At 43.5% G+C, this 139079-nt stretch overlaps 16 protein-coding genes across 31 annotated transcripts in view; 5 read left to right on the top strand and 11 right to left on the bottom strand.

Moving 5' to 3' along the window:
• Positions 1–5066: 5066 nt before the first annotated feature.
• Positions 5067–8211, bottom strand: LOC125728591 (GTP-binding nuclear protein Ran-like). Its single transcript, XM_049005486.1, has 7 exons — positions 8075–8211; positions 7254–7309; positions 7049–7133; positions 6604–6729; positions 6254–6441; positions 5703–5873; positions 5067–5446 (listed from the first exon to the last, which is right to left on the bottom strand). Exons 2-7 carry the CDS (start codon positions 7284–7286, stop codon positions 5402–5404), a joined length of 648 nt encoding a protein of 215 aa, XP_048861443.1. The 5' UTR covers positions 7287–7309; positions 8075–8211; the 3' UTR covers positions 5067–5401.
• Positions 8212–11824: 3613 nt separating this feature from the next.
• Positions 11825–21518, top strand: LOC125728588 (apoptotic chromatin condensation inducer in the nucleus-like). 2 transcript variants are annotated; one of them, XM_049005473.1, is made up of 10 exons: positions 11825–12117; positions 12545–12686; positions 13790–13889; positions 14565–14672; positions 16942–17048; positions 17386–17500; positions 17603–17668; positions 17795–17984; positions 18088–18245; positions 18339–21517. In XM_049005473.1, exons 2-10 carry the CDS (start codon positions 12547–12549, stop codon positions 21366–21368), a joined length of 4014 nt encoding a protein of 1337 aa, XP_048861430.1. In that variant the 5' UTR covers positions 11825–12117; positions 12545–12546; the 3' UTR covers positions 21369–21517. The 2 variants fall into 2 exon arrangements, with proteins under 2 accessions (XP_048861430.1, XP_048861431.1); XM_049005474.1 differs by lacking the exons at positions 11825–12117; positions 12545–12686 and adding an exon at positions 12693–13211 and having other exon boundaries at positions 18339–21518.
• Position 21519: 1 nt separating this feature from the next.
• Positions 21520–25954, bottom strand: LOC125728589 (cell cycle checkpoint control protein RAD9A-like). 11 transcript variants are annotated; one of them, XM_049005479.1, is made up of 13 exons: positions 25740–25948; positions 25557–25591; positions 25087–25349; positions 24843–24913; positions 24589–24711; positions 24175–24289; positions 23981–24080; positions 23782–23888; positions 23526–23632; positions 23379–23443; positions 23070–23177; positions 22614–22863; positions 21520–22020 (listed from the first exon to the last, which is right to left on the bottom strand). In XM_049005479.1, the coding sequence occupies exons 3-13, from the start codon at positions 25118–25120 to the stop codon at positions 21898–21900; spliced, it is 1203 nt and encodes a 400-aa protein (XP_048861436.1). In that variant the 5' UTR covers positions 25121–25349; positions 25557–25591; positions 25740–25948; the 3' UTR covers positions 21520–21897. The 11 variants fall into 11 exon arrangements, with proteins under 11 accessions (XP_048861436.1, XP_048861437.1, XP_048861439.1 ...); XM_049005480.1 differs by having other exon boundaries at positions 25552–25591; XM_049005482.1 differs by having other exon boundaries at positions 25087–25176; positions 25279–25349; positions 25557–25948.
• Positions 25955–27650: 1696 nt separating this feature from the next.
• LOC125728606 (uncharacterized) lies at positions 27651–33267 on the top strand. Its single transcript, XM_049005503.1, has 7 exons — positions 27651–28486; positions 29190–29326; positions 30404–30830; positions 30906–31035; positions 31120–31175; positions 31268–31309; positions 31397–33267. Exons 1-7 carry the CDS (start codon positions 27770–27772, stop codon positions 31592–31594), a joined length of 1707 nt encoding a protein of 568 aa, XP_048861460.1. The 5' UTR covers positions 27651–27769; the 3' UTR covers positions 31595–33267.
• Positions 33268–39334: 6067 nt separating this feature from the next.
• Positions 39335–41762, top strand: LOC125728605 (lectin-like). Its single transcript, XM_049005502.1, has 6 exons — positions 39335–39385; positions 39649–39748; positions 40578–40720; positions 40872–41012; positions 41160–41271; positions 41600–41762. The coding sequence occupies exons 2-6, from the start codon at positions 39679–39681 to the stop codon at positions 41677–41679; spliced, it is 546 nt and encodes a 181-aa protein (XP_048861459.1). The 5' UTR covers positions 39335–39385; positions 39649–39678; the 3' UTR covers positions 41680–41762.
• A 1897-nt stretch (positions 41763–43659) lies between these two features.
• On the top strand, positions 43660–46524 carry LOC125728604 (lectin-like). Its single transcript, XM_049005501.1, has 6 exons — positions 43660–43708; positions 43950–44049; positions 44877–45019; positions 45171–45311; positions 45459–45570; positions 46273–46524. The coding sequence occupies exons 2-6, from the start codon at positions 43980–43982 to the stop codon at positions 46350–46352; spliced, it is 546 nt and encodes a 181-aa protein (XP_048861458.1). The 5' UTR covers positions 43660–43708; positions 43950–43979; the 3' UTR covers positions 46353–46524.
• Positions 46525–48299: 1775 nt separating this feature from the next.
• On the bottom strand, positions 48300–89748 carry LOC125728593 (lectin-like). 2 transcript variants are annotated; one of them, XM_049005489.1, is made up of 6 exons: positions 89690–89748; positions 88866–88960; positions 88509–88627; positions 88252–88392; positions 87997–88108; positions 48300–48464 (listed from the first exon to the last, which is right to left on the bottom strand). In XM_049005489.1, the coding sequence occupies exons 1-6, from the start codon at positions 89731–89733 to the stop codon at positions 48385–48387; spliced, it is 591 nt and encodes a 196-aa protein (XP_048861446.1). In that variant the 5' UTR covers positions 89734–89748; the 3' UTR covers positions 48300–48384. The 2 variants fall into 2 exon arrangements, with proteins under 2 accessions (XP_048861446.1, XP_048861447.1); XM_049005490.1 differs by lacking the exon at positions 48300–48464 and adding an exon at positions 87440–87664.
• On the bottom strand, positions 51992–54028 carry LOC125728598 (lectin-like). Its single transcript, XM_049005494.1, has 6 exons — positions 53967–54028; positions 53527–53626; positions 53110–53219; positions 52837–52977; positions 52582–52693; positions 51992–52215 (listed from the first exon to the last, which is right to left on the bottom strand). Exons 1-6 carry the CDS (start codon positions 53967–53969, stop codon positions 52130–52132), a joined length of 552 nt encoding a protein of 183 aa, XP_048861451.1. The 5' UTR covers positions 53970–54028; the 3' UTR covers positions 51992–52129.
• On the bottom strand, positions 65009–67041 carry LOC125728597 (lectin-like). Its single transcript, XM_049005493.1, has 6 exons — positions 66980–67041; positions 66540–66639; positions 66123–66232; positions 65850–65990; positions 65595–65706; positions 65009–65228 (listed from the first exon to the last, which is right to left on the bottom strand). The coding sequence occupies exons 1-6, from the start codon at positions 66980–66982 to the stop codon at positions 65143–65145; spliced, it is 552 nt and encodes a 183-aa protein (XP_048861450.1). The 5' UTR covers positions 66983–67041; the 3' UTR covers positions 65009–65142.
• On the bottom strand, positions 74368–76719 carry LOC125728595 (lectin-like). The gene is made up of 6 exons (XM_049005491.1): positions 76661–76719; positions 75828–75922; positions 75467–75585; positions 75194–75334; positions 74945–75056; positions 74368–74592 (listed from the first exon to the last, which is right to left on the bottom strand). Exons 1-6 carry the CDS (start codon positions 76702–76704, stop codon positions 74516–74518), a joined length of 588 nt encoding a protein of 195 aa, XP_048861448.1. The 5' UTR covers positions 76705–76719; the 3' UTR covers positions 74368–74515.
• On the bottom strand, positions 77807–80124 carry LOC125728599 (lectin-like). The gene is made up of 6 exons (XM_049005495.1): positions 80063–80124; positions 79623–79722; positions 79206–79315; positions 78933–79073; positions 78678–78789; positions 77807–78311 (listed from the first exon to the last, which is right to left on the bottom strand). The coding sequence occupies exons 1-6, from the start codon at positions 80063–80065 to the stop codon at positions 78226–78228; spliced, it is 552 nt and encodes a 183-aa protein (XP_048861452.1). The 5' UTR covers positions 80066–80124; the 3' UTR covers positions 77807–78225.
• Positions 89749–91242: 1494 nt separating the features above from the next.
• LOC125728600 (lectin-like) lies at positions 91243–102321 on the bottom strand. The gene is made up of 6 exons (XM_049005496.1): positions 102296–102321; positions 101469–101565; positions 101109–101227; positions 100852–100992; positions 100599–100710; positions 91243–91343 (listed from the first exon to the last, which is right to left on the bottom strand). The coding sequence occupies exons 2-6, from the start codon at positions 101536–101538 to the stop codon at positions 91258–91260; spliced, it is 528 nt and encodes a 175-aa protein (XP_048861453.1). The 5' UTR covers positions 101539–101565; positions 102296–102321; the 3' UTR covers positions 91243–91257.
• Positions 102322–103848: 1527 nt separating this feature from the next.
• On the bottom strand, positions 103849–115800 carry LOC125728592 (lectin-like). Of its 2 annotated transcripts, none has more exons than XM_049005487.1 (6): positions 115742–115800; positions 114886–114980; positions 114531–114649; positions 114258–114398; positions 114003–114114; positions 103849–103949 (listed from the first exon to the last, which is right to left on the bottom strand). In XM_049005487.1, the coding sequence occupies exons 1-6, from the start codon at positions 115783–115785 to the stop codon at positions 103864–103866; spliced, it is 597 nt and encodes a 198-aa protein (XP_048861444.1). In that variant the 5' UTR covers positions 115786–115800; the 3' UTR covers positions 103849–103863. The 2 variants fall into 2 exon arrangements, with proteins under 2 accessions (XP_048861444.1, XP_048861445.1); XM_049005488.1 differs by lacking the exon at positions 103849–103949 and adding an exon at positions 113426–113650.
• Positions 115801–120615: 4815 nt separating this feature from the next.
• Positions 120616–123658, bottom strand: LOC125728596 (lectin-like). The gene is made up of 6 exons (XM_049005492.1): positions 123632–123658; positions 122956–123055; positions 122129–122274; positions 121856–121996; positions 121599–121710; positions 120616–120856 (listed from the first exon to the last, which is right to left on the bottom strand). Exons 2-6 carry the CDS (start codon positions 123023–123025, stop codon positions 120762–120764), a joined length of 564 nt encoding a protein of 187 aa, XP_048861449.1. The 5' UTR covers positions 123026–123055; positions 123632–123658; the 3' UTR covers positions 120616–120761.
• Positions 123659–127235: 3577 nt separating this feature from the next.
• LOC125728603 (C-type lectin BfL-2-like) lies at positions 127236–129520 on the top strand. The gene is made up of 6 exons (XM_049005500.1): positions 127236–127263; positions 127866–127965; positions 128055–128197; positions 128347–128487; positions 128637–128748; positions 129250–129520. Exons 2-6 carry the CDS (start codon positions 127896–127898, stop codon positions 129342–129344), a joined length of 561 nt encoding a protein of 186 aa, XP_048861457.1. The 5' UTR covers positions 127236–127263; positions 127866–127895; the 3' UTR covers positions 129345–129520.
• Positions 129521–133934: 4414 nt separating this feature from the next.
• Positions 133935–139079, bottom strand: part of LOC125728602 (P2X purinoceptor 3-like) — a 9102-nt gene continuing 3957 nt past the window's right edge. For 2 of the 3 annotated variants that reach the window (XM_049005497.1, XM_049005499.1), the window contains 9 exons: positions 138459–138519; positions 137743–137836; positions 137495–137572; positions 136686–136827; positions 136464–136600; positions 135603–135696; positions 134864–134929; positions 134665–134742; positions 133935–134513 (listed from right to left, as the gene is read on the bottom strand). In XM_049005497.1, the coding sequence (XP_048861454.1) occupies positions 134358–134513; positions 134665–134742; positions 134864–134929; positions 135603–135696; positions 136464–136600; positions 136686–136827; positions 137495–137572; positions 137743–137836; positions 138459–138519 (906 nt within the window). In that variant the 3' untranslated portion in view covers positions 133935–134357. The remainder of the gene's footprint in view (positions 134514–134664; positions 134743–134863; positions 134930–135602; positions 135697–136463; positions 136601–136685; positions 136828–137494; positions 137573–137742; positions 137837–138458; positions 138520–139079) is intronic. The other variant, XM_049005498.1, reaches the window with a different exon arrangement.

Consider the following 139079-nt stretch of genomic DNA (forward strand, 5'->3'; position numbering starts at 1 on the left):
CAAAAAAGTCTCATTTAGTGTTTCTCGTCTTCTGGCTAACATTTAATATTAAAATAATTTAAGTGTGCACCGTCAATGATGTGCATTGATTTCATACGTCTCATTTCCTCCGTCGTTCTCCGAAATATATCGAAAATATGGGGAAGGGGTATATAACATAAATTAGGACGCGAATTAAGCATATAAACAGGATATAGATAGCCCTATACGAGTTTGTCCATGTATTTAGGTGAAGTGTGCTAGACATCAGTACAGGAATGCTTCTGTCAGACCTTTATCCCGGACACAAGAATCGTGTGCACCACTTCCCGGGACGTTATAGAAGCATTGCTGTGGTTCTATCCAGGCGAGCGCGGCACTCAGCGTCTAACCACAGCTATCTATCAGAACAGTCCTGCTATCAGCGTGCAGCCTGGGTGTGAAAGTGAAGCAAGGCACTCGCAATATTACAAAATTGCCTTTAAAAAGCTGGTTTGATGGAAACAGCTCCGTGACACATGGTCATACCCATGGGTGGCTGAATTCACCAAATCCAAGCAACATAGGCGAGGAGCACAGCCTGATTACAGCACAGTGCCACACCAACCACGCAACGAACCACCTCAGGGATGAGAACCCGAGTGTAGCCATGCAGCGGGTGGTACCTCAGCAGTCCAAATGGAACAGGGTGAGTTTCTTTCCCCAGTGGCTGGAGTACCAGTCCTGCCACCAACCCCCAAATTTCCCCTGTAAGTTGGAGGACCTCCTTGCAGGGCTGTATGTAGATTGACATCATACTCAGGATGACGCAATCGCAGGTTAAGGCTCTTGCTCAAGGGCCCAACAGACCAGGATCACTCCTGGCATTTACGGGATTCAAACCAGCAACCTTACAAGGTGACACAGATGTCTGTCCTCAGAGCCACCATTAATTCTCTGCGCAAGGCTGTAATTATAATATATATTGCAGGGGACACATCCCCCACTATTCAGATGTGCCCACATACCTCCAACCAATATATATTACAACTATAATCTTGGTAATTCCCAGTGATGACTCCATGGCTACAACCTTGAGTCTGACAGAAAGAGACAGGGGCAAAGTGGTGGGTGTCAGAAGAGGGTAAATGGGAAATTCATTTTCTTTAAGCCAGTCTAATGTTTCTACATAAATGAGGAAACTTCCCTGAAATGCCTTTAACTGGTGAAATGTGTAAAACCTCCATCGCCATCAATGCTGCAGGTGCATGTGGGATAACTTGTTGAATAAGTTGAAAACTTCTGTCCAGCAGTCTCTCCCACTACAGGACTTCCTTCTCTCATGAAACAGGAGATTTTATTTGTGTACTTAAGTCATCCTCACAGCGACTCCTCGCAGTTCCTCACTCACGTCTCCAAACCAGAGGTGAACCGGCTTTTTCTGTAGCCCATCCCACACTTTGGAATAATCTCCCATCCAACATTAAGTCCTGCTCTACTGTTGATGAGTTTAAATCTAGATTAACGACCAACCTTTTTTGCTCTTACTCTCGACTCCATTTGAGGCTCTCCAATGGTGTTTATCAAGTCTATTATCAAGTTACTTGTCACTTTTAATTCTCCTTCTTTTTGAATCTGTTGCTTGTTGTATTACATTTCCGTTCATTTTTCATTTTCATTTTATTTGTTGCATACATGTTTCCATGTCATTTTATTTATATATTTTATAGCGCGGGGGGTGGCATGGTGGTGCAGTGGTTAGCACTGTTGCCTCACATCTCTGGGACCCGGGATCGAGTCTCCGCTGGGTTACATGTGTGTGGAGTTTGCATGTTCTCCCCATGTCGTCGTGGGGTTTACTCCGGTTTCCCCCCACAGTCCAAAAACTGCTGAGGGTAATTGAAGTTGCTAAATTGCCGTAGGTGTGCATGTGAGAGTGAATGGTGTGTGAGTGTGCCCTGCGATGGGCTGGCCCCCCATCCTGGCTGTTCCCTGCCTCATGCCCATTGCTTCCGGGATAGGCCTCCGGACCCCCCGCGACCCAGTAGGATAAGCCGTTTGGAAAATGGATGGATGTATGGATTTTACTGTGCATGTAGTACTTGTTAATCAATTCTCTCGAAACTGGGGAGCACTTTAGACCAACTCCTGCTTTTTTTAAAATGTGCTATACAACTCGAAAAAAGTTACAGCCCTGGTACAGTTTTGTGGCCCCAGATACAAACAACATTAATGTACCCCAATGCAGGGACGGATTACGGACAGGGCCAGCGGGGCCGCTGCCCAGGGGCCCTTGGGGTGCAGGGGGCCCGTGGGGCCCCTAGCCCAAAACAATTTGCAACGCTTATCAACAATGTATTTTCGTTTGTCTATTTTAGAGGGCCTACATTCTTTGATCCTCTGCCTACAAGGGCCCCTGACCCTATAGGGAGGGCGTTTGGCTGCCAAGGGCCCTTGAATTGTGGTGGTTGTGGTGGTGGTGCTGGTGGTGGTGGTGGTGGTGGGGGGGGGGGGGGGGGGCCCTCGTGAACGTTTTGCCCAGGGGCCCTCACAACCGATAATCCGTCCCTGCCCCAATGGTACAAAAATGTTCCTCAGAGTTAATTTCTGTACCTTAAAAGCTATACAGTTGGCAGACCCCAGAGGGAACAGTGCCAGTAATTGTGTCCTTAATGTTACGCATGCTCATCTGCGCACGACATTCTTGCTGCAGTGTTCACCGAATTTTTTTCTGCGATCAGTAAAGTCAGTCTTAATGTCCAGGTTTCTTGTCGCTCAATTTGACGACTGCATCTCCAGATCATTAATGGTAGTTCCACCCCACTGTTATCCATATTTTATAGTATTAAGTCAGCGCAGACTTAAAGTCCTCGCTCTGCATCCCCTTCGCAGTCCTCTCCCATGACCAGGCTTCCAGACCCGTCCCAGTGTCTGATACCAAGACACTTGCTCTAATTGACTAAAAACAAAAGACTCATACTCTGAATTCATACTTTCACCATGTAATGTTCTGTGACACACTGCTAGGCTTGCAAAATCTATAGGTCAATTCATTATATTGTATGCATGTTAAACAAAATCGGATCCACCTCATTTCATTCGTTGTCGTTCCAACGTACATTCACACTGCCACCCACAGGTCAAAGAATAATCTGCATGTTATTTGCCTGTCGAGAGAAAATAGATCTAACACCCAAATAATTCCGTATTCTTTCTGCGAGTAATATGTGTGTGTGTGTGTGATGTACACACATACATATTATAGTAAAAAACGCTACTAGGAATATAGTTACATTGTTGAACAAACGACTGGGGCAAGAAGGGAGAAACAGATCGTCAGGTGGTCTGCAGTAGTGCAGGGAGCTGTACCTTTCTGTCGTGGTAAAGAGGGAACTGAACTGGAAGGCAAAGCTATCGATTTACCGGTCAATCTTTGTTCCTGCCTTCACCTATGGTCATGAGCTCTGGCTAGTGACCGAAAGAATGACATGGTGGATAGAAGCGGCAGAAATAAGGTTTCTTCTGCAGGGTGGCTGGCTTCAGCCTTAGAGATGGGGGGCGGAGCTCGGACATTTGGGAGGGGCTCAAAGTAGAGCCGCTGCTCCTCTGCATTGGAAGGAGGGTTAGGAGAAGTCGAGGTGGTTCGGTCGTCTATCTACGATGCCTCCAGGACGGCTCCCTGGGGAGGTGTTTTGGGCATATCCAACTGGGAGGAGGCCCCGGAGCAGACCCAGGACACTCTAGAGGGATTGTATGTCTCAGCTGGCCTAGGAACGCCTTGGTATTCCCCCAGAAGAGGTGGCTGGCGAGAGGGAGGTCTGGGGATCTCTGCTTGTACTGCTGACCCCGGATAAGCAGCGGAAGATGGATGGATTGATAGATGGATGAATAAACAAGTATCCAAGAGATCCACAAAAACAACGAAATAATTAGCTAGTAGTTTTCCTACATGGATATTCCTTGTGATAATTGTAACTGTACCTTAATTTAGTACAGATGCTCCTCGAACACAATTTGTATTTAGGAACGTTCAGCTTATGAACTTTCACACATACGAAAGAAGAGGACTGTAAGTGCAAATTGTGTTCATTTGGGCTCCCGTTTCCTGTTCACAACATTTTTGTTTCCTGCGCCCCAATTCCGCCCAGTACGACTTCTGGCCGCTACCCTCACGCAGCATAGCGTGCGAACTCCCAGCATCCTATTTCTTTGTACTTGTGTAAACCCTTAAAATGATGTTGAATAACGATTTACGAACATTTCAAGTTACGAATGGCCATTCGGAATGTATCTCATTCATGAGTAGAGGAGTGTCTGTATTCACACCTTAATCTCTACTTGTGTTCTGTGTTAATTGGTGTTGAGTGGAAGGTCATGTAGATTTTCGTTGCACAGTGGAACTGACCATACATGACAAACTCTTAAATCTTGAATATACTTAATTTTTTTGACAGAGCCAATGGATTTCCCCCCTGATTTGTTCCCATATCTACCCCCCTTACTATGGCCTATATTAGGTGAATTTTCCCTGTAAAATGCTAAAGTCAGCCTGAAGGCTAATCTAAGAAACACAGGATATTAAAATGGTAATCTGCCGAAATTGCATGACAGTTGTGGGGCAAAAGCTGCGATATTGGAGGGAATCCATAAAAAAATGCACGAGAGAGTGGGATTTAGACATGCAAGGGTAAACGTTATGCTACTCTCCAGTACTTGCTCAGTACAGGGTCTCCGCCAGGCAGCCGACACGGATAGGATCGTAAAACTAAACTGCAATGAATCACATAATGAAACAAACTCTTTAAGGGTTGCAGCGCTCTCCTACTTTCGGCTTCTTGACAACCGAATCACTGACTCACAGTGCACTTGAGAAAATAAAAGGACATGCAGATTTTCCGCTTGCACACCCAGTATGCTTCAAACGACTAAAAGGATGTACAATGCGAATAAGCTTCAGTAATAAACATTTCCAGTACAGTGGGGGAGATGCAAGATGGTCTGCAAAAGAGATTAATAGGAAAAGCACTTTCCCACAAGTTGATTTTGTGGGTCAAAAAAAAAACACCGTAATTTGTTAAAATTCTGGGTAAATAAAGACAACAAGAATATTAAATACAGACAGTTTATTCAAAGCTGTTTTCAAAGTGCTTCCATTTTCGCTGTATTTTCATCAGTACTGTATAATAAGTCTAAACTGTATGACAGTGACTATTTCGTACTGGGTGTTTACGCAATGTGTGTATGCACGCATGGATGTGCTGCAAGGGATCTACACTGAAATGTGTGAACTACACGTCATATTCCGCCCAAAATGCAAACGAAAAAAAAAAATTAAAACAAAATAATCGGCAATGGGATTTACAGTAAAAGGTTAAGGGTATTCCAAACACGCCAGCATCATATACACCTCGCCAACTTCATGGTGAGGTCAGATGGTCACAGGTTAGAGATCGTCGTCCTCGTCTGGGAGTGCAGTTTCCGACGCCACCTTTAAGGAAAAGATCAGCGTGTGATAATCTAAGTCTGACTTTGATTTTGCCTCAGAGGTTAATCTAGCCTAATGTAAAACATATCCCTTTAAAGGACAGTTGTTTAAAAGACTAATATTCCCAATCAATAATTTGAAAAGATGTCTGCAGATGTCAACACAATGAAATTAAAAGATCAAGATTATTTTGGTTTTATTTTGGTGAATGTAAGGCAACTTAAGGGAGACACATAACACAAAAACGACCCATACTCACTTTGAGGTCATGCTCATACTGTGCGGCGAGGGTGGGGTCCATGGCGACCTCAGGGGGTGCGAGGGCTGGCATCGCCACAAATTCAAGGTTTGGGTCTCCTATCAGCTTCCTGGCCAGCCATAAGAACGGCTTCTCGAAGTTGTAGTTGCTCTTGGCAGAGATGTCATAATACTACAAGGAAAGATTTAGGGGGTGGGGTGCAGGTTCACACGTCAAAATGAATATCATCTGGACAGCGGTCGGGAAAAGGCGCAGAAATAAAACGCCCAATGGCCACACATTTTATAGGAACTAACTAATCGGTCAACCGTCAACTTCGCCGCTCAGCATACAAACGAAGCTTTGCAATGACTGCTCACGACAATTCAGATTTCCAACTTTAACAGTCTTACTAAACCACCTAGTAGCTAAGCCACCCGATATACATTTCATAACTGCATGCAAAGTCTTCATAACCCTAAATGCAGGGTACACAGTTGACACAATACTGGTCACACTAATCAGCACAAGGCTGATCGATGAAGGGATGGCGGCGGACAGCGACGCGGCACCTGCAGGTTCTTCTTGCGGTGGAAGACGATGCTCTTGGCCTTGACCTTCCTGTCCTTGATGTCCACCTTGTTGCCGCAAAGGACGATGGGAATGTTCTCGCAGACGCGCACCAGGTCGCGGTGCCAGTTGGGCACGTTCTTGTAGGTGACCCGCGAGGTCACGTCGAACATGATGATCGCACACTGAGCTAAAAAGGAGAGAATCCGCGTTGACAAAGCGTGGCGACAAAACTCGCAAGGCATAAAGAGTTACGGGATAAACAACAAGCACAGAGATCATTTAAAAACAGACAAATACATAAGGGAATCCAGTGAAGCACGTTTTGGACGTCGATGGACAAACTGGTTACCTTGTATGTAGTAACCATCCCTGAGACCCCCGAACTTCTCCTGGCCAGCCGTATCCCACACGTTGAACTTGATAGCCCCTCTGTTTGTGTGAAACACCAAAGGATGTACCTCCACTCCCAGGGTAGCTACAGAACAATGGAATGGAATAAAACAAAAGTCAAACGCAGACTCTCAAGCCAGGAGGAGAAGCTATAGATATAGATGGAAAGCCATAGTGGGGTGTAATCACTATAATAAACCTTTACCAAAGCCTGAGGACCTAGAATACCAACTATTGCAACATTCTATATTAGTCGGATAATGGCAGTCGTTTTCATTCAGGCCTTCTGAGAACGTGTATTTCAATATGGACTGTAATACCCCAATTAACCTATAATAATGACAGGATGTGGCCAAAACCAAGTAATAAAAAGGCAGGGAAAACTAGGGTGATAGAGCACTTACCAACATACTTCTTCTCAAACTCTCCTGTCAAGTGTCGCTTCACGAAGGTGGTTTTCCCGGTACCTCCATCACCCACCAACACCAACTGCAAGGCAGGAAATTCAACCCGATTAAGCCGGTCAGCAGTCGCATGCGGCACGGTGCGTTGCTTCCTAGTTATTACATTATAATCACTGCGCAGGAATAAACCGGATCAAAAGCCTACCTTAAACTGGACCTGCGGCTCTCCTTCTGCCATGACTTGTGTTCAGACTGATGCTGCTGTATTGAGGAAGACAGCGATCGCATAGTCAAGGCGCCAACAGCGGCACGGAGCCAGCTCAGATGGCTCACCACGTTACAATTCGCAGCGCAGCAACGCTTCCAGTAAGTTCCAGCTGAGCGGGGCAACCCGGGAAATACGCAGCCACCACGCAAAAGTCCTCAGCAGTAGCGCAAAACGGCACCGGGATCAAACCGGATACAGTCAGATGCCGCCTTTACAGGGCAGATAGACTGGCTTCTTTGGCAGGACGATCACGCTTTGACCGAGCAAAATTAAACACCTAAGTAGCTCCCGACTGCATTTTTATTTACACACGTATAACTTACGATAAAAAACATTGCTAATGAGTAAGAAAGACCCCCCTACTTTAGCTACTACGCCTAACCGACAATTAGCTTATTCACTCTGTCTCATCCTTTAATAAACTAAATAGCAAGCTGACTGAGGGGTGAAATATACCATCCGCGTTAATTTTACGGTCCTGCGACACTTACCGGAGTATAAACAACAAAAATTGACATACTGAACATTTTGCGAAGAGGTAGTAAAACATATAAGCATAACAGAGTTAGCACGCTTGTTAGCTTAAAAAGCTAGCCATTCCACATTTACATTTGTCCTGCAAACTTTGAAAATAAGACAAAGGTATTGAGAATAATCGGTGGCGAAGCGTTGCGTACGATTTATAATGAGGATTAATATTTTTTCCTTCAGTGATATTACGCGATCGTATTACATTAGGTAAGCTGGCCTGGACTTACCCGGCGTTGAATGGAGAGGGAAAAAGAGCAAATGGAAGCTGTACATGAGCTTCAGCGTGGAGCGGGGGGCGACTTCCGCCTGTGTCATGTGACCAAGTCGAGCGGGCCCAGAGCTCCGCCCACCGCGTGAAAATGGCGTCCCACGCTGCCGGAGAAATACGTAAAAATAACGGATGACACCTGCTGACGGAAAACCACATATGGTTTGGGACGAAGGAGGCGAAAACAACAATCCGTCGTATGAAAACCAGTCTTTCTTTAAAGAAGTTCAATGGTTAAGGCAAACCAAAGATATACATATGCCTTCACACATAAGAGACACCAGTGCATGTTTTTAGAGTGCTGAAGGGAGCCGGGGCACCTGATGAACTGGCATCCTAACCATGGTGTCCCCGGTTTTGAGTTCTGCTCACCTTCACATTATACTGAATAAGTGGATCTAAAGTAATTGGACTGAAAATAGATACCAGTAAATATGACAAGTCAGTGTAATATAAATATTATAGCTTTAGCTGTTTAAAGTTTTTTTCTATTGACACATGAGCAGCCACTTAAAAAGTAGCAAAACTACAAAACTACGACCAGAGTGGAACTACACATGTAACAGCCCATTGTGATAGTGCACATCTTAATTCAGCAGAAAAGCTACAGCTGATTAAACTTGAGGAGAACGCTTCTTTCAGTAGAGACATTTCCACACCCAGTCCTCGGGGACCCCAAGCCAGTCCACATTTTTGCTTCCTCCTGGGGAAACACAGCAGAGTATTGAATCCTATGTGTTGTTGGAAATTCTTGCCCAAGTCAGTGAATCCGCCCCTCACTGGCTGTGTTAGAATAATGATGGCACTTTATTGATCCCTGTGGCGAAATTCTCTTTTCGCCTACCTCACCTTGCCCGGTGAGGTAGGCAGTGGGGAAGCCCCATCACTCTCACCTACATGTGTAATGGAACACATGTAGGTGAGAGTGATGGGGCTTCCCCACTGCCACCGTTCATACGGGAGCCATACCACAAGCTGAAAGTCGTCGGGTGGAATCCGTAGTAGATTCCCATTCACCCAGGGATCGGCCTCGATTGGAATGGCCTTGGGTGGTTAGGTGGGGCCGGATTGAGAGCGGTGAGTTTGTCCAGCAGCCTGTAAGATTCTCATTCCTGAAAATTCTCAATGCTTACAGGAGATGTACCACTCCTCTCCAGACAGGTATTCCACGGGAACAGGGAAACAGGAGACCTTTCTCAAAAGGTCAATGGTGGCTGGCTCTCGGTATAGGTAGCTCATAGTCATTCCTGAATCTCTCAGTGTAGGAGTGGCGAAAGGGAAGTACCAATGGTAGGGAATAAAGGGGAAGATATGATGTTTATGAAATGCCATGGGTGTGAGAATCAGGAACACTGTCTAACCCCCACAGTAGGGTCTGAGTAGGCCAGTCTGTCTTATATGTCATGTCACTTATGAGAGAAAGAGTGACTATTCAGATATTTTCCAGAGATCAGCTACCCCACAGAAATCCAGAGGTGTAAAGTTTAGGTTCAGAAAGTACAAATCCAGACAAAGATTTTGTTTCAACCAACCAGTTGAGCATAAAGAGTTACATTCACAGAGTACACAAATGGTTGGTTGAAACAAAATCCTGATCTGGATTTTTACTTTCTGAACCTGAAATGTCCACCTCTGCAAAAAACCACATGACAACACATTCCAGACAGGCACACGTACACACCAACTTTTATTGGTGCGTTGTACTTACTATATCTATCCCGCTGGACTGAGATATCGAATGGACAAATTGGAAGTGCACAAGTCGTGAAAGTGTCTGAAAGCAATAACTGATGACAGAATCAATCAACAAACCACATCTATTAGGGTGGTGTAGTGGCTCAGTGTTTAGCACTGATTGTGGGTTTGATTCCGTGTCCTGTGCTCACGAGTGGCTTCATCCTGCACTTGACAAAACATATGTATAAAGCGAACTGGTATTTCTAAATTGCCAAAAGCATGTAAGCATTTGCCCTACAACAGACTGGAATCCCAGTAAAAATCTTGTCTTGCGTCTGCTTCATTAATCTTTGCTACACATGAATACAGTATTGATGGTGTATCAGTAAAAATCATTCCATGCAGTATAAATGATCTTTAATTCCTTTACATCATTTCTGGATTCTCAATTATTCTTAGTTTTCTATCTCAATAAAGTTTGCAGTAACCACAGACCCAGAGGCATAATTACGAGCACAAGTTTTGGAAGAAAATGAACTTCTCAGCTTAAGTGATATTAAATATGATAGGGACATTAAAAACTTTATGAGGTTTCAACTGCTGGCAGCAAACTATAAACTTATCCTGCCCATTTTCATCAGCCTGCCAAGGGCTGAAACACCTCACCCTAATTCTTGAGAATTAGGTCATCAGAAGCCTTTTAAACTTCAGTAAAATGAAGGTTAAATACAGCATTGCATTAACATTATTCACAAAGGTAAACTAAAAATGGTTGGGAATGAGTTTTCAATAATAGATTACCGTGAAATAAAAAATAATTATAATAATTAGAAACTGCAACATTGAAGCCTTGTTCATTTATTTTTAAAAAGCCGTTGTTACAATAGCCAGGTAATAGGATTACTAACACAAGGAACTACCTAAGTAGAGTTATACAACATCATTCTGCAAAAATGTAACTTTTCTGTGTTGATTGCTTTGGCATGGACAAGTAGTCATATGATCTACCTATAAAAGCATATAAGTTGTAAGTTTCGGTTGCATATTTAGCTACAACTACTGGCAACCCAACAAAGACTGTCCCCCTCAGGAATGACCACTTTAATCCTTTTAAATGCATTTTTCCAGGTAAACCTGTAAAAGTTCCATACCTAAAAGCAACCGAAGTACAAATCCATCCATTCTCCTGAAACCATATAATACTATTCAGAGTCACAGAGCCTACAAGCCCAAAGCAGGGAACAACTCAGGACGTGGTATGAACCCATTACAGGGTGCACCTATGGCAATCTGGTAACTCCAATCAACTTCAGTATATTTTTTTGACTGTGTGGATGGAAACCAGAGTACACAAAGGAAACTACACAACAACAATAACAGATAGAACCCTGGCAAAGACTTGAACCCAGATTCTAGATATTTGAAGCAACAGTGCTAACCACTGCACCACCATGTTACCCCAGGGCAAAGCCCAAAGCCTCATTTCTGCAGTTCGTCTCGTGGCAGCTGCGGTACCTAAATACCCCGTGAATTCTACCTGTCTTCAAGCACTTTAAAAGACTGAATATGGCCCCTAGTAAACCATCTAAATAAGCAGTATTAATCTACTCCGAGAAATAACCAATAACAGATATCGATGTAGGCGTAAGTAATTTGGGAAAATAAGCATTATAGCATCTAGACTTTTTTTTCTGAACTTGCGCAGTCCGTCTACTTTAGAGGAAGACAAGCGGACTGACCCCGTCGCCATTTTTGGAGTGGCAAGGGATGGTTGTTTTTCATATCACGGAGCTATATTGAATTTCAGTAGTCAATTCATTGATACACTGCTTTTCAAAAAAATGTATTTCATCCTTATTTTCAGAAATATTTTATGTTACTGCCTGCTTGAAGCCTATAATGAAGTTGCGCTTTAGTTACCTTTTAGTTTGGCGTTTGTCGTCTGAGCTGCACTACTTTTCGAAGTGGGCGCTGTTTTTCAAACACCCAGCGATAATGTTGCAGACCCCTGTAGATCAGCTGCTGGTTAAGGACACGACACTAGTGTGTACGCAGCATGCATTTCTTGAAATAAAATTTGAGATGAGTATGAATTTATTAACAAGGATGTTTGAAATATTTAAGCCACCCGACAAATGGAAAGTATAATCATATGTGAAGCTGTGTAGAAAAACTTCAAAAAGATTCAGTTACACACATGCGGAAGGGCAGAAAAATCACACACCCACTCTGTTTTCCTTTGTGAGAGCGCATCACTCCGGCTAATCTTCGGCAGACAAGCCAGCATCTCACTAAATGTACTGACACAGGAAACGGCGAGCCGAGGTACTTCATTTTATAATGACAGTTATTGTATTGTATCCTATTCATACTCTTGCGAATAATATTTACAGCTGGACGGGCATAGCAGTATTGGATCAGACCAGTTTTGGACTCCACCTGTTAATATAACAAAGTAATGAAATGAAATAGTGTTATTCCTTTGTAAAGTGATTAATGATATTATACGACTGCCATCAAACGTTAAACTTTAAGGGGGCAATAATCATAGTTTAAATGAAAAAAAAATATTAATAATGTATGCAAAATACTTTAAAAAAAAAGTTCCGGAATATAGCATTCACTTTACACCAGTTAAACATGTTTTTCAGGAATGTCGTTCCGGAAAGTGAACAGGGTTTTAAGTGTGACTACAGACTAAGAAAAATGTTTTCTCCCTCTTTCTCTTCATTATTTTATTTTATTTCTTAAGGGATGGATGCCCTGGTGGCCCAGGCTGAGCTGAATGGCGAGGACAGCTCTGGTTCCGATGGGGCGTCAGTGTTCAGCGTTAGTATACCACCAACAGAGACTGACCGCTTTGGGTTTCTCCTGGGAACCGAATCCACTGTCGGGTCAGTAACTCAGAAGAACGAATAATATTAACGTTAAAATTATGGGATATATTCGTCAGTTGCTGTCTTTATATTTACCTCTTACTTTTTCTACCTCAACATCCTGGCATGTTGTCATAGAAACAATCGCACCGTCAGTGTGTGGTTTTCCTGTTTCCTGTTTTTGGTGAGAGCTAAACATGTTGTAACCTTATTCTGTATGCAATGGATGCTATTTTTTTGTTACATTTTACTGACAACATAACATATACCTAACGATTATGCAATTGTTTAATGAGGAAGAAAAGGCAACAGTAAGAATGGATGTGCTTTTGTGGCCTTGCATGGGTGAAAAGATCAGGGTTGTACCTTAGATCTTAGGCTTCACCCTGTGATGCTGGCAACTAATCCGATGATGAAAGCAGATGCAGTCATTTATGTAGCGATCTGCTGAGGACGTTGTTATAAATCAAGGAACGGAAAATGGGCAAGTCTTGAAAAAGTCTTTCAGTTACTGCTTGACAATAAGAATTTTATGTAGGCATGGTAAGAATTTAAAAGTACTACGAGGTCAAACACAAAGATTTGCCATTTAACCTACGCTCACGCACACTCAAAATTGTGAGTGAATGTTACAGGCCAATAAACCAAAACTTATTGCCGCTGAAAGTATCAGATGTTTAATAAGTAGAAAATAGTTTCCAGAAGGTGGAAGTGAAAGGACTGTACATTTGTGTTAAGGCACAACGTAGAGCAGCAAAGGTGATCATAGTCAAACATAATGGAAGATACCTCTTTCTATATTTTGGTATTTGCTACAATACGTTAGCTGAAATTATAATTTTTTTTGTGTGAAGCTGATCAGCTTTGGCCAGTGTTTCTTAATCCGGTCCTTGGGGGGCCCACAGACAGTCCACTTTTTTGCTCCCTCCCCAGCAGGGAACAAAAATATGGATTGTCTGGCAGGGAGCTTGGAGGTAGTAAAATTATGGGCCGAGGACCAGATTGGGAAGCACTTTTCTTAAGCAGTCAGGACGTTTTCCTGAAGTATGACAGTATAAGTTTGAAAATGTGACGCATGCATAATTTTTTGTTGATTTGGTTGCGTTGTCTTCGCGTGACAGGAGCGAGGGACCGGCTCCTGAGCTGGTCCGGCAGAGAGAGGCAAAGTGGCTGAACATTATCATGCAGTGGGACCGCATCCTGCTGAAAAGGACCCACAAGGTGAGACTAGCTGAACTAAAGAAGGATGCCTTGGCTTCAAGTTTAAGCATTTCCCTTATAACGCTCATGCAGGACAGCGTGTCAGGTTCACTAATGCTGACTCAAAATGAGCGCTGAAATCATTGTTTTAAAAAGCATAAAGTTTCATATTGACTGTGACAGGACTGTAAAATGTTATGTTAGTCTGACTATTAGAGTCAAGCGAAAAGGTGCATGGATGTTCACAAAACGCAAAAATAAGGTCAAGAAAAACAGTCTGGGTTTAATTTAATGCAGAAACAGGTAATCGCATACTTCACCAAATATAGGTCCTCATCCAGTGTTCTTGTGCACTTGATGGTGGTCATGCGGATGTTAAATTACAGTTTAGATGACCTTGGCTGATTTAAAACTTGCATGTGGCTTAGTGGGCTAAGCTTCTGTGCCTGTAATTGTGAAGAATTTCCGTACAGGGATCAATAAAGTGTCTATCATTATTATTACTATGAAGAAGACCTGTAAAGGTAGATTTATCATTCTTGAGAAATAAAGGACGTAGCTCTTCTACGTTTATGCTAATTTTGGCCGGTGGAATATGGATTTTTAAACATTTTTGAACGTTGGTTTTTATTTCTGTGTATGCTTTAAAAATTCTGTCAGGTGTTCTTCCAGTGACATTCCTGCCATTTCCCTCAGGTGAAAGAGCAGTGTCGAAAAGGTATCCCAGCATCCCTGAGGGCCCGATGCTGGCCACTTCTCTGCCGTGCCACAGAGAGGATGAAAGCAAATGAAAAACTTTACAAGGTAAATACACCTTTCTGTACCTGCTTTTGAACCCGCCCTGGCGTTTCAAGAACATGTCTATGGCACGAAGAAGGGAGGCACCGTTACGATTTTTCAGTTCCGATACCGATAATAATACTTGAGATTTGGGTATCAGCTGATACCGAGTACCGATCCGATACCGAGTACCGATCCGATACCGAGTACCGATCCGATACCAGTGTTTAATTAATAAGCTGTATGCCTCTCTGGGTGGAAGACACTGGGATCAATCTTTTATGTGTAAGGTAATGTCAGGCTTGACTGAAACATTGCTTTCCTAACTTAGTAAAACAAAATGTAAGAAATAAACAGATATATTAATAGTTCTTTGCTTGAAAGATCTCTACAGAGGAATAAAACTTTGACTGTATTGGTCATTTGGTTTGTGGATAAATAATTTATCTAAATAAAAATAGACTGCCAAATTTAAATTCAAATTTAATAAAATGTTTTAAGGTGTCATTATTTTCATCCACCAATCGCGTGATTAAGACTGACTGCAGGTCATGTACGCAGAAGATGGACGGTTGCCTGGCAGCAGACTATTGTCTTGCGGAAAAGAAAAAGAAAAAAAAGATGCATTTAGTTTCTCGGAGGTGGTAAACCAGCGGTATTTTCAACAAGCGCATCACTGCACCACACATCTGATTCCCCAAATCACCACTGGTTCCTGTCACATTGGATACATGCAGTCTATACATGGGCCTGACTGCTTCGTCATATTTTAATACATTTGGGAGAAAATATTAGTTATTGTGTTTCGATTGGGTGTAAACAAATCCCGGATTATTGTCAATGTATATCCCTTTACCTAAGAATCGTATAATGCGTGGCTTGGAGTGCAGTGACCTGCTTATACCACGGTTAAATTATATTTGGCCTATATATTTGTACCTGAAGGTATTATTTTTACATTTATGAACCGTAAACGAATTTATTAATAAAACTACTATTTAGGCTTAAAACTGTAACTCAGCATACCACAGTATTTCCTTTCCTGCCTTTTGTTGGACTTCAAAATAAAATGAGTGCTGCTTTTTCTGATGCCATCGAAATACCACATACATGTATTGCAGCGCGGGGGCGGCATGGGGGTGCAGTGGTTAGCACTGTCGCCTCACACCTCTGGGACACGGGTTTGAGTCTCCACCTGGGTCACATGTGTGTGGAGTTTGCATGTTCTCCCCATGTCGTCGTGGGGTTTCCTCCGGGTACTCCGGTTTCCCCCCACAGTCCAAAGACATGCTGAGGCTAATTGGAGTTACTAAATTGCCCATAGTTGTGCATGTGTGAGTGAATGGTGTGTGAGTGTGCCCTGCGATGGGCTGGCCTCCCATCCTTGGGTTGTTCCCTGCCTCGTGCCCATTGCTTCCGGGATAGGCTCCGGACCCCCCGCGACCCCATAGGATAAGCAGTTTGGAAGATGGATGGATGGATGTATTGCAGCACAATGTCTGGACGGTATGAAAAATTGGACGTCACCAAGCCTACTGCTGCTAAATATTTTAGTTATATATGACCTAAGCCACTGTAAGTTAGTTGCGTTTAAATTGCAGTACTACCGCCACCCATCAAGACACTGGTTTTGCAGATATTGCAAGTAGCCGTAGAACTTGTTGCCGTAGCAACTTCAAGACCTGAAATACCTCCAAACTACTGACCTTTTACCTCCCTTTATGCTGCATTAGTGCTTGTTCTAGCAAAATCCACAGGTCTACTGGTGCACTGCTGACGCATGAAGCAGCACACACACAAGATACAGTAACGATGAACTGGTCAGCCCCATTGTCACCGATTGCAGTGGAGCAATTTTATTTATTGGATGAATATCCAATATCAGTATTGGATTGGTGCAGCCCTACCACAGACAGGGATGTGTGAAAGGGATCTCCTGCCTTTTCAATATAGAATGTACTTTGGAATATTTCCAGGGGAGGGATTGACATGGTAGGCATTGAAAAAAATTAAGGCTGTTAACTTATTTATACGTGCATTTGGGATAACTCTGTCCCACATTATATAATCAACATTATTCAGAGTCAATGAAAAAGGGTGGGGGGGGAACTAAAGCCTCCCAGGTCTCTCATTGGCTCCTCCACTGCTTCTGTTATTCTTTCAGGATATAACCCTCTTCTCTTTAAGGGTGAATTACTGGCTGAGAGAGCAAGAAGCGTCTATCTGGACACACCTGTTTTAGGACGGCATTGTCAGTAAAGTTCGTTCCCTTTGCCCTCGACCCTTTTTTCAGAAACTTGATAAGGCACCTGCCCTGCAGAGCTGGGTGGATGTGATCGAGAGAGACATCGACAGACAGTTCCCCTTCCATGAGATGTTTCTCTCCAGGGACGGCCACGGGTAACGGTTTCTTTTCAGCGTTGTTGGCGACGTGGCGATCCTTGCAACCCCGACCAGAACAGGAAAATGTGCATGAAAATGCAACATTACGAAACGGATGGGCGAATAAAAAAAATTGCATAAGCGCAATATTTGTTTTTCATTCTTTCAGATTTTTTTATGGAATTAGTTGGATACTGTACTTTTCCTTATCAATAAATTGTATGACTCGACGTTTAATATTAGATTTGTGCCGATTTCCCCTCTTCCTCCCTAATAAAACCCCGTTTAGAATCAATATACCCTCTGGTCCTTCCTCATGTACTTAATAATATCTAAAATGCCTTTTTTTGGACAGGCAACAAGGGCTTTTCCGGGTCCTGAAAGCATATACTCAGTTCAAGCCAGAAGAGGGTTACTGTCAAGGGCAAGGACCGGTAGCTGCGGTGCTTCTCATGAACATGCCTGCTGAGGTACGGTTGTGTACCATCCATGGGTTAGTGGTCACGTGATTGAAAGGCATATACAGGATACAGGTCCTTTTTATATCAACTAACCTGTTTTGTCTTGTTAAGGAGGCTTTTTGGTGCCTAGTGCAAATCAGTGAGCAGTATCTACCAGGATACTATAGCCCTCTGCTGGTAAGGTCCCTGTACTACATCCACTGACATGGGTCTTTAGCTACATCACAATCGTGGGCCTACCATTGTTGGATTAAATTGCAAACCCTGCCCCCCCCCCACCCCCCACCACCACCACCACCACAGGAGGGAGTGCTCTTTGACGCAGGCATCCTGAATGGAGCGCTACGCAAGACATGCCCTGCCGTTCACAAACACTTGAGGAAACACGGGGTGGAGCCACTTATGTTCGCTACCGACTGGCTCATGTGTCTCTACACTCGACACCTGCCCTTCAACACCCTGCTCAGGGTCTGGGACCTGTTCTTCTGCTACGGTCAGTCTCCCTGTCTTTTTTCTTTAATAATCCATACACTCGAAATCCTATGGGTGTCTCCATCTGCTGCTCGTGGATGTCTGACTCTTTCCTCTTCTGTCAGGTGTGCGGGTGCTCTTCCAGGTAGCGGTGGTTTTGGTGCGTAGGACCTTGGGAAGGCAGGAGCAAAGGGATGAATGCGACGGGCAAATGGAGACCCTGGAGAGACTCCGAAGTGTCAAGGACCGCATCTCCACGGAGGATGATGCTTTCATAGAGGAGGTGAGTTGCCACGTGCTTGTTGCCTGCCCAGGCCTCCACTTATGCAACTTCGTCATGGAAAGTCAGGAGTTGTCACCGGTTTGTTTCCTCTAGGTGTGCTCAGTAGCATTCTCAGGGAAGGACTTGGAGAGAGAGACCGAGAAGGAGATGGAGAGGTGGAAGAAAGAGCGTCCATCTTCGACCTTCAACCCTTGTGTTCGTTGCCACGGATACCGGGCGGCTTGGGTTAAAGGGAGAGAGAAGGAGGAAGAGTGTCAGAGAAAGGAGCGAGAGATCGGGAACCTCTCCGTACCCGTGTCGCGATCTCCCTCCTCTCTTTCACCGTCATTTCTTCGAAAGAAGTGGAGAAGAGGCAGCAAAGCAGAGATGAGCGAAAAGGAGGGGAACGGTGGCGGCGAGGAAAACAAGTTGAAGGAGGTTGCTGAGCTAAAGGACAAGGAAGAGATGGAAGCCATAAATAACGATGGCAACCGAAGAAATCCTTCAGAGTACAGCAGTGAAGATGCGACACTCAACCAAAAGGGAACAAGGCAGGAATCCTCACAAGCCACTGCAGATTCATCCGGCCAGAACCTGGAACTATGCAGTAGTGCTGCAGATCTCTCTCACTCCCAGAACACATGCAGTCTTAGTGAAATGCTAAGCAGTTGCGGTGGGGTGAGCACAGACTGTGCATCTGAGGGTCAGGACAGTACGAACACATCTGCAGCCCAGATAGAGACCCCAGAAAACCAGACAGGGAATAATGCAGTCGCAAACCACATGTCACAGCTCGTCTCCGTGCAGACAGGGTCCATCTTCAGCGAGACGGAGAATTCTTCAGCAGACCAGGGTGAACCACAAAAACCTCCGTGCGACATGGTGGACGAAACTGCTGAAGCAACCAGAAAACTTTCTCAAGAAAGCTGTCAGTCAGAGCCAGAGGAGGCAAGGAAGCTCATTTCCCCAAATAGCTGCCCAGAGTCTGATGCCAAAAATGCTGGGAAATTGAATAACAACACTGAGGAAAAGCCAGAGGAAACAAATGTTCAAAATACTGAAGAACTAGATGCGGGAGCAGAGGAATGCAGTAAGATGCAAGACGACTGTAGGCAAAACTTTGTAAAGGAAACAGGTACGCTGCTCGAATATTCAAGCGCAAACTCCCCAGATCTAAATGAAACCCGGCGGGAACATGACCAGCCAGTTCAGCATTCCCTCCATCCTTCTGAAGATACCAGTGGGAATGTCACAAAGACTCCCGAGATGACTGGCGAACCGTCAGCAGCAGAAAACACTGGGAAAGGTGACGGCTTAGACATTCCGTCACACCGCTTCCAGATCTCCCACGCGGTCCAGAAATCTGAAATTCCTAGCATCTCTTCGGTAGATGAGTCTGAGTTATCAGTACAAAAGCACGCAAACGAGGAGGCGTCCTCAGAAGACTCTCCCCAAAACGATCCAGACCAGCCAGCCTGCGATGGAGACACAGAAAAGCAGCCTGGAACCTCTGCAAGTGAGAGTGACGAAGAGCATTCTGATGATGTCACCCAGATCGAGCCACCTTCAGCGCGAGAGAGTGACCAAATCCCGGTATGGAGCTCTGTGGACCCAAATCTGCAGGAGAATTTGCAGGGGACAGGAGAGTCTGATCAGAGTTCAGAGGTGGACACTATTTCCTCGAAGGATCAAGATTTGATAGAAGAAAGTCCCTGTTCATCGCGTCACACCGTGTTGCAAATGTCAGGAAGTGAAATGACAACAGCTATTCAAGAGGAACAAAAGCCCTTAAATTCTCAAGATGCAGATGCACCTCAAGTTGAAAGCAGACCTCTGGAGAGCTCAGTCATAGCAGTACCACCGGCGAAAGGAAGTGCAATGGAATACGAGCAGCAGAATCTGTCTGCTGGTGATATCAGAGAGGAAGCACCTCAACAGCCGAGTCTGACGAGCTCGGGTCCAGTTCAGCAACCATCAGGCCCACTTTGTTCAGCTGAGGACGAGGCAAGAGGAGGATCATTGGACACGTGTGGGACCAAGATGGAGACACCTGGGCACACTCCTCCTGAATTACAGCAAAGTCACCAGAACGCAGCACTGGCAACGGAGATGGAAAAACCGACTGAATCACAAAATGATCCGGGATGCACTGCAGAGCAGTCAGGTGAAACTCACACAGAACAAAGTGAGCTCGAAGCAGACGTTGGCTCTAAGGACCAGTGTAAAGAGACAATGGAAGCAGACAGAGAAGAAAATGGACAGAACAGCAGCAGACAAGACGACGAAACAAATTCAGATGCGGAACATCCCTTTTCTGAATCCAAGGACCCGTCTTGTAGAGAAACTAACAGCCCAACCCCACCCAGCACACAAAGGTCACAAGGTGAACCTGCTGGGGCGTCCACGGACTCCGTAATGACAAAGGCACTTCCAGACGTCACGGCAGAGCACGGCCAGGATGAGGCCATCAAAGTGTCGGCTACACTTGGGAACCAGGAATCAAGTGACACTGCGGAATATAAACTTCGCAAGACATCCACCTCCAGAACCACAGTGCCCAGAAGACTGTCGGAAGACATGTTCAAAGAGCCAGAAAGCACCAGATACAGTGGTCCCACTACTGTTATCTCCTCCAGCAGTTCTGCCACCAACTACAAAGGTGGTACCAGAGCTACCATGCCTGTTCAGGGTACTGATGAAGGCCACGACACTGACCGCCACAGCACTGAGCACAAAGACTCTTCGAAACGCTTTGGCCTCTTTCGTAGGTTTCGGGGCGACCATGCCACGAACACTGAGGGGGGCACCAAGGGCAAGACCAAGATGACAGTGCCCACAATACTCATACAGGACTTCAGCGAGCAAGTGAGCGAGCAAGAAGAAAGGCTGACTGCCAAAGAGAGGAGAAAGAGAAGGAGAGAGGAGGAGAGGAGGAAAAAAGAGGAGGAAAAGGCACGGAAGAAGAGAGAGAAGGAACTGGAGAAGGAGAAAGGAAAGGAGAGGAGGAAACCTCAGACGAGGGGGAAGAGTTTCCAGCTACACAGCAGCGGCAAGACTGACCGTGTCGTTCCTTCCCTGGGGAACAACTCTAATACTCTAGTTTCCAAGCGAAACTCTGCTCCATATTTTGATACTTATTTCTGATGGGGTGGGTGGCACTAAGTATGGAAGGGACAGACTGTGAAATGGCTTAATACTTAAAAATGTTGAAAAAAATAGGTGACTTTTTCCTGACTCTTTTTCAAAACTGACAAAAAAAAACAGAAATGTATATAAAATGTAAATAAAACACATGTCTAGAAAACAGAACTTTAATCTTGCATTTGTCCTAATATCTAGAATCCATTATAAAACGTACAAAATTTCAGATATTTTCCTTATTTATTTTTTGTAATATCTTTACGCCAACATCATGGTGGTCATTTTTTCTCGGTAGAGAAATAAATTATACTCGGTGTGTACATGTCGCAAATCTGTCCTTTGAGGTCTCAGCAGAAGGTGCTTTGGCACAGTCGCCTTCAAAGCCCGTCCACCTGCAGGAGATGTTCCTTGACACTGCAGCGTTCCCTCCAAAAGCAGATCAGTCAGCACAGGCTTTGCCACTGTCACAGACCCTGCCGCCTGGCAGCCCACGGGCCGCCTACGTGTCCTGATCACTGTGGAGGAAGTGACGTCATGGTGACGGGGGGCTGTCCTCGTCCTCACTGTCGCTGGCCAAGATCTCCTGGCTCTGCAGTGTCCTGTTGGACGTCTGGGAGGGGGTAGGCAGCACCGAGCCAAAGAAGAGGGAGCGGAACTGGTGGGAGGCAACATGGGAAAGGGACAGAAGCAGGCAGGATGGAGGGAGTGAGTCAGACATGAGATCCGCCAAGTTCATGTGAAAGTAAGAGATTATGCAGCAAAATAAGTCCCACAATTAACGGGGTCCTACTGTGCTCATTTTTTACTGTTTTTGACGTTATTTTTGGGGTCTATTAGAATAGATTTACATGCTTCGATGTTCCACGAACACATTATTGTTTGCATACTGTACAACTATTCACTCTATAACTTTGCCTGAAACGGTCTGTTAGAGCTTTAAGCCTCACTCCCAATGAGCCTATTGCTCCGACTGGTCAGCTCGCCCTACACGTTCTGCAGACAGATCCTTGCAGGTAGGCAGCCAATAAGGATAGCATTACGAGGTGACCTCACCACGTCACGGAAGTAAGGGCTGGAATTCCGACGAGGAGAAGGGTGATTTCTGTGGTGAGTTACTCTCTTTGGCGTGTACTTTTGGCCTTAAGACTTTGCGGACCCTTAACATGCACATAAAGCTTTATAAGGCACTAAAGGAAAGGAGGAAGCTGGAAATCATCATAGGAGCTCTTTAATGGCAGCTCCACTCACCTTCTTATTGGGTGGTCGGCCAGATTCCTCCACTGTTGTCTCCTCTTCTCCCTGCCGCCCATCCTCATCCGCACGCTCTCCTCTGGACTCGTGCTGGTCTCCGTCGGCTACGTGGAGCTGAGGCGGAGTCACAGCGTGCCGAGGCGGCTCCGGCCAATCGGAGTCTCCGGCGAGCTCGCTGGTCTCCATGGCAATGATGTAATCGATGTCATCGTTCATGAAGTCGTCCGTTATTGGTGGCTCTGAAACTCTGCAGAGAAAAGAAAACTTCCACTAATTTAAAAAAAAGAAGCAGCAGACCATTAGCTAATTTAACTATCTAGTTACTAAAATTCAAAGCACTAACATTCACCCACTAAGTATTTATTTGGCAGCAGGGAAGCACTTTTACTAGAAATACTGCAGCATTTGGCTGAAGTTCCGTTATCATATAGTGTAGTATTTAGAGTAACTTACCGTCTCATATCGCTGTTGTGATTCTGAGGCTGACCTTCCTCAGACAGGGTGGCCAGCACGAAGTTTACCTCCAAAACGCTATCATCTGTGAGGCTAAATACCAGAGGCCTGACCACAGCAGATGAAATAAAGAGATAGGCTTCACTGGGCATGTATCTTACCACAGCTACCCGTTCACAACAACAAAGTCGACGTCCTATCAGGAAGGTGATCAAAGAGATGCTGTTCAATGACAAACAGCGCTCCGCTAATCGGGGTTTTCGCTAATTAGGGCGAACATCGGGCTACGTGCCATACAAGCGTTTGTACCTGCCAGGCTCATCGAAGTACATGGAGACAGGGAGACCAGAGGACTCTGCAAACACCAGCAGCCCCTAAAAGTCAGCGAGGAAGCACATGAGCGTGTTCTTCAGCAACTAGAGAAACGTCTGCGGCGATTCCCTCCCCATCTCTCACCCTCAGCTCCTTGAGACAGAAAGTGATGCATGTGTGCATGTTCACAGCGAATCTGTCAAACTCTTCTGCGCTGAGGCACAACTCTGTCATCATGGCTCTGGACTGTTCTGGAAAAAAAAGTAAAAAACAGGGGGAGCTGGATTATGCGGGCAGCATTACACCCCTGCTACAAGTACCACGGTTTGGCTTCGTCACACAGCAAATAAACCTGTTTATTTCAGTGTAAAAAGAAGGACGACTTGATCAGGGCGCAAACCTGCTTCGTCCTCGACGTGATTCCTAAACAACACTCTCTCGTCATTCACGGACACACGCACTTCTTCCAGAGATGGAGGGAAGTGAAGCACTGTATCCACCAGTAGCCTGGAAGAATGGGGGGGGGGGTTACAGTAGCCGTACGAGGGGTTAAGCACAGGTTAAGACAGAAAGCGGGGCACGTGTGCAGGCCTACGCACTTGGGCTGGGCGGTGAGTGCGTTGGCACAGCTCTCTTTGTCGAACACGGCCTGCAGGCTCTCGCTGTCCTGGAATGAGAGGTTGTGCGTCTTCAGCAACCCTATGTGGGGTAGAGGGGGGACAGATGTCTCTCCACAACCGCTTGGCAGCCAATGGCACGAAGCAGCAGCATTTCCGACGGCCCCCACACCCACCGTGTTTGCAGTGCAGGGTGAAGGTCAGGCGGCTCTTCTCGATGTCCAGCTCGATATGACACTTTTCCACCGTCTTCTCCAGGGAGGAGAGGGACTTGAACACAGCCTGCACAGACTGGGACAGAGGGCAGAGGTTTCAGTACAGTGGTACACAGCTGACCAGGTGCTGGTATTATGGAATAGAAAAAATAAAAAAAATATATATATCTTCAAGCTGCCATACCTAAATCTGAAATGTTTTGCTAAATAACAAGTTATAAGATTTATAAGAGATAAAAGCAAACGTATCGCATAACATATATACCAATCATTATACCTACATATAGCATGCCCTTTGCTATCTGTTCAAAAACACTTATCGGTATATGACGGGATATTTTTCATTTGAGGTTGACATGGTGGCACATCCCACACCTTGATGACCATCTTGCAGCGCTGAGTCGAGCTTTTCGGGGGGGTGTATTTCTGGAAGAAGAGTGGAGAGAAGAGGAAGCAGGCGTACGCCGACCGCGACGAGTTAACGGTGCGGAGAGCCAGCTGGGGAGGCAAAAGACGAGACAAAAAAAACACGTTACATGAAAGCAGTCTTAAGACCTGCAATAACTGGTCTGGAAACGGACTAAAGAAGCACAATGCGCAGCTGGTGGAAAGACAGACTAAAAACATACCCCATTTTCCTGAGGCTCCAAGTACAGCTCCTCTCCGAGCTTGGATAGCGACTGGACAGCTTTTGCCAGCACTGGGGTCAAGGCATCCAAGCAATCGAAATGACAAGCAGCACTTAGTCAAAACATTATTATATGTATTAACAATAACATGACCTTTGTAATAACGCCTCAGAAATGACAGGCGAGTCACAGCCAACAAAGTTCTTTAATACTCTTCATACGTTGTACCACAATTACGGAGTACCTTTCACGTTGCTTCCTATCAAGATGCAGTCCATTGCGTATGTGAGGCACCGTTCTCAAGGTCACTGCAGCAGCGTATTTTGTTGTATATCTAAATGTCGGCATAAATCACGCTGTCACTGTTGCGAAAAACAACAAACCTCCCAAAGCGAAAAAACAAAGTCAAAAAGTATGTATTATTTTGAACCCATACTAAACGGCGCTTTTTTTTTTTATCCCTCAGCAGTCCCACTGAAGATGAGAAGGGAGTTGATAAGGATGACCCTGGAAAAAATGACAGCTCTGGTATATGGATTGGTCACGTGGGTAGGGTGGAACAATTCAGCACTGTAAGGGGATTTGAACGGACATCCTACCATTCCATTTATGGCAAATTAGTTCATAACTTACTGTACAAAGTTAATATAGTTATCAGAAATCACTTGTCTTTGTTTACACTGAAAACGTAAAAAGAAAACACTATTACCAAACCTGTTAGATGCATGCAATTTCCACTGCAGCTTACACTGCCGGATAACATAAAACAAAAATTAATCTAATGAATACCTAGTTAGTTAATACATATAAATGTGTGAATTGCACACGTGTGAGGGCAAATTAAATAATTTTGGACAGACAACTACATTTCCGTTCATCTTCACAGTTAGCGCGTACCAGCTTGTTCGCCTAGCCATGTGTAGCAAAGGCTGTTTCCGGGCAACTAACATGTAGTTGGTCAGTTAATGAAAATATCCAAATTCCGGGTTTTCCGACACCAAGCCCCACCACAGATCTATATGCCCCGATCACCGAACCGAGAAGATCCAAAGAAGTAAACTCACTGCTCGGCGAACTTCAAAAACGTCACGACGCGGTTCTTCTTCAGTAACCCATTGGCTAGAAAAGCGGTTTATCTCATTGGACCGTCGTCTTCTTCGTGTATTCAGTAAAAATATAGCTAGCAATTTCCACTATCGCCATCTTATGTCCGGGAGTGCGAGAGCTCAGCAAAAGTTAAGTTTCTATTTATTTTTCTTATTTATTTACTTATTTGGAAAGCGAACCAAAGTGTGAAGGAGTATTATTTGAACATGGACAATTTAATAATAAATGGAGTCGTGTGATAGGTGAAGAGCGAAGCATAGCAATGGTCAACATCCATCTCCACCAAGTTTACTACTGTAACATATTTTGACGTAAAGAAAAAAATATACCGATTACAGTGATTACACTTTTAAATCTAGTTACAGGGTTGGCAACTTTGGTCAGCTGGCTCACGTGAGATTCAATTCGAGAAAAGTCTGCACACACATGCACACGCATTTACATGTTTGTAACAGTTTTACTATTAGGTAGTAGGGTTCGCAAACTACCCCAGCACGTTTGATGTAGTTAATTTTAGGTTCATAATGGAATAATATAAATATGCCGTAAGATTTCTTGCCTGCGCGTGAGAGTCTGAAAGTGTATGACGCCAGATGCATAAGAGTTGGCAACCCTGAAGTAATTACTACTTGTAAAGTACAACAGAATAGAATGGTATCTCTTTATCAGAATTGTTTAATTTGCTTATTTTTTACACACACAAAGACACATTCTTAAAGAACCAATAATTTTGCACTAAGAAAAAAATATGGAGGGGAGGTTCTGAATGAGTACAGACGTCTGTGTGACAAGCATCATGAAAAAAAACAAACCGGCAAGCTAGTCCCTCTTGTCTGTCCCGTCTGTCAGGTTCCCTTGTCAAAATCTAAAGAACTCATCTGCTGTCTCCTTGTCATTCCTCCATACGGATGGCACGAACACAGAGGCAAACTCCTTTTAAACTCCTTGTGCATATAAGGGTGTGAGAGTGTACATTGCAAATTGAAGGATTACAATAAGGGGTTATAGGAACTGTTTATGTAAGTCGCGGCAATTCAAGCCTGCTGGGAAATACCCTGGGAGACAGAGGCATCGGCCTTTTTTTGGTCACTACAGGGACATTTGTGGAATGGAGGAGAATATAGACAAATAAAGAGAAATGAAAATATTTGCACTTATATGCTTCAAAAAAGAAATAAGAAGATTTCAGAAAGACTGAATGATGAAGAAGAATGAAACACGGAAAGAACAAAAAAGAAGCTTGAATTTTGACAGAGGAGCATAGAGGCAATGTGCCTGGCGAGCATAGAATATTCTTATGCATTGAGAAGATGAATACAGTATGTAGCAAACTGCTGGGTGGTCTGACAATGACATAACATTGACAGAAAGACACAGAGCGATTCAAGGCATTCCTCCGAGATTCTGAAGTCTTCAGTCACATCGCATCGTTTCCCTGAATGTCTCAACAAAACTCTATGACGGACACGCAGTCCGTATTGCTGTCCATGCTGGCGAGAATGAAGATAAACTCAGCTGAAGCCACACAGAGCCAGCAACTACAAAAGCAGCAGTACGCATTTCCCACAGGCGGAAACTTGGGTAAATATGGCCCGGTTCTGACACCTTGTGCCACTAACACAGGTGAGCAAAGTCCAGTTACCTCTGGTGATGTAATCAAATCAGTGGAACATACCAAACAGTGGGCTTATGGGTGGAGAAGTAACAGAGATTTAAGTCTGAAATTTGAAGTTCCATCACTGGATTGTTCTAGAAAGTCTGCCTCCACTAATCAGGATGAGAACTCCGCCGTCGTTATTCCCAAATGGAAACGGATACAGATGGTCCCCCATCCTGCAGCTCCGGATCACGTTCCTCCCATGAGAGATGCTGAAAATGGAATGACTCCTGCAGCTATATGTACCCCGGCTACAAGAGAGCGGGAGTCTCTCTGCATGGAAATTGCAGATTCACAGGAAGTCACAAATCAAACATATCCTGCACAATGGAACATTAACCAACAAAACAAACACAGTGATCAAAGTTCTGGAGTTTTGACAGATACTGTCAGGGTTGGGGGGGCCTCACCTTTGGTGGCTTCCTACCTGGGAGGTGCTGGAACTCTTAATTTTGCAGGGTTGAAAGGGACAGGTGGGCAAGGTGATCTCATTCCTACACAAAATGACAGACAGAAACAGCAATCTATGGATGTCACATTACACAGTACTACTCCTGGCTCTACTGGTATGATTCCAGAGAAGAACTCGGAAAACTATTTGGCGTCTGATCCTGACTTATGGAATAAAACCAAATGGGACAGGTCAGCTCAGAGTGCAAGAGGTGAGAATTTCACAAGTGCTTCTGAATTTCAGAAGCTGGGCACCGCTCCAGCACACGACTCAGGAACGGGGAAGAAAAAGAGGAAATGGGTCAATGGCAAAACACTGCGATGGGCCCAGAAAATACGACAAAGCTGGAAGGAAAGACAAGTCAGACGAGAGCAGGGAGCGAGCAGCGAAGTAAGGGAAGAAAAATCAGGCAATCAGACGGTGCAGAATGTGAGTGTTTGTTTACCTTTGACCTTTTGTCAGTGTGACTTTTTACATTTTTACAAAAGCTTTCACTTAAAGTGGTGTACAAACGGGCAAAGCTTGTATAAAAGACCTGACGCATTGAGGGTTAAGGACCCTGCACAGGGGCCCAACAATGATATGATTATTCCGCCAGTCACATGATTTGAATCCATGACTTTTATATACAGACACTGTCCCACTGAGAGTTTGATGCTGCAGTTTCTATGTTTTTGACATGTCTGGTTTATTGAGTTATAATATACATCCCATATATTATTCATGTATACATGCTAAAACTCCATCCATTCATCCAATTTCCAAACCGCTTATCCTACTGGGTCGCGGGGGGTCCGGAGCCTATCCCGGAAGCAATGGGCACGAGGCAGGGAACAACCCAGGAATGGGGGGCCAGCCCATCGCAGTGCACACTCACACACCGTTCACACACATGCACTCCTATGGGCAATTTAGCAACTCCAATTAGCCTCAGCATGTCTTTGGACTGTGGGGGGAAACCGGAGTACCCGGAGGAAACCCCCCGACCCAGTAGGATAAGCGGTTTGGGAAATGGATGGATGGATGGATGGGTGTTGTGTACGACGGGTGAATTGAGTTGAAGTATGCGCACATATAAACACAACAGAATGAAAACTGAAAGAAGCATATCTGATGCCCTGCTTTTTCATAGGTAAAACATCCAGATCAGGACTCAAGCAGAACTGACACTTCCAATGACATGAGAAGGGAGGAGACTATCTGTCAGAAAGATCTTAGCGGAGAGGTTAACATATCCATTCCCAGCCAGGAGCCGGCAGCTTTTGGGAGGTATGGGAATTCAGTGTATAATATAACATTGACTCCATGTAGCTTTGTCCCTAATGGACATTACATTGAAGTAAACATTTAGCTTTACTGGTCTATGACACTGGAATAGAACTACACTTGTCAGTTTACATAAAAATCTGGTTTCACGTTTAACCGTCCAATGAGTCAGCGATCTGTCCATCAGCTAACTCCCAGTATGCATCGCTGAGATTCCAGGAGTGATTTTCATAGTTTTGCTGAGAATCACGCACATACAATAGCGTAAAGCAGGTTTGGGATATAGTTAACATAATGAGTTGGTATGGTAATGGACCGTCCAGCACTGTTTTCTTACGCGAGTGTCCCCCCATGTTTAAGTGCACCTCATTTGTGCCCTTGAGAGGTAAAATGGGCTATAGTTTTGAGAAGATTAGCTCCAAAGTTGAACTTTTTTCAAAAAATCAGTGTGCCTATACCCTACAATTGATATATATCATAGGTAGCACAGAGGTATGACTTAGATAATAACAACTTATCCAATTGAAAATATTCAATAAAAAGGGGGTAGGGGTCAAAAATGTGGGATAGCCCACTTTACCTCTCAAGGGCACATTTGTATGTGATTATTTTGGCTGCTCTTACTTCTACTGGTATGAAGGCATTTTCAGATGAATCACTTTAAACACTGGAATGTAAATGTGTGCTTAGGGGAGTCCTGTGATTGACTGGCGTCTATGTTGGTCATGTCAACAAGGGCAGGTTCAAGGCTGCCTGTGATACTGTATTGCAGGGCTCTTCAAACCTGAACCTCGATTCCAAATCCAGGCCTTGTTTTCAGTTCTGCCAGGTCGTTAGTTGAATAATTACTGATTCTGATTGGTCAAAGGCTTCAAATCCGCAGTGCTCGGACCTCGAGGACTGTGATTTGAATATTAGGGCTGTATTGGATAGGTGGCTATGGGTGAGGGACAGACACCTGAAAGTAAACATGTAAAGTGTGATAATACGCAGGCTTTGTTTGTAGAGGACTACATGTAATTGATATTACTCATGCCTATAATAATAATAAAGTTTGTATTGTTATCCATAATATTCCAGGGAGTTAAATGACTTTCAGTTCAACTTTAGCCCCATAAACTTGGCGGATGAAATCTTCACAAGCGAGCACTGGTCCAAATTCTCGTCCCACGAAAAAAGACTGAGTTCCATGAAAGCTCCAAGTCCATCTGACCCAAAGGTGCCATCCTGGATTCAGGAGGATGTTCACAATGGTGAAATGAAGACCGAAAAGCAAGCAGACCAATCAGGGTTCAGAACACATGATGGCAGTCTAATAGGAAAGAGCAGCACTCAGGAAAATACTTTTGAGGTTTCACCACTTGTTGTGCCAGTCAGTGGTGGGAATGCAAATGAGGTAAACAAGGCTATGTCTGAAGTCTGGAATTCAGCTCCATCATGCTTTGAACAAGACCATGAAGAATCAAAGGAGGCCATACCAAGGAACCTTTCCTTTGATGTCTTACCGGTATGAGGCCTCGAGGTCTTCACTGTAAATATCCCGATGGTTTGTTAAAGAGCTGACCCCGTGATTCTCTCTCAGCCAGTCAAAGTCCTGGATAATTCTGCCCTGATGAGCCGGGTCTATCTCAACCGGAAGAGGCTGCACCTCACACGAGAACAAAGCATCAGTAATGAAGGGGAGCAGCACCTGGTGTTCAGGGACTCCACAGGTAGAAGAGCGAGCGTGTCTCAGAGGTGACGAAAAAGACCTACTGAAGGGTATCTCACAGAAGGTCTGCTTTTCTCTCACTCAGGGTCGCCACATGAAGGTTCCACATCAGAGATGCAGACAGTGGAGTCGCAGGATCAGGTAGACGCCAGTCGCACAGCTTGCTGTTCCTCTACCATTGCTTTTCCCATCCCCGCATCCATAATCCCTGCCGCTCCTCGTTTTGTTCACAGGACTCTGATGCCTGTTCATGTCTTGAAACCGTCGCCAAAAAGGTAAGGTGCTGGATTTGCAGTGTAAGCACGTCACATGCATCCCTACCATAATGCATGGTGACCGACTTCCCTCCCTCTCTTCCTCAGAGAAAGTTGCGGGACCCCACAGAGGACACCCGTCACGTCCACTTTGCCGAGGTGCTGGTGACAGACATTCCCTCCCTGCCATACTATGAGGCACAGAACGTGTCCCTCCCCAGGTGGATCGTGGCCATGAAGAAGAAGAGCAGGAGGAGAAATAGCAGATTACTCCAAGATGCTTTTCATGATTTCGAACATGGTTAAGAACGGCGCCATAAGACATTAATTCTGCTGCTTCTGTGGGCCACGTAATTTTTCTCTTTGTGAAGCACAGAACGATATCAACTGTTACAAATCTGAAGTACATATCAGAAGCTGAAGTAACCAATGCTTGCGTGATTAGATGTTTTCATCTACCACATACAGGACTAAGTTGAAATACAGCACTGCACAAGACTCTCGGAAAGTTTAAAGCTATTTATCTGGGTAAAAACTATATATTTGTTCAGAACAGAAATAGAATTTAACATAAGAGCTTGCGAAAATCAAGAGTAACACAGAAACTAACAGGAATTTCTTCTGTTCGCCAGAAAGTTACTTATTGGATGACTAGAAGATTTCTTGTTGATGTATTGTTGGGTGGCTACAAAAATTATCTTTCAGTTCCTAAAACCTTCCACAGGGGCAAACCAGCCATTCCTTGTATTTCTTTTTAATTTCTCCCAGCCCATTTAGGGACTGGGAGAACAAGAGATGATCCAGGGAACGGCGGTTCGACATGGGGGAAACTTTATTTCAAACAGAATGTGCAAGAAAGGACCATGTGGGGTCAAAACCATGGTCAGAAGGGCAGAGATACATAAAGGACCAGGGCTATTCCGAACACATGGTTAGGTAGGGTAAACAGGAACAAAGAGACACTAATGACGAAAACAAGTACATCACAAGCATAACCTAATACAGCACTCACGTCTACAGTGGCTGACAAAGGAACAGGGCGGGGATCGGCACACATATACTCTGCTAACGATGGCTAAATGAGGGACAGGTGATTAAAGTGAACTATTGTAATAACCCACACAAGACAAGGAAGGAAATGGGATGGCCAGCGACATCTGCTGGCCAAAGCAGAACATGACAGACATGGAAAGAACAGATCCTGACAGATTTGCTGCAAATACTAGGGTGACTTTTGGAGACATTTTAAGACCATTTAAACATTTTCTTTTGCAGAATACTGTAGGTATATTATTTAAAAAGTTACACCCAATAACCACTTTATTAGTTATACCTAGCTAGTACCTGGTACGACTCACTTTTGCCTCCAAAAATAAAAGGTGTTCACGAAAGGTAAAAAAAAAAATATATATGGTAATTTTATTGCACTTAAACTCTAGACACTGTATTTTGTGTTAAAATCTCAGGAGGATTTGGTCCTTGGGGACCCACAGACAGTTCATGTGTTTGCCCCCTCCCAGCTCCTGGTAGGGGAGGGAGAAAAAAAATGGACTGGTAGGGAACTCAGAGGGAGCAAAAACATGGACCGACTGTGGGCCCCCGAGGACCAGAGATGGGAAACACCATCTTAAAAAATTCGAGGTGTTTCAAGTGCAGGTGGGGGGTGGGGGGCATTTGTATGCTTTGGCCCTACCATGATTAAGGTGCTGGATGCAAATAAATTAACTAAGTTTCTCCGTGAGGTTATGAGTTTACATCCCCTTCTGTTGGCTCACGGACGAGACCTGCGGAAGTTTCAAAATATTACAAGTGGCATGACAATTCGGTCGACATGCAGCGCATTAAGTTTCAGTTGTTTGTCTGCTAACAGTGTTTCTGTTGCTAAAAATTCTTTTTATATTTGGAAATGAAAGGGAAAAAAAAGCTGTGATACAGAGTGTGGTGTGTGAGCGAGCTGGTGAGGCTGCTGTGTATTGTCACTTTGGACGCTTGAACAAGACCATTAACCCCCAGTGGTCATTGTTGACACACCACTGCACACAACAACATGTTTCCTCTGCATTTAACACATATGTGACATAGCAGGCGGCAGCTAATTCAGCACCCGGGGAGCAGGACTTGGGGGCGGCACCTTGCTCAGGGTACCTCAGTGGAGGCTTGCTGGTCAGGGATTGAAACCTGTAATCTTCTAATTACAAGTACACTTCTCTAACCATCAAGCCACCACTGTGTGCAGGGGACACAAATAATGTAGCAGTACACACGTACGTAATGTATTAATTAACTAGAATCTAAGTCTAAATTATGTACTAATCCCAGGTTCTTTCATCAGTAATCAATCATGATATTTCATGTATTTCGGAATCAGAATCAGATCTCACTTTATTGCCAGTATGTGCAAACACACCAGAACTGTTTGTGGTCCAGGACCAAACATGAAGTAGAGGACAAAATTATAAGACATACAAGGGAACAGCTCACAGAACAGTATGTGAACAAAAGAGGATCGGTATGAAGAGAATACAGATCAACAGAAGACCGAGCAAGACGTCTTAAGACAGTAAGTTACACATGAGAACTAGTGCAAGAACCATTTTAGTGAGTTGAAAGGATAGTGCACATACATCATGAATGGAAGATGTTAAAGAAGACTGGATTTGGATTGCACCTGCATGACAGACTGTTGAGGTACTAGGTGAAGAAGAAAGTGTGGAGATAGCGTGAGGGTCGGGTCACGATGCACTTGAACCTCCTCCATGACGGCGGTTTGGTGAAGTGGTGACTGCCTGGGTGGGTAGAATCAGTAGCAATCTGCCCAGCTCTGCTCTTTGCCCAAGTGGTGAGCAGGTCTTCTAGTGTTGGCATGTTCTCAGCTGAGCGGACCACATATTCTTACCTGGTCTTGGAGAGAGTGGAGGCAGCAGGAAACCAGATGGTGTTGGAGGACTTCACGACACTCTCAATGATGGCAGAGTAGAAGTTTAGTGGGATGTGTTGGGAGATGTCGAGCTTCTTGAATTGAGTTGAGTAATGTAGTACTGTAGTACAGTATTGTAGTACTGGTTAGCCATAACTTTAAAACTACCAGCCTAATACTGCATAGGTCCCCCTCGAGTCACCAAACACCTGTGACACGTCGAGGCCTGGACTCCACATGACCTCTGAAGCTGTCCTGTGGTATCTGGCACCAAGACGTTAGCAGCAGGGCCTGTAAGTCCTGTAAGTTGTTAGGCTGGGCCTCCATTTTTCGAACTTCTTTGTCCAGCACATCCCACAGATGACTGATGATACTGAGATATGGGGAATTTAGAGGCCAAGTCAACACCTTGAACTCTTTCCCATGTTCCTCAAACCATTCCTGAACATTTCTCGCAGTGTGGAAGGAAACATTATCCTGCTGAAAGAGGCCACTGCCATCATCACTTTCAATGGTGGACAGGGGTCAGCATGGGCATTCGGGCTGGTCTGTGGCTACGCAGTGCCATGATACACTGTGCTGGTCTGTGGCTACGCAGTGCCATGATACACTGTGCTGGTCTGTGGCTACGCAGCACCACGATGCACTGTGCTGGTCTGTGGCTACGCAGTGCCATGATACACTGTGCTGGTCTGTGGCTACGCAGCACCATGATGCACTGTGCTGGTCTGTGGCTACGCAGCACCACGATGAACTGTGCTGGTCTGTGGCTATGATTATTGTTATTATTATTGTTATTATAGCCAGAGGCTTACTAAAATTTGACAGACATACATAAGAGATGCATTTCCTCAAGTGGCCACTAGGTGTTGACGATAGCTCAATTAAAGGTTGCGAGGCGTTTGGAGCTTTCAAATGACCAACCACAGGTATATAACCTGTATTTAACCAACCTCTCCCCCCTCTCACCTATCCTACATGCAGTGGCTTCAGAACAAGTTTGATATTGGGGGGCAAATTAGCCCCAGCGGCGGAGGGAGGGGGATACATTGTAATGGGGACCTATACAATAGTCACATTGTGAAAAGATGATGTAAGAAAGATTTAAAAATAATTTATACTAATTATAGAGATTTCATCATTTAAAATAAGACTAACCGTTTAGGGTACAGTTTCACAACTAAACATAACCAAAAAAAATGACTGATCCCTGTAAACAGAATGAGTTTGTCTGATACAAGACTACAGTCTTTGTTGGGTGTAAGTTTTGTCTTCTCTCTCTGCCTGCGCGGCGACTTGGTCTCAGTAACGTGTATATTCACATTGAAAGATAAGGAGCACATTGTTAAATATTTGCTGTTTTTTAGGAAGGGGGGGGGGTCCAATAGTATTCCAATGCCCCAGCCTACAAGCCATATTGTGATTTTGAAAGATTCTACCACAACGCCACTTTTGAGAAGGCAGAAGTTCACTTGAGCAAAACAAACTGCTGCGCACCCCCCCCCCCCCCCCCATCACCCCCCCCCCCCCCCCCCAGGCTTCCTTGCTAGCAGCTCCCCCACCCCCCACTCACACTAACATCAAACAGCTTTTCTGTGACGGTGAAGGGTGTGAATTCTTCTAAGGGCGTGAAGAGCTGATGCGATGTTCGAGTTAAAGTGAAGCTGGCTGGCTAATCCAGCGCCCCGCAGAAGATGGTCCCTAGGCAACTGCCTATGGTGGGTAACCCTAGAATCTTCCGGAAATTGGAGAGAATTGCAATGCTTAGAAGGAAAGCCCAGCCTGCATCTCAGCTACTCAAACCACACAGCCGCCAAACTACTACCAGCCTGCTCACCATTTTTGAACCGATCCAAACCCACCATTAAGCAAATCAGAGTCGGGCCACTTCTGCAGTGCAGGACTGTTTTAGTAACAAGTTGGAACCTCCTCTGAGAAGTAGCTACTTAAGAGGATCAACTGGACTTTACGGAAAACATGGACACCGTTACCAGCTATGTTCACAAATGCACGGAGGATGTGACGGTACTGCAGCGTGTCATCACAACAGCTAACCAGAGGTGCTAGTACACAGTGGTTCACGAGGCGTGGTCTTCAGCTCTACTGACCGTGGGACCCTAAGGACAGCAAGACATGCTGGGCGCAGGCACCAAAAAGCCATAACATTTTCCATGACATCAAAGACACGTGACGTACATAGCAAGGCGTGCAGGCCCTCACATATTGCAAGTCCAGGTCACATACCACAGATTGTAATACCTTGCTGCCCAACAGACTCAACCAGTTCTTTGCCCAGTGTGGTCTGGCATACAACAAGTCAGAGAAGACCACTGCTCCCGCTAATGAACAGGTACTTCACCTATCCATAGCAGAAATGAAGAACACGCTGCGTAAATGTTATCCATGTAAGGCCCTGACCATATTCCATGTTGGGTTCCCAGGTACTGTGGTCATGAACTCACAGATGCACTGACAGACATTTCAATGCTACGCTCAGACATGAATTTATCTCTGGGTGCTTAAAGACTGCCGCAATCATACTTTTGCCTAAGAAATCATCTGCTTCAATACTAAATGTCTATCAACCAGTACCTCGCACCTCCATCATAATGAAGAGTTGGAACGGATGGTCATAGAGCACATTAAAGTGAATTATTTTGACAGCACTGTGTCCCCGTCACTGCACTGGGATCTATACAGAGCACAGGATGTACTAACCTGTTTGCCACAATGTCCCCATCACTGCACTGGGATCCACACAGAGCACAGAATGGACTAACCTGTTTGCCACAATGTCTGTCTCACTGCACTGGGACACTGGGATACATAAAGGGCACAGGATAAGATAATTTTTTGGCCACACCAACACCTCTTCCAGCAGCAACCCACCTTCCAGGTTGGTCTCCCATTGAAGTACTGGCCAGGCCCAAACCTGCTTGGTTTCAGGTGGGTTATCAGGTCTGAACTGCAGGTGGCATGGCTGCTGGATATGGCTAAAGCCACAATAAAAGACACTTCGACTTTTTGAAAAAGTTGTTGACTTCAAATTGCCCAGTGCATGACTGTGAGTGGGAATGTGGCTTCACTGTATGATGTCGTCTATGATGCCTTATGCCCCAAGCTCCAGGCTCACTGCAGCCATACACTGCATGACTGGAACAAGGATTTAGTAACTGCATAATTTTTCTTTTTCTGGACTGTTTTTTGACGTTGACAAGTCATCTGACTACTGTGTTTCGTTTGTTGACTGTATAGCAGGGCCTTGCAGAAAACAACTTTTTTGACTTGCAGCACCATATTGAAACTCAGGTGATAAAAAAAAAAGAAATGTTTCCTTGGTGGTTTTGATACTTGCTAAGTGTTAATGTGTCAAAGAGCTGCAGAGGCCGTGAGGGGTAAAAAAACTGTGAAAAAAACATTATTAATCGATGACCTTGAAGGACCGTAAAGATTCAGATGCAATCTTCATCACAGTGTTCCTCCAGGTCTGTCAGTACCAAAGTGTGCAAAAGCCCAAGAAGAGTGTTTTTTTTGCACAAAGTTTGGCACCCATGAGCAGGCCGGTGATACTTAATCTTTGTTTCAATCTTGTTGTAGTTTAGGAAACTGTACTCATGGTGAGAAGGTTTAGCTCAGGGGTCACCAACCTTTTTGAAACTGAGGGCTACTTCACAGCCATACGAAGGGCTACCAGTTTGAAACGCCCTCCTACACTTATCTAAACTTCACGTATAATAGACATGTTTTTAATCCATATAAATGTGATTAAAGAAGAATAGCAACAGGATACGATTAAATTTTACACGCTGCTCACTGGTGAGTTGTGCTATTTTTAGAACAGGTCCGCGGGCGACTCATGTGGTTCTTGGGGGCATCCTGGTGCCCGCGGGCACCATGTTGGTGACCCCTGATTTAGCTGATCAAATCCCACGGCTGGAAAGGTGATGTCATCATTGGTCCCTTAAGCCAGGGAAACTACGGGAACAGCGGCCTGTTCTCTCATCCTCACTGTGCCTGAAAAATAAGCATAAAATGACACATTGTTTCAGCTGTTAATGGCAGACTGCCTTATAACAGGGGCTCTGAAATACAGGCCTACAGTTATTTCCTGAATGTGTTCGAAACAATGAAGCAATTGTCATATTCAGTTTGAAATCTGAATTGAATTTAAGAAACCTGAAGAGTATGAAATTCACTAAAATGCAGGCATCGTACTCGCAACCTTCTTCAACTGTAAGTCTAAGGTCAGAGTTCCTTATATGGAGACAAGGTCTCTCGGCCTTCAGCAGCAGTGCATGCAATTGGCTGGTTGGTCAACAGCATGTCGACAAATTAATTTTCAGTTCTTTTTTTCTGATCAAAGCAGCGATTTACCCTGCAGCTCTGACCAGAAGGTTGCTGATCGTCAGCTTCAAATGTTCCAGGGACCATCTGACCCTGCTCTGCCGCTTTAGATGAAAGGACTAGCAAGCACAGTGCACTGCACAGCATTCAGCAGTAATACAGTTCAGCTCTGCCGCTGTTGTTTTGCACATTCTGTCAGCAAGCAGGTACAAAAAGTGTTGCACAGAGGGGGGGGGCATTTGCTGGCATATTGAATCTGTCTGGCTTTTCATGCAAATTTTCATTGAGTTTTTTTTTGCATTTATATATAACAATTTTTTCGGCGCCGGTTTTTGCATTGAAATGGGATTTTGTAACGGACCTAAGAGCGTTATAAGAGTGTGATACATTACGTGTGCTGTCTCTGGGGTTATGCTGAAAACAATACACGTTACGGCATTTACACATTATGAAGAATTATTTCATAGTGCACTAGACACAGAATGTTTGCATTTTCCCGGCCTCATTGACAAAATCAAACTCAGATCTTTCCTTAATAAATTCACACGACTTTTAATATGAGTTTAAAACCACCTTCTCAAGGTCAAGCTACTGGACTCAATGTTAATCTGCAGTAGCTGCAGTTAATCTGCAGTAATCACAATGTAATTTAATGAAATTTCTACGGTAAACGGACAAAATAGCAGATCTCTAAATGGGGGGGAGGGCAACTCTTGCAGGAAGTAGGTGGGTTAGGGTACAAATGAAGGGGCTATGGTTAGGGTGTCACATACAGACATATAAAGGAGTTCAAAGTAAAACTGAAGGAAGGAGACAAGAGACACGCATCTTCAACGGTGAGTCTTTTATAATAATGTAACCCTATCATATATATATATATATATATATATATATATATACACACACATTAATATATATACATGCACACACCTCATATCTAAATATGCCTTTTCATACAGTCTCATAGTGCCAGAGTGTAACAGGTGGCTTAATTAAATTTGTTTAAATATTAATTACTGAGTATTAAGTACTATTTAACTAACACGATATTAGGGATAATTATTTAACGTAACTGTAACCACCGGTTTGCTCTCTGCAGAGAGGTGCTGTGGGACTGAAGAGCCGAGACATGAGGACTCCAAGCTTGCTGGGGGTCGCACTCCTCTGCCTGTTTGCCATGCCTGCTGCAACGGATGATGGTCAGTCAGTTTCCTGATAAAGCCATTCTGACGGTCACTTAAACAGGCCATTGGGGGGGTCAGGCTTGTGACCATCCTGGAGCAATGAGGACCAAATCTAAACAGCCCCCAAATGATTTGTTTAGCTCCGTTTGAGAATTCCATACATCTCAACAGTCCTAGTTAAAGGCTGTTTCCCAAAACCTTTGTAATTCTACGATCATCGTAACTTCAGAGAAAGAATTCAGTATGATGACACACACAGATTAGGAATCTTCCGATCATTGCAAAGCAGAGGATGTTCTGGGGGGGTGCGGGGGAGGGCAGTGCCTCCATGACACCATGCATGGCTGACTCGTGGCCCACCCCTAAATATGTATGCCAGTTGTGATTGAAATAAATTTATTGTTACTATTATTTTTTTATTTATTTATTTACATTTGGAAACATATTGGTATGTAAATTTTGTGTGCTGGGAACTGGCGAAATAGAAATGTAAGCAGATTTTCATGACAGACTCAGTGCAGTTGGCTGGGCAGTTGAGTCGGTTCAAAAATAATCAAGCTTGTGGAAGCAAGACAGTGTAAACAAGAAGTCAGAGCAAGTTACATATTTGTAAAAACTGTGAAACGTGACTGGAAAGCGTTAACTTTTGCGATTTTCAAAAATCGTCTTTTGCTTCTTAATGCTGCCAATCTAGCATAAGTAATACTTGGAGGACATTGAGGTCAAATGCATCTGCCCCCTCCAATAGAACATCTGACCCCAGTCTGGCCCCTCCAGTTGAAATAGTCTAGAACCACCATTGTAGCGCAACCTCATGGAATTGTTATGTTTTCTGCGTTTTCAGGCTCCGTCTCTGTGGAAGCACGGCAGTACTGCGCCAGCAACTTCCCAAAACCCTGTGGTGTAAAGAACTTTAAGGACTGGTACAAAGTGGGCCCCTACTGTGCAAAGTATTTCAACACACCAAGCTCCTTCCCTGATGCCGAGGTGAAGCCCAAACCGTCCTCCAGGTGGTTTATTCTGTTCTGGTTCCGTAAATTAACCTAATAATTCCATTTTTAAAACAGTATCACAATCAGAGCCAATATCTGTATTACTGATATACTGCATTCAGCTTAATCGTTCCTCTGTGTATCAGTTTGCTTGCAGACAAAAGGCCGCAGGGGGTCACCTGGTCTCTGTGCATGAAGAACAAGCAAACTCTGATGTCCTCTGCATTGTGATGAAATATAACTACTCCTCACCAAGGATCTGGTTGGGTGCGATGGAGCTTTTCCAGGTGATGGAGCTCAAGGAGACGTGGGAACGGGGCAGGGACGTCCACGTGCCTTGTAATGTTACTGTGAACCAGGGACGATAATATCAGACTAGTGACCTGTTTGTCCAGATAACAGTGATATCGCTCTTTCTCACTCTCCCCTAACAGTCAAAGAAGTTCATCTGGACAGATGGTTCTCTTTGGAATTTCGAGAAATGGGTTCCAGGTCAACCAGACAACACCCACAATGCTGAGGACTGTGTGGAGATGAACTGGAATAGTAAGAGAGAAAGGAGAGCAGCGTAGATGGGAGAAGAGTGTCAGAGGGAAAGTAGCCAGAGGGAATCATGGAAAATGGTTATTTACAGAACACTTATTATAGGACAATGTAATGATTAAAGCTGCCGAACTTTACTGTTCAAAGTGAATTTTTCCAGTGTAAACATAAATCACTGCCAGAACAAATCTGATGGCAGATCCCAAGATTTTCAAATCAACAGTGATTTGAAACTGCAAAACAAGATGCATTTAAGTAAAAAAATTAGACAAGAGATTAATAATGATTAATAAGAGGGTTTGCTTTAATGGATGACTTCTCTTTCCTACAGACACGGGACTTTGGAATGATGATAGCTGTGAGAGGAAGAAAAACTTTGTTTGCTCCTTCAAGCCGGGAGGTAGAGTCTGAAAAACAGTTGAAAGGTTTCTTATCCCTAATTTCAAATGTCAAGTGACACAAAGAAAGTGAAATAAAGGGCAGGATTTATGCACAAGTACAAGATGAGCAAAAATCGCAGAACTCTGAAACGCTTCGCTGAACTATTGCAACATAAAATAAATAAAAAAATGGATGGACTGCATGACTGTTTTGCATTCTTATATTTTAATTACCGAGCTTAACTGCTAAAATGCCTTCTCATTTCTTTAGTCCCTTGTTACACGTACATTCGCATTTGTTTCATTTTCTTTTACAAAGAAAATGACATTAGTTTCCCATTTTCACATTCAATGTGCTGAAAAAAGAAAATGATGGACAAGGGAAGCTGAGAAGTGACTAAATAAATAAATCGCTGCCAATACTTAAGAAAGAAAATCGTGATCATAGGGATCGGTGATGCAGCTGCAATGGTAGATTCAGGGCGCTAGCTAAATATAGAGCCCCCAAAACCTACAGTCAGAGGCCCCCGCTTGAAAAATGTACCAAGAGGGGACTCCACCCCCCATTTGGCAAGTTGTACCTACAGTGAGACCCGTACTTCTTCAGGTTCAAGGTGCAGTTCCAAGTGGTTTATAGCTGCACCCCTGTACAGCTGCGAAAAGCTGGCTACCAAAGGGTTAACAGAAGATCTATAAAGGCTAGATGTCACACTTCAGCTTTTTTCATGTGTGTTATTAATTAGCAGCTGCGTGGTGAATAACTGAGCCCTGAGTATAGGTGATTATAAAGCCTATTTAGGTGGACTTCAGCCCTGAGTATAGGTGATTATAAAGCCTATTTAGGTGGACTTCAGCCCTGAGTATAGGTGATTATAAAGCCTATTTAGGTGGACTTCAGCCCTGAGCATCGGTGATTATAAAGCCTATTTAGGTGGACTTCAGCCCTGAGCATCGGTGATTATAAAGCCTATTTAGGTGGACTTCAGCCCTGAGCATCGGTGATTATAAAGCCTATTTAGGTGGACTTCAGCCCTGAGCATCGGTGATTATAAAGCCTATTTAGGTGGACTTCAGCCCTGAGCATCGGTGATTATAAACCCTATTTAGGTGGACTTCAGCCCTGAGCATCGGTGATTATAAAGCCTATTTAGGTGGACTTCAGCCCTGAGCATCGGTGATTATAAAGCCTATTTAGGTGGACTTCAGCCCTGAGCATCGGTGATTATAAAGCCTATTTAGGTGGACTTCAGCCCTGAGCATAGACTGGTGAGGTCCCATCTTTGAGCCACTCCAAAGCTGAAAGACGGGGGTCAGGGTCAGTGCAATTTGGATAACAAGCATAAATTGAAAGGTCCCAGGCTGATCAGACATTGGAAACAGACACTGGCTTTGGAAACAATGTATGCTACCTCTCTGGCAGGCAAGTTTCTGCATGAGATAGACCAGGGGTCTCCAACTCCGGTCCTGGAGGGCTACCGTTCAGTAGGTTTCCTATCCTACCTGGCTTCTGATGAGCCGCACCTGCTCTCAGGTAAACACCAGGAACAGGTGCGGCTCATCGGAAGCCAGGTGGGATAGAAAACCTACTGGATAGCAGCTTTCCAGGACCGGAGTTAGAGACCTCTGGGATAGACAGTTTTCAGCTACAAGTAATAAACCTTCCTCCTTGGCGTATATGGTTTAATAAAAGGAAATACTTTCAGTCCATTGAGAGAGCTGCATCTATTAGGTAGAGACAGAAATGACAGATATCTAAGCCATCTTGATTTTTCCAGGTTTACCTGCTCCAGTCACGGCATCCTGTTCATTAGATGAACCAAGTCTGCACAGTTACAGAGCGCATCTTTAAACTTCTACAGCCAGAAACAGGACGTGGTAAAACAGGGAGCCAACTGTTAATGACATTCTGGATATAGCCATGTTACTCACACGATGGGTCAGGGTGGTCTTACACCTCCCAGTATGAGCGATGGGGTTGGGGTGGGGGTGTCAGGTACAAACATATAAAAAGGCTCAAAATTAAACTGAGGGAGGGCAAAGAGAGCCACGCGTATTCAAAGGTGAGTCTCTTATGATTATCTGAACCTGACACATATAGACACGCACATTAATATACATACATGCACACACCTCATATCTAAATATGGCTTTTCATACAATCGCATAGTGCCAGAGTGTAACAGGTGGCTTATATAAGTTTATGTTTAAATATTAATTACTGAGTATTAAGTACTATTTAACCAACACGATATTAGGGATTATTATTTAACGTAACTGTAACCACCGGTTTGCTCTCTGCAGAGAGGTGCTGTGGGACTGAAGAGCCGAGACATGAGGACTCCAAGCTTGCTGGGGGTTGCACTCCTCTGCCTGTTTGCCATGGCAGCTGCAATGGATGATGGTCAGTCAGTTTCCTGATAAAGCCATTCTGACGGTCACTTAAACAGGCCATTGGGGGGGTCAGACATGTGACCATCCTGGAGCAATGAGGTCCGAATCCAAACAGGCCCCAAATGATTTGTTTAGCTCCATTTGAGAATTCCATACATCTAAACAGACCTAGTTAAAGGCTGTTTCCCAAAACCTTTGTAATGCTACGATCATCGTAATTTCACAGAGGGAATTCAGTATGATGACACACACAGATTAGGAATCTTCCGATCATTGCAAAGCAGAGGATGTTCTGGGGGGTGCGGTGGAGGGCAGTGCCTCCATGACACCATGCATGGCTGCCTCGTGCCCCCCCCCTAAATATGTGTGCTAATTGTGATTGAAATAAATTTATTGTTACTATTATTTTTTTTAAATTTATTTACATTTGGAAACATATTGGTATGTAAATTTTGTGTGCTGGGAACTGGCGAAATAGAAATGTAAGCAGATTTTCGTGACGGACTCAATGCAGTGGGCTGGGCAGTTGAATCGGTTCAAAAATAATCAAGCTTGTGGAAGCAAGACAGTGTAATCAAGAAGTCAGAGCAAGTTACATATTTGTAAAAACTGTGAAACGTGACTGGAAAGCGTTAACTTTTGCGATTTTCAAAAATCGTTTTTTGCTTCTTAATGCTGCCAATCTAGCATAAGTAATACTTGGAGGACATTGAGGTCAAATGCATCTGCCCCCTCCAATAGAACATCTGACCCCAGTCTGGCCCCTCCAGTTGAAATAGTCTAGAACCACCATTGTAGCGCAACCTCATGGAATTGTTATGTTTTCTGCGTTTTCAGGCTCCGTCTCTGTGGAAGCACGGCAGTACTGCGCCAGCAACTTCCCAAAACCCTGTGGTGTAAAGAACTTTGAGGACTGGTACAAAGTGGGCCCCTACTGTGCAAAGTATTTCAACACACCAAGCTCCTTCCCTGATGCCGAGGTAAAGCCCAAACCGTCCTCCAGGTGGTTTATTCTGTTCTGGTTCTGTAAATGAACCTAATAATTCCATTTTTTAAACAGTATAACAATCAGAGCCAATATCTGTATTACTGATATACTGCATTCAGCTTAATCGTTCCTCTGTGTATCAGTTTGCTTGCAGGCAAAAGGCCGCAGGGGGTCACCTGGTCTCTGTGCATGAAGAACAAGCAAACTCTGATGTCCTCTGCATTGTGAAGAAATATAACTACTCCTCACCAAGGATCTGGTTGGGTGCGATGGAGCTTTTCCAGGTGATGGAGCTCAAGGAGACGTGGGAACGGGGCAGGGACGTCCACGTGCCTTGTAATGTTACTGTGAACCAGGGACGATAATATCAGACTAGTTACCTGTGTGTCCAGATAACAGTGATATCGCTCTTTCTCACTCTCCCCTAACAGTCAAAGAAGTTCATCTGGACAGATGGTTCTCTTTGGAATTTCGAGAAATGGGTTCCAGGTCAACCAGACAACACCCACAATGCTGAGGACTGTGTGGAGATGAACTGGAAAAGTAAGAGAGAAAGGAGAGCAGCGTAGATGGGAGAAGAGTGTCAGAGGGAAAGTAGCCAGAAAGAATCATGGAAAATGGTTATTTACAGAACACTTATTATAGGACAATGTACTGATTAAAGCTGCCGAACTTTACTGTTCAAAGTGAATTTTTCCAGTGTAAACATGAATCACTGCCAGAACAAATCTGATGGCAGATCCCAAGATTTTCAAATCAACAGTGATTTGAAACTGCAGAACAAGATGCATTTAAGTAAAAAAATTAGACAAGAGATTAATAATGATTAATAAGATGGTTTGCGAGGGCGGCATGGTGGTGCAGTGGTTAGCACTGTTGCCTCACACCTCTGGGACCTGGGTTCGAGTCTCCGCCTGGGTCACATGTGTGCGGAGTTTGCATGTTTTCCCCATGTTGTCGTGGGGTTTCCTCCGGGTACTCCGGTTTCCCCCCACAGTCCAAAGACATGCTGAGGCTAATTGGACTTGCTAAATTGCCCGTAGGTGTGCATATGTGAGTGGATGGTGTGTGAGTGTGCCCTGCGATGGGCTGGCCCCCCATCCTGGGTTGTTCCCTGCCTTGTGCCCATTGCTTCCGGGATAGGCTCCGGACCCCCCGCGACCCAGTAGGATAAGCGGTTTGGAAAATGGATGGATGGATGGATGAAGATGGTTTGCTTTAATGGATGACTTCTCTTTCCTACAGACACGGGACTTTGGAATGATGATGTCTGTGAGAAGAAGAAAAACTTTATTTGCTCCTTCAAGCCTGGAGGTAGAGTCTGAAAAACAGTTGAAAGGTTTCTCATCCCTAATTTCAAATGTCAAGTGAGACAAAGAAAGTGAAATAAAGGGCAGGATTCATGCACAAGTACAAGATGAGCAAAAATCGCAGAACTCTGAAACGCTTCGCTGAACTCATGCAACATAAAATAAATAAAAAAATGGATGGACTGCATGACTGTTTTGCATTCTTATATTTTAATTACCGAGCTTAACTGCTAAAATGCCTTCTCATTTCTTTAGTCCCTTGTTACACGTACATTCGCATTTGTTTCATTTTCTTTTACAAAGAAAATGACATTAGTTTCCCATTTTCACATTCAATGTGCTGAAAAAAGAAAATGATGGACAAGGGAAGCTGAGCAAATGAATTGCTGGTGATATTTAAGAAAGTAAACAGTAAGCGAATCGTAGGGATCAGTGACGCTGCTACAGTGGTACATACAGGGGGCTAGCTACGTACAGGGGGCTAGCTACATACAGGGGGCTAGCAGCAGAGCCCCGATGTGCTGGGGAGGAACATTCAAACCACTGTGGAGAGTCTGCTGAGAACTGTGCTGTGAACACAAATAGCGTTCGAATCGCCAGTACTTCCAATAGAGTCCTTTGTTTGTACAGCATAAGGATGCACTGCAACTTCTGTTGCTCGACTTCATGCGGAGAATAGTGTGTGGTCTGTAAACAGAGTAACAATGCGATATACACTTAGTATAACAAATACAAATTGCAAGTGACATGTCAGTTCAGCTCTTCTGATCGGTGGACTCAAAATTAGTACAGTGAAATCTCGTACTGCGAGTAACTTGGTTTGCAAGACGAAGCAAGACTGAGTTATACAGGGCTCTGGCCCTCCAGGACTGGAGCTTGACACCCCTGTAGTTGAGCTTTGAGTGTGAGGACGGTGAATGTGTCTCCCCGTTCTTGCTCAAGTTATGCCCTTGACACAAGACCAGCTGTATGTTTAAACTCATACAATTTAAACAAATCGTAGGGATTTATTGAACAGGTACTAGACCACCTGCTCAATCCCCTGCAGTTTGTCTACCGGTCAAACAGATCAGTGGATGACAATCGACATGGGTTTTCACTGCATCCTGAAACACCTGGACTATCCAGGGGATTACGCACAGATCCTGTTTGGGGACCAGAATCCTTTCTTCCAAACTCAAAACTCCACATTCCCCCTGCCACCTGCAAGTGGATCATCAGCATGAGAGGCTGGGGAAATGCATCTTCTGGTATACAGTCCTCACTGGTGCTTCTCAGGGTTGTGTTCTCACCCCACTCTACACTAATGACCGCACCTCCACCGATCCAGCAGTCAAATTCCTGAAGTTTGCAGATGATACTACAGTCAGGCGTCGCACTTATGCAGGATGGTGATGAATCTGCCTATTGGTGGGAGATAGACCGGCTGGTGTTCCAGCACAGTCAGAGCAACCTGGTAGCTTAACATGCTCAAAACTGGAGATATCAGTGGACTTTAGGAGGCACCTCCTCTCACCCCATCCAACAGCCATTCCCAAGACTTGAAGTGGGAGACCACAATTTTAACACCGTTCTCAGAAAAGCCCAGCAAAAGATGTACTTCCTGTGGCAAGTCAGGAGGTATGGTTGGCCATGGGAGCTGCCAAGCCAGATCTACACCATAATCACCGAGTCTGTCCTTTGGTTACCACCTGGTGGTTTGGAGCAACCACTGAATAGGACCAAGAGAGCATGGTGAATAGTGAAGGCACTGGAGGGCAGGACTTGTACTACACAGGGACTAGGAAATCTACAGATAAATCATTGGATAAAAACAGAGAAGAAAACAAGTGCAGGAACATAGTATCAACCAGACAATCATAGGGTTAATACTTTCTGAACAATGTAATACCCAGCTTCACATAGTGTATCTGTAATGTATTAAATATTAAGCTATTGGTAATTTAATAACAGTCATTTGACTTCTTTTTGTTTTGCACAAGTTCAGCAAAACGTCTCACAATTGCCTGATCGCCGTGCATGTGTCAGTGTTCTGAAATTCTGGATCCTACTGCCACTTCTGCCATTTGAAGGCGCAGATGAAAGGTTTCCGTTTGATGCACCAATCATCATTCCATTCCCCCAAGTCTGAAAGAAACATCACACATGCTGAAGCAAACCCTCTTTATACCACTATAGACTCCTGTTTCATGCCAATTTAAAGACAATTTGTTTTTTCCCCAAAGCACTACTGAAGTTCCACTGGAAACACTCAGTATGCAAAATTCAGAAACCTTTATCTCTCCGTAAAAACAGGATTACAGTCAGGTGAGGAGATGCCTTGTCCGGCAGAGTTTGTTCTTTAGTTAATGTTTCTGCTGGGAAAATTCACTTTGGACAAAGGAGTATTTCAAGTAGATTTGGTCAATCACAGTATAATAAATGTTCCGCAAGTAACCATTTTCTGTGATTCCCTCTGGCTACTTTCCCCTACATCACTCTTCTCCCATCTACACCACTCTCCATTCTCTTACCTTTCCAGTTCATCTCCACACAGTTCTCATGATTTCCGGCATTATCCGGTTGATCTGGGAACCCATTTCTCAAAATCCCAAGGAGAACCATCTGTCCAGATGAATGTATTCGACTGTTAGGGGAGAGTGAGAAAGAGCGATATCAGTTGCAGACACACAGGTCACTAGTCTGATATTACCATCCCCGGCTCACAGTAACATTACAAGGCACATGGATGTCCCTGCCCTGTTCCCACGTCTCCCTGCTCTCCATCACCTGACCAAACCTTTGACCGCCCAACCAGATCCTTGGTGAGGAGGGGTTGTATTCCAACACGATGGCCAAGACATCCGCATTTGTTTGTTCATCGTGCACGGAGACCAGGTGACCCCCTGAAGCTGCCTGCCTGCAAGCAGACTGGTACACAAAGGAACAATTAATCTGAATGCAGTATAGAAGTAATACAGATGTTGGCTCTGATACTATAACGAAATTCTTACAGATCTGCTACAAAATGAGGCACCTGGAGGACGGTTTGGGCTTTACCTCGGCATCGGCGAAGGAGCTTGGTGTGTTGAAATACTTTGCACAGTAGCGGCCCACTTTTTGCCAGTAGCGTTGACCACCACACCGCTTTGGGAAGTGGAGATCTACATCCACATTGTCTAGGGGAGCAGAGAAAACAATCCCATGGGGCTGTGCTATAACCCTGAGAATCCTGTTCGCCGACATCATCTAATCATACAAACATGTCTGGGAAACAGCCTTTAACCAGGACTGAGGTGACGTACGGAATCAAACTGAGCTAAACAAATCATTTGGATTTGGTCCCGAATGGCCCAGGCTTATGTCTGACCCCCCCAATGGCCTGCAAGTGATCAGGATGGCTTTCAGAAAACTGACCATCATCCATTGCAGCAGGCATGGCAGACAGGCAGAGGAGTGCAATCCCCAGCAAGCTTGGAGTCCTCATGTCTTGGTTCAGTCCCACAGCAACTCTGCAGAGCAAATTAGAGGTTAGTTCCTTTATATGATTATCCCCCCCAATACTATGGTGATTAGACACCACATGCTTGGTATTTTGCATTATACAATAAAAAAAAAAACCAATGCTGAGAATTACAGCACTATTGCCACTGGAAAAACAGCAAAGTAGTATTTGTGCACAAGTGGTTCAAGTTTATTATACCATCTCAGAAGAGACTGCCTGACGGCATAAATGGAGACAGCTCCCTCTAGTGGTACGTGGAGTTGTCACGTACCGTCGTTTGAGAACCACAGGTGTATACGATCAGCGGGAGTTGACACTGAATAGACAGCACTTAATATGAAGCCACCTTGGCAAGTACCGATAAGGATAGAAGTTAAAATGTGTATCCCTGAACAGAAGCAAGTTCATAGATCTTCCACCCACAGACGTATCACAAAAGAACGATCGCGTCAATGGACCCTGTTCGGCCGGAGCCCACGCCAAAACTGAGGAATAATGCAACTGGAAGCAAAAGAGCCAATGGTCCCCAATATGAAGGGCTCTGGCAAGCCCACCACCACTTCTGCCTACTCCGCAGGTACCACTACCCCCGCTAATTCTGAAACTCCTACAGTTGAACTGAGAAGACTGCCCTATAACACTGAGTCAATACAGCAACATCATTTTATATAAAAAAAAAAAAAAAAAAAAAAAAAAAAAAAAAAACCCATCCGTGTGCTATAGTCAGCATTTCGACAACTCGCCTTTGAAGATATGTGACTCTTCTTTCCTTCGTTTTCTGGTTCATTCTGTACTTTTTTATATACTTTTGTTACCCCCCCATTGTTCCGATTCCCGTGTGTGCCACGCCCCCTCGTTTGCCTCGTGTGGAATCCGCGTGTCTTCAGCTGTTTCTAGTTGTGTTGATTAGTTTGGTGTATTTAAGTCCGTGTCTGTGTGCGTGTGTCTCCTTAGTCCGGCCATTGACGGCGTTCTGTGGTATGGAGTTAGAACCCTGCCAATACGTCACAAATACACAGAACACGTTTCACAAATGCCCCACTATCTGTGAACAAACCGGATGTAATTTATAAATAACGAGCAATCCGCAAACGTGCACATCATGCTGTACAAATACAAAACATACGTCTCACACAAACACAATGCGCTCTGCAAATACAAAACACTGCTGTCAAACCAACACAACGCGTTTAGCTAATACAAATGCAGCTAGCAAAAACGAAAAGAGCGTCTTCCACAAGTATAAAGACAGAATAAAACCAATAAGAAATGTTTCATCATTGTTACTGGTGATTTTTTACATTTTCTACAAGTACACAGCAAGGTAAAACATTTGTGGATCCCGTGACTTTTGGCACCGTTATTCCACGCGAATAGGATGAGCTCCCAGGCAGCAGGTGGCGCCAGAGGGGAGCAGCGTCCAATTCAGCTCATTCAACCTTCGATTCGCGGAGCTCTATTGTTCTACCGGAGATCGGGGAGAGCGCGGGGTGCGGAGCGTCACGTATGAGCGGTCAACAGATGAATATTTTTATCTATCAGATATCATATTTCAACATAGTTAACTCTAATAACGACGTGTAACGTGAAAATAATCATTTTAAGCGTGTTGTAGACACTGCAGTTAGTTGATGTTTGTGCTATGCAAACTTGCACATGATGAATTTTTAAAATCCAGCATATGTATTTTTAATTAACAACTAAAGTAATAGTAGTCACGCCGGACTAACGTAGGGCGTGATCTCGGATGGTCTCGAAATAAAATCCCGAGTCCGCATTGTTCGAGTCCATGACAAGACAGAGTACAAATACAACCACTTTGAGGGGTTACTGCACAGATGACACTGACCAGACTGGGGAGCACATGACAAGCAGACACTAATATACAGGGACTAACAGCGTCAGACAGGAGGCAGGTATGAGTAAATGAGCGGGATGACAGGGGACGGTCGAGGGGCCGAAACGGAGCACAGACAGACAGACCCTGACACTAATGTAAGAACTGCCAATAATGTAATACTTTTTCCCCTTTCTTATTGCAATAAAAGTTGATTATGTAACAACTTACCAGTAATGTACTACAATTTGAATACAAATATCATAACTGCATTCTGCATAATGTACCAGCCAATAATGTATCAGTTAAACAAGAACACAGTCATACACATGATATAGTTTTTTTTATTTTGCATGAGCTCAGTGAAGCATTTAAAAATTTTGCGATTCTTTACTCATTTTGCACTTTGCATGAATCTTCATGTGTTGCCTGATTTTTATAAGCGATGCAGTAGCGTGTTTCCATCATTCTTCAGTCTCCCCGCTCATGCTGCCACTGGAAGGCGCAGATGAAAGGTTTCTGTTTGATGCACCAATCATCATTCCATTCCCCCAAGTCTGAAAGAAACATCACACATGCTGAAGCAAACCCTCTTTATACCACTATAAACTCCTGTTTTATGCCAATTTAAAGACCAGTAGTGCTTTGGAAAAAACAAATTAAGTTCCACTGGAAACATTCAGTATGCAAAATTCAGAAACCTTTATCTCTCCGTAAAAACAGGATTACAGTCAGGTGAGGAGATGCCTTGTCTGTCAGAGTTTGTTCTTTAGTTAATGTTTCTGCTGGGAAAAATTCACTTTGGACAAAGGAGTATTTTAAGTAGATTTGGTCAATATATTGTACTCTAATAAATGTTCTGTTAATAACCACTTTCCCCTACATCACTCTTCTCCCATCTACGCCGCTCTCCTGTCTCTTACTTGTCCAGTTCATCTCCACACAGTTCTCATGATTTCCGCTGTTACTTGGTTGACCTGCAACCCATTTCCAGAAATTCCAAGAAGAACCATCTGTCCAGACGAATGTACTTGACTGTTAGGGGAGAGTGAGAAAGAGCGATATCAGTAGCGGACACACAGGTCACTAGTCTGATATTACCATCCCTGGCTCACAGTAACATTACAAGGCACATGGATGTCCCTGCCCTGTTCCCACGTCTCCCTGCGCTCCATCACCTGACCAAACCTTTGACCGCCCAACCAGATCCTTGGTGAGGAGGGGTTGTATTTCAACACGATGGCCAAGACATCCGCATTTGTTTGTTCATCGTGCACGGAGACCAGGTGACCCCCTGAAGCTGCCTGCCTGCAAGCAGACTGGTACACAAAGGAACAATTAATCTGAATGCAGTATAGAAGTAATACAGATGGTGGCTCTGATACTGTTAGAATGAAATTCTTACAGATCTGCTACAAAATGAGGCACCTGGAGGACGGTTTGGCCTTTACCTCGGCATCGGCGAAGGACCTTGGTGTGTTGAAATACTTTGCGCACACCTGGCCAATTTGGGTCCAGTCCTTGTATTGTCCAACACACGCGTTTGAGGGGTGTTGATGGTCTGGTGAAGCACAGAAAACATAATGATTCCATGGGGCTGTGCTATGATCAAGAGTCCTAATCTGTCTGAGTGTCATCATACTGAATTCTCTCTCTGAAGTTACGATGATGGTAGAATGACAAAGGTTTTGGGAAACAGCCTTTAACTAGGACTGTTGAGATGTATGGAATTCTCAAACTGAGCTAAACAAATCATTTGGGGCCTGTTTGGATTCAGTCCTCATTGCCCCAGGATGGTCACATGTCTCACCCCCCCAATGGCCTGTTTAAGTGACGGTCAGAATGGCTTTATCAGGAAACTGACTGACCATCATCCGTTGCAGCAGGCATGGCAAACAGACAGAGGAGTGCAACCCCCAGCAAGCTTAGAGTCCTCATGTCTCGGCTCTTCAGTCCCACAGCACCTCTCTGCAGAGAGCAAACCGATGGTTACAGTTACGTTAAATAATAATCCCTAATATCGTGTTGGTTAAACATCACGCAATTGTTGATGATACTTAGTTACAAAATGAAATAATTAAATGTTATGTAATTTAGTTCAAAATGTTACTTATTATAGTGATTGTCAAAATGCTGTGAATTATGGCACCATTGCCACTGGAAAGACCCTGAAAGAAGGCAGGAATGTTTTGTAGGTCAGTGGTTCTCAAATTGTTTACGATGTGTATGACCTCAGAAAAAGATTATGGCTGACAGCATAAATGGAAATAACTGCACAGAGCACTAGAGGGAGGAACCTCTCACGTACCATTGTTTGAGAACCTCAGGTCTATGCGATCAGGAGGAGTCCACACTGAATACAGAGCACCTAATGATATTTAAGCCACAACAGGTAAGTGCCAACAAAAACAATAATTACACGTGTATATTCTTAAATGGAAACAAATATGTTAAACATTAAACACTCATATAGTAATAAACATCACTCTATTAATCCCTGTGGGGAAATTGTCTTTTACCCCTCCCTCAACTTGCTCTTTGCGGACACATTCATACACACATACATACATACATACTGCAATGACGACGTAACAGGCGCATCACAAACGAATGAGCACTTTAATGGACCCATTTCGGCTGGAGCCCACGCAAAAACCCAAAAAGGAAGACAATGCAATCAGAAGCAAGAGAGCCAGACACAATTAATGTTCCCCAGAAAAAAAAAAAAAAAATATATATATATATATATATATATATATATATATATATATATATATATATGGTTGTGTGGAGCCCGCCACGTCTTGTGCCCACTCTGCACGTACCACTTTCCACTATATTTCCGAAATTCCCAGAGATGGGCTGAAATGGGTGGGAGGACAGTCCTATAAAAAACGCTACAATACAAACATCATACAAAAAATCATATGTGTGATATAAGCGGGATTTAGAGAAATCAAAGACTGACCTTTCAAGATCTGCGACTCTTTCCTTTTCCTCTGGTTCATTCTGCATCTTTTTATATACTTTTGTTACGCCCCTATTGTTCCGATCCCCGTGTGTGCCACGCCCCCTCATTTGCCTCGCGTGGAATCCCGTGTCTTCAGTTGTTTCTAGATGTGTTGATTAGTTTGGTGTATTTAAGTCCTTTAAGCGTCTGTGTGCCTTTCGTTAGTCTGGTCATTGACGTCGTTCTGTGCTAATAAGTGTGTTGTTCCTGAATAAACCCCGTGTTCAAACGACTGCTCCGTAAACCCCACCTATGCGTCTGATTGCGGAGGAATACCTCAGCCTGACAGAAGAGGTTTTATTATTTACTGGCTGACACAGCCCTAGGTCCCGGGGGGGGGGGCTGCAAAGTTAAGGGAAGTATTGGAGGCGATTTTATGGAGTTAGAACCCTGCCAATACGTCGCGAATACACAGAACACGTTTCACAAATGCCCTGCGATCTGTAAACAAACCGGATGTAATTTATAATTATTATAAATAATTTATAATAAATATTAATTTATTGTAGCCTAATCAATCATTCAGCCTTCGATTCGTGCAGCTCTAATTTTCTACCTGAGATCAGGAAGAGCGCGGTTTGCGGAGCGTAAACGTATGAGCGGTCAACAGGTAAATATTTTTATCTATATTATGGAATATTATTTTGCACTCCATAACGCATATACGATGCAATTATTAGGACTCTATTAAGAAGCTGATGTAAACCGTGTAGAGTGTGAGCTTGTAACCTTCAGAGAATGCAGACCAATTTCTGCTGCAGCCAATGTGATGGAAAACAAGTATGAATTAGCATTTTGTGTTACCTTAGATGTTTCTGTATCTGTTAGCTGTCTCTGGTATATGAATATGTACGTTTTTAGTGCTGCAGCTTATCACTGTGTTGAAGGAGAAACAAATCATCAACCCTCTAGCCAGACAATGTGCAACAAGCTGAAGCTGCCAAGGTTTGCTACTGAAGGAAGGGATTCGCTTGAGTTGGCCAAAAGTTCACGACTGGATATTTAAAAAACCGAGTAGAGATCGTCGCGACACAATTATGTTCAGCCGAGGGACTAAACAGTAAAAGAAATGATTGACAAACTTATCATCTAGGGCCGTGAATCAAGAGAGAAAACAACGATGGGGAATGGTTAAGGGAATGGTGATGCATGCTTACGTGACGAGATATTTTGTTACACGATAAGAAAATGTAGAAAATGAGTGTAAAACAGTATTGGACACTTATTTAGGGCGTCCAGCCTTGGCTGTAACCTCCCTGTTGAAATAAAGACTGAATCTGAAGATCTACAGAGGCGGCTCCAGACTCCTGATTGCCAGGGAAAGAAAAAAACACAACAATATAGTGTCATATTTCAACATAGTTAACTCTAATAACGACGTGTAACATGAAAGTAATCATTTTAACCGTATTGTAGACAACAGTTAGTTGTTGTTTGTGCTATGTAAACTTGCACATGACGATTCTTTAAAATCCAGCATATGTATTTTTCATGTTAGAGAGTTTAACGGTAATATGCTCTAATGTTTGCAAACGTTTTTGCACATAATCGCTAGAAATTGTTACTAACTAACGGGAGCACTAAAATACTGCGTAGTACTACTGACAGCCACCAATATGCCTATGTCAGGGAGGACACTTTTAGCTGCGTCACATTTTACCTGCTAGTATATAAAACTGAAAACTGTGCAGGTGGAGTTCGTTGTGACAGCTCTGGTTTAAAGGAACCCAGGGTTTTAGCTTGCGCTATACTAACAGGAAGACTGTTCCATATTCTAACTATACACTCTGTGTACAGAAGTGCTTTCTCAAATTCATTTTAAATTGTTCTCCCGCTAATTTCCACTTATGGCCACGAGTTATTTGGGGGTTATATGGGGCATTTAAACTAATATTGAAAGGTTTTAAAGTGAGACATGTTTAAACAATCTTATGTGCTTAATTAATGTCTTATTTTCAAAACGTCCATTGTCGGAAGTAAGAACTGGGTAAAAATCAGCAAAAAAGTAAAAAAAAAAAAAAGTCACCTTTCTTTGTTTTACCTGCATCGGAGGCGTGTAGTGCCGCCCTCACCTAAAGATCGCTGTATTCGCATTATCAATGGCCTGCATTACCGCGAATGGTAATTAGATGAACAACAACGCAACGGTGAAACGTGATCCAGATACATCCCCAACAGTGCCATAAAGGGGGGGATGTGGCCAGGTGTGAATAGCTCATGCATACACATGATAGCTCCGACATATTCATTTTTGTCTTATTTATTTCTCCAGCAGAATGTTGCAACTACACCAAGAATTTACTGTTTCCTAGTATTGTAGTCAAGACCACCTAATCCGAAATCAAAGTCTTGAACCACTGTGTCGAGACCAAGACTCTAAAGGGCCAAGACCGAGACCAGGTGGACCCGAGACCGAGACCGGACGCACATTTTACACCACATGTTTAGCTTTATCTATAAAAGTGCTGTCACTTCAGATATAACTTTAAAAAATTGTAAAAAATATTTTCATATAAATTGAAAATGAAGAAATACTCGTTTTGAGCCTATTTGGACTCATTTTGGCCTCTAAAATTATCTGCGTTTGGCATCTCTGGAGGACAGCTACATTTCCCACAATCCCCCGTATCACGTCAATGGTGCGATGGATGCGCGTCCGGAATAAACAATAAAAATATCGTGTAATTGGCTGTATTGTCATTAGAACGCTGGTTGTTGTTATCTATCAAATAAAATATGAGTTTTGTCAGCAATAAAATTAAATATTTGACTGAACTGTAGCGCGTGCTGGAGCTCCACGTGAGAGTGGCGAGCGCATGCACACACGGAGCGAGTTTGTTTACCTCGCGAAAAACGCCACTCATGCATTTTTACGCAGCTACTTCTGTAATTGTGCGCACAATTACTCACAAATACTTTTACATACAGAAGAATCAATATTATTATCTGCATGTGTTTGGTTTCTGTGCGTTACAGTACTTCCGAATTATGACAAATAAAAAAATGGTAGTCATGCAGGATTAACGTTAATATTTTCAGAGTCGTGATCTCGGATGGTCTCGAAATATAATCCCGAATCCGGTTTGTCCGATTCCATGACAAGACCGAGTACGAATACGGCCTATTCCGAGAACGAGACCGGACCCGAGTACTACAACCCTACTATTTCCTTTTTATAGTTCTGGGTCTAGTTTGTTCATGTTGATTAGTTTAATTCTTCATTGCCTGCAGGGTGTGAAAGTTCCATATAGTGCGATTGAGGAACTAGGTTAGTGTTTATTTTCATGGGTTAGAAAGTATACATTGGTTTTATCTTTATTCCTTTTACTTCCAGAAATCGGACTGTGCCCCCGTAGAAACGGCTGCAAGGAACCTGCTTTCCCTTATAACAGGGACAGTCAATCAAAGGCCGCAGGGCACAGTTCAAACCCAAGTTCAGGTTCTAACTAATGGTCAGTCTGTGAGCTGTGGAAAGAATATTTCACATTGGTAGGCCCCGGAGGGAAGGCATAGTGGGTGTGTTATGTCTTAGGCCTTAGGCAGGTCTGATTGTGACTCCTCACGCAGTGAAGGTGGAAGGAGTCGACGCATGGGTCCGCCAAGCCCACTGCAGACGCATGTCCGATCCTGGTGGTTCTTTCAAGACTGGCCCCTCAGAGGGTCACAACTGTGTTGCCTTTTCGTGGTAACCATTTTTGTTGTGATAGTTATATTTGGGATCGATGCTATAAAGTTCTGGAGATCCCCTTTCTCCCCACCTGTACACTGTAAGGTTTATGCCCACTCTTCTTTCATTGGTGACCTTTGTTAGCGGCGCCACCATGTTTCACGTTTCTCTGTGGTCTTAAGGGTTATGCTGATTTCTGTCTTTCAAAGGGTAAAGTTGATTGGTAGTGTTATCTAGCTTTTCTTGTCCCTCCTTATGCTAGGTGCCCAAAGCGCAGATGTCTTTGGCTGTGTGTGCATATTCACGCAGCAGACGGTCTCTTAGTCGAACTGAGCAATGGTATTGGGGTGTTTATTCCATCCATTGGACTGGCAGACCTTCAGACTGCAGTATAGAAAGTGGCTAATCAGAGACTTGATACTGTGAAGGCCATTAATGGTAAATCATCTGCAGTTAAGCATGTAGCTCTGCAAAACCATATGGCGTTAGATCTCCTATTAGCTGAGAAAGGTGGTGTTTGTGCTATCGTGGGAAGAGGATGTTGCGTGTACATCCCTGATTCCTCTCAGGCCGTGCAGGATCTGGAGGACGTGATGCACGAGCAGATGTCTGAGATACACGAAGAGCACGGCCTGTTTGAGTACAGCTGGGACTATTGATTCTCCTCACTGATTCCGGGATTATCTGGGGTATTCAGGCCATTAGTATTCAGTATATTGCTTTTGCATGTAGTGTTTCTACTAATAATATTGCTGTTTAGGTGTTATTCTTGTATTCTGTCTTCCCAGACAAAGTCTGGTATGTTCCTGCGGGCTTCCCCTGCTCCACGGGTGGATGATCTTCCCTTACCTGCTTGGCTCTACGACCCACAGCCCCAGGTTATCATCAATGTGACCAGCAATAGTAACTCCACTGGTGACACATGTTCCGTCCAACCGCCATCGGTCCGCTTCACCTCGTTACACTTTCATCCAGTAGATTACGGGGATGTGGATGCTGATTATCTGTGAACAGCGTGGGTCTCGCGTGTTCAAAAGGGTGGCGTGTGGAAGGAAAATAGGACATTGGTAGGCCCAGGAGGGGAGGCATATTGGGTCTCTTATGTCTTAGGTCTGAGGCAAGAGATTGTTTTGAATACTGTGTGTCCTCGTCTCATGATAGCTGCCTGCGGTTGGTTCCGCAGACCCTGAAGAGAGATCAGACTTTGGAGAGACAGACAGCGGAGTGAGGTGGGGGAGAAACCGCCTGCAGGAAGAGATTCGAAGCTGCCCCAACTGGTGCACAAAGAGTTGCAATTATAAAGTAGTCGCAGTAGGCCATACGCAACATGTTATGCGGTAGTACAAATATATAAGTAACTGTTATGTTAATCATGCTAATCATATGTTAGCCATGTATGTACAGTGATTCAATGACAATATGTCAATACGTCAATCATTAAAGGACAACCAAATATTTACAGTGATTCAATGACAATACGTCAATACGTCAATCAGTAATCAAAGGACAACCAAATATTTACAGTGATTCAATGACAATATAATCAATATCTATATTCATATCTCAAGTAGGAGCCTAGCAGTCGAGACATGTTCTGGTAAATTGTGCAAAATGGGTGGATTTTACCAGCTGAGAAGGTGAACCAATAGGGCAGGAGAATTGTGTTATACGTTTGAGCCTGTTTTGTTGGTCTTTTGTGACCTTATCTGGAACTGAGAATTATGCTTTATCAACTGGTTGCTCTCAGTGCTGGGGTACTGTGACGGAGCGCTTTGCTGGAGGGCTCGAATAAAAGAGATACCTTTCCTCACCAACTGAGAGGTCTGGAGATTTATTCTAAGTGGCTTCACTGGAGTTAGAGGGGATTTATAATTTTTCTACCACACAGCCAGGGAAAGGGTCAGGACATGAGACAAGCAAATATCCAGCAGGAAATGGCAAGGTCACAGAAAAAGTTGTATAATTGTGATTACACACTGATCTCATGTACATTTTGAAACAGATCTTATGTTACAGGTCCTTGCCTGGTGTATGTCAGAGAAAAAACACGTGGTAAACGTAGATTTCCTGCACCTTTGAAATGTGTTACACCAGCAACCCCAATTTGCATTTTTACTCACTCCCAAAACCCATGAACAAAGCTCCTTTGGTGGGGGGGGGGGGGGGGTGAGGAGCTCAGGCTGAGGCTGTTAATGGCAGGTTTAGGGAAACGCTCGATACCTGTGCCTGTGGCAGGTCAGCCAGGACTTTGCTCATGAATGTCTGAGACCGAGGAACTGTTCACCAACCCACCCCCCTCAGATCCGGATCGGGTTGTAGGCACTGCGTAGAATCAATTTGGTAAAGATCTGAGCTGCTTCTGCCCAGAGTGGATGAGTAGGGGTGGTTCCCACCATTTCACCGTGATGGTGTTCAGGACCCGATAATCGATATATGGCTGCAGACCTCCGCCTTCCTTCTTTACAAAGAGGAATCTGGAGGCGCCCAGAGGGTTGGGCAGGCATATACCTCGAATGGGGAAACTAGACACGGGAGATACCAACTATCATGTGGGAGAACGGAGCGACACCATCAGAGAGGCTTAGAGGGGTTACTGCACAGATGACACTGACCAGACTGGGGAGCAGAGGACAAGCAGACACTAATATACTAAGGGAATAACAGCGTCAGACAGGAGGCAGGTGTGATTAAATGAGCCAATAATGTATCAGTTAAACAAGAACAGTCATACACATGATATAGTTTTTTTATTTTGCATGAGCTCAGTGAAGCATTTTAAAATTGTGATTCTTTACTCATTTTGCATGAATCTTCATGCGTTGCCTGATTTTTATAAGCGATGCAGTAGCGTGTTTCCATCATTCTTCAGTCTCCCCCCTCAAGCTGCCATTTGAAGGCGCAGATGAAAGGTTTCCGTTTGATGCACCAATCATCATTCCATTCCCCCAAGTCTGAAAGAAACATCACACATGCTGAAGCAAACCCTCTTTATACCACTATAGACTCCCGTTTTATGCCAATTTAAAGACAATTTGTTTTTTCCAAAGCACTACTGAAGTTCCACTGGAAACACCAAGTATGCAAAATTCAGAAACCTTTATCTCTCCATAAAAACAGGATTACAGTCAGGTGAGGAGATGCCTTGTCCGGCAAAGTTTGTTCTTTAATGTTCCTGCTGGGAAAAGTCACTTTGGACAAAGGAGTATTTCAAGTAGATTTGGTCAATCACAGTATAATAAATGTTCTGCATGTAACCATTTTCTGTGATTCCCTCTGCCTACATCACTCTTCTCCCATCTACACCACTCTCCATTCTCTTACCTTTCCAGTTCATCTCCACACAGTTCTCATGATTTCCAGCATCATCTGGTTGACCTGGAACCCAATTCTCAAAATCCCAAGGAGAATCATCTGTCCAGACGAATGTACTCGACTGTTAGGGGAGAGTGAGAGAGCGATATCACAGTTGCAGACGCACAGGTCACTAGTCTGATATTACCATCCCTGGCTCACAGTAACATTACAAGGCACATGGACGTCCCTGCCCTGTTCCCACATCTCCCTGCGCTCCATCACCTGATCACTTTTACCGCCCAACCAGGTCCTTGGTGAGGAGGGGTTGTATTCCAACACGACAGCCAAGACATCCGCATTTGTTTGTTCATCGTGCACAGAGATCAGGTGACCCCCTGAAGCTGCCTGCCTGCAAGCAGACTGGTACACAAAGGAACAATTAATCTGAATGCAGTATAGAAGCAATACAGATGTTGGCTCTGATACTGTTAGAATGAAATGCTTACAGATCTGCTACAAAATGAGGCACCTGGAGGACGGTTTGGGCTTTACCTCAGCATCGGCAAAGGAGCTTGGTGTGTTGAAGTACTTTGCACAGTAGGGGCCCACTTTTTGCCAGTAGCGTTGACCACCACACTGCTTTGGGAAGTGGTGACCTACATCCACAGAGACATCGTCAAGGGGAGCAGAGAAAACAATCCCATGGGGCTGTGCTATAACCCTGAGAATCCTGTTCTCTGACATTATCTAATCATACAAACATGTCTGGGAAACAGCCTTTAACCAGGACTGAGGTAATGTATGGAATCAAACTGAGCTAAACAAATCATTTGGATTTGGTCCTGAATACCCCAGACTTATGTCTGACCCTCCCCCCAATGGCCTGCAAGTGATCAGGATGGCTTTCAGAAAACTGACCATCATCCATTGCAGCAGGCATGGCACACAGGCAGAGGAGTGCAATCCCCAGCAAGCTTGGAGTCCTCATGTCTTGGTTCAGTCCCACAGCACCTCTCTGCAGAGAGAATTAGAGGTTACAGTTCCTTTATGATGATCAGACAACACATGCTTGGTAATTGGCATTATACAGCTAAAAAAAAAACCCAATGCTGAGAATTACAGCACTATTGCCACTGGAAACAGCAAAGTATTATTTGTGTGCAAGTGGTTCAAGTTTATTATACCATCTCAGAAGAGACTGCCTGACGGCATAAATGGAGACAGCTCCCTCTAGTGGTACGTGGAGTTGTCACGAACCGTCGTTTGAGAACCACAGGTGTACACGATCAGCAGGAGTTGACACTGAATAGACAGCACTTAATATGAAGCCACCTGGGCAAGTACCGATAAGGATAGAAGTTAAAATTAAAATCCCTGAACAGAAGCAAATTCATACAGGTTCCACCCACAAATGGCAAATGGACTGCATTTATATAGCGCTTTTCTACTCCTACGAGTACTCAAAGCGCTTTACATTTCATGCCTCACATTCACCCATCCACACACTCATTCACACACCGGTGGCAGAGGCTGCCATGCAAGGTGCCAACCTGCTTACCGGGAGCAATTTGGGGTTCAGTGTCTTGCTCAAGGACACTTTGATGGGGTCAGGAGGAACCAGGGCTCGAACCGGCAACCCTCCAGTTGCCGAACGAAAGCACTACCTCCTGTGCCACCATCTTCCCACAGACGTATCACAAAAGAACGATCACGTCAATGGACCCTGTACGGCCGGAGCCCACGCCAAAACTGAGGAATAATGCAACCGGAAGCAAGAGAGCCAATGTTCCCCAATATATGTAGGGCTCTGGCAAGCCCGCCACTTCTGCCTACTCCGCAGGTACCACTACCCCCGCTAATTCTGAAACTCCTACAGTTCAACTGAGAAGGGCGGGAGGACTGCCCTATAAGACTGAGTCAATACAGCAACATAAAAGAAAACGCCATCCGCGTACTATACGCAGAATATCGACAACTCGCCTTTAAAGATCTGTGACTCTACTTTCCTTCGTTTTCTGGTTCATTCTGTACTTTTCTTTATATACTTTTGTTACCCCCTATTGTTCCGATTCCCGTGTGTGCCACGCCCCCTCGTTTGCCTCGTGTGGAATCCGCGTGTCTTCAGCTGTTTCTAGTTGTGTTGATTAGTTTGGTGTATTTAAGTCCGTGTCTGTGTGTGTGTCTCCTTAGTCCGGTCATTGACGGCGTTCTGTGGTATGGAGTTAGAACCCTGCCAATACGTCACAAATGCCCCACGATCTGTAAACAAACCGGATGTAATTTATAAATAACGAGCAATCCGCAAACGTGCACATCATGCTGTACAAATACAAAACATACGTCTCACACAAACACAATGCGCTCTGCAAATACAAAACACTGCTGTCAAACCAACACAATGCGTTTAGCTAATACAAATGCAGCTAGCAAAAACGAAAAGAGCGTCTTCCACAAGTATAAAGACAGAATAAAACCAATAAGAAATGTTTCATCATTGTTATTGGTGATTTTTTACATTTTCTACAAGTACACAGCAAGGTAAAACATTTGTGGATCCCGTGACTTTTGGCACCGTTATTCCACGCGAATAGGATGAGCTCCCAGGCAGCAGGTGGCGCCAGAGGGGAGCAGCGTCCAATTCAGCTCATTCAACCTTCGATTCGTGGAGATCTATCGTCCTACCGGAGATCGGGGAGAGCGGAGCGTCACGTATGAGCGGTCAACAGATAAATATTTTTATCTATCAGATATCATATTTCAACATAGTTAACTCTAATAACGACGTGTAACGTGAAAATAATCATTTTAAGCGTGTTGTAGACACTGCAGTTAGTTGATGTTTGTGCTATGCAAACTTGCACATGATGATTTTTTAAAATCCAGCATATGTATTTTTAATTAACAACTAAAGTAATAGTAGTCACGCCGGACTAACGTAGGGCGTGATCTCGGATGGTCTCGAAATAAAATCCCGAGTCCGCATTGTTCGAGTCCATGACAAGACAGAGTACAAATACAACCACTTTGAGGGGTTACTGCACAGATGACACTGACCAGACTGGGGAGCACATGACAAGCAGACACTAATATACAGGGACTAACAGCGTCAGACAGGAGGCAGGTATGAGTAAATGAGCGGGATGACAGGGGACGGTCGAGGGGCCGAAACGGAGCACAGACAGACAGACCCTGACACTAATGTAAGAACTGCCAATAATGTAATACTTTTTCCCCTTTCTTATTGCAATAAAAGTTGATTATGTAACAACTTACCAGTAATGTACTACAATTTGAATACAAATATCATAACTGCATTCTGCATAATGTACCAGCCAATAATGTATCAGTTAAACAAGAACACAGTCATACACATGATATAGTTTTTTTTATTTTGCATGAGCTCAGTGAAGCATTTAAAAATTTTGCGATTCTTTACTCATTTTGCACTTTGCATGAATCTTCATGTGTTGCCTGATTTTTATAAGCGATGCAGTAGCGTGTTTCCATCATTCTTCAGTCTCCCCGCTCATGCTGCCACTGGAAGGCGCAGATGAAAGGTTTCTGTTTGATGCACCAATCATCATTCCATTCCCCCAAGTCTGAAAGAAACATCACACATGCTGAAGCAAACCCTCTTTATACCACTATAAACTCCTGTTTTATGCCAATTTAAAGACCAGTAGTGCTTTGGAAAAAACAAATTAAGTTCCACTGGAAACATTCAGTATGCAAAATTCAGAAACCTTTATCTCTCCGTAAAAACAGGATTACAGTCAGGTGAGGAGATGCCTTGTCTGTCAGAGTTTGTTCTTTAGTTAATGTTTCTGCTGGGAAAAATTCACTTTGGACAAAGGAGTATTTTAAGTAGATTTGGTCAATATATTGTACTCTAATAAATGTTCTGTTAATAACCACTTTCCCCTACATCACTCTTCTCCCATCTACGCCGCTCTCCTGTCTCTTACTTGTCCAGTTCATCTCCACACAGTTCTCATGATTTCCGCTGTTACTTGGTTGACCTGCAACCCATTTCCAGAAATTCCAAGAAGAACCATCTGTCCAGACGAATGTACTTGACTGTTAGGGGAGAGTGAGAAAGAGCGATATCAGTAGCGGACACACAGGTCACTAGTCTGATATTACCATCCCTGGCTCACAGTAACATTACAAGGCACATGGACGTCCCTGCCCTGTTCCCACGTCTCCCTGCGCTCCATCACCTGACCAAACCTTTGACCGCCCAACCAGATCCTTGGTGAGGAGGGGTTGTATTTCAACACGATGGCCAAGACATCCGCATTTGTTTGTTCATCGTGCACGGAGACCAGGTGACCCCCTGAAGCTGCCTGCCTGCAAGCAGACTGGTACACAAAGGAACAATTAATCTGAATGCAGTATAGAAGTAATACAGATGGTGGCTCTGATACTGTTAGAATGAAATTCTTACAGATCTGCTACAAAATGAGGCACCTGGAGGACGGTTTGGCCTTTACCTCGGCATCGGCGAAGGACCTTGGTGTGTTGAAATACTTTGCGCACACCTGGCCAATTTGGGTCCAGTCCTTGTATTGTCCAACACACGCGTTTGAGGGGTGTTGATGGTCTGGTGAAGCACAGAAAACATAATGATTCCATGGGGCTGTGCTATGATCAAGAGTCCTAATCTGTCTGAGTGTCATCATACTGAATTCTCTCTCTGAAGTTACGATGATGGTAGAATGACAAAGGTTTTGGGAAACAGCCTTTAACTAGGACTGTTGAGATGTATGGAATTCTCAAACTGAGCTAAACAAATCATTTGGGGCCTGTTTGGATTCAGTCCTCATTGCCCCAGGATGGTCACATGTCTCACCCCCCCAATGGCCTGTTTAAGTGACGGTCAGAATGGCTTTATCAGGAAACTGACTGACCATCATCCGTTGCAGCAGGCATGGCAAACAGACAGAGGAGTGCAACCCCCAGCAAGCTTAGAGTCCTCATGTCTCGGCTCTTCAGTCCCACAGCACCTCTCTGCAGAGAGCAAACCGATGGTTACAGTTACGTTAAATAATAATCCCTAATATCGTGTTGGTTAAACATCACGCAATTGTTGATGATACTTAGTTACAAAATGAAATAATTAAATGTTATGTAATTTAGTTCAAAATGTTACTTATTATAGTGATTGTCAAAATGCTGTGAATTATGGCACCATTGCCACTGGAAAGACCCTGAAAGAAGGCAGGAATGTTTTGTAGGTCAGTGGTTCTCAAATTGTTTACGATGTGTATGACCTCAGAAAAAGATTATGGCTGACAGCATAAATGGAAATAACTGCACAGAGCACTAGAGGGAGGAACCTCTCACGTACCATTGTTTGAGAACCTCAGGTCTATGCGATCAGGAGGAGTCCACACTGAATACAGAGCACCTAATGATATTTAAGCCACAACAGGTAAGTGCCAACAAAAACAATAATTACACGTGTATATTCTTAAATGGAAACAAATATGTTAAACATTAAACACTCATATAGTAATAAACATCACTCTATTAATCCCTGTGGGGAAATTGTCTTTTACCCCTCCCTCAACTTGCTCTTTGCGGACACATTCATACACACATACATACATACATACTGCAATGACGACGTAACAGGCGCATCACAAACGAATGAGCACTTTAATGGACCCATTTCGGCTGGAGCCCACGCAAAAACCCAAAAAGGAAGACAATGCAATCAGAAGCAAGAGAGCCAGACACAATTAATGTTCCCCAGAAAAAAAAAAAAAAAATATATATATATATATATATATATATATATATATATATATATATATATGGTTGTGTGGAGCCCGCCACGTCTTGTGCCCACTCTGCACGTACCACTTTCCACTATATTTCCGAAATTCCCAGAGATGGGCTGAAATGGGTGGGAGGACAGTCCTATAAAAAACGCTACAATACAAACATCATACAAAAAATCATATGTGTGATATAAGCGGGATTTAGAGAAATCAAAGACTGACCTTTCAAGATCTGCGACTCTTTCCTTTTCCTCTGGTTCATTCTGCACCTTTTTATATACTTTTGTTACGCCCCTATTGTTCCGATCCCCGTGTGTGCCACGCCCCCTCATTTGCCTCGCGTGGAATCCCGTGTCTTCAGTTGTTTCTAGATGTGTTGATTAGTTTGGTGTATTTAAGTCCTTTAAGCGTCTGTGTGCCTTTCGTTAGTCTGGTCATTGACGTCGTTCTGTGCTAATAAGTGTGTTGTTCCTGAATAAACCCCGTGTTCAAACGACTGCTCCGTAAACCCCACCTATGCGTCTGATTGCGGAGGAATACCTCAGCCTGACAGAAGAGGTTTTATTATTTACTGGCTGACACAGCCCTAGGTCCCGGGGGGGGGCTGCAAAGTTAAGGGAAGTATTGGAGGCGATTTTATGGAGTTAGAACCCTGCCAATACGTCGCGAATACACAGAACACGTTTCACAAATGCCCTGCGATCTGTAAACAAACCGGATGTAATTTATAATTATTATAAATAATTTATAATAAATATTAATTTATTGTAGCCTAATCAATCATTCAGCCTTCGATTCGTGCAGCTCTAATTTTCTACCTGAGATCAGGAAGAGCGCGGTTTGCGGAGCGTAAACGTATGAGCGGTCAACAGGTAAATATTTTTATCTATATTATGGAATATTATTTTGCACTCCATAACGCATATACGATGCAATTATTAGGACTCTATTAAGAAGCTGATGTAAACCGTGTAGAGTGTGAGCTTGTAACCTTCAGAGAATGCAGACCAATTTCTGCTGCAGCCAATGTGATGGAAAACAAGTATGAATTAGCATTTTGTGTTACCTTAGATGTTTCTGTATCTGTTAGCTGTCTCTGGTATATGAATATGTACGTTTTTAGTGCTGCAGCTTATCACTGTGTTGAAGGAGAAACAAATCATCAACCCTCTAGCCAGACAATGTGCAACAAGCTGAAGCTGCCAAGGTTTGCTACTGAAGGAAGGGATTCGCTTGAGTTGGCCAAAAGTTCACGACTGGATATTTAAAAAACCGAGTAGAGATCGTCGCGACACAATTATGTTCAGCCGAGGGACTAAACAGTAAAAGAAATGATTGACAAACTTATCATCTAGGGCCGTGAATCAAGAGAGAAAACAACGATGGGGAATGGTTAAGGGAATGGTGATGCATGCTTACGTGACGAGATATTTTGTTACACGATAAGAAAATGTAGAAAATGAGTGTAAAACAGTATTGGACACTTATTTAGGGCGTCCAGCCTTGGCTGTAACCTCCCTGTTGAAATAAAGACTGAATCTGAAGATCTACAGAGGCGGCTCCAGACTCCTGATTGCCAGGGAAAGAAAAAAACACAACAATATAGTGTCATATTTCAACATAGTTAACTCTAATAACGACGTGTAACATGAAAGTAATCATTTTAACCGTATTGTAGACAACAGTTAGTTGTTGTTTGTGCTATGTAAACTTGCACATGACGATTCTTTAAAATCCAGCATATGTATTTTTCATGTTAGAGAGTTTAACGGTAATATGCTCTAATGTTTGCAAACGTTTTTGCACATAATCGCTAGAAATTGTTACTAACTAACGGGAGCACTAAAATACTGCGTAGTACTACTGACAGCCACCAATATGCCTATGTCAGGGAGGACACTTTTAGCTACTTCACATTTTACCTGCTAGTATATAAAACTGAAAACTGTGCAGGTGGAGTTCGTTGTGACAGCTCTGGTTTAAAGGAACCCAGGGTTTTAGCTTGCGCTATACTAACAGGAAGACTGTTCCATATTCTAACTATACACTCTGTGTACAGAAGTGCTTTCTCAAATTCATTTTAAATTGTTCTCCCGCTAATTTCCACTTATGGCCACGAGTTATTTGGGGGTTATATGGGGCATTTAAACTAATATTGAAAGGTTTTAAAGTGAGACATGTTTAAACAATCTTATGTGCTTAATTAATGTCTTATTTTCAAAACGTCCATTGTCGGAAGTAAGAACTGGGTAAAAATCAGCAAAAAAGTAAAAAAAAAAAAAAGTCACCTTTCTTTGTTTTACCTGCATCGGAGGCGTGTAGTGCCGCCCTCACCTAAAGATCGCTGTATTCGCATTATCAATGGCCTGCATTACCGCGAATGGTAATTAGATGAACAACAACGCAACGGTGAAACGTGATCCAGATACATCCCCAACAGTGCCATAAAGGGGGGGATGTGGCCAGGTGTGAATAGCTCATGCATACACATGATAGCTCCGACATATTCATTTTTGTCTTATTTATTTCTCCAGCAGAATGTTGCAACTACACCAAGAATTTACTGTTTCCTAGTATTGTAGTCAAGACCACCTAATCCGAAATCAAAGTCTTGAACCACTGTGTCGAGACCAAGACTCTAAAGGGCCAAGACCGAGACCAGGTGGACCCGAGACCGAGACCGGACGCACATTTTACACCACATGTTTAGCTTTATCTATAAAAGTGCTGTCACTTCAGATATAACTTTAAAAAATTGTAAAAAATATTTTCATATAAATTGAAAATGAAGAAATACTCGTTTTGAGCCTATTTGGACTCATTTTGGCCTCTAAAATTATCTGCGTTTGGCATCTCTGGAGGACAGCTACATTTCCCACAATCCCCCGTATCACGTCAATGGTGCGATGGATGCGCGTCCGGAATAAACAATAAAAATATCGTGTAATTGGCTGTATTGTCATTAGAACGCTGGTTGTTGTTATCTATCAAATAAAATATGAGTTTTGTCAGCAATAAAATTAAATATTTGACTGAACTGTAGCGCGTGCTGGAGCTCCACGTGAGAGTGGCGAGCGCATGCACACACCGAGCGAGTTTGTTTACCTCGCGAAAAACGCCACTCATGCATTTTTACGCAGCTACTTCTGTAATTGTGCGCACAATTACTCACAAATACTTTTACATACAGAAGAATCAATATTATTATCTGCATGTGTTTGGTTTCTGTGCGTTACAGTACTTCCGAATTATGACAAATAAAAAAATGGTAGTCATGCAGGATTAACGTTAATATTTTCAGAGTCGTGATCTCGGATGGTCTCGAAATATAATCCCGAATCCGGTTTGTCCGATTCCATGACAAGACCGAGTACGAATACGGCCTATTCCGAGAACGAGACCGGACCCGAGTACTACAACCCTACTGTTTCCTTTTTATAGTTCTGGGTCTAGTTTGTTCATGTTGATTAGTTTAATTCTTCATTGCCTGCAGGGTGTGAAAGTTCCATATAGTGCGATTGAGGAACTAGGTTAGTGTTTATTTTCATGGGTTAGAAAGTATACATTGGTTTTATCTTTATTCCTTTTACTTCCAGAAATCGGACTGTGCCCCCGTAGAAACGGCTGCAAGGAACCTGCTTTCCCTTATAACGGGGACAGTCAATCAAAGGCCGCAGGGCACAGTTCAAACCCAAGTTCAGGTTCTAACTAATGGTCAGTCTGTGAGCTGTGGAAAGAATATTTCACATTGGTAGGCCCCGGAGGGAAGGCATAGTGGGTGTGTTATGTCTTAGGCCTTAGGCAGGTCTGATTGTGACTCCTCACGCAGTGAAGGTGGAAGGAGTCGACGCATGGGTCCGCCAAGCCCACTGCAGACGCATGTCCGATCCTGGTGGTTCTTTCAAGACTGGCCCCTCAGAGGGTCACAACTGTGTTGCCTTTTCGTGGTAACCATTTTTGTTGTGATAGTTATATTTGGGATCGATGCTATAAAGTTCTGGAGATCCCCTTTCTCCCCACCTGTACACTGTAAGGTTTATGCCCACTCTTCTTTCATTGGTGACCTTTGTTAGCGGCGCCACCATGTTTCACGTTTCTCTGTGGTCTTAAGGGTTATGCTGATTTCTGTCTTTCAAAGGGTAAAGTTGATTGGTAGTGTTATCTAGCTTTTCTTGTCCCTCCTTATGCTAGGTGCCCAAAGCGCAGATGTCTTTGGCTGTGTGTGCATATTCACGCAGCAGACGGTCTCTTAGTCAAACTGAGCAATGGTATTGGGGTGTTTATTCCATCCATTGGACTGGCAGACCTTCAGACTGCAGTATAGAAAGTGGCTAATCAGAGACTTGATACTGTGAAGGCCATTAATGGTAAATCATCTGCAGTTAAGCATGTAGCTCTGCAAAACCATATGGCGTTAGATCTCCTATTAGCTGAGAAAGGTGGTGTTTGTGCTATCGTGGGAAGAGGATGTTGCGTGTACATCCCTGATTCCTCTCAGGCCGTGCAGGATCTGGAGGACGTGATGCACGAGCAGATGTCTGAGATACACGAAGAGCACGGCCTGTTTGAGTACAGCTGGGACTATTGATTCTCCTCACTGATTCCGGGATTATCTGGGGTATTCAGGCCATTAGTATTCAGTATATTGCTTTTGCATGTAGTGTTTCTACTAATAATATTGCTGTTTAGGTGTTATTCTTGTATTCTGTCTTCCCAGACAAAGTCTGGTATGTTCCTGCGGGCTTCCCCTGCTCCACGGGTGGATGATCTTCCCTTACCTGCTTGGCTCTACGACCCACAGCCCCAGGTTATCATCAATGTGACCAGCAATAGTAACTCCACTGGTGACACATGTTCCGTCCAACCACCATCGGTCCGCTTCACCTCGTTACACTTTCATCCAGTAGATTACGGGGATGTGGATGCTGATTATCTGTGAACAGCGTGGGTCTCGCGTGTTCAAAAGGGTGGCGTGTGGAAGGAAAATAGGACATTGGTAGGCCCAGGAGGGGAGGCATATTGGGTCTCTTATGTCTTAGGTCTGAGGCAAGAGATTGTTTTGAATACTGTGTGTCCTCGTCTCATGATAGCTGCCTGCGGTTGGTTCCGCAGACCCTGAAGAGAGATCAGACTTTGGAGAGACAGACAGCGGAGTGAGGTGGGGGAGAAACCGCCTGCAGGAAGAGATTCGAAGCTGCCCCAACTGGTGCACAAAGAGTTGCAATTATAAAGTAGTCGCAGTAGGCCATACGCAACATGTTATGCGGTAGTACAAATATATAAGTAACTGTTATGTTAATCATGTTAATCATATGTTAGCCATGTATGTACAGTGATTCAATGACAATATGTCAATACGTCAATCATTAAAGGACAACCAAATATTTACAGTGATTCAATGACAATACGTCAATACGTCAATCAGTAATCAAAGGACAACCAAATATTTACAGTGATTCAATGACAATATGTCAATCAGTAGTCAAAGGACAACCAAATATTTACAGTGATTCAATGTCAATATAATCAATACCTATATTCATATCTCAAGTAGGAGCCTAGCAGTCGAGACATGTTCTGGTAAATTGTGCAAAATGGGTGGATTTTATCAGCCGAGAAGGTGAACCAATAGAGCAGGAGAATTGTGTTATACGTTTGAGCCTGTTTTGTTGGTCTTTTGTGACCTTATCTGGAACTGAGAACTATGCTTTATCAACTGGTTGCTCTCAGTGCTGGGGTACTGTGACGGAGCGCTTTGCTGGAGGGCTCGAATAAAAGAGATACCTTTGCTTACCAACTGAAAGGTCTGGAGATTTATTCTAAGTGGCTTCACTGGAGTTATGAGAGGATTTATAATTTTTCTACCACACAGCCAGGGAAAGGGTCAGGAAATGAGACAAGCAAATATCCAGCAGGAAATGGCAAGATCACAGAAAGTTGTATAATTGTGATTTGTTACACGCTGATCTATCATGTACATTTTGAAACAGATCTTTTATATGTTATTTACAGGTCCTTGCCTGGTATATGTCAGAGAGAACACGTGGTAAACGTAGATTTCCTGCACCTTTGAAATGCGTCACACCAGCAACCACAATAAAACACCGATTTGCATTTTTACTCACTCCCAAAACCCATGAACAAATCTCCTTTGGGGGGGGTGGGGGGTGAGGAGCGCAGGCTGAGGCTGTTAATGGCAGGTTTAGGGAAACGCTCGATACCTGTGCCTGTGGCAGGTCGGCCAGGACTTTGCTCATGAATGTCTGAAGAACTGTTCAGCAACCAGCCCCCCTCTCAGATCCGGATCGGGTTGTAGGCACTGTGCAGTATCAATTTGGTAAAGATCTGAGCTGCTTCTGCCCAGAGTGGATGAGTAGGGGTGGTTCCCACCATTTCACCGTGATGGCGTTCAGGACCCGATAATCGATATGTGGCTGCAGACCTCCGCCTTCCTTCTTTACAAAGAGGAATCTGGAGGCGCCCTGAGGGTTGGGCAGGCATATTATACCTCGAACGGGGGAAACCAGACACGGGAGATACCAACCATCACGGGGGAGCACGGAGCAACACCATCAGAGAGGCTCAGAGGGGTTACTGCACAGATGACCAGACTGGGGAGCACAGGACAAGCAGACACTAATATACAGGGACTAACAGCATCAGACAGGTATGATTAAATGAGCAGGATGACAGGGGACGGTCGAGGGGCCGAAACGGAGCACAGACAGACTGACACTAATGCAAGAACTGCCAATAGAGTAATACTTTTTCCCCGCCATTCTTATTGCAATAAGTTGATTATTGCACAACTTACCAATAATGTACTACAATTTGAATACAAGTCATAACTGCATCAGCCAGTAATGTAATAACCATTATTGTATCAAAATAATGACGATATTGGCTGCAACACGATGCATTTAAACTATTTAATAAGAACGCAATCATATGGTTGGTATTTAGTTCGTTTTTATTTTGCACGAGTTTAGCGAAGCATTTCAAAATTTTGCATGAATCTTCCCCGCTTATCTTCATGTGCCATCTGATTTTTACAAGCCGTGCCGTAGAGCGATTCCAGCATTTCAGTCTTCCGGCTCCTGCTACCACTTGTGCCATTTGAAAGCGCAGATGAAAGGCTTCTGTTTGATGCACCAGTCATCATTCCATTCTCCCAAGTCTGCAAGAAGTCACACATGCTGAAGCAAACCCTCTTTACAATAAGAGCATAAACTTGTTATATAAAAATTGGCAAATTTCTAAACACTACTGAAGTTCCACTAAAAAAGAAAAAGTAAAATTCAGAAACTTTTAAACAGGATTACAGTCAGGTGAGGAGATGCCTTGCCCGGCAGAGTTTGTTCTTTAGTTAATGTTTGCTGGGAAAATTCACTTTGGACAAAGGAGTTGAGGTAAATCTGGTCAATCACAGTATAATAAATGTTCTGCAAGTAACCATTTTCCATGATTCCCTCTGGCTACTTTCCCCTACATCACTCTTCTCCCATCTACACCACTCTCCATTCTCTTACCTTTCCAGTTCATCTCCACACAGTTCTCATGATTTCCGGCATTATCCGGTTGATCTGGAACCCATTTCTCAAAATCCCAAGGAGAACCATCTGTCCAGATGAATGTATTCGACTGTTAGGGGAGAGTGAGAGAGCGATCAGTTGCAGACACAGGTCACTAGTCTGATATTACCATCCCCGGCTCACAGTAACATTACAAGGCACATGGATGTCCCTGCCCTGTTCCCACGTCTCCCTGCTCTCCATCACCTGACCAAACCTTTGACCGCCCAACCAGATCCTTGGTGAGGAGGGGTTGTATTCCAACACGATGGCCAAGACATCCGCATTTGTTTGTTCATCGTGCACGGAGACCAGGTGACCCCCTGAAGCTGCCTGCCTGCAAGCAGACTGGTACACAAAGGAACAATTAATCTGAATGCAGTATAGAAGTAATACAGATGTTGGCTCTGATACTATTAGAACGAAATTCTTACAGATCTGCTACAAAATGAGGCACCTGGAGGACGGTTTGGGCTTTACCTCAGCATCGGCGAAGGAGCTTGGTGTGTTGAAATACTTTGCACAGTAGCGGCCCACTTTTTGCCAGTAGCGTTGACCACCACACCGCTTTGGGAAGTGGAGATCTACATCCACATTGTCTAGGGGAGCAGAGAAAACAATCCCATGGGGCTGTGCTATAACCCTGAGAATCCTGTTCGCCGACATTATCTAATCATACAAACATGTCTGGGAAACAGCCTTTAACCAGGACTGAGGTGACGTACAGAATCAAACTGAGCTAAAACAAATCATTTGGATTTGGTCCCGAATGGCCCAGGCTTATGTCTGACCCTCCCCCCAATGGCCTGCAAGTGATCAGGATGGCTTTCAGAAAACTGACCATCATCCATTGCAGCAGGCATGGCAGACAGGCAGAGGAGTGCAATCCCCAGCAAGCTTGGAGTCCTCATGTCTTGGTTCAGTCCCACAGCAACTCTGCAGAGCAAATTAGAGGTTAGTTCCTTTATATGATTATCCCCCCCAATACTATGGTGATTAGACACCACATGCTTGGTATTTTGCATTATACAATAAAAAAAAAAAAAAACCAATGCTGAGAATTACAGCACTATTGCCACTGGAAAAACAGCAAAGTAGTATTTGTGCACAAGTGGTTCAAGTTTATTATACCATCTCAGAAGAGACTGCCTGACGGCATAAATGGAGACAGCTCCCTCTAGTGGTACGTGGAGTTGTCACGAACCGTCGTTTGAGAACCACAGGTGTATACGATCAGCGGGAGTTGACACTGAATAGACAGCACTTAATATGAAGCCACCTTGGCAAGTACCGATAAGGATAGAAGTTAAAATGTGCATCCCTGAACAGAAGCAAGTTCATAGATCTTCCACCCACAGACGTATCACAAAAGAACGATCGCGTCAATGGACCCTGTTCGGCCGGAGCCCACGCCAAAACTGAGGAATAATGCAACTGGAAGCAAAAGAGCCAATGGTCCCCAATATGAAGGGCTCTGGCAAGCCCACCACCACTTCTGCCTACTCCGCAGGTACCACTACCCCCGCTAATTCTGAAACTCCTACAGTTCAACTGAGAAGGGTGGGAGGACTGCCCTATAACACTGAGTCAATACAGCAACATCATTTAAAAAAAAAAAAAAAAAAAAAAAAAAAACCCCATCCGTGTGCTATAGTCAGCATTTCGACAACTCGCCTTTGAAGATATGTGACTCTTCTTTCCTTCGTTTTCTGGTTCATTCTGTACTTTTTTATATACTTTTGTTACCCCCCCATTGTTCCGATTCCCGTGTGTGCCACGCCCCCTCGTTTGCCTCGTGTGGAATCCGCGTGTCTTCAGCTGTTTCTAGTTGTGTTGATTAGTTTGGTGTATTTAAGTCCGTGTCTGTGTGCGTGTGTCTCCTTAGTCCGGCCATTGACGGCGTTCTGTGGTATGGAGTTAGAACCCTGCCAATACGTCACAAATACACAGAACACGTTTCACAAATGCCCCACGATCTGTGAACAAACCGGATGTAATTTATAAATAACGAGCAATCCGCAAACGTGCACATCATGCTGTACAAATACAAAACATACGTCTCACACAAACACAATGCGCTCTGCAAATACAAAACACTGCTGTCAAACCAACACAACGCGTTTAGCTAATACAAATGCAGCTAGCAAAAACGAAAAGAGCGTCTTCCACAAGTATAAAGACAGAATAAAACCAATAAGAAATGTTTCATCATTGTTATTGGTGATTTTTTACATTTTCTACAAGTACACAGCAAGGTAAAACATTTGTGGATCCCGTGACTTTTGGCACCGTTATTCCACGCGAATAGGATGAGCTCCCAGGCAGCAGGTGGCGCCAGAGGGGAGCAGCGTCCAATTCAGCTCATTCAACCTTCGATTCGCGGAGCTCTATTGTTCTACCGGAGATCGGGGAGAGCGCGGGGTGCGGAGCGTCACGTATGAGCGGTCAACAGATGAATATTTTTATCTATCAGATATCATATTTCAACATAGTTAACTCTAATAACGACGTGTAACGTGAAAATAATCATTTTAAGCGTGTTGTAGACACTGCAGTTAGTTGATGTTTGTGCTATGCAAACTTGCACATGATGAATTTTTAAAATCCAGCATATGTATTTTTAATTAACAACTAAAGTAATAGTAGTCACGCCGGACTAACGTAGGGCGTGATCTCGGATGGTCTCGAAATAAAATCCCGAGTCCGCATTGTTCGAGTCCATGACAAGACAGAGTACAAATACAACCACTTTGAGGGGTTACTGCACAGATGACACTGACCAGACTGGGGAGCACATGACAAGCAGACACTAATATACAGGGACTAACAGCGTCAGACAGGAGGCAGGTATGAGTAAATGAGCGGGATGACAGGGGACGGTCGAGGGGCCGAAACGGAGCACAGACAGACAGACCCTGACACTAATGTAAGAACTGCCAATAATGTAATACTTTTTCCCCTTTCTTATTGCAATAAAAGTTGATTATGTAACAACTTACCAGTAATGTACTACAATTTGAATACAAATATCATAACTGCATTCTGCATAATGTACCAGCCAATAATGTATCAGTTAAACAAGAACACAGTCATACACATGATATAGTTTTTTTTATTTTGCATGAGCTCAGTGAAGCATTTAAAAATTTTGCGATTCTTTACTCATTTTGCACTTTGCATGAATCTTCATGTGTTGCCTGATTTTTATAAGCGATGCAGTAGCGTGTTTCCATCATTCTTCAGTCTCCCCGCTCATGCTGCCACTGGAAGGCGCAGATGAAAGGTTTCTGTTTGATGCACCAATCATCATTCCATTCCCCCAAGTCTGAAAGAAACATCACACATGCTGAAGCAAACCCTCTTTATACCAATATAAACTCCTGTTTTATGCCAATTTAAAGACCAGTAGTGCTTTGGAAAAAACAAATTAAGTTCCACTGGAAACATTCAGTATGCAAAATTCAGAAACCTTTATCTCTCCGTAAAAACAGGATTACAGTCAGGTGAGGAGATGCCTTGTCTGTCAGAGTTTGTTCTTTAGTTAATGTTTCTGCTGGGAAAAATTCACTTTGGACAAAGGAGTATTTTAAGTAGATTTGGTCAATATATTGTACTCTAATAAATGTTCTGTTAATAACCACTTTCCCCTACATCACTCTTCTCCCATCTACGCCGCTCTCCTGTCTCTTACTTGTCCAGTTCATCTCCACACAGTTCTCATGATTTCCGCTGTTACTTGGTTGACCTGCAACCCATTTCCAGAAATTCCAAGGAGAACCATCTGTCCAGACGAATGTACTTGACTGTTAGGGGAGAGTGAGAAAGAGCGATATCAGTAGCGGACACACAGGTCACTAGTCTGATATTACCATCCCTGGCTCACAGTAACATTACAAGGCACATGGACGTCCCTGCCCTGTTCCCACGTCTCCCTGCGCTCCATCACCTGACCAAACCTTTGACCGCCCAACCAGATCCTTGGTGAGGAGGGGTTGTATTTCAACACGATGGCCAAGACATCCGCATTTGTTTGTTCATCATGCACGGAGACCAGGTGACCCCCTGAAGCTGCCTGCCTGCAAGCAGACTGGTACACAAAGGAACAATTAATCTGAATGCAGTATAGAAGTAATACAGATGGTGGCTCTGATACTGTTAGAATGAAATTCTTACAGATCTGCTACAAAATGAGGCACCTGGAGGACGGTTTGGCCTTTACCTCGGCATCGGCGAAGGACCTTGGTGTGTTGAAATACTTTGCGCACACCTGGCCAATTTGGGTCCAGTCCTTGTATTGTCCAACACACGCGTTTGAGGGGTGTTGATGGTCTGGTGAAGCACAGAAAACATAATGATTCCATGGGGCTGTGCTATGATCAAGAGTCCTAATCTGTCTGAGTGTCATCATACTGAATTCTCTCTCTGAAGTTACGATGATGGTAGAATGACAAAGGTTTTGGGAAACAGCCTTTAACTAGGACTGTTGAGATGTATGGAATTCTCAAACTGAGCTAAACAAATCATTTGGGGCCTGTTTGGATTCAGTCCTCATTGCCCCAGGATGGTCACATGTCTCACCCCCCCAATGGCCTGTTTAAGTGACCGTCAGAATGGCTTTATCAGGAAACTGACTGACCATCATCCGTTGCAGCAGGCATGGCAAACAGACAGAGGAGTGCAACCCCCAGCAAGCTTAGAGTCCTCATGTCTCGGCTCTTCAGTCCCACAGCACCTCTCTGCAGAGAGCAAACCGATGGTTACAGTTACGTTAAATAATAATCCCTAATATCGTGTTGGTTAAACATCACGCAATTGTTGATGATACTTAGTTACAAAATGAAATAATTAAATGTTATGTAATTTAGTTCAAAATGTTACTTATTATAGTGATTGTCAAAATGCTGTGAATTATGGCACCATTGCCACTGGAAAGACCCTGAAAGAAGGCAGGAATGTTTTGTATGTCAGTGGTTCTCAAATTGTTTACGATGTGTATGACCTCAGAAAAAGATTATGGCTGACAGCATAAATGGAAATAACTGCACAGAGCACTAGAGGGAGGAACCTCTCACGTACCATTGTTTGAGAACCTCAGGTCTATGCGATCAGGAGGAGTCCACACTGAATACAGAGCACCTAATGATATTTAAGCCACAACAGGTAAGTGCCAACAAAAACAATAATTACACGTGTATATTCTTAAATGGAAACAAATATGTTAAACATTAAACACTCATATAGTAATAAACATCACTCTATTAATCCTTGTGGGGAAATTGTCTTTTACCCCTCCCTCAACTTGCTCTTTGCGGACACATTCATACACACATACATACATACATACTGCAATGACGACGTAACAGGCGCATCACAAACGAATGAGCACTTTAATGGACCCATTTCGGCTGGAGCCCACGCAAAAACCCAAAAAGGAAGACAATGCAATCAGAAGCAAGAGAGCCAGACACAATTAATGTTCCCCAGAAAAAAAAAAAATATATATATATATATATATATATATATATGGTTGTGTGGAGCCCGCCACGTCTTGTGCCCACTCTGCACGTACCACCTTCCACTATATTTCCGAAATTCCCAGAGATGGGCTGAAATGGGTGGGAGGACAGTCCTATAAAAAACGCTACAATACAAACATCATACAAAAAATCATATGTGTGATATAAGCGGGATTTAGAGAAATCAAAGACTGACCTTTCAAGATCTGCGACTCTTTCCTTTTCCTCTGGTTCATTCTGCACCTTTTTATATACTTTTGTTACGCCCCTATTGTTCCTTTCCCCGTGTGTGCCACGCCCCCTCATTTGCCTCGCGTGGAATCCCGTGTCTTCAGTTGTTTCTAGATGTGTTGATTAGTTTGGTGTATTTAAGTCCTTTAAGCGTCTGTGTGCCTTTCGTTAGTCTGGTCATTGACGTCGTTCTGTGCTAATAAGTGTGTTGTTCCTGAATAAACCCCGTGTTCAAACGACTGCTCCGTAAACCCCACCTATGCGTCTGATTGCGGAGGAATACCTCAGCCTGACAGAAGAGGTTTTATTATTTACTGGCTGACACAGCCCTAGGTCCCGGGGGGGGTGCAAAGTTAAGGGAAGTATTGGAGGCGATTTTATGGAGTTAGAACCCTGCCAATACGTCGCGAATACACAGAACACGTTTCACAAATGCCCTGCGATCTGTAAACAAACCGGATGTAATTTATAATTATTATAAATAATTTATAATAAATATTAATTTATTGTAGCCTAATCAATCATTCAGCCTTCGATTCGTGCAGCTCTAATTTTCTACCTGAGATCAGGAAGAGCGCGGTTTGCGGAGCGTAAACGTATGAGCGGTCAACAGGTAAATATTTTTATCTATATTATGGAATATTATTTTGCATTCCATAACGCATATACGATGCAATTATTAGGACTCTATTAAGAAGCTGATGTAAACCGTGTAGAGTGTGAGCTTGTAACCTTCAGAGAATGCAGACCAATTTCTGCTGCAGCACAATGTGATGGAAAACAAGTATGAATTAGCATTTTGTGTTGCCTTAGAAGTTTCTGTATCTGTTAGCTGTCTCTGGTATATGAATATGTACTTTTTTAGTGCTGCAGCTTATCACTGTGTTGAAGGAGAAACAAATCATCAACCCTCTAGCCAGACAATGTGCAACAAGCTGAAGCTGCCAAGGTTTGCTACTGAAGGAAGGGATTCGCTTGAGTTGGCCAAAAGTTCACGGCTGGATATTTAAAAAACCGAGTAGAGATCGTCGCGACACAATTATGTTCAGCCGAGGGACTAAACAGTAAAAGAAATGATTGACAAACTTATCATCTAGGGCCGTGAATCAAGAGAGAAAACAACGATGGGGAATGGTTAAGGGAATGGTGATGCATGCTTACGTGACGAGATATTTTGTTACACGATAAGAAAATGTAGAAAATGAGTGTAAAACAGTATTGGACACTTATGTAGGGCGTCCAGCCTTGGCTGTAACCTCCCTGTTGAAATAAAGACTGAATCTGAAGATCTACAGAGGCGGCTCCAGACTCCTGATTGCCAGGGAAAGAAAAAAACACAACAATATAGTGTCATATTTCAACATAGTTAACTCTAATAACGACGTGTAACATGAAAGTAATCATTTTAACCGTATTGTATACAACAGTTAGTTGTTGTTTGTGCTATGTAAACTTGCACATGACGATTCTTTAAAATCCAGCATATGTATTTTTCATGTTAGAGAGTTTAACGGTAATATGCTCTAATGTTTGCAAACGTTTTTGCACATAATCGCTAGAAATTGTTACTAACTAACGGGAGCACTAAAATACTGCGTAGTACTACTGACAGCCACCAATATGCCTATGTCAGGGAGGACACTTTTAGCTACTTCACATTTTACCTGCTAGTATATAAAACTGAAAACTGTGCAGGTGGAGTTCGTTGTGACAGCTCTGGTTTAAAGGAACCCAGGGTTTTAGCTTGCGCTATACTAACAGGAAGACTGTTCCATATTCTAACTATACACTCTGTGTAAAGAAGTGCTTTCTCAAATTCATTTTAAATTGTTCTCCCGCTAATTTCCACTTATGGCCACGAGTTATTTGGGGGTTATATGGGGCATTTAAACTAATATTGAAAGGTTTTAAAGTGAGACATGTTTAAACAATCTTATGTGCTTAATTAATGTCTTATTTTCAAAACGTCCATTGTCGGAAGTAAGAACTGGGTAAAAATCAGCAAAAAAGTAAAAAAAAAAAGTCACCTTTCTTTGTTTTACCTGCATCGGAGGCGTGTAGTGCCGCCCTCACCTAAAGATCGCTGTATTCGCATTATCAATGGCCTGCATTACCGCGAATGGTAATTAGATGAACAACAACGCAACGGTGAAACGTGATCCAGATACATCCCCAACAGTGCCATAAAGGGGGGGATGTGGCCAGGTGTGAATAGCTCATGCATACACATGATAGCTCCGACATATTCATTTTTGTCTTATTTATTTCTCCAGCAGAATGTTGCAACTACACCAAGAATTTACTGTTTCCTAGTATTGTAGTCAAGACCACCTAATCCGAAATCAAAGTCTTGAACCAGTGTGTCGAGACCAAGACTCTAAAGGGCCAAGACCGAGACCAGGGTGACCCGAGACCGAGACCGGACGCACATTTTACACCACATGTTTAGCTTTATCTATAAAAGTGCTGTCACTTCAGATATAACTTTTAAAAAATTGTAAAAAATATTTTCATATAAATTGAAAATGAAGAAATACTCGTTTTGAGCCTATTTGGACTCATTTTGGCCTCTAAAATTATCTGCGTTTGGCATCTCTGGAGGACAGCTACATTTCCCACAATCCCCCGTATCACGTCAATGGTGCGATGGATGCGCGTCCGGAATAAACAATAAAAATATCGTGTAATTGGCTGTATTGTCATTAGAACGCTGGTTGTTGTTATCTATCAAATAAAATATGAGTTTTGTCAGCAATAAAATTAAATATTTGACTGAACTGTAGCGCGTGCTGGAGCTCCACGTGAGAGTGGCGAGCGCATGCACACACCGAGCGAGTTTGTTTACCTCGCGAAAAACGCCACTCATGCATTTTTACGCAGCTACTTCTGTAATTGTGCGCACAATTACTCACAAATACTTTCACATACAGAAGAATCAATATTATTATCTGCATGTGTTTGGTTTCTGTGCGTTACAGTGCTTCCGAATTATGACAAAATAAAATAAAAATAAAAAAATGGTAGTCATGCAGGATTAACGTTAATATTTTCAGAGTCGTGATCTCGGATGGTCTCGAAATATAATCCCGAATCCGGTTTGTCCGATTCCATGACAAGACCGAGTACGAATACGGCCCATTCCGAGAACGAGACCGGACCCGAGTACTACAACCCTACTGTTTCCTTTTTATAGTTCTGGGTCTAGTTTGTTCATGTTGATTAGTTTAATTCTTCATTGCCTGCAGGGTGTGAAAGTTCCATATAGTGCGATTGAGGAACTAGGTTAGTGTTTATTTTCATGGGTTAGAAAGTATACATTGGTTTTATCTTTATTCCTTTTACTTCCAGAAATCGGACTGTGCCCCCGTAGAAACGGCTGCAAGGAACCTGCTTTCCCTTATAACGGGGACAGTCAATCAAAGGCCGCAGGGCACAGTTCAAACCCAAGTTCAGGTTCTAACTAATGGTCAGTCTGTGAGCTGTGGAAAGAATATTTCACATTGGTAGGCCCCGGAGGGAAGGCATAGTGGGTGTGTTATGTCTTAGGCCTTAGGCAGGTCTGATTGTGACTCCTCACGCAGTGAAGGTGGAAGGAGTCGACGCATGGGTCCACCAAGCCCACTGCAGACGCATGTCCGATCCTGGTGGTTCTTTCAAGACTGGCCCCTCAGAGGGTCACAACTGTGTTGCCTTTTCGTGGTAACCATTTTTGTTGTGATAGTTATATTTGGGATCGATGCTATAAAGTTCTGGAGATCCCCTTTCTCCCCACCTGTACACTGTAAGGTTTATGCCCACTCTTCTTTCATTGGTGACCTTTGTTAGCGGCGCCACCATGTTTCACGTTTCTCTGTGGTCTTAAGGGTTATGCTGATTTCTGTCTTTCAAAGGGTAAAGTTGATTGGTAGTGTTATCTAGCTTTTCTTGTCCCTCCTTATGCTAGGTGCCCAGAGCGCAGATGTCTTTGGCTGTGTGTGCATATTCACGCAGCAGACGGTCTCTTAGTCGAACTGAGCAATGGTATTGGGGTGTTTATTCCATCCATTGGACTGGCAGACCTTCAGACTGCAGTATAGAAAGTGGCTAATCTGAGACTTGATACTGTGAAGGCCATTAATGGTAAATCATCTGCAGTTAAGCATGTAGCTCTGCAAAACCATATGGCGTTAGATCTCCTATTAGCTGAGAAAGGTGGTGTTTGTGCTATCGTGGGAAGAGGATGTTGCGTGTACATCCCTGATTCCTCTCAGGCCGTGCAGGATCTGGAGGACGTGATGCACGAGCAGATGTCTGAGATACACGAAGAGCACGGCCTGTTTGAGTACAGCTGGGACTATTGATTCTCCTCACTGATTCCGGGATTATCTGGGGTATTCAGGCCATTAGTATTCAGTATATTGCTTTTGCATGTAGTGTTTCTACTAATAATATTGCTGTTTAGGTGTTATTCTTGTATTCTGTCTTCCCAGACAAAGTCTGGTATGTTCCTGCGGGCTTCCCCTGCTCCACGGGTGGATGATCTTCCCTTACCTGCTTGGCTCTACGACCCACAGCCCCAGGTTATCATCAATGTGACCAGCAATAGCAACTCCACTGGTGACACATGTTCCGTCCAACCGCCATCGGTCCGCTTCACCTCGTTACACTTTCATCCAGTAGATTACGGGGATGTGGATGCTGATTATCTGTGAACAGCGTGGGTCTCGCGTGTTCAAAAGGGTGGCGTGTGGAAGGAAAATAGGACATTGGTAGGCCCAGGAGGGGAGGCATATTGGGTCTCTCATGTCTTAGGTCTGAGGCAAGAGATTGTTTTGAATACTGTGTGTCCTCGTCTCATGATAGCTGCCTGCGGTTGGTTCCGCAGACCCTGAAGAGAGATCAGACTTTGGAGAGACAGACAGTGGAGTGAGGTGGGGGAGAAACCGCCTGCAGGAAGAGATTCGAAGCTGCCCCAACTGGTGCACAAAGAGTTGCAAATATAAAGTAGTCGCAGTAGGCCATACGCAACATGTTATGCGGTAGTACAAATATATAAGTAACCGTTATGTTAATCATGTTAATCATATGTTAGCCATGTATGTACAGTGATTCAATGACAATATGTCAATACGTCAATCAGTAATCAAAGGACAACCAAATATTTACAGTGATTCAATGACAATATGTCAATACGTCAATCAGTAATCAAAGGACAACCAAATATTTACAGTGATTCAATGACAATATGTCAATCAGTAGTCAAAGGACAACCAAATATTTACAGTGATTCAATGTCAATATAATCAATATCTATATTCATATCTCAAGTAGGAGCCTAGCAGTCGAGACATGTTCTGGTAAATTGTGCAAAATGGGTGGATTTTATCAGCCGAGAAGGTGAACCAATAGAGCAGGAGAATTGTGTTATACGTTTGAGCCTGTTTTGTTGGTCTTTTGTGACCTTATCTGGAACTGAGAACTATGCTTTATCAACTGGTTGCTCTCAGTGCTGGGGTACTGTGACGGAGCGCTTTGCTGGAGGGCTCGAATAAAAGAGATACCTTTGCTTACCAACTGAAAGGTCTGGAGATTTATTCTAAGTGGCTTCACTGGAGTTATGAGAGGATTTATAATTTTTCTACCACACAGCCAGGGAAAGGGTCAGGAAATGAGACAAGCAAATATCCAGCAGGAAATGGCAAGATCACAGAAAGAGTTGTATAATTGTGATTTGTTACACGCTGATCTATCATGTACATTTTGAAAGAGATCTTTTATATGTTATTTACAGGTCCTTGCCTGGTATATGTCAGAGAGAACACGTGGTAAACGTAGATTTCCTGCACCTTTGAAATGCGTCACACCAGCAACCACAATAAAACACCGATTTGCATTTTTACTCACTCCCAAAACCCATGAACAAATCTCCTTTGGGGGGGTGGGGGGTGAGGAGCGCAGGCTGAGGCTGTTAATGGCAGGTTTAGGGAAACGCTCGATACCTGTGCCTGTGGCAGGTCGGCCAGGACTTTGCTCATGAATGTCTGAAGAACTGTTCAGCAACCAGCCCCCCTCTCAGATCCGGATCGGGTTGTAGGCACTGTGCAGAAACAATTTGGTAAAGATCTGAGCTGCTTCTGCCCAGAGTGGATGAGTAGGGGGGGTTCCCACCATTTCACCGTGATGGCGTTCAGGACCCGATAATCGATATATGGCTGCAGACCTCCGCCTTCCTTCTTTACAAAGAGGAATCTGGAGGCGCCCAGAGGGTTGGGCAGGCATATTATACCTCAAACGGGGAAACCAGACACGGGAGATACCAACCATCACGGGGGAGAACGGAGCGACACCATCAGAGAGGCTTAGAGGGGTTACTGCACAGATGACCAGACTGGGGAGCACAGGACAAGCAGACACTAATATACAGGGACTGACAGCATCAGACAGGTATGATTAAATGAGCAGGATGACAGGGGACGGTCGAGGGGCCGAAACGGAGCACAGGCAGACTGACACTAATGCAAGAACTGCCAATAGAGTAATACTTTTTCCCCGCCATTCTTATTGCAATAAGTTGATTATTGCACAACTTACCAATAATGTACTACAATTTGAATACAAGTCATAACTGCATCAGCCAGTAATGTAAACCATTATTGTATCAAAATAATGACGATATTGGCTGCAACACGATGCATTTAAACTATTTAATAAGAACGCAATCATATGGTTGGTATTTAGTTCGTTTTTATTTTGCACGAGTTTAGCGAAGCATTTCAAAATTTTGCATGAATCTTCCCCGCTTATCTTCATGTGCCGTCTGATTTTTACAAGCCGTGCCGTAGAGCGATTCCAGCATTTCAGTCTTCCGGCTCCTGCTACCACTTGTGCCATTTGAAAGCGCAGATGAAAGGCTTCTGTTTGATGCACCAGTCATCATTCCATTCTCCCAAGTCTGCAAGAAGTCACACATGCTGAAGCAAACCCTCTTTACAATAAGAGCATAAACTTGTTATATAAAAATTGGCATATTTCTAAACACTACTGAAGTTCCACTAAAAAAGAAAAAGTAAAATTCAGAAACTTTTAAACAGGATTACAGTCAGGTGAGGAGATGCCTTGCCCGGCAGAGATTGTTCTTTAGTTAATGTTTGCTGGGAAAATTCACTTTGGACAAAGGAGTTGAGGTAAATCTGGTCAATCACAGTATAATAAATGTTCTGCAAGTAACCATTTTCCATGAGTCCCTCTGGCTACTTTCCCCTACACCACTCTCCATTCTCTTACCTTTCCAGTTCATCTCCACACAGTTCTCATGATTTCCGGCATTATCTGGTTGATCTGGAACCCATTTCTCAAAATCCCAAGGAGAACCATCTGTCCAGATGAATGTATTCGACTGTTAGGGGAGAGTGAGAAAGAGCGATATCAGTTGCAGACACACAGGTCACTAGTCTGATATTACCATCCCTGGCTCACAGTAACATTACAAGGCACATGGATGTCCCTGCCCTGTTCCCACATCTCCCTGCTCTCCATCACCTGACCAAACCTTTGACCGCCCAACCAGATCCTTGGTGAGGAGGGGTTGTATTCCAACACGATGGCCAAGACATCCGCATTTGTTTGTTCATCGTGCACGGAGACCAGGTGACCCCCTGAAGCTGCCTGCCTGCAAGCAGACTGGTACACAAAGGAACAATTAATCTGAATGCAGTATAGAAGTAATACAGATGTTGGCTCTGATACTTACAGATCTGCTACAAAATGAGGCACCTGGAGGACGGTTTGGGCTTTACCTCGGCATCGGCGAAGGAGCTTGGTGTGTTGAAATACTTTGCACAGTAGCGGCCCACTTTTTGCCAGTAGCGTTGACCACCACACCGCTTTGGGAAGTGGAGATCTACATCCACATTGTCTAGGGGAGCAGAGAAAACAATCCCATGGGGCTGTGCTATAACCCTGAGAATCCTGTTCTCTGACATCTAATCATACAAACATGTCTGGGAAACAGCCTTTAACTAGGACTGAGGTGACGTATGGAATCAAACTGAGCTAAACAAATCATTTGGATTTGGTCCCGAATGGCCCAGGCTTATGTCTGACCCTCCCCCCAATGGCCTGCAAGTGATCAGGATGGCTTTCAGAAAACTGACCATCATCCATTGCAGCAGGCATGGCAGACAGGCAGAGGAGTGCAATCCCCAGCAAGCTTGGAGTCCTCATGTCTTGGTTCAGTCCCACAGCAACTCTGCAGAGCAAATTAGAGGTTAGTTCCTTTATATGATGATCCCCCCCAATACTATGGTGATTAGACACCACATGCTTGGTATTTTGCATTATACAATTAAAAAAAACCAATGCTGAGAATTACAGCACTATTGCCACTGGAAAAACAGCAAAGTAGTATTTGTGCACAAGTGGTTCAAGTTTATTATACCATCTCAGAAGAGACTGCCTGACGGCATAAATGGAGACAGCTCCCTCTAGTGGTACGTGGAGTTGTCACGAACCGTCGTTTGAGAACCACAGGTGTATACGATCAGCGGGAGTTGACACTGAATAGACAGCACTTAATATGAAGCCACCTTGGCAAGTACCGATAAGGATAGAAGTTAAAATGTGCATCCCTGAACAGAAGCAAGTTCATAGATCTTCCACCCACAGACGTATCACAAAAGAACGATCACGTCAATGGACCCTGTACGGCCGGAGCCCACGCCAAAACTAAGGAATAATGCAACTGGAAGCAAGAGCCAATGGTCCCCAATATGAAGGGCTCTGGCAAGCCCACCACCACTTCTGCCTACTCCGCAGGTACCACTACCCCCGCTAATTCTGAAACTCCTACAGTTCAACTGAAAAGGGTGGGAGGACTGCCCTATAACACTGAGTCAATACAGCAACATCATTTTTAAAAAAAAAAATAAAAAAATGAAAAACCCATCCGTGTGCTATAGGCAGCATTTCGACAACTCGCCTTTGAAGATATGTGACTCTTCTTTCCTTCGTTTTCTGGTTCATTCTGTACTTTTTTATATACTTTTGTTACCCCCCCCCCATTGTTCCGATTCCCGTGTGTGCCACGCCCCCTCGTTTGCCTCGTGTGGAATCCGCGTGTCTTCAGCTGTTTCTAGTTGTGTTGATTAGTTTGGTGTATTTAAGTCCGTGTCTGTGTGCGTGTGTCTCCTTAGTCCGGTCATTGACGGCGTTCTGTGGTATGGAGTTAGAACCCTGCCAATACGTCACAAATACACAGAACACGTTTCACAAATGCCCCACGATCTGTAAACAAACCGGATGTAATTTATAAACAACGAGCAATCCGCAAACGTGCACATCATGCTGTACAAATACAAAACATACGTCTCACACAAACACAATGCGCTCTGCAAATACAAAACATTGCTGTCAAATCAACACAATGCGTTTAGCTAATACAAATGCAGCTAGCAAAAACGAAAAGAGCGTCTTCCACAAGTATAAAGACAGAATAAAACCAATAAGAAATGTTTCATCATTGTTATTGGTGATTTTTTACATTTTCTACAAGTACACAGCAAGGTAAAACATTTGTGGATCCCGTGACTTTTGGCACCGTTATTCCACGCGAATAGGATGAGCTCCCAGGCAGCAGGTGGCGCCAGAGGGGAGCAGCGTCCAATTCAGCTCATTCAACCTTCGATTCGCGGAGCTCTATTGTTCTACCGGAGATCGGGGAGAGCGCGGGGTGCGGAGCGTCACGTATGAGCGGTCAACAGATGAATATTTTTATCTATCAGATATCATATTTCAACATAGTTAACTCTAATAACGACGTGTAACGTGAAAATAATCATTTTAAGCGTGTTGTAGACACTGCAGTTAGTTGATGTTTGTGCTATGCAAACTTGCACATGATGATTTTTTAAAATCCAGCATATGTATTTTTAATTAACAACTAAAGTAATAGTAGTCACGCCGGACTAACGTAGGGCGTGATCTCGGATGGTCTCGAAATAAAATCCCGAGTCCGCATTGTTCGAGTCCATGACAAGACAGAGTACAAATACAACCACTTTGAGGGGTTACTGCACAGATGACACTGACCAGACTGGGGAGCACAGGACAAGCAGACACTAATATACAGGGACTAACAGCGTCAGACAGGAGGCAGGTATGAGTAAATGAGCGGGATGACAGGGGACGGTCGAGGGGCCGAAACGGAGCACAGACAGACAGACCCTGACACTAATGTAAGAACTGCCAATAATGTAATACTTTTTCCCCTTTCTTATTGCAATAAAAAGTTGATTATGTAACAACTTACCAGTAATGTACTACAATTTGAATACAAATATCATAACTGCATTCTGCATAATGTACCAGCCAATAATGTATCAGTTAAACAAGAACACAGTCATACACATGATATAGTTTTTTTATTTTGCATGAGCTCAGTGAAGCATTTAAAAATTTTGCGATTCTTTACTCATTTTGCACTTTGCATGAATCTTCATGTGTTGCCTGATTTTTATAAGCGATGCAGTAGCGTGTTTCCATCATTCTTCAGTCTCCCCGCTCATGCTGCCACTGGAAGGCGCAGATGAAAGGTTTCTGTTTGATGCACCAATCATCATTCCATTCCCCCAAGTCTGAAAGAAACATCACACATGCTGAAGCAAACCCTCTTTATACCACTATAAACTCCTGTTTTATGCCAATTTAAAGACCAGTAGTGCTTTGGAAAAAACAAATTAAGTTCCACTGGAAACATTCAGTATGCAAAATTCAGAAACCTTTATCTCTCCGTAAAAACAGGATTACAGTCAGGTGAGGAGATGCCTTGTCTGTCAGAGTTTGTTCTTTAGTTAATGTTTCTGCTGGGAAAAATTCACTTTGGACAAAGGAGTATTTTAAGTAGATTTGGTCAATATATTGTACTCTAATAAATGTTCTGTTAATAACCACTTTCCCCTACATCACTCTTCTCCCATCTACGCCGCTCTCCTGTCTCTTACTTGTCCAGTTCATCTCCACACAGTTCTCATGATTTCCGCTGTTACTTGGTTGACCTGCAACCCATTTCCAGAAATTCCAAGGAGAACCATCTGTCCAGACGAATGTACTTGACTGTTAGGGGAGAGTGAGAAAGAGCGATATCAGTAGCGGACACACAGGTCACTAGTCTGATATTACCATCCCTGGCTCACAGTAACATTACAAGGCACATGGACGTCCCTGCCCTGTTCCCACGTCTCCCTGCGCTCCATCACCTGACCAAACCTTTGACCGCCAAACCAGATCCTTGGTGAGGAGGGGTTGTATTTCAACACGATGGCCAAGACATCCGCATTTGTTTGTTCATCGTGCACGGAGACCAGGTGACCCCCTGAAGCTGCCTGCCTGCAAGCAGACTGGTACACAAAGGAACAATTAATCTGAATGCAGTATAGAAGTAATACAGATGGTGGCTCTGATACTGTTAGAATGAAATTCTTACAGATCTGCTACAAAATGAGGCACCTGGAGGACGGTTTGGCCTTTACCTCGGCATCGGCGAAGGACCTTGGTGTGTTGAAATACTTTGCGCACACCTGGCCAATTTGGGTCCAGTCCTTGTATTGTCCAACACACGCGTTTGAGGGGTGTTGATGGTCTGGTGAAGCACAGAAAACATAATGATTCCATGGGGCTGTGCTATGATCAAGAGTCCTAATCTGTCTGAGTGTCATCATACTGAATTCTCTCTCTGAAGTTACGATGATGGTAGAATGACAAAGGTTTTGGGAAACAGCCTTTAACTAGGACTGTTGAGATGTATGGAATTCTCAAACTGAGCTAAACAAATCATTTGGGGCCTGTTTGGATTCAGTCCTCATTGCCCCAGGATGGTCACATGTCTCACCCCCCCAATGGCCTGTTTAAGTGACCGTCAGAATGGCTTTATCAGGAAACTGACTGACCATCATCCGTTGCAGCAGGCATGGCAAACAGACAGAGGAGTGCATCCCCCAGCAAGCTTAGAGTCCTCATGTCTCGGCTCTTCAGTCCCACAGCACCTCTCTGCAGAGAGCAAACCGATGGTTACAGTTACGTTAAATAATAATCCCTAATATCGTGTTGGTTAAACATCACGCAATTGTTGATGATACTTAGTTACAAAATGAAATAATTAAATGTTATGTAATTTAGTTCAAAATGTTACTTATTATAGTGATTGTCAAAATGCTGTGAATTATGGCACCATTGCCACTGGAAAGACCCTGAAAGAAGGCAGGAATGTTTTGTATGTCAGTGGTTCTCAAATTGTTTACGATGTGTATGACCTCAGAAAAAGATTATGGCTGACAGCATAAATGGAAATAACTGCACAGAGCACTAGAGGGAGGAACCTCTCACGTACCATTGTTTGAGAACCTCAGGTCTATGCGATCAGGAGGAGTCCACACTGAATACAGAGCACCTAATGATATTTAAGCCACAACAGGTAAGTGCCAACAAAAACAATAATTACACGTGTATATTCTTAAATGGAAACAAATATGTTAAACATTAAACACTCATATAGTAATAAACATCACTCTATTAATCCTTGTGGGGAAATTGTCTTTTACCCCTCCCTCAACTTGCTCTTTGCGGACACATTCATACACACATACATACATACATACTGCAATGACGACGTAACAGGCGCATCACAAACGAATGAGCACTTTAATGGACCCATTTCGGCTGGAGCCCACGCAAAAACCCAAAAAGGAAGACAATGCAATCAGAAGCAAGAGAGCCAGACACAATTAATGTTCCCCAGAAAAAAAAAAATAAAAAAAAAATATATATATATATATTTGATATATATGTTATCCTGAATAAACCCCGTGTTCAAACGACTGCTCCGTAAACCCACCTATGCGTCTGATTGCGGAGGAATACCTCAGCCTGACAGAAGAGGTTTTATTATTTACTGGCTGACACAGCCCTAGGTCCCGGGGGGGGGGGGGGGGGCTGCAAAGTTAAGGGAAGTATTGGAGGCGATTTTATGGAGTTAGAACCCTGCCAATACGTCGCGAATACACAGAACACGTTTCACAAATGCCCTGCGATCTGTAAACAAACCGGATGTAATTTATAATTATTATAAATAATTTATAATAAATATTAATTTATTGTAGCCTAATCAATCATTCAGCCTTCGATTCGTGCAGCTCTAATTTTCTACCTGAGATCAGGAAGAGCGCGGTTTGCGGAGCGTAAACGTATGAGCGGTCAACAGGTAAATATTTTTATCTATATTATGGAATATTATTTTGCATTCCATAACGCATATACGATGCAATTATTAGGACTCTATTAAGAAGCTGATGTAAACCGTGTAGAGTGTGAGCTTGTAACCTTCAGAGAATGCAGACCAATTTCTGCTGCAGCACAATGTGATGGAAAACAAGTATGAATTAGCATTTTGTGTTGCCTTAGAAGTTTCTGTATCTGTTAGCTGTCTCTGGTATATGAATATGTACTTTTTTAGTGCTGCAGCTTATCACTGTGTTGAAGGAGAAACAAATCATCAACCCTCTAGCCAGACAATGTGCAACAAGCTGAAGCTGCCAAGGTTTGCTACTGAAGGAAGGGATTCGCTTGAGTTGGCCAAAAGTTCACGGCTGGATATTTAAAAAACCGAGTAGAGATCGTCGCGACACAATTATGTTCAGCCGAGGGACTAAACAGTAAAAGAAATGATTGACAAACTTATCATCTAGGGCCGTGAATCAAGAGAGAAAACAACGATGGGGAATGGTTAAGGGAATGGTGATGCATGCTTACGTGACGAGATATTTTGTTACACGATAAGAAAATGTAGAAAATGAGTGTAAAACAGTATTGGACACTTATGTAGGGCGTCCAGCCTTGGCTGTAACCTCCCTGTTGAAATAAAGACTGAATCTGAAGATCTACAGAGGCGGCTCCAGACTCCTGATTGCCAGGGAAAGAAAAAAACACAACAATATAGTGTCATATTTCAACATAGTTAACTCTAATAACGACGTGTAACATGAAAGTAATCATTTTAACCGTATTGTATACAACAGTTAGTTGTTGTTTGTGCTATGTAAACTTGCACATGACGATTCTTTAAAATCCAGCATATGTATTTTTCATGTTAGAGAGTTTAACGGTAATATGCTCTAATGTTTGCAAACGTTTTTGCACATAATCGCTAGAAATTGTTACTAACTAACGGGAGCACTAAAATACTGCGTAGTACTACTGACAGCCACCAATATGCCTATGTCAGGGAGGACACTTTTAGCTACTTCACATTTTACCTGCTAGTATATAAAACTGAAAACTGTGCAGGTGGAGTTCGTTGTGACAGCTCTGGTTTAAAGGAACCCAGGGTTTTAGCTTGCGCTATACTAACAGGAAGACTGTTCCATATTCTAACTATACACTCTGTGTAAAGAAGTGCTTTCTCAAATTCATTTTAAATTGTTCTCCCGCTAATTTCCACTTATGGCCACGAGTTATTTGGGGGTTATATGGGGCATTTAAACTAATATTGAAAGGTTTTAAAGTGAGACATGTTTAAACAATCTTATGTGCTTAATTAATGTCTTATTTTCAAAACGTCCATTGTCGGAAGTAAGAACTGGGTAAAAATCAGCAAAAAAGTAAAAAAAAAAAAGTCACCTTTCTTTGTTTTACCTGCATCGGAGGCGTGTAGTGCCGCCCTCACCTAAAGATCGCTGTATTCGCATTATCAATGGCCTGCATTACCGCGAATGGTAATTAGATGAACAACAACGCAACGGTGAAACGTGATCCAGATACATCCCCAACAGTGCCATAAAGGGGGGGATGTGGCCAGGTGTGAATAGCTCATGCATACACATGATAGCTCCGACATATTCATTTTTGTCTTATTTATTTCTCCAGCAGAATGTTGCAACTACACCAAGAATTTACTGTTTCCTAGTATTGTAGTCAAGACCACCTAATCCGAAATCAAAGTCTTGAACCAGTGTGTCGAGACCAAGACTCTAAAGGGCCAAGACCGAGACCAGGGTGACCCGAGACCGAGACCGGACGCACATTTTACACCACATGTTTAGCTTTATCTATAAAAGTGCTGTCACTTCAGATATAACTTTTAAAAAATTGTAAAAAATATTTTCATATAAATTGAAAATGAAGAAATACTCGTTTTGAGCCTATTTGGACTCATTTTGGCCTCTAAAATTATCTGCGTTTGGCATCTCTGGAGGACAGCTACATTTCCCACAATCCCCCGTATCACGTCAATGGTGCGATGGATGCGCGTCCGGAATAAACAATAAAAATATCGTGTAATTGGCTGTATTGTCATTAGAACGCTGGTTGTTGTTATCTATCAAATAAAATATGAGTTTTGTCAGCAATAAAATTAAATATTTGACTGAACTGTAGCGCGTGCTGGAGCTCCACGTGAGAGTGGCGAGCGCATGCACACACCGAGCGAGTTTGTTTACCTCGCGAAAAACGCCACTCATGCATTTTTACGCAGCTACTTCTGTAATTGTGCGCACAATTACTCACAAATACTTTCACATACAGAAGAATCAATATTATTATCTGCATGTGTTTGGTTTCTGTGCGTTACAGTGCTTCCGAATTATGACAAAATAAAATAAAAATTAAAAAATGGTAGTCATGCAGGATTAACGTTAATATTTTCAGAGTCGTGATCTCGGATGGTCTCGAAATATAATCCCGAATCCGGTTTGTCCGATTCCATGACAAGACCGAGTACGAATACGGCCCATTCCGAGAACGAGACCGGACCCGAGTACTACAACCCTACTGTTTCCTTTTTATAGTTCTGGGTCTAGTTTGTTCATGTTGATTAGTTTAATTCTTCATTGCCTGCAGGGTGTGAAAGTTCCATATAGTGCGATTGAGGAACTAGGTTAGTGTTTATTTTCATGGGTTAGAAAGTATACATTGGTTTTATCTTTATTCCTTTTACTTCCAGAAATCGGACTGTGCCCCCGTAGAAACGGCTGCAAGGAACCTGCTTTCCCTTATAACGGGGACAGTCAATCAAAGGCCGCAGGGCACAGTTCAAACCCAAGTTCAGGTTCTAACTAATGGTCAGTCTGTGAGCTGTGGAAAGAATATTTCACATTGGTAGGCCCCGGAGGGAAGGCATAGTGGGTGTGTTATGTCTTAGGCCTTAGGCAGGTCTGATTGTGACTCCTCACGCAGTGAAGGTGGAAGGAGTCGACGCATGGGTCCACCAAGCCCACTGCAGACGCATGTCCGATCCTGGTGGTTCTTTCAAGACTGGCCCCTCAGAGGGTCACAACTGTGTTGCCTTTTCGTGGTAACCATTTTTGTTGTGATAGTTATATTTGGGATCGATGCTATAAAGTTCTGGAGATCCCCTTTCTCCCCACCTGTACACTGTAAGGTTTATGCCCACTCTTCTTTCATTGGTGACCTTTGTTAGCGGCGCCACCATGTTTCACGTTTCTCTGTGGTCTTAAGGGTTATGCTGATTTCTGTCTTTCAAAGGGTAAAGTTGATTGGTAGTGTTATCTAGCTTTTCTTGTCCCTCCTTATGCTAGGTGCCCAGAGCGCAGATGTCTTTGGCTGTGTGTGCATATTCACGCAGCAGACGGTCTCTTAGTCGAACTGAGCAATGGTATTGGGGTGTTTATTCCATCCATTGGACTGGCAGACCTTCAGACTGCAGTATAGAAAGTGGCTAATCTGAGACTTGATACTGTGAAGGCCATTAATGGTAAATCATCTGCAGTTAAGCATGTAGCTCTGCAAAACCATATGGCGTTAGATCTCCTATTAGCTGAGAAAGGTGGTGTTTGTGCTATCGTGGGAAGAGGATGTTGCGTGTACATCCCTGATTCCTCTCAGGCCGTGCAGGATCTGGAGGACGTGATGCACGAGCAGATGTCTGAGATACACGAAGAGCACGGCCTGTTTGAGTACAGCTGGGACTATTGATTCTCCTCACTGATTCCGGGATTATCTGGGGTATTCAGGCCATTAGTATTCAGTATATTGCTTTTGCATGTAGTGTTTCTACTAATAATATTGCTGTTTAGGTGTTATTCTTGTATTCTGTCTTCCCAGACAAAGTCTGGTATGTTCCTGCGGGCTTCCCCTGCTCCACGGGTGGATGATCTTCCCTTACCTGCTTGGCTCTACGACCCACAGCCCCAGGTTATCATCAATGTGACCAGCAATAGCAACTCCACTGGTGACACATGTTCCGTCCAACCGCCATCGGTCCGCTTCACCTCGTTACACTTTCATCCAGTAGATTACGGGGATGTGGATGCTGATTATCTGTGAACAGCGTGGGTCTCGCGTGTTCAAAAGGGTGGCGTGTGGAAGGAAAATAGGACATTGGTAGGCCCAGGAGGGGAGGCATATTGGGTCTCTTATGTCTTAGGTCTGAGGCAAGAGATTGTTTTGAATACTGTGTGTCCTCGTCTCATGATAGCTGCCTGCGGTTGGTTCCGCAGACCCTGAAGAGAGATCAGACTTTGGAGAGACAGACAGTGGAGTGAGGTGGGGGAGAAACCGCCTGCAGGAAGAGATTCGAAGCTGCCCCAACTGGTGCACAAAGAGTTGCAAATATAAAGTAGTCGCAGTAGGCCATACGCAACATGTTATGCGGTAGTACAAATATATAAGTAACCGTTATGTTAATCATGTTAATCATATGTTAGCCATGTATGTACAGTGATTCAATGACAATATGTCAATACGTCAATCAGTAATCAAAGGACAACCAAATATTTACAGTGATTCAATGACAATATGTCAATACGTCAATCAGTAATCAAAGGACAACCAAATATTTACAGTGATTCAATGACAATATGTCAATCAGTAGTCAAAGGACAACCAAATATTTACAGTGATTCAATGTCAATATAATCAATATCTATATTCATATCTCAAGTAGGAGCCTAGCAGTCGAGACATGTTCTGGTAAATTGTGCAAAATGGGTGGATTTTATCAGCCGAGAAGGTGAACCAATAGAGCAGGAGAATTGTGTTATACGTTTGAGCCTGTTTTGTTGGTCTTTTGTGACCTTATCTGGAACTGAGAACTATGCTTTATCAACTGGTTGCTCTCAGTGCTGGGGTACTGTGACGGAGCGCTTTGCTGGAGGGCTCGAATAAAAGAGATACCTTTGCTTACCAACTGAAAGGTCTGGAGATTTATTCTAAGTGGCTTCACTGGAGTTATGAGAGGATTTATAATTTTTCTACCACACAGCCAGGGAAAGGGTCAGGAAATGAGACAAGCAAATATCCAGCAGGAAATGGCAAGATCACAGAAAGAGTTGTATAATTGTGATTTGTTACACGCTGATCTATCATGTACATTTTGAAACAGATCTTTTATATGTTATTTACAGGTCCTTGCCTGGTATATGTCAGAGAGAACACGTGGTAAACGTAGATTTCCTGCACCTTTGAAATGCGTCACACCAGCAACCACAATAAAACACCGATTTGCATTTTTACTCACTCCCAAAACCCATGAACAAATCTCTTTTGGGGGGGTGGGGGGTGAGGAGCGCAGGCTGAGGCTGTTAATGGCAGGTTTAGGGAAACGCTCGATACCTGTGCCTGTGGCAGGTCGGCCAGGACTTTGCTCATGAATGTCTGAAGAACTGTTCAGCAACCAGCCCCCCTCTCAGATCCGGATCGGGTTGTAGGCACTGTGCAGAAACAATTTGGTAAAGATCTGAGCTGCTTCTGCCCAGAGTGGATGAGTAGGGGGGGTTCCCACCATTTCACCGTGATGGCGTTCAGGACCCGATAATCGATATATGGCTGCAGACCTCCGCCTTCCTTCTTTACAAAGAGGAATCTGGAGGCGCCCAGAGGGTTGGGCAGGCATATTATACCTCAAACGGGGAAACCAGACACGGGAGAGAACGGAGCGACACCATCAGAGAGGCTTAGAGGGGTTACTGCACAGATGACCAGACTGGGGAGCACAGGACAAGCAGACACTAATATACAGGGACTGACAGCATCAGACAGGTATGATTAAATGAGCAGGATGACAGGGGACGGTCGAGGGGCCGAAACGGAGCACAGGCAGACTGACACTAATGCAAGAACTGCCAATAGAGTAATACTTTTTCCCTGCCATTCTTATTGCAATAAGTTGATTATTGCACAACTTACCAATAATGTACTACAATTTGAATACAAGTCATAACTGCATCAGCCAGTAATGTAATAACCATTATTGTATCAAAATAATGACGATATTGGCTGCAACACGATGCATTTAAACTATTTAATAAGAACGCAATCATATGGTTGGTATTTAGTTCGTTTTTATTTTGCACGAGTTTAGCGAAGCATTTCAAAATTTTGCATGAATCTTCCCCGCTTATCTTCATGTGCCGTCTGATTTTTACAAGCCGTGCCGTAGAGCGATTCCAGCATTTCAGTCTTCCGGCTCCTGCTACCACTTGTGCCATTTGAAAGCGCAGACGAAAGGCTTCTGTTTGATGCACCAGTCATCATTCCATTCTCCCAAGTCTGCAAGAAGTCACACATGCTGAAGCAAACCCTCTTTACAATAAGAGCATAAACTTGTTATATAAAAATTGGCATATTTCTAAACACTACTGAAGTTCCACTAAAAAAGAAAAAGTAAAATTCAGAAACTTTTAAACAGGATTACAGTCAGGTGAGGAGATGCCTTGCCCGGCAGAGATTGTTCTTTAGTTAATGTTTGCTGGGAAAATTCACTTTGGACAAAGGAGTTGAGGTAAATCTGGTCAATCACAGTATAATAAATGTTCTGCAAGTAACCATTTTCCATGAGTCCCTCTGGCTACTTTCCCCTACACCACTCTCCATTCTCTTACCTTTCCAGTTCATCTCCACACAGTTCTCATGATTTCCGGCATTATCTGGTTGATCTGGAACCCATTTCTCAAAATCCCAAGGAGAACCATCTGTCCAGATGAATGTATTCGACTGTTAGGGGAGAGTGAGAAAGAGCGATATCAGTTGCAGACACAGGTCACTAGTCTGATATTACCATCCCTGGCTCACAGTAACATTACAAGGCACATGGATGTCCCTGCCCTGTTCCCACATCTCCCTGCTCTCCATCACCTGACCAAACCTTTGACCACCCAACCAGATCCTTGGTGAGGAGGGGTTGTATTCCAACACGATGGCCAAGACATCCGCATTTGTTTGTTCATCGTGCACGGAGACCAGGTGACCCCCTGAAGCTGCCTGCCTGCAAGCAGACTGGTACACAAAGGAACAATTAATCTGAATGCAGTATAGAAGTAATACAGATGTTGGCTCTGATACTTACAGATCTGCTACAAAATGAGGCACCTGGAGGACGGTTTGGGCTTTACCTCGGCATCGGCGAAGGAGCTTGGTGTGTTGAAATACTTTGCACAGTAGCGGCCCACTTTTTGCCAGTAGCGTTGACCACCACACCGCTTTGGGAAGTGGAGATCTACATCCACATTGTCTAGGGGAGCAGAGAAAACAATCCCATGGGGCTGTGCTATAACCCTGAGAATCCTGTTCTCTGACATCATCTAATCATACAAACATGTCTGGGAAACAGCCTTTAACCAGGACTGAGGTGACATATGGAATCAAACTGAGCTAAACAAATCATTTGGATTTGGTCCCGAATGGCCCAGGCTTATGTCTGACCCTCCCCCCAATGGCCTGCAAGTGATCAGGATGGCTTTCAGAAAACTGACCATCATCCATTGCAGCAGGCATGGCAGACAGGCAGAGGAGTGCAATCCCCAGCAAGCTTGGAGTCCTCATGTCTTGGTTCAGTCCCACAGCACCTCTCTGCAGAGCAAATTAGAGGTTAGTTCCTTTATATGATGATCCCCCCCCAATACTATGGTGATTAGACACCACATGCTTGGTATTTTGCATTATACAATTAAAAAAAACCAATGCTGAGAATTACAGCACTATTGCCACTGGAAAAACAGCAAAGTAGTATTTGTGCACAAGTGGTTCAAGTTTATTATACCATCTCAGAAGAGACTGCCTGACGGCATAAATGGAGACAGCTCCCTCTAGTGGTACGTGGAGTTGTCACGAACCGTCGTTTGAGAACCACAGGTGTATACGATCAGCGGGAGTTGACACTGAATAGACAGCACTTAATATGAAGCCACCTTGGCAAGTACCGATAAGGATAGAAGTTAAAATGTGCATCCCTGAACAGAAGCAAGTTCATAGATCTTCCACCCACAGACGTATCACAAAAGAACGATCACGTCAATGGACCCTGTACGGCCGGAGCCCACGCCAAAACTAAGGAATAATGCAACTGGAAGTAAGAGCCAATGGTCCCCAATATGAAGGGCTCTGGCAAGCCCACCACCACTTCTGCCTACTCCGCAGGTACCACTACCCCCGCTAATTCTGAAACTCCTACAGTTCAACTGAGAAGGGTGGGAGGACTGCCCTATAACACTGAGTCAATACAGCAACATCATTTTTAAAAAAAAAAATAAAAAAATGAAAAACCCATCCGTGTGCTATAGGCAGCATTTCGACAACTCGCCTTTGAAGATATGTGACTCTTCTTTCCTTCGTTTTCTGGTTCATTCTGTACTTTTTTATATACTTTTGTTACCCCCCCCCCATTGTTCCGATTCCCGTGTGTGCCACGCCCCCTCGTTTGCCTCGTGTGGAATCCGCGTGTCTTCAGCTGTTTCTAGTTGTGTTGATTAGTTTGGTGTATTTAAGTCCGTGTCTGTGTGCGTGTGTCTCCTTAGTCCGGTCATTGACGGCGTTCTGTGGTATGGAGTTAGAACCCTGCCAATACGTCACAAATACACAGAACACGTTTCACAAATGCCCCACGATCTGTAAACAAACCGGATGTAATTTATAAATAACGAGCAATCCGCAAACGTGCACATCATGCTGTACAAATACAAAACATACGTCTCACACAAACACAATGCGCTCTGCAAATACAAAACACTGCTGTCAAATCAACACAATGCGTTTAGCTAATACAAATGCAGCTAGCAAAAACGAAAAGAGCGTCTTCCACAAGTATAAAGACAGAATAAAACCAATAAGAAATGTTTCATCATTGTTATTGGTGATTTTTTACATTTTCTACAAGTACACAGCAAGGTAAAACATTTGTGGATCCCGTGACTTTTGGCACCGTTATTCCACGCGAATAGGATGAGCTCCCAGGCAGCAGGTGGCGCCAGAGGGGAGCAGCGTCCAATTCAGCTCATTCAACCTTCGATTCGCGGAGCTCTATTGTTCTACCGGAGATCGGGGAGAGCGCGGGGTGCGGAGCGTCACGTATGAGCGGTCAACAGATGAATATTTTTATCTATCAGATATCATATTTCAACATAGTTAACTCTAATAACGACGTGTAACGTGAAAATAATCATTTTAAGCGTGTTGTAGACACTGCAGTTAGTTGATGTTTGTGCTATGCAAACTTGCACATGATGATTTTTTAAAATCCAGCATATGTATTTTTAATTAACAACTAAAGTAATAGTAGTCACGCCGGACTAACGTAGGGCGTGATCTCGGATGGTCTCGAAATAAAATCCCGAGTCCGCATTGTTCGAGTCCATGACAAGACAGAGTACAAATACAACCACTTTGAGGGGTTACTGCACAGATGACACTGACCAGACTGGGGAGCACAGGACAAGCAGACACTAATATACAGGGACTAACAGCGTCAGACAGGAGGCAGGTATGAGTAAATGAGCGGGATGACAGGGGACGGTCGAGGGGCCGAAACGGAGCACAGACAGACAGACCCTGACACTAATGTAAGAACTGCCAATAATGTAATACTTTTTCCCCTTTCTTATTGCAATAAAAAGTTGATTATGTAACAACTTACCAGTAATGTACTACAATTTGAATACAAATATCATAACTGCATTCTGCATAATGTACCAGCCAATAATGTATCAGTTAAACAAGAACACAGTCATACACATGATATAGTTTTTTTATTTTGCATGAGCTCAGTGAAGCATTTAAAAATTTTGCGATTCTTTACTCATTTTGCACTTTGCATGAATCTTCATGTGTTGCCTGATTTTTATAAGCGATGCAGTAGCGTGTTTCCATCATTCTTCAGTCTCCCCGCTCATGCTGCCACTGGAAGGCGCAGATGAAAGGTTTCTGTTTGATGCACCAATCATCATTCCATTCCCCCAAGTCTGAAAGAAACATCACACATGCTGAAGCAAACCCTCTTTATACCACTATAAACTCCTGTTTTATGCCAATTTAAAGACCAGTAGTGCTTTGGAAAAAACAAATTAAGTTCCACTGGAAACATTCAGTATGCAAAATTCAGAAACCTTTATCTCTCCGTAAAAACAGGATTACAGTCAGGTGAGGAGATGCCTTGTCTGTCAGAGTTTGTTCTTTAGTTAATGTTTCTGCTGGGAAAAATTCACTTTGGACAAAGGAGTATTTTAAGTAGATTTGGTCAATATATTGTACTCTAATAAATGTTCTGTTAATAACCACTTTCCCCTACATCACTCTTCTCCCATCTACGCCGCTCTCCTGTCTCTTACTTGTCCAGTTCATCTCCACACAGTTCTCATGATTTCCGCTGTTACTTGGTTGACCTGCAACCCATTTCCAGAAATTCCAAGGAGAACCATCTGTCCAGACGAATGTACTTGACTGTTAGGGGAGAGTGAGAAAGAGCGATATCAGTAGCGGACACACAGGTCACTAGTCTGATATTACCATCCCTGGCTCACAGTAACATTACAAGGCACATGGACGTCCCTGCCCTGTTCCCACGTCTCCCTGCGCTCCATCACCTGACCAAACCTTTGACCGCCCAACCAGATCCTTGGTGAGGAGGGGTTGTATTTCAACACGATGGCCAAGACATCCGCATTTGTTTGTTCATCATGCACGGAGACCAGGTGACCCCCTGAAGCTGCCTGCCTGCAAGCAGACTGGTACACAAAGGAACAATTAATCTGAATGCAGTATAGAAGTAATACAGATGGTGGCTCTGATACTGTTAGAATGAAATTCTTACAGATCTGCTACAAAATGAGGCACCTGGAGGACGGTTTGGCCTTTACCTCGGCATCGGCGAAGGACCTTGGTGTGTTGAAATACTTTGCGCACACCTGGCCAATTTGGGTCCAGTCCTTGTATTGTCCAACACACGCGTTTGAGGGGTGTTGATGGTCTGGTGAAGCACAGAAAACATAATGATTCCATGGGGCTGTGCTATGATCAAGAGTCCTAATCTGTCTGAGTGTCATCATACTGAATTCTCTCTCTGAAGTTACGATGATGGTAGAATGACAAAGGTTTTGGGAAACAGCCTTTAACTAGGACTGTTGAGATGTATGGAATTCTCAAACTGAGCTAAACAAATCATTTGGGGCCTGTTTGGATTCAGTCCTCATTGCCCCAGGATGGTCACATGTCTCACCCCCCCAATGGCCTGTTTAAGTGACCGTCAGAATGGCTTTATCAGGAAACTGACTGACCATCATCCGTTGCAGCAGGCATGGCAAACAGACAGAGGAGTGCAACCCCCAGCAAGCTTAGAGTCCTCATGTCTCGGCTCTTCAGTCCCACAGCACCTCTCTGCAGAGAGCAAACCGATGGTTACAGTTACGTTAAATAATAATCCCTAATATCGTGTTGGTTAAACATCACGCAATTGTTGATGATACTTAGTTACAAAATGAAATAATTAAATGTTATGTAATTTAGTTCAAAATGTTACTTATTATGGGGCGGCATGGTGGCGCAGTGGTTAGCACTGTTGCCTCACACCTCTGGTACCTGGGTTCGAATCTCCGCCTGGGTCACATGTGTGTGGAGTTTGCATGTTCTCCCCATGTCGTCGTGGGGTTTCCTCCGGGTACTCCGGTTTCCCCCCACAGTCCAAAAACATGCTGAGGCTAATTGGAGTTGCAAAATTGCCCATAGGTGTGTTTGTGTGAGTGAATGGTGTGTGAGTGTGCCCTGCGATGGGCTGGCCCCCCATCCTGGGTTGTTCCCAGCCTCGTGCCCATTGCTTCCGGGATAGGCTCCGGACCCCCCGCGACCCAATAGGATAAGCGGTTTGGAAAATGGATGGATGGATGGATGGATGTTACTTATTATAGTGATTGTCAAAATGCTGTGAATTATGGCACCATTGCCACTGGAAAGACCCTGAAAGAAGGCAGGAATGTTTTGTATGTCAGTGGTTCTCAAATTGTTTACGATGTGTATGACCTCAGAAAAAGATTATGGCTGACAGCATAAATGGAAATAACTGCACAGAGCACTAGAGGGAGGAACCTCTCACGTACCATTGTTTGAGAACCTCAGGTCTATGCGATCAGGAGGAGTCCACACTGAATACAGAGCACCTAATGATATTTAAGCCACAACAGGTAAGTGCCAACAAAAACAATAATTACACGTGTATATTCTTAAATGGAAACAAATATGTTAAACATTAAACACTCATATAGTAATAAACATCACTCTATTAATCCTTGTGGGGAAATTGTCTTTTACCCCTCCCTCAACTTGCTCTTTGCGGACACATTCATACACACATACATACATACATACTGCAATGACGACGTAACAGGCGCATCACAAACGAATGAGCACTTTAATGGACCCATTTCGGCTGGAGCCCACGCAAAAACCCAAAAAGGAAGACAATGCAATCAGAAGCAAGAGAGCCAGACACAATTAATGTTCCCCAGAAAAAAAAAAATAAAAAAAAAAAAATATATATATATATATATATATATATATATATATATATGGTTGTGTGGAGCCCGCCACGTCTTGTGCCCACTCTGCACGTACCACTTTCCACTATATTTCCGAAATTCCCAGAGATGGGCTGAAATGGGTGGGAGGACAGTCCTATAAAAAACGCTACAATACAAACATCATACAAAAAATCATATGTGTGATATAAGCGGGATTTAGAGAAATCAAAGACTGACCTTTCAAGATCTGCGACTCTTTCCTTTTCCTCTGGTTCATTCTGCACCTTTTTATATACTTTTGTTACGCCCCTATTGTTCCGATCCCCGTGTGTGCCACGCCCCCTCATTTGCCTCGCGTGGAATCCCGTGTCTTCAGTTGTTTCTAGATGTGTTGATTAGTTTGGTGTATTTAAGTCCTTTAAGCGTCTGTGTGCCTTTCGTTAGTCTGGTCATTGACGTCGTTCTGTGCTAATAAGTGTGTTGTTCCTGAATAAACCCCGTGTTCAAACGACTGCTCCGTAAACCCCACCTATGCGTCTGATTGCGGAGGAATACCTCAGCCTGACAGAAGAGGTTTTATTATTTACTGGCTGACACAGCCCTAGGTCCCGGGGGGGGGGCTGCAAAGTTAAGGGAAGTATTGGAGGCGATTTTATGGAGTTAGAACCCTGCCAATACGTCGCGAATACACAGAACACGTTTCACAAATGCCCTGCGATCTGTAAACAAACCGGATGTAATTTATAATTATTATAAATAATTTATAATAAATATTAATTTATTGTAGCCTAATCAATCATTCAGCCTTCGATTCGTGCAGCTCTAATTTTCTACCTGAGATCAGGAAGAGCGCGGTTTGCGGAGCGTAAACGTATGAGCGGTCAACAGGTAAATATTTTTATCTATATTATGGAATATTATTTTGCATTCCATAACGCATATACGATGCAATTATTAGGACTCTATTAAGAAGCTGATGTAAACCGTGTAGAGTGTGAGCTTGTAACCTTCAGAGAATGCAGACCAATTTCTGCTGCAGCACAATGTGATGGAAAACAAGTATGAATTAGCATTTTGTGTTGCCTTAGAAGTTTCTGTATCTGTTAGCTGTCTCTGGTATATGAATATGTACTTTTTTAGTGCTGCAGCTTATCACTGTGTTGAAGGAGAAACAAATCATCAACCCTCTAGCCAGACAATGTGCAACAAGCTGAAGCTGCCAAGGTTTGCTACTGAAGGAAGGGATTCGCTTGAGTTGGCCAAAAGTTCACGGCTGGATATTTAAAAAACCGAGTAGAGATCGTCGCGACACAATTATGTTCAGCCGAGGGACTAAACAGTAAAAGAAATGATTGACAAACTTATCATCTAGGGCCGTGAATCAAGAGAGAAAACAACGATGGGGAATGGTTAAGGGAATGGTGATGCATGCTTACGTGACGAGATATTTTGTTACACGATAAGAAAATGTAGAAAATGAGTGTAAAACAGTATTGGACACTTATGTAGGGCGTCCAGCCTTGGCTGTAACCTCCCTGTTGAAATAAAGACTGAATCTGAAGATCTACAGAGGCGGCTCCAGACTCCTGATTGCCAGGGAAAGAAAAAAACACAACAATATAGTGTCATATTTCAACATAGTTAACTCTAATAACGACGTGTAACATGAAAGTAATCATTTTAACCGTATTGTATACAACAGTTAGTTGTTGTTTGTGCTATGTAAACTTGCACATGACGATTCTTTAAAATCCAGCATATGTATTTTTCATGTTAGAGAGTTTAACGGTAATATGCTCTAATGTTTGCAAACGTTTTTGCACATAATCGCTAGAAATTGTTACTAACTAACGGGAGCACTAAAATACTGCGTAGTACTACTGACAGCCACCAATATGCCTATGTCAGGGAGGACACTTTTAGCTACTTCACATTTTACCTGCTAGTATATAAAACTGAAAACTGTGCAGGTGGAGTTCGTTGTGACAGCTCTGGTTTAAAGGAACCCAGGGTTTTAGCTTGCGCTATACTAACAGGAAGACTGTTCCATATTCTAACTATACACTCTGTGTAAAGAAGTGCTTTCTCAAATTCATTTTAAATTGTTCTCCCGCTAATTTCCACTTATGGCCACGAGTTATTTGGGGGTTATATGGGGCATTTAAACTAATATTGAAAGGTTTTAAAGTGAGACATGTTTAAACAATCTTATGTGCTTAATTAATGTCTTATTTTCAAAACGTCCATTGTCGGAAGTAAGAACTGGGTAAAAATCAGCAAAAAAGTAAAAAAAAAAAAGTCACCTTTCTTTGTTTTACCTGCATCGGAGGCGTGTAGTGCCGCCCTCACCTAAAGATCGCTGTATTCGCATTATCAATGGCCTGCATTACCGCGAATGGTAATTAGATGAACAACAACGCAACGGTGAAACGTGATCCAGATACATCCCCAACAGTGCCATAAAGGGGGGGATGTGGCCAGGTGTGAATAGCTCATGCATACACATGATAGCTCCGACATATTCATTTTTGTCTTATTTATTTCTCCAGCAGAATGTTGCAACTACACCAAGAATTTACTGTTTCCTAGTATTGTAGTCAAGACCACCTAATCCGAAATCAAAGTCTTGAACCAGTGTGTCGAGACCAAGACTCTAAAGGGCCAAGACCGAGACCAGGGTGACCCGAGACCGAGACCGGACGCACATTTTACACCACATGTTTAGCTTTATCTATAAAAGTGCTGTCACTTCAGATATAACTTTTAAAAAATTGTAAAAAATATTTTCATATAAATTGAAAATGAAGAAATACTCGTTTTGAGCCTATTTGGACTCATTTTGGCCTCTAAAATTATCTGCGTTTGGCATCTCTGGAGGACAGCTACATTTCCCACAATCCCCCGTATCACGTCAATGGTGCGATGGATGCGCGTCCGGAATAAACAATAAAAATATCGTGTAATTGGCTGTATTGTCATTAGAACGCTGGTTGTTGTTATCTATCAAATAAAATATGAGTTTTGTCAGCAATAAAATTAAATATTTGACTGAACTGTAGCGCGTGCTGGAGCTCCACGTGAGAGTGGCGAGCGCATGGACACACCGAGCGAGTTTGTTTACCTCGCGAAAAACGCCACTCATGCATTTTTACGCAGCTACTTCTGTAATTGTGCGCACAATTACTCACAAATACTTTCACATACAGAAGAATCAATATTATTATCTGCATGTGTTTGGTTTCTGTGCGTTACAGTGCTTCCGAATTATGACAAAATAAAATAAAAATAAAAAAATGGTAGTCATGCAGGATTAACGTTAATATTTTCAGAGTCGTGATCTCGGATGGTCTCGAAATATAATCCCGAATCCGGTTTGTCCGATTCCATGACAAGACCGAGTACGAATACGGCCCATTCCGAGAACGAGACCGGACCCGAGTACTACAACCCTACTGTTTCCTTTTTATAGTTCTGGGTCTAGTTTGTTCATGTTGATTAGTTTAATTCTTCATTGCCTGCAGGGTGTGAAAGTTCCATATAGTGCGATTGAGGAACTAGGTTAGTGTTTATTTTCATGGGTTAGAAAGTATACATTGGTTTTATCTTTATTCCTTTTACTTCCAGAAATCGGACTGTGCCCCCGTAGAAACGGCTGCAAGGAACCTGCTTTCCCTTATAACGGGGACAGTCAATCAAAGGCCGCAGGGCACAGTTCAAACCCAAGTTCAGGTTCTAACTAATGGTCAGTCTGTGAGCTGTGGAAAGAATATTTCACATTGGTAGGCCCCGGAGGGAAGGCATAGTGGGTGTGTTATGTCTTAGGCCTTAGGCAGGTCTGATTGTGACTCCTCACGCAGTGAAGGTGGAAGGAGTCGACGCATGGGTCCACCAAGCCCACTGCAGACGCATGTCCGATCCTGGTGGTTCTTTCAAGACTGGCCCCTCAGAGGGTCACAACTGTGTTGCCTTTTCGTGGTAACCATTTTTGTTGTGATAGTTATATTTGGGATCGATGCTATAAAGTTCTGGAGATCCCCTTTCTCCCCACCTGTACACTGTAAGGTTTATGCCCACTCTTCTTTCATTGGTGACCTTTGTTAGCGGCGCCACCATGTTTCACGTTTCTCTGTGGTCTTAAGGGTTATGCTGATTTCTGTCTTTCAAAGGGTAAAGTTGATTGGTAGTGTTATCTAGCTTTTCTTGTCCCTCCTTATGCTAGGTGCCCAGAGCGCAGATGTCTTTGGCTGTGTGTGCATATTCACGCAGCAGACGGTCTCTTAGTCGAACTGAGCAATGGTATTGGGGTGTTTATTCCATCCATTGGACTGGCAGACCTTCAGACTGCAGTATAGAAAGTGGCTAATCTGAGACTAGATACTGTGAAGGCCATTAATGGTAAATCATCTGCAGTTAAGCATGTAGCTCTGCAAAACCATATGGCGTTAGATCTCCTATTAGCTGAGAAAGGTGGTGTTTGTGCTATCGTGGGAAGAGGATGTTGCGTGTACATCCCTGATTCCTCTCAGGCCGTGCAGGATCTGGAGGACGTGATGCACGAGCAGATGTCTGAGATACACGAAGAGCACGGCCTGTTTGAGTACAGCTGGGACTATTGATTCTCCTCACTGATTCCGGGATTATCTGGGGTATTCAGGCCATTAGTATTCAGTATATTGCTTTTGCATGTAGTGTTTCTACTAATAATATTGCTGTTTAGGTGTTATTCTTGTATTCTGTCTTCCCAGACAAAGTCTGGTATGTTCCTGCGGGCTTCCCCTGCTCCACGGGTGGATGATCTTCCCTTACCTGCTTGGCTCTACGACCCACAGCCCCAGGTTATCATCAATGTGACCAGCAATAGCAACTCCACTGGTGACACATGTTCCGTCCAACCGCCATCGGTCCGCTTCACCTCGTTACACTTTCATCCAGTAGATTACGGGGATGTGGATGCTGATTATCTGTGAACAGCGTGGGTCTCGCGTGTTCAAAAGGGTGGCGTGTGGAAGGAAAATAGGACATTGGTAGGCCCAGGAGGGGAGGCATATTGGGTCTCTTATGTCTTAGGTCTGAGGCAAGAGATTGTTTTGAATACTGTGTGTCCTCGTCTCATGATAGCTGCCTGCGGTTGGTTCCGCAGACCCTGAAGAGAGATCAGACTTTGGAGAGACAGACAGCGGAGTGAGGTGGGGGAGAAACCGCCTGCAGGAAGAGATTCGAAGCTGCCCCAACTGGTGCACAAAGAGTTGCAAATATAAAGTAGTCGCAGTAGGCCATACGCAACATGTTATGCGGTAGTACAAATATATAAGTAACCGTTATGTTAATCATGTTAATCATATGTTAGCCATGTATGTACAGTGATTCAATGACAATATGTCAATACGTCAATCAGTAATCAAAGGACAACCAAATATTTACAGTGATTCAATGACAATACGTCAATACGTCAATCAGTAGTCAAAGGACAACCAAATATTTACAGTGATTCAATGTCAATATAATCAATATCTATATTCATATCTCAAGTAGGAGCCTAGCAGTCGAGACATGTTCTGGTAAATTGTGCAAAATGGGTGGATTTTATCAGCCGAGAAGGTGAACCAATAGAGCAGGAGAATTGTGTTATACGTTTGAGCCTGTTTTGTTGGTCTTTTGTGACCTTATCTGGAACTGAGAACTATGCTTTATCAACTGGTTGCTCTCAGTGCTGGGGTACTGTGACGGAGCGCTTTGCTGGAGGGCTCGAATAAAAGAGATACCTTTGCTTACCAACTGAAAGGTCTGGAGATTTATTCTAAGTGGCTTCACTGGAGTTATGAGGATTTATAATTTTTCTACCACACAGCCAGGGAAAGGGTCAGGAAATGAGACAAGCAAATATCCAGCAGGAAATGGCAAGATCACAGAAAGAGTTGTATAATTGTGATTTGTTACACGCTGATCTATCATGTACGTTTTGAAAGAGATCTTTTAAATGTTATTTACAGGTCCTTGCCTGGTATATGTCAGAGAGAACACGTGGTAAACGTAGATTTCCTGCACCTTTGAAATGCGTCACACCAGCAACCACAATGAAACACCGATTTGCATTTTTACTCACTCCCAAAACCCATGAACAAATCTCCTTTGGTGGGGTGGGGGGTGAGGAGCGCAGGCTGAGGCTGTTAATGGCAGGTTTAGGGAAACGCTCGATACCTGTGCCTGTGGCAGGTCGGCCAGGACTTTGCTCATGAATGTCTGAAGAACTGTTCAGCAACCAGCCCCCCTCTCAGATCCGGATCGGGTTGTAGGCACTGTGCAGTATCAATTTGGTAAAGATCTGAGCTGCTTCTGCCCAGAGTGGATGAGTAGGGGGGGGTTCCCACCATTTCACCGTGATGGCGTTCAGGACCCGATAATCGATATATGGCTGCAGACCTCCGCCTTCCTTCTTTACAAAGAGGAATCTGGAGGCGCCCAGAGGGTTGGGCAGGCATATTATACCTCAAACGGGGAAACCAGACACGGGAGATACCAACCATCACGGGGGAGAACGGAGCGACACCATCAGAGAGGCTTAGAGGGGTTACTGCACAGATGACCAGACTGGGGAGCACAGGACAAGCAGACACTAATATACAGGGACTAACAGCATCAGACAGGTATGATTAAATGAGCAGGATGACAGGGGACGGTCGAGGGGCCGAAACGGAGCACAGGCAGACTGACACTAATGCAAGAACTGCCAATAGAGTAATACTTTTTCCCTGCCATTCTTATTGCAATAAGTTGATTATTGCACAACTTACCAATAATGTACTACAATTTGAATACAAGTCATAACTGCATCAGCCAGTAATGTAATAACCATTATTGTATCAAAATAATGACGATATTGGCTGCAACACGATGCATTTAAACTATTTAATAAGAACGCAATCATATGGTTGGTATTTAGTTCGTTTTTATTTTGCACGAGTTTAGCGAAGCATTTCAAAATTTTGCATGAATCTTCCCCGCTTATCTTCATGTGCCGTCTGATTTTTACAAGCCGTGCCGTAGAGCGATTCCAGCATTTCAGTCTTCCGGCTCCTGCTACCACTTGTGCCATTTGAAAGCGCAGACGAAAGGCTTCCGTTTGATGCACCAGTCATCATTCCATTCTCCCAAGTCTGCAAGAAGTCACACATGCTGAAGCAAACCCTCTTTACAATAAGAGCATAAACTTGTTATATAAAAATTGGCATATTTCTAAACACTACTGAAGTTCCACTAAAAAAGAAAAAGTAAAATTCAGAAACTTTTAAACAGGATTACAGTCAGGTGAGGAGATGCCTTGCCCGGCAGAGTTTGTTCTTTAGTTAATGTTTGCTGGGAAAATTCACTTTGGACAAAGGAGTTGAGGTAAATCTGGTCAACTACAGTATAATAAATGTTCTGCAAGTAACCATTTTCCATGATTCCCTCTGGCTACTTTCCCCTACATCACTCCTCTCCCATCTACACCACTCTCCATTCTCTTACCTTTCCAGTTCATCTCCACACAGTTCTCATGATTTCCGGCATTATCTGGTTGATCTGGAACCCATTTCTCAAAATCCCAAGGAGAACCATCTGTCCAGATGAATGTATTCGACTGTTAGGGGAGAGTGAGAAAGAGCGATATCAGTTGCAGACACACAGGTCACTAGTCTGATATTACCATCCCTGGCTCACAGTAACATTACAAGGCACATGGATGTCCCTGCCCTGTTCCCACGTCTCCCTGCTCTCCATCACCTGACCAAACCTTTGACCGCCCAACCAGATCCTTGGTGAGGAGGGGTTGTATTCCAACACGATGGCCAAGACATCCGCATTTGTTTGTTCATCGTGCACGGAGATCAGGTGACCCCCTGAAGCTGCCTGCCTGCAAGCAGACTGGTACACAAAGGAACAATTAATCTGAATGCAGTATAGAAGTAATACAGATGGTGGCTCTGATACTGTTAGAACGAAATTCTTACAGATCTGCTACAAAATGAGGCACCTGGAGGACGGTTTGGGCTTTACCTCGGCATCGGCGAAGGAGCTTGGTGTGTCGAAATACTTTGCACAGTAGCGGCCCACTTTTTGCCAGTAGCGTTGACCACCACACCGCTTTGGGAAGTGGAGATCTACATCCACATTGTCTAGGGGAGCAGAGAAAACAATCCCATGGGGCTGTGCTATAACCCTGAGAATCCTGTTCTGACATCTAATCATACAAACATGTCTGGGAAACAGCCTTTAACTAGGACTGAGGTGACGTATGGAATCAAACTGAGCTAAACAAATCATTTGGATTTGGTCCCGAATGGCCCAGGCTTATGTCTGACCCTCCCCCCAATGGCCTGCAAGTGATCAGGATGGCTTTCAGAAAACTGACCATCATCCATTGCAGCAGGCATGGCAGACAGGCAGAGGAGTGCAATCCCCAGCAAGCTTGGAGTCCTCATGTCTTGGTTCAGTCCCACAGCAACTCTGCAGAGCAAATTAGAGGTTAGTTCCTTTATATGATGATCCCCCCCCAATACTACGGTGATTAGACACCACATGCTTGGTATTTTGCATTATACAATTAAAAAAAACCAATGCTGAGAATTACAGCACTATTGCCACTGGAAAAACAGCAAAGTAGTATTTGTGCACAAGTGGTTCAAGTTTATTATACCATCTCAGAAGAGACTGCCTGACGGCATAAATGGAGACAGCTCCCTCTAGTGGTACGTGGAGTTGTCACGAACCGTCGTTTGAGAACCACAGGTGTATACGATCAGCGGGAGTTGACACTGAATAGACAGCACTTAATATGAAGCCACCTTGGCAAGTACCGATAAGGATAGAAGATAAAATGTGCATCCCTGAACAGAAGCAAGTTCATAGATCTTCCACCCACAGACGTATCACAAAAGAACGATCACGTCAATGGACCCTGTACGGCCGGAGCCCACGCCAAAACTAAGGAATAATGCAACTGGAAGCAAGAGCCAATGGTCCCCAATATGAAGGGCTCTGGCAAGCCCACCACCACTTCTGCCTACTCCGCAGGTACCACTACCCCCGCTAATTCTGAAACTCCTACAGTTCAACTGAGAAGGGTGGGAGGACTGCCCTATAACACTGAGTCAATACAGCAACATCATTTTTAAAAAAAAAAATAAATAAATTTAAAAAAAAAAAAAAAAAAAAAAAAAAAAAAAAAACCCCATCCGTGTGCTATAGGCAGCATTTCGACAACTCGCCTTTGAAGATATGTGACTCTTCTTTCCTTCGTTTTCTGGTTCATTCTGTACTTTTTTATATACTTTTGTTACCCCCCCCCCATTGTTCCGATTCCCGTGTGTGCCACGCCCCCTCGTTTGCCTCGTGTGGAATCCGCGTGTCTTCAGCTGTTTCTAGTTGTGTTGATTAGTTTGGTGTATTTAAGTCCGTGTCTGTGTGCGTGTGTCTCCTTAGTCCGGTCATTGACGGCGTTCTGTGGTATGGAGTTAGAACCCTGCCAATACGTCACAAATACACAGAACACGTTTCACAAATGCCCCACGATCTGTAAACAAACCGGATGTAATTTATAAATAACGAGCAATCCGCAAACGTGCACATCATGCTGTACAAATACAAAACATACGTCTCACACAAACACAATGCGCTCTGCAAATACAAAACACTGCTGTCAAATCAACACAATGCGTTTAGCTAATACAAATGCAGCTAGCAAAAACGAAAAGAGCGTCTTCCACAAGTATAAAGACAGAATAAAACCAATAAGAAATGTTTCATCATTGTTATTGGTGATTTTTTACATTTTCTACAAGTACACAGCAAGGTAAAACATTTGTGGATCCCGTGACTTTTGGCACCGTTATTCCACGCGAATAGGATGAGCTCCCAGGCAGCAGGTGGCGCCAGAGGGGAGCAGCGTCCAATTCAGCTCATTCAACCTTCGATTCGCGGAGCTCTATTGTTCTACCGGAGATCGGGGAGAGCGCGGGGTGCGGAGCGTCACGTATGAGCGGTCAACAGATGAATATTTTTATCTATCAGATATCATATTTCAACATAGTTAACTCTAATAACGACGTGTAACGTGAAAATAATCATTTTAAGCGTGTTGTAGATACTGCAGTTAGTTGATGTTTGTGCTATGCAAACTTTTTTAAAATCCAGCATATGCATTTTTAATTAACAACTAAAGTAATAGTAGTCACGCCGGACTAACGTAGGGCGAATAGCAATATTTTCAGAGTCGTGATCTCGGATGGTCTCGAAATAAAATCCCGAGTCCGCATTGTTCGAGTCCATGACAAGACCGAGTACAAATACGGCCGATTCCGAGACCGGAACCGAGTACTACAACCCTACTGTTTCCTTTTTATAGTTCTGGGTCTAGTTTGTTCATGTTGATTAGTTTAATTCTTCATTGCCTGTAGGGTGTGAAAGTTCCATATAGTGCGCTTGAGGAACTAGGTTAGTGTTTATTTTCATGGGTTAGAAAGTATACATTGGTTTTATCTTTATTCCTTTTACTTCCGGAATACAGACTATGCCCACATAGAAACGGCTGCAAGGAACCTGCTTTCCCTTAGGCCACTTAAAAAAAATGGTTCTCGTCCCAGTCCGACCCGCCGAAATGCCTCCGACCCGATTTTTTAATTTTTTTTTTTATTTCGTAAAAATCGCATGGAAAATGCCCAAGAATTACGAGATTTGAATTTCCCGCGTATTCCACATCGACGATTGATCCACATTGTGTAATCCTAGTCTTGGAATGGTTTCATGAACCTAAATTTGTCTTTGCCTGAGATGGGCTGGTGCAAAGATTTAAATCTGGGGAAGTGATGTGGTACATGTTCTTAAGTACTTGTTTGTAGAGTTGCATTTCCTTGTTCAACCATTCAGGTTCCTGTATTTTGTAAAGTCCTCGTGTTTTAACATGTTTTAATACACTTTCTTTCTAGATATATATTTTAAAATCTTGATTGTTCATTTAGAATGGGAATGACAAACAGAATATTGCTTTCAAATAGTATCATTTTTATATTCACGAATGAAACATCAGCATAAAGTATCCAAATCCATAGTTGGGAAGGCATTTATGAGATACACATGGATCAAGGAATTTACATTCTTGTATTTTCTTACATTTAATATATTTGAAACGCAACAAACGAAGAACTGAGGAGCCGTACTAAGTAGGTCTGCTCTCTTCGGTATGTATTTTGAAATATGTATTTTCTTACATATTTGAAAGTCCAAACAGTCAATCAAAATTTGTAAAAATAAAAAATCCCTCCCACCCGACCCACCCCCTCCCAAAAAAAAAGGACGAGAACCAATTTTTTTTTTTAAGTGGCCTTATAACAGGGACAGTCAATCAAAGGCCGCAGAGCACAGTTCAAACCCAAGTTCAGGTTCTAACTAATGGTCAGTCTGTTAGGCAGGGAACAGGTCAGCAAATGAGACGAGCAAATGTCCAGCAGGAAATGGCAAGGTCACAGAAAAAGTATAATTGTGATTTATTGATTACATGCTGATCCATCATGTACATTTTGAAACAGATCTTTTTGATGTCCTTTGTAGGTCCTTTCCTGGTGTATGTCAAAGAGAAAGAACACGTGGTAAACGTAGATTTCCTGCACTTTTGAAATGTGTTACAATTATATAATTACTAGTGGTTGCACTAGTAGTTTTCATGTCCAGTTGCCCTGTCACCGAGTGATTGATGGTGGGGTTAGTGAGAAGGGACAGACAGCCTACCTTTGATTGTGAACACTTTTGCCAACTATGAAGCTGGAACTTTCTGTACCACATACAGAGAACAGGGGGCGGCATGGTGGTGCAGTGGTTAGCACTGTCGCCTCACACCTCTGGGACCCGGGTTCGAGTCTCCGCCTGGGTCACATGTGTGCGGAGTTTGCATGTTCTCCCCATGTCGTCGTGGGGTTTCCTCCGGGTACTCCGGTTTCCCCCCACAGTCCAAAAACATGCTGAGGCTAATTGGAGTTGCTGAATTGCCCATAGGTGTGCATGTGTGAGTGAATGGTGTGTGAGTGTGCCCTGCGATGGGCTGGCCCCCCATCCTGGGTTGTTCCCTGCCTCGTGCCCATTGATTCCGGGATAGGCTCCAGACCCCCCGCGACCCAATAGGATAAGCGGTTTGGAAAATGGATGGATGGATACAGAGAACATCAGCCGAGCGATGCCAACAGTCTCGACACCGTGCTCGCCTCGAACCCTTAAAAAGTCACAAAGGGCATGAGTGTTGCAGGTGAAAATTGAACACGTCCCCTAAATAAGCATGATGAAAGGTGACCCATACCTACACACAGGGAAACATAAAGATCAGCAGAACTTGAAATATTTTTTTATATCAAATTTCTCTTAAAATACAAATTCTAGAAAATCTGTATGTGCAACTAATTTAAAGACTTTTCAATAAAGATTGGATTAGTCTATGTTCCTGTAGCTGCAATTCAAATTCATCAACTGACTCTGTACATACATGCATCGTACCTTTCTTGAGAAGCCATGAATGGCAACAAACATCCCGATATTGCACCTAGTCACACCTAGTTGCATCATGCGAAATTTAATTCATCAACAGGAAACTATAATAGATTAAGAACAAATGTTTCACACCATATCAGCTTATGGTTGGTGTCTATGTGAAGCAGAGATTTTGGGTCAGGCGCTGAATACATTCGCCGCACAACACATCCTATCTGCTTCAGGCGAGAGAGGATGCGAAGAGTATCCACACGGTGCATGGAAGCCCCCCCTGTCCCATTGCGCCCGATGCCCTCTTGCCTGCAAAGTCCCCTTCACTAGCCGGTATCCAGCGTGAGGCATGTCCTTTATTTCAGCGACTAGATGGTCAAGTTTGCCATCAGAACATGTGATGTACTGTGCTCTGACAGATGTCTGATTCTGAGCACCTGGGATTTTGGCCAATCCCTTACAGCCTTAAGCTTTTCCTCGTCCATCTCCACTGCTCCTGGTTGGATCAGGCACCGCAGGAACTTAACGGTAGATTCTCACACTTTGCGTAGGAGGCGGCATATGCGATGAACATGTTGTTCCACGGGCATGGAGTGAATGAAAATATTGTCTATGTAGACGACAAACTGGTGCAGCAGGTCGGCCAGGAATTTGTTCATGAATGTCTGAAAGACTGAAGAACTGTTCACCAACCCGTCCCCCTCTCAGATCCGGATCGGGTTGTAGGCACTGTGCAGTATCAATTTGGTAAAGATCTGAGCTGCTTCTGCCCAGAGTGGATGAGTAGGGGGGGTTCCCACCATTTCACCGTGATGGCGTTCAGGACCCGATAATCGATATATGGCTGCAGACCTCCGCCTTCCTTCTTTACAAAGAGGAATCTGGAGGCGCCCAGAGGGTTGGGCAGGCATATTATACTTCAAACGGAGAAACTAGACACGGGAGATACCAACTATCACGGGGGAGAACGGAGCGACACTATCAGAGAAGCTTAGAGGGGTTACTGCACAGATTACCAGACTGGGGAGCACAGGACAAGCAGACACTAATATACAGGGACTAACAGTGTCAGACAGGAGGCAGGTATGATTAAATGAGCGGGATGACAGGGGACGGTCGAGGGGCCGAAACGGAGCACAGACAGACAGACCCTGACACTAATGTAAGAACTGCCAATAACTTTTTCCATTCGTAATGTTGTTAGTTGATTATGTAACAACTTACCAATACTGTAATAACTGATTCTTCATAATGTACCAGCCAATAATGTATCAAAAATGGCAGCAGTTAAACAAGAATACAGTCATACAGTTCATAGACTTTTTTTGTTTTGCACGAGTTCAGTGACACTAACACAAGAACTACCAATAACGTGATGCTTTTTCCATTCATAATGTAATAAAAGTTGATTATATAATAACTTACCAATAATGTAATTCAATCTCTGTATCAAAAATGTAGTAACTGATTCTGCATAATGTATCAGCCAGTAATGTAATAACCGCCATTATTGTATTAAAAATAATGACGATATTGGCAGTTGTTATATTATTGGCTGCGACACATGATGCATTTTTGCATTTAAACTAAATAATGAATAAATAAGAATGCAATCATATGGTTGGTATTTAATTCGTTTTTTATTTTGCATGAGTTTAGCGAAGCATTTAAAAATTTTGCATTTTGTATGAATCTTCCTCTGTTTTTAAATTTTCATGTGCCGTCTGATTTTTATAAGCCGTGCCGTAGAGCGATTCCAGCATTTCAGTCTTCCAGCTCCTGCTGCCGCTTCTGCCACTTGAAGGCACAAACGAAAGGTTTCTGGTCGGTGCACCGAACATCATTCCATTCTCCCAAGACTGAAAGAAACATCATATATCCTGAAGCAAACTCTCTTTATACAAATATAAACACAATTTGTTTTTTTTTCAAGGGGGCGGCATGGTGGTGCAGTGGTTAGCACTGTTGCCTCACACCTCTGGGTACCAGGTTCGAGTTTCCGCCTGGGTCACATGTGTGCGGAGTTTGCATGTTCTCCCCATGTCGTCGTGGGGTTTCCTCCGGGTACTCCGGTTTCCCCCCACAGTCCAAAAACATGCTGAGGCTAATTGGACTTGCTAAATTGCCCGTAGGTGGGCATGTGTGAGTGAATGGTGTGTGAGTGTGCCCTGCAATGGGCTGGCCCCCCATCCTGGGTTGTTCCCTGCCTCATGCCCATTACTTCCGGGATAGGCACCAGACCCCCCGCGATCTAATAGGATAAGTGGTTTGGAAAATAAATGGATGGATGGATGGATGTTCTTTTCAAAGCACTACTGAAGTTCCACTGGAAACGTTAAGTATGCAAAATTTTCAGAAACATTTATCTCTTTATAAAAACAGGATTATGGTCTGGGGAGGAGACGCCTCGTGTAAGTTTGTTCTTTAGTTAATATTTCTGCTGGAAAAATTCACTTTGGATAAACGAGTATATTAATTAGATTTGGTCAATATATTATACTCTAATAAATGTTTTGTAAATAACCATTTTCCATGCTTCCCTCTGGCTACTTTCCCTCTGACACTCTTCTCCCATCTACGCTGCTCTCCTTTCTCTCTTACTTTTCCAGTTCATCTCCACACAGTTCTCAATATTTTGAGTGTCGTCTGGTTGACCTGGAACCCATTTCTTGAAATTCCAAAGAGAACCATCTGTCCAGATGAACTTCTTTGACTGTTAGGGGAGAGTGAGAAAGAGCGATATCACTGTTGTGGACACACAGGTCACTAGTCTGATATTATCGTCCCTAGTTCACAGTAACATTACAAGGCACATGGACGTCCCTGCCCTGTTCCCACGTCTCCCTGCGCTCCATCACCTGACCAAGCCTTTGACCGCCCAACCAGATCCTTGGTGAGGAGGAATTGTATTTCAACACGACAGCCAAGACATCCGCATTTGTTTGTTCATCGTGCACGGAGACCAGGCGACTCCCTGAAGCTGCATGCCTGCAAGCAGACTGGTACACAAAGGAACAATTAATCTGAATGCAGTATAGAAGTAATACAGATGTTGGCTCTGATACTGTTAGAATGAAATTCTTACAGATCTGCTACAAAATGAGGCACCTGGAGGACGGTTTGGGCTTTACCTCGGCATCGGCGAAGGACCTTGGTGTGTTGAAATACTTTATACAGTAGCTGCCTGTTTGGTACCAGTCCTTGTAATGTCCATTACGACACTGCTTTAGGATGTTGCTTAAGTAGTTCTGATTTTCTTCCACAGAGACACTGTGATCTGGTGGAGCACAGAAAACATAATGATTCCATGGGGCTGTGCTATGATCAAGAGTCCTAATCTGTCTGAGTGTCCATCCATCCATCCATCCATTTTCCAAACCGCTTATCCTATTGGGTCGCGGGGGGTCCGGAGCCTATCCCGGAAGCAATGGGCACGAGGCAGGGAACAACCCAGGATGGGGGGCCAGCCCATCGCAGGGCACACTCACACACCATTCACTCACACATGCACACCTATGGGCAATTTAGCGACTCCAATTAGCCTCAGCATGTTTTTGGACTGTGGGGGGAAACCGGAGTACCCGGAGGAAACCCCACGACGACATGGGGAGAACATGCAAACTCCACACACATGTGACCCAGGCGGAGACTCGAACCCGGGTCCCAGAGGTGTGAGGCAACAGTGCTAACCACTGCACCACCATGCCGCCCCCTGTCTGAGTGTCATCATACTGAATTCTCTCTCTGAAGTTACGATGATGGTAGAATGACAAAGGTTTTGGGAAACAGCCTTTAACTAGGAATGTTGAGATGTATGGAATTCTCAAACTGAGCTAAACAAATCATTTGGGGCCTGTTTGGATTCAGTCCTCATTGCCCCAGGATGGTCACATGTCTGACCCCCCCAATGGCCTGTTTAAGTGACCGTCAGAATGGCTTTATCAGGAAACTGACTGACCATCATCCGTTGCAGCTGCCATGGCAAACAGGCAGAGGAGTGCAACCCCCAGCAAGCTTGGAGTCCTCATGTCTCGGCTCTTCAGTCCCACAGCACCTCTCTGCAGAGAGCAAACCGGTGGTTACAGTTACGTTAAATAATAATCCCTAATATCGTGTTGATTAGACTTCACTCAGTTTTTCCACATCATGCAATTGTTGATGATATTTAGTTATAAAATTAATTAAATGTTATCTAATATAATTCAAAAAGACACATTTTAAAGTGACATTGCATTGCCACTGAAAAGTTGAAGACCCTGAAACAATGCAGGAAATTCTGGAGAAATGCTTCGTGTGTCAGTGGTTCTCAAATTTTCGATGTGTACCACCTCGAAAAATTTTATGGAGATAACTCTGCTTGCCACTAGAGGGCGTACCATCATTTGAGAACCACTGGTTTAAATGACCAGCAGGACTTGACATTGAATAGAGAGCTAATGATATTAAGCCACTTTGGTACGTACCAATAAGGACAGAAATTACATGTGTATATCCCTAAATAGAGGCAAATATATGCAAATATGTCAATTATATATTAAGCAATCATATATGTTCTATATATACATACGATCAAACATCATACAAAACTCATATGTGTGATATAAGCGGGATTTAGACAAATATCAAATGCTGACCTTTGAAGATCTGTGACTCTTCTTTCCCTCCTGTTCATTCTGGACCTTTTTATATACTTTTATCAGGAAATATAGCATAACTGTATTACACAACCAACCCACAGAATCACCCCCCACCTCAAGCCCTTCAATCTTGCCCACTTATTAAGTAATGCGTAAAATGGTTAGGGTCCACCTCAAGCCGCGGGTGAACTGCAAACTCTGATAACATTAATGGAGAAGTGACTGTCGACTCTTAAATTCTCTTAGTTTATCTTGAAATGCATGAAAGCAAGTCAAAGAATTGTCTCTATTTCATTTTTTGGGTTTCATACAGTAGAGGAAAGGTACTCAGTCATTTCCCCCCAAAATCCAAATTCACATCAGCGACACAAAGCCAAGGCCTGCTGGCCCCGTAAATTCTGCTTCATTCCGCCAGTTGAGTAGCCCTGCAGTCGAGGCTTGCTGAACACAAACATGCTGTCTGTGGTGACTGTGATCCACAGCTATTCATCATAATAAATATGACACGATGAATCCAACAAACATCTTTTAAAATATTTTAATATTAACAGAGGGTTACATCCTCATTGTGTTTTGTATCTGGGGTTTTCTGTGAATGTCCGATACACAACAGTGAGCAAAACATTACGACGTGAATAATGTTGATTATCTTGTAAAAACAGCACATGTCAAGGTCTAGGATATATTACATAGTAAGCCAGCATTTGGTATTCATAGTCCACATGTTGAATGCAATGGAAATGGCCAGGGCTAAAGATGTTAGTGACTTTGGTGAGGGCTAAATCGTTATGGCCAAATGACTTGGTCAGACTATCTCTGAAATGGCAACGCTGGCGGAGTGCTCATGGTGTTTATTACCTCCTGAGAGTGTTGCGAGGAGGACTTCTGAGTGTGTGGAGCTGTCAAAGTTAGACCGAGCAGACTTGGTTCACTAGACAAGAGAGACCCCAAAACAGTCATGCACACACATGCACACATAACTGCAAAAGACCAAGATAAGTAATGCATACATAGAGACAGCAGACAAGAAAAGAGACATCACCATCTAAAGGAACCAGCCCCACCCCAGATTTCAGTTCTCAGCCTTGCGCCACAACCTTGGAAAGTTCTCCAACCAAAAGATCATGTTCCTGGATCGTGCAGTAAGCATTGAGGGCATGGCGGTGGGCCCAGGAAAGATCACTGTGGTGAGACTTGCCGACTGCAAAGTGTTGCAGAGCTCTGCAGTTTCCTGGGTCTCGCTTTGTACTAGCGGTGGATTGTGTGAGACTTTGGCAGCGCTGTGACTGACCGACATGTGGCGACCCTTTGAGTGGTTCAGACACTGTGTCATCACTTTCACCTGCCTGCATGGATCGAGGCCCCAGTGCTGGCATACCCCGACTTCGCACTCCCCTTGACCCCGACGCCAACAACAAGGAGCTCAGCACAGTACAGTCGCAGGCGGGGGGGAATGGATGGTGCCGGACACTCAGGAATTACTGCATAACCCACTACGAGCTCCTCGCCGTCCCGTGTCACCACTTGCAGCCATATTTCTGTGCACGGTGCTTCCAGCAGCACTGTGACCGCCGTCCATCACCTGGTTGCTAAGCTTCTGCACCTCTGAGGGATAGCTGCATGCTAACAAGATAAGACTGACTGAAGACCCGCTAATTTTAGTCTACAATTCACCTCCCACAAATTTCCCTCCTTCAACCCCTAATCCCGCCGGCAAACTTCACCCCCATGCCCTGCCGAAAACTGCACGGCGAAGAGAGGAAAAATGGTAAAAACGAAGGACCCAACAGACGCGGTTATTTTTTCAAGGATGAGATTCAGATCACCAGCCTTCTACTTACCAGCACAAGGCCCAAACTGTAAGCCACGCCCACCACCCCACCAGCTGATTTGCAGCCCATACAAAGTGGACCCCAGCTTTATACCCCATATTTCCTGGGACAGTTTGCAGCCTCCTACCCCTCTTGTCTTAGAGTTATATAAACACTATACTAATGAAACACCCTGTCCCAGGCAGCGAAGGCCACCAAGCTTGGGTCCACCCTGGATGAAATGCAAGTCTATTGCTGCGCCATTGCTTGGCAAAATCTATGTTAATCTATGTTAATCTTTGCTCTGTATACATTTTCCATTGCATCTCAAACACAATGAATTCCTCTATCACAATTTACAAACACAGATTATCCTGATACTGTATCTACACACAAATTTGCTGAACAAGAGTTTTACTGTCTTGGTATTAGCTTTTCTACAAGGAGATGTTTCAGTCCATTTGGAGAGCATGTTCATAATCACTGATTAGAATAGAATAGAAGCATTTTATCCTCATTGCATGAATGTACAACTAAATTAGACGTGATCCCTGAAACAGATTCAACACAACACTAGCATAACTCTGCATATTGGGCTACAAACACAAACATATTCATACCCGTAACACATAACCATCTGAATAAAACCTGAATATCAAAAACTCCCATGGAGCAAGCCGAGCCCTGGGTTTATTTTAATCAGTCATGCTTAGGTAAGCTTTTGATGGATGTCTGCAGTTAACTGCCTCTGTGATGATTATCTGCTAGAGAAGGAAAGTTTGGTAAGTACCAGCCTGTGGAAATCGCCACAGCCCTCTGTTTGCTCAAAGGTGCTTCCCTGTGGTTCAAGTAGACGAGATGGGCTAACAAGAGGAGGAGAAACAGCACAAATAAGGCAGAGAAGGTCAGACATGTGACCGATAAGGGAGTTATCTGAACTGTCATCCTGAGGAGGACAGCAGTACTTCCTCCAAAAAGAAGTTCTGCTTATTACAGGAACTAAGTCTGCCCCATTAAGGAGCTCCACACACTCAAAAGTCAAACATGGGCCCAGATACTCATACTTATGTGGAAAAGTTCTCTTCTTCTCAGAAGTTTTTTATCCTACCTTCTGTTCTGTGTGTGCAAGGAATTTTTATTAGGATGCCATGTTGGTGATTGGAAAGTAATCGGGTTGAATCCCTACTCGACCCTCTAAATTATTTGAATGTTGAGCAGATGCTTCTTTGAATCATATATTTTTTTATTTAAATTTCTAATTTTAAAGTTTTTCTCCTCACAAATTGCGTTGTGGCCCTGTGTCTTATTTATTATGAAGATTATGATATTATGATGAATAGCTGTGGATCACAGTCACCACAGACAGCATGTTTGTCTGCCTCGACTGCAGGGCTACTCAACTGGCGGAATGAAGCAGAATTTATGGGGCCAGCGGGCCTTGGCTTTGTGTCGCTGATGTGAATTTGGATTTTGGGGGGAAATGATTGAGTACCTTTCCTCTACTGTATGAAAACCAAAAAATGAAATAGAGACAATTCTTTGACTTGCTTTCATGCATTTCAAGATAAACTAAGAGAATTTAAGAGTCGACAGTCACTTCTCCATTAATGTTATCAGAGTTTGCAGTTCACCCGCGGCTTGAGGTGGACCCTAACCATTTTACGCTTTACTTAATAAGTGGGCAAGATTGAAGGGCTTGAGGTGGGGGGTGATTCTGTGGGTTGGTTGTGTAATACAGTTATGCTATAGTTCCTGATAAAAGTATATAAAAAGGTCCAGAATGAACAGGAGGGAAAGAAGAGTCACAGATCTTCAAAGGTCAGCATTTGATATTTGTCTAAATCCCGCTTATATCACACATATGAGTTTTGTATGATGTTTGATCGTATGTATATATAGAACATATATGATTGCTTAATATATAATTGACATATTTGCATATATTTGCCTCTATTTAGGGATATACACATGTAATTTCTGTCCTTATTGGTACGAACCAATGTGGCTTAAATATCATTAGGTGCTCTGTATTCAGTGTGGACTCCTCCTGATCGCATAAACCTGAGGTTCTCAAACAATGGTACGCGAGAGGTTTCTGCCTCTAGTGCTCTGTGCAGTTATTTCCATTTATGCTGTCAGCCATAATCTTTTTCTGAGGTCATACACATCGTAAACAATTTGAGAACCACTGACCTACAAAACATTCCTGCCTTCTTTCAGGGTCTTTCCAGTGGCAATAGTGCCATAATTCACAGCATTTTGACAATCACTATAATAAGTAACATTTTGAACTAAATTACATAACATTTAATTATTTCATTTTGTAACTAAGTATCATCAACAATTGCGTGATGTTTAACCAACACGATATTAGGGATTATTATTTAACGTAACTGTAACCACCGGTTTGCTATCTGCAGAGAGGTGCTGTGGGACTGAAGAGCCGAGACATGAGGACTCCAAGCTTGCTGGGGGTTGCACTCCTCTGCCTGTCTGCCATGGCAGCTGCAATGGATAATGGTCAGTCAGTTTTCCGATAAAGTCATTCTAACAGTCATTTAAACAGGTCATTGGGGTTATGTTTGTTGTTGCTTTCTGTGCTCTGTCAGACACTTTGTCAATAGAAGAAGGGCAGAACGAGACCAGTCTCTTACTACGGCGCTGTCATGGAAGGAAATACAGGGACTGGTACAAAGTGGGCCCCTATTGTATGAAGTATTTCAACACACCACTCAGCTTCGCTAATGCCGAGGTAAAGCAAACCATCATCAAGGTGCCACGTTCTGTTGTGGTTCCATAAGTGAACCTAAGAATTCCATTATTCTAACTGTATCACAATCAGACCTAACATACCTATTACTGCTATACTGTATTCAGCTTAATCATTCCTCTGTGCACCAGATTACTTGCAGGCAAAAGGCTCCAGGTGGTCACCTGGCCTCAGTGCATAATGCCCGTGCAAACGCTGATCTCATCCGCATTGTGAAGAAACGCAGCCGCGGTCAGTGGTCTATCTGGTTGGGTGGAATGCGGCTGTGCAAGGTGACGGAGTGCCGGGAGACGTGGGATAGGGGAGGGCCCCTTCTGTGTGACCTGTAATGTTACTGTAGACCGGAATGTTAATATCAGGCTGGTGACCAGCATGTCCACATAACAGTGATATCGCTGTTTGTCTCGCTCTCCCATTACAGTCATCGAGATTCATCTGGACGGATGGTTCTCACTGGAATTTCCAGAAATGGGCTCCAGGTGAACCGAACAACGCTTGGAACAATGAGAACTGTATGGAGATGTACATAAAATGTAAGTAAGGGTGTATATTTGGGTATGGATGGTGGGGGTGTGTCCCTACCAATAATGTGGGAGGACTTTGTGTTTAGGGGGGTGGGGGTTGGGAGCGGATTTGAACCCATTCATTGTTGAAACGCAGCTTATGTCCTTAAATGTAAGGGAGAGAGATGATGTGGGAAACAGCCATGGGGACGCTTCAAAAACGGTTATTCACAGAACACTTATTAGAGTATTATGTATCGACCAAATTTACTTGTTAAGTTCTTTTGCCCAAATTGTATTTTACCAGCAGAAACATTAACTAAAGAGCATAAACAATGACGGACAAGGCATCTCCTCACCGGACTGTAATCCTGTTTTTATGAGGAGAAAAAAGTTTCTGAAAATTATGCATACTGAACATTTCCCGTGGAACTTCAGTTGTGCTTCGACACAAACAAGCTGCGTTTAAATTAGCATAACGCACGAGTTTATATTAGTCATATGGTTGAGGATGTAAAATTTTTCTTTCAGACATCGGCTACTGGAATGATTTTCCGTGTGAAGGACTGAGACCTTTCGTTTGCGCCTTCAAATCGCACAAGCGGCAGCAGGAGCCGGAAGACTGAAAAATGCTGGAATCGCTCTACGGCACGGCTTATAAAAATCAGGCGGTATGAAAAGACAAGCGAAGGGGGGGAAAAGTCATGCAACGTGCGATATGAGCAAAGAATCGCAAATGTTTTAAATGCTTCGCTGAACTCATGCAAAAAAAATAAATAAAAATAAATAAATATCAACCGTATGACTCTTCTGCATTCCTATATATTAATTATTTGGTTTAAATGCGAATATGCGTTAGGTGTAGCAGCCAATAATATAACACCTGCCGATATTTTTAACATGTTAATGGCAGTTATTACATTACTAGCTGATACATTATGCAAAATCAATTATTACATTTTTGATTCAGAGATTGTGTTACATTATTGGTAAGTTGGTGTGTGAGTGTGCCCTGCGATGGGCTGGCCCCCCATCCTGGGTTGCTCCCTGCCTCGTGCCCATTGCTTCTGGGATAGGCTCCGGACCCCCCGCGATTCAACAGGATAAGCGGTTTGGAAAATGGATAGATGGATGGATGGATGGATGTGTCAGGGTCTGTCTGTGCTCCGTTTCGGCCCCTCGACCGTCCCCTGTCATCCGCTCATTTAATCATACCTGCCTCCTTTCTGACGCTTAGTCCCTGTATATTAGTGTCTGCTTGTCCTGTGCTCCCCTGTCTGGTCAGTGTCATCTGTGCAGTAACCCCTCTAATTCTAGAATAGAATAAACGTAGAAAATTGAGATAATAATTTGTAAAATACTGCATTACAATTTTTAAGGGAAAAAAGCCCCAGTTTTGAAATGTTTTTCCAACTAGATTGATGTACAGTTGAACCTCGTTACTACGTACAAGGCGGAATATCAAAAACATGTACGTTATAAGCATAGAACGTTGTAACCACTTAGTGCGAGATGGATGAAAGAACTCACGAAATATCCATGTAAATGATAAAACTTTAATAGAACAGACCCTTAAATTCACTACAAAACAAACGAACACATTATTACCTGTTAAATAATTCGACAAAGCTTATTTGGATCCTTGAAATTTTCCTTAAATTACTCACGATTACTTAGTGCCGGCCGGCGATAAACGGCAACGAAAATACACAACGGCTGGTCAAAATGGATTTTTAAAATAAACATTCGCATCCAAATTGGCATTTGGCCTGAAAATATTAATGAAATATTGGTCAAATTAAATCATGACAAATGTGCATTGTCGGGCGAAGACCAGGTAGATGTAGCGACATAAGTTGTGGTGGGCGGGGAGAGCGCTGTACGTTGTAACGATGGTTAGTTTTCGTATTTTCTCTATAAATTTGGATCTTGTATCGAAGTTTACGCTGTAAGGGTGTACGTTGTAAACAATGGCTGCTATTGGAATAATACATAGGCTTAAAACGGGAATTAGAAACCTGTACGTTGAAAAGGTGAAAACGTTGTATCCGGGGTACGTAGTAACGAGGTTCGACTGTAATAGCATCTGAGGGCTGTAAATGTGTAAAATACTGCACATTGCTAAACAACTTCGTAAATGGATTTCAAAACACAACTTTTTATGAGACAAAAATGAGTGGCTTAATTTCACCTAAATAGGGTTTATAATCACCTATACTCAGGGCTTAAGTCCACTTAATTTGCCATCCCATGCTACCAATCATTTATTTCCAAAAATCTTTTGAAAAGCAAATCTCTCCATTACATCAGCAATTTTCACAGTTGCATGTTTCACTTCTAATCTTCAATAAAATAAATTATCATTCATAGCCATAACACCAAGTCACTTTCATAAAACCTGAATATGTTTTAAAAAAGTCCCCAAAGACTGAGCCGTGAAGACTATCTGCTAGAGAAGGACAGTTTGGTAAGTACCAGCCTGTGGAAATCGCCACAGCCCTCTGTTTGCTCAAAGGTGCTTCCCTGTGGTTCAAGTAGACGAGATGGGCTAACAAGAGGAGGAGAAACAGCACAAAGGCAGAGAAGGCCAGACATGCGACCGATAAGGGAGTTATCTGAACTGTCATCCTGAGGAGGACAAGAGTACTTCCTCCAAAAAGAAGTTCTGCTTATTACAGGAACTAAGTCTGCCCCATTAAGAAGCTCCACACACTCAAAAGTCAAACATGGGCCCAGATACTCATACTTATGTGGAAAAGTTCTCTTCTCAGAAGTTTTTTGTTCCTACCTCTGCTCGGTGTGTGAGAGGAATTCGTATTTTAGGTTGTCAGTTTGAATCCCTTTGGACCCGTGAGTCAGGCCAGTAACCCATAATTGTTCTGACAGCTACCTGACCTCGCTGTTACAAAACAAAAATAAATAAATAGGTATGTTGCGTTGGATAAAAGCACCTGCTGAACATTGTCAGTGTTCTCCTGATGTCACGTGGGGACAAAGACAGATAGGAAAATTAACTGGGTTCGTAAAATTAGCCGTAGTGTGTGAGTGCGGATGGTGTCCTTCCCCCAGAGTGTACCCCAATCTCACAGATGTCGTCCTTCCCCCAGAGTGTACCCCAATCTCACAGATGTCGTCCTTCCCCCACAGTGTACCCCAGTCTCACGGACGGCGTCCCTCCCCCAGAGCGTTTAATTGGTCTTGCAGCCATAAACTTGAGTGTTATCTGCAGTTATATTAATTTGTCCAATTACTTATGAGTCCTTGAAAGGAGGGGATTGTGTAGAAAAATTATGTACATTATGTACACATTTTTATGTAATGTTCTACCCACTGAATTAAAGCTGAAAGCCGGCCAGTATCGAGAAGGCAACTTTTAACTGATGCCTAAAAAAAAAATCAAGTAATCGAGTTTAATCGAGTGATCATAGTAGTTATACTGATTTTATATTAACATTTATGTTTATGTTTCTTTAGAAAACTGTTCATTTCCCCTTTCAAAACAATCCACGTCACCTTTAGAAACTATAATTAAGAGCATGTTATTGTTAGAAAATGTCATACTTTTTGAGAACATGGCTGTCAAATGTACAGTCCTGGGAAAGTCAAATCTGTCCAGTTTTCTGTTTTTAATAGCCTAGTATCCTAATGCTGCTGTGAAAGCTATCTGCCAATGAAACAGTAAAATAATCGAAACCATACTGTCATATTGAGTTTGCGAAAACAAATATGACCAAAGCTACAAAAATCGTGGTTCGCCCCCACCCCCAGCGTTGCTCCAACATATGCATAGCGGGAAATGTGGTTGCAGGCGAAATTTCAGATTCAGATTTCAGATATTTTATTTATCCAACTTGGTAAATAATTGTATCGTACAGCGTGGGAGACCCTGGGTCATGGCATAATGCCGGCAAAAAATGAGAAAGATGAGGCTGTTTATACGGGTATTTAACTGAAGCCATTAAAAAGACTCAACACAAATATCTACCACCACGCTGACATATTCTGTGCGCCGCGACGACTGTCTCGACTGTTGCAACAACACGTACGGTGGGTGCACACTCACGCACACACACACACACACACACACACACACACACACACACACACACACACACACACACACACACACACACACACACACACTACACAAAATCACAGGACAACTATGCTGCAGGTCTACCTGGCATACATGAGAAGTGATAGCTGTTTAATGCCATTCCGTTATATTTGCATTATACCAATTTATTTTGATAATGAGTATTAATGTTCTGTAATTGCATGTGAAAATAATCAACTCCTTTTCACATTTAGAATGTAACTTGCCATCCTGTTTCTTAGTTGAATTATGAAAAATAAATGGTAACGTGGCCGTTAATGGCCCCTACTCACCTACTACACGTACATTATTTTGGTACGGCAATTGAAATGACATTGACGCCGCCGATAAAAGACTATCGGAATACAGGGTTTTTGGAATGCAGGGTAGACTGTGGAAATGGAAAAGTTCCTTCAGTGACCAGTAGGTGTCGATAATCAACCGAAAAAGCGCTCCAGATTTTAATTAAAATCTGGTGCTTTTACTTTATTCTGAGAGGTTTTCAGATCTTGGAATAACATTCTGGACCCCAGTAGGGATGAATTGTGGCACGTGTTCCAAATGTGTACGTGCTTGAAAAGGACTCACGTGTATGACGATATCGTAACAAACATCTAAAAGAAATGGTAAATCTGAAGAATAAAAGATTCCTTTATATGAGATCGGCCAGTTCTTTGAGGTTAGCAGTCGTGCTTTTGCCGAATCCATTAAAATTCATGGAAGTATTTTCTGGGGCGCGTTTTCAAACATGCTGACGCCTTGACTTATGCTGGACTGTCTTCCCTGCAGCGTTACTTTATGTCATTATGTTTTTGCATCTTTAATCACATTTCACAGAAACTGGTAGCACCATACAATAGTGAAAATACCAAAAAAAAAAAAAAACTGCCATCCTGGGTGCGATTAAACTTTCTGTCACTGCATTATACACTGCACGACAGAACGAAGTTCCATTTGCAGGCCTCGCGCAGGATTTATTCCTGCTGCGAGATGTAAACGGCAATTCGGATTAAGGAACACACACATTCTAATGTCCCAGTTCATTCCTTCATTTTTAGCCCAGTTTTTGACTATTTCATTTAAACTGTACAACCCGAGTTGGTCCAATAAAACATCAGTACAGAAGAAAACAGTTTATTTAAAAATTTCCCAGTATACTTTATACACAATAAGACGAAGTTTCATCCTACCCAATATCCATCCATCCATCCATCCATCCATCCATCCATCCATCCACACATTTTCCAGCCACTTATCCTGGTTTCAGTCATGAGAGTCATACTCAACAATTATATTTTAATGAAAACTAAAAAATTGTAAATTAAATCATAGAAAGAAAAATAAAATATCACAGATCTCTCATCCCTGCAGTATGAAACAGTATCATTATGGGTCTGAATTTAGTAGTTTAGCAGAGACACTATGGCTCCCATCATGCAAAGTTACAGTGATACATTAACTTTCCAAAATGATCAAAATATTTACGGACAGTTGACTTATTTGCAAGATGCAGTGCTAGAAAAACATGACCTGAAACCTTCTCTTATTTCTTGAGAGTCTTTGTTAATTGACTGCCTTGCTCACTGCGAAATTCAATGACATCTCCCCTTTCTTTATGCTTAACTGAAAGCAGTTGGCAACTGCCTTGATACCCATCATTGGTCTTGGCGATGCATGACGTGTTCGTAATCGCTGTCACCTGGACACACAGACGGTGAAATGGTTGGGGGGGGGGGGGGGGCAGTGAAGAGTGAATGGGAAAAGAGACTGTTGATTCAGCTGGAAAGTAAATCAGGGGAAACAGTGAAATCACCTCTAATGCGGACAGAGCCAATGAACTATTCAGCTACCTGTTCAAATTTCTTGGCTTTGTACTGATCCGATCCTTTCAGAAAGTGCAGCAAAATGATGTCACAGAGAACCGTGCCCTAGGGACAATCAGAAGAGCAGCTTATCAGGCGTAATGGGTAAAATAAATAAAAACAACAGCAGGACTGTGTCTGTGCATGATGTGTTTGTATATAAGGTCGGTAAAACCGAAATTCATACCAGACCAACTGAGGTAAAGGCTGCCACAAAATTGATGAGTGCTGGAATCAAATTAAACTTCCCAGCCTGGTCAGCAAACCAAGAAACATACAAAATATAATTAAAGTACAATAAAAGTACTCACTCATACTCCATGCACTCAAATACAGTGAGATCTAATATATCCGGCAATGTTGGGACCAAGGCATTGTCAGCCAGTTCAGTTTTCTGGAGAGTTGAATGTTACTCTTGAAAAACCCTGCACTGCATAACAAGTTTATTATATTTACCTTAATCCTTTTATACACATACACACACATACAGACACTCACATACAGACACACACACACCTTTGTATTCATATAATGGTGGGGACCGACAAACTTAACTCCTGCACAGCCCTAACGTTAAACATAAGTAACCAAACAAAATTCAAGATGTTTGGCATTATCTTTGGAGCGAAATGTTTCATTTGCGTGCATCACTGTATACGCACGTGCAGGAGCTGACATTTGCATTGCACAATGCTTTTCTTTGGTTTAATTTTTGTTGTTATTTTCTGTTTGTTTAGTGTGAACTGTAATATAATTGCCTTGTTACTTATTACTATGGATTTCATTTTTTATACCGATGGTTTAATTGTGCCACTTACATAAGCATGCCGGTTACTTGAACGCTGGATACATGAGCTTTTACTGTACAACGAGTTTTCTTCATATAATACTTCACAAGTTAGAACTGGAAAACATGGTTCATTTACCTGACCATAGACCAGCACATCAAATCTAATGGCAAAGACCTTGAATAGTGTGCGATATTCCGTTCCATTCTCATTTGTGTAATACTTGGCATACCTGTGAGGTCACAAGAGATAAGTCTGAAAGCATGGCATCTGTGAAAAAGGCTAATGTCAAATTTAAAACACTTTTTTTTTACTTTTAACACAGTGAATTGATTTGACAATTGAAGTGACAACTGAATGTTCACATTTAAACCTACTACCCAATATCCATATTTGCTGTAGTTTTCAATTATTATTTTTTTGTATAGGGCATTCTCAGAATGTTACATTGTCTCAAATCACTTGACATATTCCCTGCCCAAAACCCCTCCAGAGAGCAAGCCAGAGACATCAGTGGGAAGGATAATGCCCAAGAAGGAAGAAACCTTTGGAGGGACCAGACCCAAAGGGGGAGTCCATCCTCCAGGGGGCGGCAGAAGAAGCCCTAATCCTAACCAGACCCAAAGGGGGAGTCCATCCTCCAGGGGGCGGCAGAGGAAGCCCTAATCCTAACCAGACCCAAAGGGGGAGCCCATCCTCCAGGGGGCGGCAGAGGAAGCCCTAACCCTAACCAGACCCAAAGAGGGAGCCCATCCTCCAGGGGGCAGCAGAGGAAGCCCTAACCCTAACCAGACCGAAAGAGGGAGCCCATCCTCCAGGGGGCAGCAGAGGAAGGCAAAATAACAAGATGGCAAAATTCTAGTTTAGAGAGTCAAAGCTTTTAGATTTAAGTTGCAATGGGGCAAGAAGGCGGCAGCATGCAAGTGCTGAGTTGTCTAAGATGAGGATGACGCATGACTAGAAGATGATGCATGACTCAGAGGTCAGGCAGAATGCTACCTAAAGTTGTAGCCCTTGGAGATGTTGTTTCGTTGTGACAGCGCATCAAGGCGATTGAAGGTGTAGGTGGGGTTACAGTGCTCCTCTGACCAATCCAAATCACACAGCCAACCAATCTTTATCCCAATCACGCCACCCTGTGGGCAAAAGTGTACATACAGGCGGAGTCCATAGCTATTGAGATGAAAGAATGAAATGTGTATGATAGGCAGCGTTACTCACATCCTGGGCGATCGCCGAGAAGTTCTGATTGGCGTAATGGAGGACGTCCCTCACCTTAAAAATTGGGCAGTAGATGTTGTCTTGCATGTCAAATTTACATGTCTGTATGTGTTTCGCAGTGATGTTTGTCAAAAAATTACCCCTGAGAGTGAAGAAGAACACTGGGAGGTCAAAAACATCCCTCAACATGTCAAAGGATTCATGCGCAGTGTCCACATTACTGTGATCATGCAGAGACAAGCTAAGCACCACTGGCATGGGGTCACTAGCGTGCATATAACTCTAGAATTAAGTGATCAGTGGTCATTGTTGACTCACCACAGCACACAGTGCGCAACAACGAAACATGTCCTGTGCATATACGTTGTGACATAGCAGGGGGCAGCTAATTCAGCACCCGGGGAGCAGTGCTTGGGGATGGTACCTTGGGCAGGATACCTCAGTGGTGCCTTGCTGGTCGGGGATGCGAACCTGCAATCTTTCAATTACAAGGACGCTTCCCTAACTATGAAACCACCACTGCCACACTTACCCAGGGGTCAAATTGACCCCAAAGGCACATGTCAGGTGACAGAACACAATTATTGTAGGAGTGCGTAGGAGTTAAGCTATGAATGATGCTTCTGAAAAGGGTTTAAACCAATGAAAGTAATCTGCAAGGTTCACTGTTATTGTTTTACTCTAATAACTGACAATTTCACATTGCTACAGGTGGAACTGAAAGAAACCCCTTTCTATTCACTGATGAAGATCATGTTAGCTGAAAGCCAACCACACCCAGTGAGGATAAATCACAATCGTAGACTGACTTGCTGAAGTCGAAGGTGGGAAAACGGATGCTATTTTTGATGAAGATGGTGAAGTTCTCCACCTCCGTTATGGGACTCCTGCGACAGAGAGAGTCAATAAGAAAGGCAGGTGGAGGGGTCTAGAGACACCTGTGGCCTGTACTACGAAGCGGGGTTACTGGCTTATTGGGGGGAGTGGGGGGGCGTCACTGATATGGCAGCATGACAGCAAAATGGGACACAAACGAAGAGGGCTGCACCAAACTCACGTGTCCATGGCAGAAACTTCGGTGGGACACCAGCCTCTCACCTCACAGCAGAAATGGGAGGAGTTACATTCCACACACCTGCCGGTTATTATGCCTGAGCGAGGGGTCACAAAACAGTGGGAGAATAAGAGGGGGGGGGCGATCAGTGTGATAGGAAAAAAGGACGAGAAATGAGAAAAGAAGTAAGGGGACCATGAACCTAGTGCTGCGTTTGAACCCACTGATGACACAATGAAACAAAACTGCTAACGTGTACTAGAATAATCAGAATTTACATTTTATTCATTTAGCAAATGTTTCTAACCAAAGCAACATTTTGAGAAAGCAAGTTCAGGCAGTGCCTGAAGAAATTAGGGGTGACGGGCTTTGCTCAGGGTCCAAGCAGTAAAACAGCGATTGGTCTTGAAATGGGAACCTTCCCAGTACAGCATATTAACCCTCTGAATCATACACTGCCCGCCCCCCCCCCCCCCCCCCCCCCCATTTGACACAGTGATTTTGAATAAACAGAGTTGGGTAATTCAGGTCCACGGAGTAAAAGTCCAGACTGGGATTTTGTTTCAACCAACCAGTTGAGCATAAAGAGTCACAGTCACAGAGTACTCAACTGGTTGGTTGAAATAAAATCCCAGTCTGGACTTTTACTCCGTGGACCTGAATTACCCAACTCTGTGAATAAATAACAACAGCTAAATTCTGTGAGAGATTTAGCTTACCATTATCTGATTGACTCATGTATTTCTTGCAGTCTTCTGTCTTGTTGCAGCTATACTTTCTCTTAACACATACAAACATTGGGGTCAACCTTGGATCAACATAACTAACATCTATGAAAAAACACAATGCATTGATCAAATATGAGGGCACGACAATGAAGGAACCGTAAAGCAGGATTCAGCAGACGTGTTTCCATACACTCAAAGGCTGGTATATCAGGTACACCTCCTTGTTAACCTGAACAGCCTAATCCATACTGTGCAGTTAAGCATTACAAATAATGAAGTGTTAGATCTCAGTGATATTAAACAAGGCATGATCACTGGTGCCAGCTGAAGTGGTTTCAGACAAACCACAATGTGTAGAGTTTACAGAGAATGGTTGTGATATACAAAAAACACCCAGTGAATTGGACGTCTGGGGCTAAAAACACACTGATAATGAGAGAGGTCACAGAAGAATAATCAGACTCGTTAAAGTTGACAGGAAGGCCTCAAGTGCACAAAAATCAGGTCATTATGACAGTATTGTGCAAAGAAGGCTTCTCTGCATACACGTCTCCCCCCAACCCTGAAACAAAAGGGGGATTCTAACTAATACTTATAGATGTCCCCGATATT

The sequence above is a fragment of the Brienomyrus brachyistius genome, unplaced genomic scaffold (assembly GCF_023856365.1).
Source record: "Brienomyrus brachyistius isolate T26 unplaced genomic scaffold, BBRACH_0.4 scaffold343, whole genome shotgun sequence".
NCBI classification, from domain to species: Eukaryota; Metazoa; Chordata; class Actinopteri; order Osteoglossiformes; family Mormyridae; genus Brienomyrus; species Brienomyrus brachyistius.

Excerpts from the sequence above, each read along its gene's own strand:
- LOC125728591 (XM_049005486.1), bottom strand. The coding sequence starts at position 7,286 with ATGGCAGAAGGAGAGCCGCAGGTCCAGTTTAAG. Across the intron at positions 6,442-6,603 it reads GGATGGTTACTACATACAAG|CTCAGTGTGCGATCATCATG; the intron begins GTAACCAGTTTG and ends TCTCCTTTTTAG. Across the intron at positions 5,874-6,253 it reads ACCGCAAGAAGAACCTGCAG|TATTATGACATCTCTGCCAA; the intron begins GTGCCGCGTCGC and ends CTTTCCTTGTAG.
- LOC125728588 (XM_049005473.1), top strand. The coding sequence starts at position 12,547 with ATGGATGCCCTGGTGGCCCAGGCTGAGCTGAATGGCGAGGACAGCTCT. Across the intron at positions 14,673-16,941 it reads CAAATGAAAAACTTTACAAG|AAACTTGATAAGGCACCTGC; the intron begins GTAAATACACCT and ends CCCTTTTTTCAG. Across the intron at positions 17,049-17,385 it reads CTCTCCAGGGACGGCCACGG|GCAACAAGGGCTTTTCCGGG; the intron begins GTAACGGTTTCT and ends TTTTTTGGACAG.
- LOC125728589 (XM_049005485.1), bottom strand. The coding sequence starts at position 25,120 with ATGGACTGCATCTTGATAGGAAGCAACGTGAAAG. Across the intron at positions 24,081-24,174 it reads CACCCTGCACTGCAAACACG|GGTTGCTGAAGACGCACAAC; the intron begins GTGGGTGTGGGG and ends TACCCCACATAG. Across the intron at positions 23,444-23,525 it reads TCTGTCTCAAGGAGCTGAGG|GGGCTGCTGGTGTTTGCAGA; the intron begins GTGAGAGATGGG and ends GCTGACTTTTAG.
- LOC125728606 (XM_049005503.1), top strand. The coding sequence starts at position 27,770 with ATGGTCCCCCATCCTGCAGCTCCGGATCACGTTCCTCCCATGAGAGAT. Across the intron at positions 28,487-29,189 it reads GCAATCAGACGGTGCAGAAT|GTAAAACATCCAGATCAGGA; the intron begins GTGAGTGTTTGT and ends GCTTTTTCATAG. Across the intron at positions 31,176-31,267 it reads CAGTGGAGTCGCAGGATCAG|GACTCTGATGCCTGTTCATG; the intron begins GTAGACGCCAGT and ends TTTTGTTCACAG.
- LOC125728605 (XM_049005502.1), top strand. The coding sequence starts at position 39,679 with ATGAGGACTCCAAGCTTGCTGGGGGTCGCACTCCTCTGCCTGTTTGCC. Across the intron at positions 39,749-40,577 it reads GCCTGCTGCAACGGATGATG|GCTCCGTCTCTGTGGAAGCA; the intron begins GTCAGTCAGTTT and ends CTGCGTTTTCAG. Across the intron at positions 40,721-40,871 it reads GCTCCTTCCCTGATGCCGAG|TTTGCTTGCAGACAAAAGGC; the intron begins GTGAAGCCCAAA and ends TCTGTGTATCAG.
- LOC125728604 (XM_049005501.1), top strand. The coding sequence starts at position 43,980 with ATGAGGACTCCAAGCTTGCTGGGGGTTGCACTCCTCTGCCTGTTTGCC. Across the intron at positions 44,050-44,876 it reads GGCAGCTGCAATGGATGATG|GCTCCGTCTCTGTGGAAGCA; the intron begins GTCAGTCAGTTT and ends CTGCGTTTTCAG. Across the intron at positions 45,312-45,458 it reads GTGCGATGGAGCTTTTCCAG|TCAAAGAAGTTCATCTGGAC; the intron begins GTGATGGAGCTC and ends CTCCCCTAACAG.
- LOC125728598 (XM_049005494.1), bottom strand. Across the intron at positions 52,694-52,836 it reads GCGGTCAAAGGTTTGGTCAG|TCAAGTACATTCGTCTGGAC; the intron begins GTGATGGAGCGC and ends CTCCCCTAACAG. Across the intron at positions 52,216-52,581 it reads TGTGGAGATGAACTGGACAA|ACTTGGGGGAATGGAATGAT; the intron begins GTAAGAGACAGG and ends TGTTTCTTTCAG.
- LOC125728597 (XM_049005493.1), bottom strand. Across the intron at positions 66,233-66,539 it reads GCCTGCTGCAACGGATGATG|ACCATCAACACCCCTCAAAC; the intron begins GTCAGTCAGTTT and ends GTGCTTCACCAG. Across the intron at positions 65,707-65,849 it reads GCGGTCAAAGGTTTGGTCAG|TCAAGTACATTCGTCTGGAC; the intron begins GTGATGGAGCGC and ends CTCCCCTAACAG.
- LOC125728595 (XM_049005491.1), bottom strand. The coding sequence starts at position 76,704 with ATGAACCAGAAAACGAAGGAAAGAAGAGTCACATATCTTCAAAG. Across the intron at positions 75,335-75,466 it reads GCTCCTTCGCCGATGCTGAG|TCTGCTTGCAGGCAGGCAGC; the intron begins GTAAAGCCCAAA and ends TTTGTGTACCAG. Across the intron at positions 74,593-74,944 it reads TGTGGAGATGAACTGGAAAG|ACTTGGGAGAATGGAATGAT; the intron begins GTAAGAGAATGG and ends GACTTCTTGCAG.
- LOC125728599 (XM_049005495.1), bottom strand. Across the intron at positions 79,074-79,205 it reads GGTCCTTCGCCGATGCCGAG|TCTGCTTGCAGGCAGGCAGC; the intron begins GTAAAGGCCAAA and ends TTTGTGTACCAG. Across the intron at positions 78,790-78,932 it reads GCGGTCAAAGGTTTGGTCAG|TCAAGTACATTCGTCTGGAC; the intron begins GTGATGGAGCGC and ends CTCCCCTAACAG.
- LOC125728593 (XM_049005489.1), bottom strand. The coding sequence starts at position 89,733 with ATGAACCAGAAAACGAAGGAAAGAAGAGTCACATATCTTCAAAG. Across the intron at positions 88,961-89,689 it reads AGAGTCACATATCTTCAAAG|AGTTGCTGTGGGACTGAACC; the intron begins GCGAGTTGTCGA and ends TTTGCTCTGCAG. Across the intron at positions 88,109-88,251 it reads GCGGTCAAAGGTTTGGTCAG|TCGAATACATTCATCTGGAC; the intron begins GTGATGGAGAGC and ends CTCCCCTAACAG.
- LOC125728600 (XM_049005496.1), bottom strand. The coding sequence starts at position 101,538 with ATGAGGACTCCAAGCTTGCTGGGGATTGCACTCCTCTGCCTGTCTGCC. Across the intron at positions 100,993-101,108 it reads GCTCCTTCGCCGATGCCGAG|TCTGCTTGCAGGCAGGCAGC; the intron begins GTAAAGCCCAAA and ends TTTGTGTACCAG. Across the intron at positions 100,711-100,851 it reads GTGGTCAAAGGTTTGGTCAG|TCGAATACATTCATCTGGAC; the intron begins GTGATGGAGAGC and ends CTCCCCTAACAG.
- LOC125728592 (XM_049005487.1), bottom strand. The coding sequence starts at position 115,785 with ATGAACCAGAAAACGAAGGAAAGAAGAGTCACATATCTTCAAAG. Across the intron at positions 114,650-114,885 it reads GCCTGCTGCAATGGATGATG|ACAATGTGGATGTAGATCTC; the intron begins GTCAGTTTTCTG and ends CTGCTCCCCTAG. Across the intron at positions 103,950-114,002 it reads TGTGGAGATGAACTGGAAAG|ACTTGGGGGAATGGAATGAT; the intron begins GTAAGAGAATGG and ends TGTTTCTTTCAG.
- LOC125728596 (XM_049005492.1), bottom strand. The coding sequence starts at position 123,025 with ATGAGGACTCCAAGCTTGCTGGGGGTTGCACTCCTCTGCCTGTTTGCC. Across the intron at positions 122,275-122,955 it reads GGCAGCTGCAACGGATGATG|ATCACAGTGTCTCTGTGGAA; the intron begins GTCAGTCAGTTT and ends GTGCTCCACCAG. Across the intron at positions 120,857-121,598 it reads TGTGGAGATGAACTGGAAAA|TCTTGGGAGAATGGAATGAT; the intron begins GTAAGAGAGAAA and ends TGTTTCTTTCAG.
- LOC125728603 (XM_049005500.1), top strand. The coding sequence starts at position 127,896 with ATGAGGACTCCAAGCTTGCTGGGGGTTGCACTCCTCTGCCTGTCTGCC. Across the intron at positions 128,198-128,346 it reads TCAGCTTCGCTAATGCCGAG|ATTACTTGCAGGCAAAAGGC; the intron begins GTAAAGCAAACC and ends TCTGTGCACCAG. Across the intron at positions 128,749-129,249 it reads TATGGAGATGTACATAAAAT|ACATCGGCTACTGGAATGAT; the intron begins GTAAGTAAGGGT and ends TTTTTCTTTCAG.